Below are 144179 nucleotides of genomic sequence, written 5' to 3'. Positions count from 1 at the left end.
GCTCTTAGCGGTGCTGAAGCTTCTCGGTCAGAAAATTTGATACAAGGTACTTGTTTCATAGCTGAGACTCCTTTTGTTGTACTATTTGATTCTGGTGCAACTCATTCCTTTATTTCTGTCTCTTGTGTCCAAAAATTGAATTTGCCTGTGTCTTTGTTAGATTTTGATCTAGTTGTTGAAACCCCTACTAATGGTCCTGTGACTACATCCCTAGTGTGTTTGAAATGTCCTTTGACAGTTTCTGATAAGCAGTTTCTAGTTGACTTAATTTGTTTGCCTCTTAGTCAATTAGATGTAATTCTTGGCATGGATTGGTTATCTTCTCACCATGTCCTTTTAAACTGCTTTGAGAAATCTATTTCCTTTGGTGAATGTAAGAGTATGGAATTTCTTAGTGCTGCTGACATTGAAACTTGTTTAAAAGACAATGAAAGAGTGTACATGATCTTAGCTTCTTTAACACTTGAGACTGATAGTAAGCTAGATGAGATTCCCTTAGTGAGAGAATTTCCAGAAGTATTTCCTAAGGATGTGTCTAGTTTACCACCTGAGAGAGAGTGTGAGTTTAGCATAGACTTAGTACCAGGTACCCCACCTATATCTATAGCACCCTATAGGATGTCCCCAACAGAGTTAGTTGAGCTTAAGAAACAAATAGAGGAATTACAAGGAAAACAATTCATTAGGCCTAGTGTTTCGCCTTGGGGAGCGCCTGTTTTATTGGTTAAGAAGAAAGATGGGAGCATGAGGTTGTGCGTAGACTATAGGCAACTGAATAAAGTGACCATTAAGAATAAGTATCCTTTGCCTAGGATAGATGACCTTATGGATCAACTAGTTGGAGCTTGTGTGTTCAGTAAGATAGATTTAAGGTCAGGATACCATCAGATTAGAGTGAGAACTGAGGATGTTCCTAAGACTGCCTTTAGAACCCGCTATGGGCACTATGAGTATTTAGTTATGCCTTTTGGTGTGACTAATGCACCTGGTGTTTTTATGGACTACATGAATAGGATCTTTCACCCTTACTTGGATAGATTTGTAGTGGTCTTCATAGATGATATCCTAGTGTATTCCAAGACTAGGGAAGAGCATGTTGAGCACCTTAGGATCGTTCTTTAAACCCTTAAGGAGAAACAGTTGTATGCTAAATTGTCAAAATGTGAATTTTGGTTGGATAGTGTGAACTTTCTAGGACATGTGATATCCAAGGGTGGAATAGCTGTAGATCCTGCTAAGGTAGAAGCTGTGTTAGAGTGGAGAACACCTAAATCAGTATTTGAGATTAGGAGTTTCCTAGGACTAGCTGGTTATTACAGAAGGTTCATAGAGAATTTCTCTAGGCTAGCTCTTCCTTTGACTAAGCTGACGAAGAAAGACCAACCTTTTGTGTGGGATTCTAGGTGTCAGGAGAGTTTTCAAGAGCTTAAGAGGAGATTAACTAGTGCTCCTGTGTTAGTGTTACCTGATCCTAGTAAGACTTTTGAGGTATTTTGTGATGCTTCTAAATTGGGTTTAGGAGGAGTACTTATGCAGGAGGGTAAGGTAGTAGCCTATGCTTCAAGACAACTTAAAATTCATGAGCAAAACTATCCTACCCATGACCTTGAGTTAACTGCAATAGTTTTTGTGCTCAAGTTGTGGAGACATTACTTGTTTGGGTCTAGATTTGAGGTTTTTAGTGACCATAAAAGCCTTAAGTACTTGTTTGACCAAAAGGAATTGAATATGAGGCAGAGGAGATGGTTAGAGTTTCTTAAGGATTATGACTTTCAATTAAATTATCACCCTGGCAAGGCTAATGTTGTAGCTGATGCTTTGAGTAGAAAATCTTTGAGAATGTCTTCCTTGATGATTAGGGAAATGCAAATGATTGAGGAGTTTAGGGATATGAGCTTAGGGTGTGAGTTGACCTCTAAGAGTATTAAGTTGGGAGCTTTAAGAGTGACTAATAGCTTGATAGATGAGATTAGAGAAGGTCAGAAGATGGATCCTTTCTTATTGAGTCGGGTAGAGAAGTTGAATCAAGGTGTGAAAAGTGAGTTTAGAATTGGAGTGGATGGAGTTTTAAGATTTAAGGATAGGTTGTGCATTCCTAGTGTGCCAGAACTTAAGAGAGCAATCCTGGAAGAAGGTCATAAGAGTATCCTTAGTATCCATCCAGGAGCCACTAAGATGTACCAAGACCTTAAGAAGATGTTTTGGTGGCCTAAGATGAAGAGGGAAGTGGAGGAATTTGTGTATGCTTGCTTAGTATGTCAGAAAGCTAAGGTAGAACACCAAAAACCTTCAGGTTTGATGCAACCTTTAGATGTGCCTGTGTGGAAGTGGGATAGCATCTCTATGGATTTTGTAGTTGGGTTACCTAAGACTGTGAAGAACTTGGATGCTATATGGGTCATTGTGGATAGATTGACTAAGTCTGCCCATTTTATTCCCATTAATATTAGGTACTCTTTGGAGAGGTTAACCAAGTTGTACATCAGTGAGATCGTGAGGTTGCATGGAGTTCCTACTAGTATTGTGTCTGATAGAGATCCTAGGTTCACCTCTAGATTTTGGGAGAGTTTGCATAAGGCTTTAGGCACTAAGCTTAGATTGAGTTCAGCTTACCATCCCCAAACAGATGGCCAAACTGAGAGAACCATACAATCTTTGGAAGACTTGTTGAGGGCTTGCATCTTAGAACGTGGGGGTAGTTGGGATAGTTTCCTACCTTTGATAGAATTTACCTACAATAATAGCTACCATTCTAGTATTGGGATGGCACCATATGAGGCTCTATATGGTAGGAGATGTAGAACACCTTTATGTTGGGTAGAACCTGGAGAGAATGTCATGTTAGGACCTGAGATAGTTCAACAAACTACTGAACAGGTTAAGATGATCCAAGAGAAGATGAGAGCAACTCAGAGTAGGCAAAAGAGTTATAATGACAAGAGGAGAAAAGACCTTAAGTTTAAAGAAGGTGATCATGTATTCCTTAAAGTCACTCCTTGGACAGGAGTAGGCAGAGCACTGAAATCCCGTAAGCTTACTCCACGTTTCATTGGTCCTTATCAAATTCTTAAAAGAATCGGTGAAGTGGCCTATCAAATTGCTTTGCCTCCATCTCTTTCAAATCTCCATAGTGTCTTTCATGTTTCCCAACTCAGAAAGTATGTCCATGATCCTTCCCATATCATTGAGTCTGACAACATTCAGTTGAAGGATAATCTTACTTATGAAACGGTTCCTCTAAGGATTGATGACACGAGAGTGAAACAACTAAGAGGAAAGGAAATCCCTTTGGTTAAGGTCGTTTGGGGAGGAAATATTGAAGAAAGTGCTACATGGGAATTAGAAAGCAAGATGCGAGAAGCTCATCCATTTCTGTTTTCAGGTAAATTTCGGGGACGAAATTTCTAAAAGGAGGGGAGAATTGTAACACCCAAATCTTTATTATTATTATTTTTGTTAATGGCATTTTCGTAATTTTAATAAAGTTATAGGGATATTTTGGGTTTCGGAACGGGCCGTTCCAAAAGTGGAACGGGCCGTTCCAAAAGTGGAACGGGCCGTTCCAAATGTTGAAAATGTGAGGTTTTTGTAGTCCCAGAATGGGCCTGGAACGGGCCGTTCTGGTATGGAGAACGGGCCGTTCCGGAAAGAGAACGAGCCGTTCTGCTGAGATTAAGAACGGGCCGTTCTGGTTTTAGAACGGGCCGTTCTGCTTTTTGGGAACGGGCCGTTCCGATTTTGGAACGGGCCGTTCCAGTTGAGAAATTTGCACAAATTCGAAGGATCCGGAACGGGCCGTTCCGAATTCAATACGGGCCGTTCCGGGTACACCAGTTTGCCTATAAATAGGGCAGGGGGGGTGAAAATTTTTATACAGAGAAGAAGTGAAATCCTAGAGAGAGAAAGAGAAGAGAGAGAGAGAGAAAGAGAGAGAAAAGGAAAAGAAATAGGGGATCCAGAGGAGGAGGTCCTGCCCAAGTTCCAACTCCGCCTATCCAGGTAAGGGGGGGGAGTGAGAACCTCGCTCAGGGGTGTGGGGATAATTGTTGGATAGTTGTTTGTCGGATTGGCCCCCAATCCCTTGCCGTTGTTCTGTCTAAATTTCTATTTACTCTACTTTGCTTTTTGTTAAAGGTGCCGTTGTTCTGTCCAATTTTCTATTTATTCTACTTTGTTTTTGTTGAAAGTGCCGTTGTTCTGTCTGATTTTCTATTTACTCTATTTTGTTCTTTGTTGAAGATGCCGTTGTTCTGTTTGATTTTCTATTTACTTTACTTTGTTCTTTGTTGAAAGTAATAAATGAGTATGAAATTAATGTTAATAATAAATGAGTTTTAATATGAACAAAAATGCTCTCTGTGAATACCTATGCGGACCTTATGAGGAGTATTGATGACATGACCATGTGAAATATGGACAAATGACATGAGACCTAAGAATGGACTATTGAGACAAAATATGATTATGATACTATGACAAATAATGATATGATGTACTAAATGAAATTATGTAATAAGTTAAATGTTGAGTCCATGAGATTATGAATGTATGACATGCATCATATGCATATATTACTCCAGGTGTGCCGCTGAGGCCGCATACCCACGACTAACAAGGTGTACTTTATGGTCACCCACGATGTAACATGCTAACAAGGTGTACCTTATGGTCACCCACGACTAACAAGGTGTACCTTAGGGTCACCCACGATGTAACATGCTAACAAGGTGTACCTTAGGGTCACCAGTGATGTAACCAGGTGTACCTTAGGGTCACCAACGATGAATTGTGAATCTTCCGTATGGCGCCACATGCATGCATTTATGAGTTGAGTCCATGACATCATAAGCATGATAAATGAGTATATATATATGATATTGACTATTTATGTATTGTTTACATGTGACTTATATATGTTGTGTGTGTGTGTGCTATCTAGCAGTTATTCTTCACCTGAAACTGAGTGAGATGTTTCTCACTCCCTTGTTGTTTTTGTATATGTTTTAAATTGTGTTGCAGATGATCAGCATCATGAGGATGTTGGTGATGAGGCTTAAAAGCTTCAATTGGGCATGCTCTGATAGGATGTGACATCGGGGCATAGTTATTTTAGTTTAATATGTTATTGTTTTAATAACTTTAGTTTCTCTTCTTTGTAATTTCTAACGAAGAGATAACGTAGATAAAGTTTATAATTCAAGGAAAATGTATGTTAAGAATTGTAATTTGAACGTTCTTGATAAAAGACCAGAATGAATATCTTTATTTATATTTTATTACATGATTTGGAAAATATAAATTGATTCCTAACCAGGAGGCACTGCCACCTTTACTGGAGTTAATTTATATTTCCTTTATTATTATTTGTATATATATGATTTCTTGTTTTTCACTAAATTGTATTGAAAATCTTAACTTCTTTTCTTTTATAATTCTTTTACACTGTAGTTATGATTTATGAGTTACGAATGTGAATCTTCTACCTTGTGATATTTGAAATATTTGTCAACTATGAAAGATTTTATTTACCCAAAAAGAATAAAAGAAATATTTTATTGTTACATTTGTTGTATATTAATAATGGGGTAGAGGGTGTCACATTAATAATGACATGCCTTAAAAATAATAATTTTATTAGAATCTCTTATCAATATTAAATTGAAATTTATTTTTGTAGCAAATGCTGTTATTGGATTATCATTTTTTTTCATACAACCAGACACAGGCAACAAAATGAAATTAAGTTAGAACAACAGGTGACAACTGATTTACCTACTCGGAACTGAAGGAATCTCTCACATGTAAAATTCTCTTCAACTCACTCAACCTATTCACTGTCATCATTCAATACCATAACCCAACAAAAAACACTAAATTGAAGTCATTGTCAAAGCTCTATTTCCCCGAATCCAATGAATGATTACATGGTGTGAAGACGATTTATTTGATAAAAAAAATTGTTTAATTTTTATTATATATAAAAATTTATTGATTTAATGGTAGTTATAATACTAAATCTTTACAAATGTGTGAGAATGATAAATTTAAGTCTTTTTGTTTTTAATCATTCCAATTCTATTAATCACTAGACTAATCTTAATAATATTTTTTGTTATTACACTTGGCTTTAAATATAACCATGTTAAATTGCAATTTCTGGCCTTATTCATGAACCTTCATTTGGTCACATAAGGTCTGCATGGGCACATGTCTACGGACATTGACAAAGGATTTTAATGGCATACCAAAGAAGATGAAGCAAAACACAGGCCAATTTAATGAGATAGACCTTCGAGGGAAAATCTAGACTGCAAGGCCATAATAGCAGGAATGCTTCAAGTCCTTTTCAAGCAGGGAATCCAAAGGTGGCATCCACAAACCCATTATTAATGATTTTGTACCAGCATGTTGATGATGTCGTATAGGATAATATACAAACATCACGCATTGAAAATTTGTTTCTATGAAACCAAAAGACAATCAATATATACCTGCAAAAATAGGGTTCTTTCCCAGCATGGCTAAGGCTTAGTTTGAGAATATTGTTGTCACACTCTCTAAATGTGCTTCCCATGACAAACCTTCTTGTTGGCCTAATCTAGATTACTATCTCTATCTCTCTAGTTGGTATGGACCACGTACAAGGGTTTCTGCCAAACTTCCATATAAGAATATTTTGGGAGGCTAATTTTTATCCAAAAATTTAACTGATCACTTTTAATAAAATTTCTCCTTCTATTTTTTGAATCACACTACTAGATCTTCAAGATTACTTAACAAAACTGAGTTAGCTTTACTCGTGGATTACAGAAACGTGTGACAATTTGACAGTTGTTCCAATGTATATTTTTCTTATTTATTTAATGTGCCTTTTGTCCTTCAAAAAATATGTGGGGTTTAAGTGTTACTCATGTGACTTATGGGGCAGCGTTTAATCTATTGGTGGCGAAAACAGTTTTTTATTTCTTGCTAATAATTAGAGGGAAATTTCTCCATTACAAAAGTTAAGCATGCACGATATTTCTAACTTTTTTTTTTTTCAGTCGATTGAAATTGACTTTGCGTTTGCACAAATTGTCACTTAGTAAGCTTTCTTGTCTCTGAATTTGTGATCTAAAATAGACCCCATATGATTAATTTCGAATAAACTCGCAAAGCTTCACGAGAATTATGTTTAGATGTACTATAAGCATGTGGGAAAGGAATACGTACAGCACAAGGATGCTCATCATGAACAACCTCGCATCATTTCATGATAGTATTACACACATCGGAATGTGACCAATTCGAATTAGCCAATATTTTGTTTAATTATTGAGGGTCATAAATCATAATAAATCTTATGTACCCCACGCTCCCTAGAAATATGTTGCATGTGAATAGGTGAATTCCTATTTATAATTGCAGCCAGAACATGTGGTGCCTATGTGTCCAAAGTAAATTCTTACTACTAATTAATTCACGAGCCTCATTTCACCACTTCCATTATTGAAACATAAGTACAACAACGACCCTTATCTGAGTTTCATAAAATAGCCCAAAATTCTTGGTGCGTTTTCTATCAATGTCAGGAGCCTACCTAGCTTGAACTCAAGTTTTATACCATTCATCCTCCATCATTATTATTATTATTATCTCTTCCTCTCTCTCTCTCCACTATAAGTTAACAATACATAAAACCCACCACCACCCTTTATAGTTACACACCCACAAAAGCAAAGAGGGTCCTCAAAGATGGGTGGCAGTGGTAGCAAGAGTGAGAGGAGGTGCTCTGAGAAGTATGTGATGAATTTGAAGGAGAAAGTGAGGGTGTTGCAAGAGGAGATAAAGGAGATGATGTATGAGAGGGAGAAGGAGAGTAGGGGCTATGAGAGGGACATAATGGTGTTCACTTTTAAGGAGGCAGATTGGAAGCAAGAGGGGAAGAGGCTGAGGGAGGAGGTGAAGCAGTTGAGGAAGGTTGTTGAAGAGAAGGATGAGAAGATAAGGGAGATGGAAGTGGGGTTGATGGAGAAGAAGAGTGAGAAAGAGTGGGAGTTGATGGGGACTAAGCTCTTGGTTGAGCAGATGAAGGAGGAGAGAGCAAGGAGAGATGAAGCTGTGGAGAAGTGGAAGCAACTTTATCTTGCAATTAAGACTGAGCTTGATGAACTCATTCAAAGGACATATGATGGTCTCTTTTTCTCTCACTCTTTTTTCTATTCCTAAATGTATAGTGAAATAAGCTTCTCTATGAGTATTTGCATGAAAAAAAAAATAGAAAATTTTGATAAATTAAAATTAATTTATGTATAAATTAATCTTTAGAAAGTTTTTTCATATAATTTCTTTTAAAAAAATTATAAATTAACTTTTGCATAAACTTGTTTTAGTTTATGAAAAGCTTGTTTTAATTTTTCTTTCATAAGTGTTTAAAAAAAGTTTATTCACGATTAGTTAGCAAATCATAATTTGTAGAACAAGAATTCATGGTAATTTGCCTCGTGCTTTTTTATGCTATAAATGTCCTTTGAAAAGTAGTTTGAGGCTGGTGGGGTTGGTTCAATGCCTTGCCCTTCCCTTAATAATAACTAACCCAATTAAGATGTTTTATAATGGGTTGGTGATTTGGTCATCGTTTAATTTTTACTTTGCTCTTAAGAAATGGTCATGCTAGTGCTACTAATGTAACTACATAAGGTTTGAACAAATGTGTGTTGTTTTCTTGATTTGGTTGGGCTTATTTGTTTTCTGGCTATGTGTTTCACAGGGGATGGTCTTTATTGGAAAGCAGAGGAGAATGACATCCAAATGGAGAATCTGAGAAGGGAATTGCAAGAGAAGGAAGAAACCACCAAGGCCTTGAAAACTCAATTACTTTCAATGGAGAAAGAAAAGTACAAAAAGGAGAGGGAGTTTGACTTGTTAAGGCAAAGCCTGAGGATCATGAATGGCAAGAAGAATTCAATTCAAACAAGAGAGAAGCTCTTGAAAAGTAAATTGGGAAAATAAAGTGCAAATATAAAGTCTAGGTTTTGATATCCAAAATTGAACAATGTGGTTGAGTATGTATTATTGTATACTGGGTTGGTTTGTATCTTGCAACAGCACCTATTTTCCTTTTATTTTCTTCCCCCCTCCTTTTTTCTGCAGAAAAATAAGAAAGCCAATACTTCCACAGAAGAAAAGTCTCATTCTTGAACCTTGAAAGAAACAGAACATGGAGGAAGATAAGGAATTTTTTCTTGTGGACTAGCTTAGTTACTGAATATGCCAGGTCTGAGGACTAGTGAAGGAAAGATAGAAACAATATGTTTATTATTTTTGCTTTCATTATGTAGATTCAAACAAAGTTCATTTCTTAAAGAAGTTTCTGCTCCACTGATTTTATTTGGCATATCCTCCTTCAGTGGCAAAAGAGTTGGGGTGGCCACCTAACCTATGAATCGTCACATTCCCAAGGTTGGTTCCCTTTGGCTCAAAGAAAATAGATTCTATGCAGCTAATCAATCGCCATGTAATGATTTCATTCCACTACAAGTCTAAAACAAGTGTCAAAGGCGAAAGCTCATTGTCACTGTAATTAGTACAATAAATAAATAAAACATTTAATATTTTTAGTTTTAAATTGTTTTAAATTTGACCTTTTATTTTTAAATAAAAATTGACAGTCTTACTCTTAAATTTTTTACTCCGTTAATATTTTTAGTCTAGCCTTGCATTGTTTGTTAAATTATGTTTTTTATTTCTTCTTCTTTTCACAAAACTCATTTTTGGTCTTTCAACAATTATTTTTTTATTGGATATAGTCTCTTCTTTTTTTCATAAAATTATTTTCATCTTTTTTTAGACGATTTTAATCCCTCAACTATTTTTTTTTTATCATGACAGACACTTAACTGAATGCCTTGACAAGCATACTCGTAAGGTGATAATATGATACCCATGTGACTTACTATGACTACTAATTTAGTTTTGTGCAACTTATTCATTTTGATTTTGCATACTATGGGTTGATGGGATTAATAACTTTTAACATTGTCCATCCATATATGATTGAATAACCTTTGTCACTCTATATATAAGGAAGATTCGTTTATTTCGAATAAGTTTATCTAGACTTATTCTTTTTAATAATTTATATTCTAAATCAAATTTCAATGATCCAACCGTTGAATTTATAGTTCTTAATGTATAGATCAAGTCTGCAAATTTTTAAAAAATTTAAAAATCATTTGATACTTCGTTTCATTAATTCAAATCAATATATAAAATGATTTTATGATAATCCGTCAATTTGAATTAAGTGTAACCAATGTCAAGTTAACTTGTACTCAAGCTAACCAACTATAGTTACATTTTGGAATTTGAATTTCTCTCGTAAAAATGTTAGTATCCTAACCAACTATAGTTACATCAACATAGCTACAACAATGGGGTGCCAAGGTGACTCCTTATGATCTAAGGTATTAATATTAGAAGCATGGTCCAACAGCCTTCCAACCCAAGAAAAAGATCTCGAGCCAAAAAAGAAATAGGGTGTAACACTATAAGTTTTGTTTTATTGTTGTTTTTGTAACAATAATTATTTATTAGGTGCTTAAGGTGTGCTAAGTGACTTTGATAGTTAAAGAACTCTCAAGAGTGGTTAGTTTTGAGGGTCTCTAACTAAAGGTCCAGTTAACCCTGAGGAGAGGAAGTATATAAGGTTTTTGTTGAGAATTGAGTTTCATAAGTTCATTTCTCCATATTCTAGAGAGATAAACTAGAGAGAAGTGCTCTAAGTCCATGAGTTTTCTTCATCTCTTTAAACTTTCTCTTAATTGGAAGATTCTTTTCCCAAAATCATTGATCTGTTTGCGTATTGTGATTTAGGTTCTAAGAGCCTTGAATCTTAGTTGCATAGTTGTATATAGTTCATCGGGAAAGCTCAAATTTTCTTCATCTTTCTTCCCTTTTTTTTCCTCTTGGTGTTTTGTGAGGTAAGGGAAGCTAAAATGTTAATTCTTGTTGAGTTGTTGAAATGGTATATTGATTTAGGATGATATACATAGATGTTTGTATGGTTGAAAATGATGATGAGCATTGATATGCTATGTATGATTGATATGCTACAGTTACATGGTTAGAGTGTTGATTAGGCATCAATATGCCTTACTTTATTGGTACGCTTTGATCTTTATATTCATTGACTTGGGGTAAAATATATAGTTTATATATGTTAGTGCTGAGAATGTTATGAGCATTAAAGTGTTTTGATTGACTTAGAGCTAGAAGAAAAGATGTTGATTATAAAAGTTGAATATCCCATTTAGGGAATAATGTTGTAACACTCTAGAATATCAATTTTTGAAAATCCTTCTTGAGTAGGTGTGAAATTCTTGGAGTAGATTTGTAACTCTCCTCTAGGTCCTTAGTTATTGTTGGAAGAAGATATGAAGTTCAGGGTTACAACCCTTAACTAATTTTTAAAAAAGGTTGTGTGGTTCCTTGAGGATAGTTAGTGGGCTAATTCCATATGTGACTTGGTAATGCATGTCAAGGTCATGGTATGCTTATAGCCAATTATGTTAATCCAAATAGTGGAATTGGATTTTCCTAATGTAAGTGATGGCACCTGAGAAATCAAAGAATTGGGATTGACATCCCAATTTAGTTGTTGATTAATTTAGTGGGCACGTGAGGCGTGAAAACGATTGGGTTAGTTCTATAGGATCAAGTCACTTAAACTACTCAAGTGTGTCAGGAGATCTCCATAAGTGAATGTGTGAAGATGCATTAGTTGTGGTATATGCATATGATATGGTGTGAGTTGATGTTCATATGCATGGTGTGAATACCTTGTGGTATGGTATGATTGGGATGAATGTTTGAATTGCTTGTATGTTTAGCTTTCAAACATGTTTGTGTTTCATTGAATTGGTGAATGTTTTGAACCATGAGGTGTTTATTATTGGTTTTCATGTGGAGGTTGATAGTAGTATTTATGTTTTCTTCCTATACTTATATTCTTTTTTTAAATCTAGTTTACCCTTGCGTGTTTTCCTTATAGTTGGAATTGCAATGATCATGATATTTCATGGAAGTAGAGCAAGGTTAGTTGGAGTTGAGTTGTTGGAGCTTTTGTTGGGCCATATTTGTTAATGGTTTAGTCCTTGACTATTTTTATTAGTCTGTATAGACGTTGCTTTATTGACAACTTAGGATTTATACTATATTTTATTGGATGATTATACATATATTGTATATACTTGTAGAGTTATTTTTAGTTACACTTATATTTCATATACTTGTTATAGTGTGCATCCAAATATTACAATTATATAATCTTAAGTATGTTAGTTTTTTTGTTGCTAATCATAAGTGATCCATAAGTGTGGTTACCATGTCAGGTCATTACATAAGGCATAATGCAAAATGTGATACTAATAATGTGACAACCCTTTCCCCTCTTTTATAACTTTAAGCACTAGCTAACACTAAGCACAACCATATTTTTATCGAGCATTTTTGTGTTTCTCTTTTGATGTGGAGCTTAGATTTTTAACATGGTTGCGTTTAACCAAGCACAATCATACTATATTATGTGATTGTTAGGGACATTTTCATCATTTAACATGACTATGCTTAAGTTAGTGTGGTCATGCTTTTGTCCTAATTGTCTTTTTTGAATCAAATCTTGGTCTTTTCTTGTGAGTTGGGTTATTTTTTGATCATGCACACGAATAACTCAAAACCATGTCAATTTGCTTAAATTAATTAGCCTAAATTTTGACCTCATCCCAATGTATAAATTTAGCAAAAATATAGTTGACCATTATGTATGTTTTATATATTTATAAAATGTTTGAAAGTGTATGATTATGTACAACGAGAGACTATTTATATGTTTAAACAATGTTAAAGAGATAACTTAATAAAAAATTCCTTAGTTATTATTAAGTCTTATGCCTTATGATGTGTTCAAGACCATGATTGTATAAGTATGGGTGATGTCAAAGTTGCGCATTTTAATTACTTTTGATGAGACACTATGGGATAATTGTAATATACAATTCTCAACCTTTGATTTTGACTTAACTAAGCATATTCAACAAGATTGAAAAGGCTTAGAAGTAACGATTAGTCATCAATTTATATGATAAATTAGAATAAAAATCTACCCAATTGATTCAAGAGCAGGGATGAAATTGGAAAAGAGTTTCCTACCTAAATAACCAAGATTTGAGTGATCATCCAAAGCTAACATAAGATGAGGTGAAATACAAATCTTGTCCCACTATAAAATATTCCAACAAGATGTTGAGCCAATAAGTGAGGGTTATTCATTTGAATAAAATAGTAGGCGCATATTTTAAAAGTCCTTATTAATTATGTTTAAAATCATGATACTTACATCCTACAATTTTATTGTTTTAGAAAACCATGTTTATAAACATGTATCACAATGATTTATCCTTGAGAAGGATAAACTCTATGAGAGTAACTTTCTTAATTGCAACACAATTCTGAATCAATTTTTGATTGATTCAAAACATGTAACTTGTAACATTAGATTCACCCATATGAAAATTATGAAATGCAATTAACATTTGAATCCAAAAGGGTTATAAACATAGTGAAAATTGTATGAAAAACATATCTCATGAACAACTATAAAATAGTATGAAATTAAACTTTTTAAAATTTTCTATTTTTACCATCTATATAACACTTTTGGTTTGAACTTTAATTGCATTCAATTATTTTCATATATGTGAATACAATAAGACAAATTTCAAGTCTTAAATCAGTCAAAAAAAAATATTCAAAAGGATTAAATTGACCTAAATGTAATATATAAAGAACCAAAATGAACATTTAAAAAAATAAAAGACTAAAATGAAACTAGAAAGTAATCTAAAAGAATAAAAGTATAGTTTAACCTATATTTAACTTTAAAAATTGCAAAATAAATAAATAAATAAATAAAATTAATGATGTGATTTTTTTAATGTGAGAATATTTTTTGCAAAACATAATATTGTTACAAAATAACTATCGTAAAAAATAATAACTAATCTTTACTAGGGACGTGAGCATGCATAAAATGTATATCTTTTTCCAACATAGGTTATTTCATACTCAAGACTAAGATTCAAATCTTAGATGTTAGGGGCATAAGTGAGTCAAGTTTGGATAAATCTGTGACAAAAAACCAACGGGTCATATTGAGTTGGAATTGTGCTTTTTTTTTTTTTAAATTCAACCTAACCCAACCTAATCATGAATAGGTTAGATTGAGTTTGGTCAACCATATTAATATGATTAAATTTATTTATTTTTGTAAAATTTAAATATTTCATAATAGATGTAAATCATTTGATAATTTGCTACATATGTAATATTATCAATCGATAAAGTAAATAATGATATAAACTAAATACCAAAATAAATTTGTTGATTTGTTATATTGTTATTGCCCAACTCAAACAATCAATATTAATACAAAATAAAATTTAAAATAAATATATTATATTGTTATAATATTATCAACCAAAAATGCAAAACATGTTACTAAGCAAGAGTGACAATGAGTATTATCTTGAACAAGTGAGCATCCCATATGAACTTATTGAGTCATTTAAGTCAATTTAGATTCACAAATTATTCGTATCTATTGATATTCCTAGTAGACAACATGTTAAAGAACACATTCATTGGTGAATGTAGGTAGAAGACTAAGAATATAATTGCCCTCATAAGCTTTTTCTTTTATTTAAGGATATTAAATAATTGTTGTACTTCCACAAAAAATTGATGTTGCCTACTCAAAATATGCATATTTTAAATGAAGGTACTAAGTTATAAGAGGCATATGAAGGAATAAATTAGTGCTAATTTTATTTTAACATTTTTCTCTTTCAATATTAAACATACAAAGTTAGAATTTATATTTTGTAAAAGTTTATAATATTTTTATGAAACTAATTTTTTTTTAATCCGTCACTTAATACAAGTCTTATCACTTATGTCAATATGTTAATAAATAATAATAATAATAATAATGATAATAATAATTTATAACATTAATAAGTGATACTTTATTTTAGTGTTTATATTTTTTTATTTTTTCATTTATTAACTAATTTGTTTAATTTTATTTTTACTCTTTAGCTAATTTATTTAATTATTTCACTATTCTAAAATTGATCGCATACTTTAGTAATTTAAATATTTTTATTTATTTATTTTATGACGAGGCGTGAAATATCTTCTTTTCAATAATAATAATAATAATAATAGGTGTTTAAAAGGAAAAGTGTAACAAAAAATATTTCACTCTCAAAAATAAATATTTTATTTTAATACCTAAAAAGAATGATTTTATTTTATATATGAAGATAAATTAAACAAGTTCAAAAACTTGTCAGGTTAGCAAGCGATATTAGTTTATAATTCAGTTAACTAGAGAATCCGTAATAGAAAATAAACATATACACAAAATAAATATTGAAATGCATGTAATTCATGATGTATGAAAAAAATAATGATGCAAAATATCTCCCTAAGAAAAAATTTCAACAACATTATTTCCGATTCCTAGATTACTATTATTATATTATTATTTAAGTGGGACAGGGACTGAAATAATATAGTCATAAATGTAAGTTTGTTTCTTTTTAAGAATCATTCATGTGTACCAAAAAAATATATTTAATGTGTCTCGAAATAAATGTTTTTTAAAAAGAAAATTATGCAAAATAAAGTATATTGATAAAAGAAAGTGGAATGTACCTTCTTTATGTACTTTTTGGACTTGTAAATTTATTTGCCCACTTTAAATTTTGACAAACCACATATTCTTTTGATGTCATTTTAAGTTATTTTATATAAATTTTAAAAAATTAATAAATAAATAAAAGAGAATAATAATTTTATATAATTAATCTTCTTTTATTAAAAATAATGTAACACAAAATTTACTTTATATATAATATTATTTGAGATATAAGTAGAAAAGAAAAGAGTCAATTTATACTGCCATGAAAAACTAACATAATACTTCTTCTAAAACTATATATAAGTAAAAGGATGTTTAAAAATTTTGGACTAAAGTATAAATAAATTTATACTAATCAAATCAATTTTATTTAATACTCTTAATCTAAAAATATTTGTAAGATAAAAAATAAGAACACTAATTTTTATGAAATTAGTTTTTTTTATATAAATGAAGTATTAATTTATTTTAGATATTTTTTTTTCCTTTTAATGCAAGACTTATTACCGAGTGAATAAAAATTGAATTGTACAACGTACATATTTTTGAAGACAGTGAGCAAACCCACATTGATTTGAAATCTTAACACATGTATATGGCGACAAAGTTTTCCTATTTCATGAACACAAAGTCTAAAATCATATCGTTTTGGTTGTGGGGGCATAAACTAGCCTATCACAAAACAACAAACTTCCCTTGCATCATTCAGGTCCCATTCGGGGAATCTAAACCATTATTGCACTTACTTTATGTCAATATAAAGCAATTTTAATGCAAATCCACAGTCTTTTTTCCCCGTTTTGTTCGGGTTTCAACATTTTCTATCTATCGGATTGTTCTCACCATTTTGTGGTAAGATTCAATTCATAAAGGATCAAAACACATAAAAAGTTTTATGCTCAAAGCTTTATGTTACAGTTCTATATGATTTAATGTTGCATATACTATGATGTTACTCTTAATATCATTAAAATTAGTAAAAAAAAGTGTTCATACAAGATTAAAAGCTAATGTTAAAAATAACTCTTAAAATCATACATTATTAGTATAAAAGTTTGTATACTATCAAACAATAAAAATTACTATCTAGTTTGTATAATTTTTACGATAATTATTATAAAAGTTAAAAATTACATTATAAGATAATTTGTGATTGAGTAACACTGCGACAGTGTAAAACTACTTTATATAGTTAGTGGTAACTTTTTTCTCATACAAAATTTACATTAATAATGAATCAGAATCACAATATAAAGAATTTAAAAAAAAAAAGTACCGGTAAAAGATGGAGGAATGTAAATTTGATGGATCAGTATATGTTCTATATTAATTTATACCAGATATAATACCGTAGATACACGAGTTTAGTTGAATATGAAAAAAGTAATATGTAAAAAAAATATGTTAAGTAGTGATTTTTTATTGACTTTTAATTTATTATAATATAAAAAATTACATTAATAATGAATAGTAATTACAGTAAAATAAGTACCAGCAAATTAAGGATGGAGGAAAGGTAAATCTAGTGTTATAACGATTCGCTATGATGATCACACTTACGGATCATCTACTATTAAGGTTTAGAATTACATATTCACAGTATCAAGATATGTACACTATAACTTGTGTATGTAAATACAACTAAAAAAAATATATGTATAGTAATTCGATAAGTACAAAAAATAAAATCTTAAGTTATTAGTCAAACAATGTCTATATAGACCAATAAAATTATTCATCGACTACAATACCAACAACATGGTCCTACAATAGTTCCAAAAGTTCTATTCAGATAATCATACTCTACTCCTATAAAAATCATGATCATCGCAATTGAAATCACATAAAAACATGTTTGGATAAGTTAGATTTCAAAAACATACAATTGTAGAAAGAAAATATTTATACTACTTTAATCCACATGTAAACCAACAATAAACACCTCATGGTTCACATTAAACACCAATCAACATGTTTGAAAGCTAACACCCCAAATTAGTCAAACATTCACAATAATCATACCATACATCAAAGTATTCACACCATGCATATTGACACTATTAACTCACACCACATATATGTGTAACAACCCATTTTTTTTTATAAAATATAGGCTAAAAACCTATTTTGGTCCCTTATAATAATTGTTTGTTTCAATTTAGTCTCACTTTTATTTTTGGTTTCAATTTGGTCCCTCATAAGTTAATTGGTTTCAATTTGGGATTTCCGTCAAAATTATTTAAACAGAGTTAACTGTTGGCCACGTGGATGCCACGTAGATGCATACGTGGATACCACGTGGACGCCAAATCTTGTGAAAACACCTGGAACTAGAATAGCCCGTTCTGAAACCAGAACGGGCCGTTCTGAAACCAGAACGGGCCGTTCTGGATGCACTCTTGGTATGTTAATTTTGCATCCGAAATAGGCCGTTCTAGATGCAAAATTAACACACCACCAGTACATCAGAACGGTCCGTTCTGAAACCAGAACGGGCCGTTCTGGTTTCAGAACAGGTCGTTCTGCATTCAGAACGACCCATTCCAAGACTGAGAATAGAATATTCTTTATTAATTTTATTAAAAAATATAATAATTTTGAAAAATATTTTTTTATGGTAAAAATTTTAAAATTATTTATTTTTATAAAATACAATTGTCTTATAAATAGAGTAATAACTTTTTCTTTTTCTCTTTCTGTCTGAAGAAATATTTAAGTGTCACTTTATAATTTTTTGCAACTTATTTAAAATTAGAGGAATAAAATGATAAAAATTAATAGGATAAACATAATAAAATTATTAATTTATTTTCTTTTAGTGTCCTCTAAATCTTTACATTCATTTAAAACAAAAAAAAATTATATGTTAATTTGAATTAATTTAACGAAGTATCATATGATTTTTAATTTTTAAATTTTTTTTATAAATTTGATTTATACATGAAAAACTTTTTAATTTAACAATTAAATTCTTAAAAATTTGATATAGAACATTAATTATTAAATAGAATAAATCTATCAAGACTTACTCTTGAAGTAAGTAAATTTTTTCTTCATTAAAAATGAAGATAATTTTACCAGAAAATAAAAAACAATTAAACAATAAAATAAAATATATAAAAAATATTAATATATTTATTATACTAGATATAACAACATAATTAATATATCATTAATAATATATATTTTATAAAATTATTAATATTTTATATATATAAAAAAAAAAAAAGAATGAAAAAAATTTTAGTGGGGGCAAGTGCCCCCACTATGATTAACTTAGATCTGTCCCTGCATATGGTTGTGGTGAAATGTTAGTCCTGTGTATCCTCTTCCTTTACTTCAAGTTCTACCTCTTCAAGAACAAGTTGTTGTTGTTGGGGTACATCGTTAATGACTTCAAGAAAAAATACTATGTCATTTCATCCTTTACTGTATAGTGTCAATTTGGTAGTAAGTGGTTCACTCCAGTTTGAAATGAAATAAAATCTGTTACCATTGTCTTTAGTGATACATTGCATTGTCCTTAATAATACACTGTATAGCCTAACTGTTTAGCAATTGAAGTTATCAATTTTCATTGACAATATTACCAAATTCAGTGTTTGAAATGCTTTGTACCTTGGGTCTTTTTCTTCCATAATTCACAACCGTGAACTATAATCATTGATCGTTTATGCTTAGTAGTCTGGAACCAGAACGACCCGTTCTGAAACCAGAACGGCCCGTTCTGGTTGCACTTTTAGTGTGTAAATTTTGCACCTGAAACGGACCGTTCCGGATGCAAAATTAACACACCAAAAGCGTAACCAGAACGGCCTGTGTGTAAATTTTGCACCTGGAACAGACCGTTCTGGATGCAAAATTAACACACCAAAAGTGTAACCAGAACTGCCTGTTTTGGTTTCAGAACGGGTCGTTCTGGTTCCAGGTGTTTTCAAAAAAATTAGCATTCACGTGGCATCCACCTATGCATCTACGTGGTATCCATGTGGCCACACAGTTAACTCCTTTTAAATAATTTAGACGGAAGTCCCAAATTGAGACCAATTAATTTATTAGGGACCAAATTGAGACCAAAAATAAAAGTGGGACTAAATTGAAACAAACAATTATTATAAGGGACCAAAATAGGTTTTTAGCCTAAAATATAATATATTTATTAATAATTTTGATATTTGTATTTTAATTAATGGAGTTGTTTAATATTTATTTTAATTATTTGATATGTTTTGGAATATAATATAAGGTGATTTAATTAAATGTATTTAATTTATTGAGGGGAATGTAATTAGTAATTGTAGTTGAGTAAGTTTTGACTTAGGGTCACGGGAAAAGAAGTTTTTGTTTTAAAAAAAGAAGTTTATGATCAGTTGTCATTTTACGCATTCTCTTTTTATATACGCGTTACTTCATGCTTTAGAACTTGCAGAACATGAGAAAAAAGTAAACCACCTTGGGACGGTGCATTTGTCTTCTTTTGCTTATCAACGTAAAGGAGAGAGTGAGAAACCTCATTTGGGGTGTGAATTTGTATATTGGATAACAAAATTGGCCCCAATCCCACCTCTATTGTTTATCTATACATGAGGGATTTTTTCTAAATGTGTATGTTTTGTCTCTTGTTCTTCTTACACGTTCCTAATGACATGAATTATTTAAATATATGATTAATGGCATGTTTTGGCTTATAATTGTATAATCCGAGGTCCTTGTGGGTTCTAGTAGAAAACCTTAAGGGAGCGTATTGTGATAGTTGTGTTAAGATACTTGTCAATGTATGTAAATTGCATGTTTTGAAATGTTAATAACATGTTTTAGACTACTTTAATTTGACTGATTGAATTATGAGTTTTGATGAATTGGGGTATGACTCATAACTGGGCATTTTTCTAATATGTGTTTTAAACATTGTGTGCCTTCTTACATCGACTTGGCTTTAGCGATAGGTTTTTGTTTAATTAACCTCTTGTTCCGATCATATTGCTACTAAAATTATATATATACACCGATTTTAGTAGTGTTTATGTTTGGATAATCTGATAAATTCACAACGTTAAATAAACTAATTAAATTTGTTTAAATTTTATTTTTATCAAATGAAATCCTATTCAAATATTATCAGATGAAATTCGATTAAAAAAATAAAAAAACATCTAACCTTAATTAGTTTAAATAAAAAATGTGTACTTTATAAATTTGTTATTCCGAAAACTGAAGTAAACATCTACTAAATTATATTTTTATTATTATATACCCCTTTAAATATATAAATAAAAAGTACTTATTTTTTCACTAAAATATTAGTAAATTTTAATTAAATCAATTTTATTTAATATTCTTAATATAAAAATACCCTTAAGACAGCAAATGAAAATATTATCTACAATAATTGTGATTAAAAATATTTTTAAAAATATAGTGTATATTTTACATAAAATGATAAATAAAAAAACAAATATATTTAACCAACCTTCTTACTTGTGCAAAATTATTATTATTATTATTATTATTATTATTATTTACTTATATATATATAGGTCCTTATGGAATATGTTTTATTTTATTACTAATTGATTATTAAAATTTGTAAAAGTGAAAAACAAAAGTTACAAATATGTATAAGTTGTGTTAATTGTAATCCTTATCCAACCCTATGTTAGATAATTTGGTGTTTTTTTAAGATACTTTCAATTTTGGATTATTATTCGCTTATGAATGTTGGTTTATTTTATATATATATATATATATGAATATATTCTCACATTACTCTTTTATTTACACTTAAATATGTTATTTACAATTTTTAATGGCAAGTTTATATTTAAATTCAAGATGAAATTATGTACTTTTATGTTTTAGAAAATAAAAACTTTCCTTTTTTTTTTCTCAAGAAATCTAATTAATTTAAATCAAACCAACTCATTATTAATCAGATTGATTTATCTTGGATTGTTAAACAAATTTTGATAAATTCTATCCAAACCAAATCAATCAAAATTTATTGGTTCAAACTTTATTTTATCTCAAATCAAAACTAAATCAGTCCAGCACCTTGAATTCCTATTTATTATAAAATTATTTTGTTACTAACTCTGACACATATATATATATATATATATATATGAGTTAATTAACTATACACTGTCGGTGTAAAGTTTTTTTATACTAGCAACCAATTATATCTTTTAATTGTGTCATGTCACTGTAAACACATTTATTTTTAACAGTAACATGACACAATTAAAAAATATAATTGGTTACTAGTGTAAAAAAATTTTACACTAGCAGTGTATAGGTGATTAACTATATATATATATATATATATATATATATATATATATATATATATATATATATATATGTTGGGTATCAGAAAGAATGAGCGGAATGCGGAAGCACCGGATCAAGTTAATTAGAGATAGAGAGAAGTAAGTAGAGAGACAAGAAAAATAAATACACACCAAGTTTACGTGGAAACTCCAAAGACGGAGAAAAAACCACGGGCGATCAAGAGCAAGATAATTCCACTATGTAGAAATAGGAGAGTACAAAAAGTTCTCTAATATCATGAGAACAAAGAGATAATCTCTCAAATATAGACTAAAAATACTCTCTTGAATCTTTCCTCTCTATGTATGATTTTTCTCAAGTGTGTAGATTGCTGAATCAATTGCAATTTGCTCCAAATGCTTGATGCCTTATATAGGCATTGAGAAGAAGCGTATGCACCCAGAATAAGGAAACCTGGAACAAAACAAGGAGCAAAAAAGAGGAAACCATGCATGGAATCATGGCCTAAAATCAAGGAAACGTGTTTTCCTTAAAACAGGAAATATGGAAGAAATTTGTGCCATAACTTTACAATCTCCACCTTGGCTCAAATTTAATAAGTTGCTCATCGCCAGATAAAGCCCCAGAGGGGCAATCATTTGTTGTAGAGACCAACCAAGCCCAAACAATGCTGAAACTTGGCATTCGGAAGTGGCTTAGTAAGCACATCTGCTGGATTCTCAGATGTATGTACCTTTTGTAGTAGAACTTCACCAATAGTAACAATATCTCGGATAAAGTGATGTTTAACATCTATGTGTTTGGTCTTGTCGTGGTAACGACTATTCTTAGTCAAATGAATGGCACTCTGACTATCACAAAATACAGTAAGAACATCTTGTGTGAGACCAAGTTCTTTGACCAAACCTCGGATCCAGAGAGCCTCTTTCACACCCTCTGTTGCTGAAACATATTCTGCTTCTGTTGTAGATAATGCTGCAATAGATTGAAGTGAAGCTTTCCAACTGATAGCAGAATTACAGAGAGTAAAAATGTAGCCAGAAAGAGATCTTCTTCTATCAAGATCACCACCATAATCCGAATCAACAAAACCTGCAACATTATTAGTTGTAGCTTTGTTTCTGTCAAACACCAAGCCAATATTACTAGTACCTTTAAGATACCGAAAAATCCATTTTACAGCACTCCAGTGATCCTTTCCAGGATTATGCATGTATCGGCTCACCATGCTAACAGCATATGCTAAATCAGGTCTAGTGCACACCATAGCATACATTAAACTGCCAACTGCACTAGCATATGGAACGTGTGACATACGCTCCATCTCTTCTTTTGTTTGTGGGCAAAGGTCTGAAGAAAACTTGAAATGTGCAGCAAGTGGAGTAGAAACAGGTTTACAATTATTCATATTAAATCTGTCAAGTAATCTCTCAATATATTTTTGTTGAGATAAGAATAATTTACCAACTTGTCGATCTCTATGAATCTCCATGCCAAGAATTTTCTTAGCTGCACCTAATTCCTTCATCTCAAACTCATTATTGAGTTGAGCTTTCAATTTGCTGATCAAAGACTTGTCACGTGATGCAATCAACATATCATCAACATAAAGTAACAAGTATATGAAAGTTCCATCAGGAAATTGTTGAAAATAAATACAATCATCATATTTACTCCTGGAATAACCTTGCCCAATCATAAAGGAATCAAATTTTTTATACCATTGTCTGGGTGCTTGCTTGAGGCCATATAAAGATTTCTTTAATTGACAAACAAGATGCTCCTTACTAGGAACAACAAATCCCTCAGGCTGATCCATATAAATTTCTTCTTCCAGCTCTCCATGTAGAAAAGCTGTCTTTACATCAAGTTGCTCTAATTCTTCCTTTTGATAAAAGCCTTTAACGACTAATCGCGCCTTGCATCTAGGATCTTCAACCCCTGGAATGCCATCTTTCTTCTTATAGATCCATTTACACCTTAGAGGTCGTTTGCCTTTGGGGAGCTTTGTCAAATTCCAAGTGTTGTTCTTGTGAAGACTTTCAATTTCTTCATTCATAGCCACTAGCCACTTAGCAGAATCAACACAAGAAACAGCTTCACTATAGCTGGCAGGTTCAACATCATCATTTACCTCTTGTGCAATTGACAATGCATAAGCAGTCAAATTGTCATCAGTGTATCTAGCTGGCAATTTTATCTGTCTTCTTGTCCTATCTCGTGCAATGTTGTATTCTTCCTGTTGCTGAATAGGATGATCATCACCATGATCATCAATGCTAGACTCAGTGGTAGAGGAAGATGGAACATCAACATTAGGAGCTACAGATTTTAACTCTAACTCCACCTTCTCGCTAGTACCTTGCAGATTATTAGTACTGGAAGAAGACACAGATGATTGTTTTCCAGAAGATAATAATGCATCCTCATTAAAAGTCACATCTCTACTAAGAATTAATTTTCGTGACTTAAACTCAGAACACCATAAACGATAACCTTTAGATTCAGATGCATAACCAAGAAATATGCACTTAATAGCTCTAGGAGCTAATTTTCCATCATTAACATGTGCATATGCAGGACATCCAAAAATTCTTAAATTAGAATAATCAATAGGATTACCTGACCAAATTTCTTCTGGAATCTTGAAATTAAGTGAAGAGTGTGGAGATCGGTTGATCAAGTAGCAAGCTGTAGATGCTGCCTCGACCCACAACTCACGTTGATGCCATAACCCAGCATTTGAGAGCATACAACGAGCTCTCTCAAGGATAGTTCTGTTTAAACGTTCTGCAACACCATTCTGCTGGGGTTTACCTGGAATGGTTTTGTGTCTAGCAATACCATGATTTGCGCAGAACTCATTAAAGTCACCTTCACAGAACTCCAATCCATTATCCGTTCTGAGCTTCTTGACTTTCTTTCCTGTCTGAGTTTCAACAAGAATTTTCCACTTCTTAAAAGTGGGGAATGTTTCATTTTTGTGCCTTAGAAAATAGACCCAGACTTTACGAGAAAAATCATCAATAATAGTCATCATATAACGGCATCCTCCATAAGATGGAACTTTAGAAGGACCCCAAAGATCAGAATGAATGTAATCAAGGGTACCTTTTGTGCGGTGAGTTGCAGCGGAGAAGCTAACTCTTTTCTGCTTCCCAAAGACACAATGTTCACAAAACTCCAACTTACCGATGCCTTGATTACCAAGGAGACCTTGCTTGCTCAGAAGGTGCATGCCTTTTTCACTCATATGGCCCAGGCGCATGTGCCATAATTTGGTGGCATCTTTATCAGACATAGAAGATGAGACAGTTGTTGATCCTGTCACTATAGATCCTTGCAAGATATACAAACTACCAATACGATTAGCTTTTAATAAAACAATAGCACCTTTTGATACCTTTAGAACTCCACCTTCAGCTGAATACTTGCACCCAAGAGACTCTAGGGTGCCAAGAGAAATTAGATTTCGCTTCAAGTCAGGAATAAAGCGAACATTGGAAAGAGTCTTGATAGTGCCATCATGAGTCTTGATCTGAATAGTACCTATTCCTGCAATCTTGCATTGGGTGTCATTACCTATCAAGACAACACCACTATCAACAGGTTCAAGAGTGGTGAATAAGTCCTTATAAGGACACATATGAAATGTACATCCAGAATCAAGAATCCATTCAGTTTTGCTCCTCTTATCAGAAGAGACAGATATCATAACATCACCATCAGAATCAATTTCAACATTAGCAGCTTCAGCAGGATTTTTACCTTTTTCTTGCCTTTCTTGTTTCTTTTTCAAGATAAAGCAGTCGGAGATATCATGCCCAAATTTCTTGCAATAACGACAAGTTTTGTTGGATTTACGCCCTCTGGATTTGGATCTACTTTTCTTGTTACTGGTACTCCCTTTTTCTTGAGTTCTACCCCTAACACTTAAACTCTCACCCTTGTCCTCAGAGTGGATATCAAGATCAAAATTTTCTTTGGACAACAAATTAGATTTAACATCTTCAAAGGATAAGGTATCATTGTTGCTATACAACATAATTTCTTTAAAGTGTTTATAGGTAGAAGGTAATGAGACAATCAACAAAACAGCTTTATCTTCATCATCAATTTTAATTTCAATATTTTCCAAATCCATGATAATAGAATTAAACTCATTAAGATGAGATTGAATAGGAGTACCTTCGACCATACGAATCATATATAGTCTTTCTTTGAGACGAAGCTTGTTTGCGAGACTTTTGGTCATATAAAGAGATTCCAATTTCAGCCACAAAGCAGCAGCGGTTGTTTCATTTGCTACTTCACGAAGAACCTCCTTGGACAAGCATAGTTGGATTGCTGAAAGCGCCTTTTCATCCAACTCGTCCCATTGCTCATCAGTCATGTTGACCGGCTTTTTGGCTTTTCCATCTAAAGCTTTCTTCAATCCATTCTGTGTAAGAACGGCTTTCATTTGGACTTTCCAAATAGAAAAACAAATCTTGCCATCAAACTTCTCAATGTCAAATTTAGTGACGGTAGACATATTGAATCTCTAATTAAACAAGTAGCTCTGATACCACTTGTTGGGTATCAGAAAGAATGAGCGGAATGCGGAAGCACCGGATCAAGTTAATTAGAGATAGAGAGAAGTAAGTAGAGAGACAAGAAAAATAAATACACACCAAGTTTACGTGGAAACTCCAAAGACGGAGAAAAAACCACGGGCGATCAAGAGCAAGATAATTCCACTATGTAGAAATAGGAGAGTACAAAAAGTTCTCTAATATCATGAGAACAAAGAGATAATCTCTCAAATATAGACTAAAAATACTCTCTTGAATCTTTCCTCTCTATGTATGATTTTTCTCAAGTGTGTAGATTGCTGAATCAATTGCAATTTGCTCCAAATGCTTGATGCCTTATATAGGCATTGAGAAGAAGCGTATGCACCCAGAATAAGGAAACCTGGAACAAAACAAGGAGCAAAAAAGAGGAAACCATGCATGGAATCATGGCCTAAAATCAAGGAAACGTGTTTTCCTTAAAACAGGAAATATGGAAGAAATTTGTGCCATAACTTTACAATATATATATATATATATATTTGGAGGGATCAAATAACTTCATAACTCATGATAAAGTTATTTCACTTAATAACTCGTGGTGTATATTAAATTGCAATGATCCAGCTATTAAATTAAAAGTTCTTAATACATAGATGAATTCTACGAATTCTAAAAAAAAATTAAAAATTATTTGATAGTTTATTTTATTAATTTAAATTGATGAATAATCATAAAAATAATTTATACATTGATTTAAATTTATATAACGAAATATCACTTTTTTTTTTAAATGTGTAGACTTAATCTATACATTAGGAACTTTTAGTTTAACAATTAAATAGCTAAAATTTAACACACACCATAAATTATTGAATGAAATAACTTTACTAAAAAGTACTCTTAGAGTCATTTGATTTATCTTTTTTTCTCTCTATATATAATAGGTAATTAACCTATATTCTATCATAAATTTATTATTACTTTGATTAGAGATTATGCAACTTGGCTTAGTTTTATAATAATTAGGTTGAGAATTAAAAATTACATCTCGAACATTATCATGATAGAATTAAGAGATGACCCAATCTTTAGTTGGTTCTCAATATAGAGAAGATCAAATGCTAAAGAGGGAAAAGAGGAGGGGGAGAGGTGTGCTAATTAATTAATTAATTAAATTGACATAACTAATTTAGTTTTACATAGGAAAGAAACATTTGAAGGTGACAAATGTACAAATGTGGATAAATTTCAATCAAATTTTGATTTGGAAGGCAGACCTAACGAATGAGAGTAAAATTGAGACATCAAGATTTGATTATATTTGGCATTTGACTTTTTTAACATCATGCATCAAGCTTTTTATTAACGATAAACTAAATGACAAGGGAAAGATCCATAGCAATCTTGAGGGAAGCTTCTTGTTTTGCTAGGTCGCCTCAAGAGGTTAACTCATTAATTAGTACGGAACATCATTTAATTTTTAAATTATTTTAGGTTAACATCTCTTCATTCTTAATTAGTTCGGTGGTGCTTTTTCTTTTTCAATAAATGCTTGTAGTTCCATGGCATAAGAGAAGCTCAACTATAGTGGGACCTAGTTCTCCATTCTACGACAACCCCATGCAATCTTTCTCACATTCCCTTGCACGTACGTAATCATGGTCGTCATCTACCTTTGATACTTTGACTTTATGTTCTCATTTTCATCAATAAATTTTAGGACTTGGACTTAGGAGTGGCAAACCGAACTTACCTCTTATGTTTTGGCATGCTCCATCACTAACCCACTAAAAATGAGGTGAGGCATGTTGGGCCCAACTTGTCATATTAGTTTAAACCCATTCAATAAATTATAGAATTTGGGTTTTGAATTTCGAGTCCAAATAAAAAATGAGTTTTTTTTTTTCTTTAACTCTATCTGATAAGAAAAATTCTAGATCTTCCAAGTTGTATTCCAAAAATTCTTCCGAAGCCTTAAAAAATTATTTTAAATTATAAAATATTAAATTAAATAATTATTTTATAATAAATTTATTAAAAAATATAAATATTTTAAACATTCGAACGTGTTTCGAATTTTTGGATCGGAGGATGTAGTAATCCTCATATGATAAAGACATGGTCATAAATGAGTTAGGGTTGGACTAAGCCAATTGAGTCGTGATATGCTTGCATCCTTATTTGATAACTGACCCCAAGATTTAAGCTGCATACACAAGGCAGGATTCGAACCCCTGACCTTGCTTAAGCGTAGATCAACCCCTACCGCTGAACCACACGCCTGGGGTTTGATTAATACAAGTTTAATAATAAGAGAAAAAATGAAATAAAATTATATTTTTTATAAACTTATGTCAAAACAGTTAAATATTATATATATATATATATAAATCATTTCTTAAATGTAATAGAATAAATTAATTATTTATACTCTATTTATTACATTAAAATAAACATGTTAACAAAAAAAAAAATCACAATAATTATTTAACTTGAATTTTGAAAAAAAAAACAAATAACAAAAAGTAAAAAAAAAAATGTAAAGTTCATAGCTCACATAAAATTATATTTGGACATCAATTTAAAAGACTAAATTCACTATGTACCTTTTTAACTCAATCTATTATAACTAATAACATGCTCTAAACTAGCCTAGGTCAGATAATCTATTACAGTATAGCCAGTGTCATACAAATTGTATTGTAGTGGATCTAAAAGGTAATTAAGATTAAAAGAAGTTAAATGATCAAACAACTAAACTAATATTTCAACTCTTTGAAATTCCACATAACTTTAACTTTCTAATGGTAGAGATTTTTCAAAGCATGGTCAAATTCTGGAAACACTAATTGGATGGACTTGTTGATTTTAACTAAAAAAATTAATCGATAGTTCACTCAAGGAAAAAGTGATTGAAAACATAGCTGAGTTATAGTCGTAGGTTCCTCTTAGACTTGAATAAAACACTTTAATTATTATTATTTTAGTCTTTTTTATGAAACTAAAATACAAAATAACTGTCTCGTTTGGACGACACATAATAATTTCGATAATTTTTTTTTTTTTTTATAACAATCGGTCTTTTGCATATAATATTGTTTACGGTGGATTTCGTTTTGTGGATCCTTTTTATTTGGACTAGTACTACAACGGTTTCAATTTAGGTATGTAATTTAAAAATCAGAAAATGGAACAGACAAAGGAGTAAGAAGATTTAGTGATTACTTGTTTCTAAAGATTCTTCAATAATTAACAAGCAATAATTTCCAGACATATAAATGCTAAGATGAACAGAATGGATAATTGAGATATTTGCAATACAAATCATAGTTCAACTTACATAACGTTCCAGAATTACAATGCTGAAATAATCTAACTACGTGGATTTAAAAGAGATAAACTAAGAAAACTACGCTAATTCTACTCTTAAAAAGCAAAGAAAAGTGGTCAAGAAATTGGTACCCAGCAGATGCGTGCACGGAAGCCATATGCGCAGGCAGAGAGTGCTTACAAAAATGTGAGTATGAAATTTCCGACCTTTGTGAAGGTGCGTAACTTCTGTATTTATAGAGCCAATCAAGAACGGTTAATTTCATACATGTACGCCACTAGGGGATAACCGCTATCCACTATGCTTGTTACGTGACTCTAAATTGTAACTTCCCATAACCGTTCGCCTCACGCTTCAACTTTACTCGATGCGACCCTTAATAACCACTTTAGTGTGCCTTAACTGTTAAGATCCCTTCAATAACAACTCTACAATTTCGAGTTACTATTACATTCCCGAGTTACTATCGAGACCGCGTTCTAGCTTAACCCCTTAATGAACAATAGATAAATTTTCGAGCACTCCTTTGTTCAATTTAATTAATTCTATTCGAACACATTCACATGTGAACAAATAAGGCTCTCAATTTAATCTTGGTAGGTGTTTGACCTTTATCTTTTGTTTCGAGTAGTTTTTACACCCTTTTTCGAGTCACATGATTTTCGAGTAAGCCTAACAAATATCTAGACTTATTCATTGTTATTATGTGTGAGAATGTGTATTTTCACTTTGATGTACTTTAAAATAGTGCATCAAGTTTGTAACGTTGTTGTCGAGGATTGATTAGTCTATACTAGCTAATAGGAGTTGAGAATGCTGACGTTTTTATTTTATTTTATTTCAATTTTTATTCTTTTTATTTTTTGCTTAATTTTTTTATTATTATTTTGATTTATGCCAATTTTGTAAGTATATAAGTGAGAAACAACATCTTTATTACTCTACAAGTTAGATTATAAGGTTGAATTAAGTTTAAACCTACTTTCTAAGATGATATCAGAGTTAAAATATTTAATTACTTATATATAAAATAATAAAATAGTTAATAATATAATCGATCAATAATTATTAATTAACCAATTACCAATATTCATTCTATTAAAGTAATTATGAATGTTAAAAAATAATAATAGTTATTTAACTATATGAATTATTTCGAGATTTCTTTACCATTCTACCCTATGTAGTTTTTTTTTTTAATTCGTATAACTTTTATTTTTATCTTATATGTTAAAGTGAAACCAATTTTTAAACTCTTTTCTTTTTTATTAAATTTCTTTAGTCATTATGTAATCCCCAATTAGAGATGAAAGGGAAGGATTTTTTTTTTGCTTTTTTAATCCTTATAGAAATTTATAGTAGTAGCAAGGGCAATTTTAGATATAAAATAATATTTTATTTCACATATATGGCTAGTTCATCATATAGAATATCATATGTATATGAGTTGAGAAAAAATTAAAATCCCACGTAAACTAAAAATAAGATAAATAAAGAGTTTGTAAATAAAAATAAAATTTGTCTTTTATAAACTAATTTTATAAGGTTGAATCATTTTTTAATATATAACTTAAGAGATCCAAATCAAATGCTTCGAGATTACTTTGCACTATCCAAAAGGTGTATGACAACATTTGTAGGCTGACAGTGGAAGCTAATAATTTTGAATTGAAGCCTTCACTTATTTTTATGGTGCAACATATGCTGGACACAGTAGAGAGAGGGACTTGCATTAGATGACCATTTTGGTCATTTTAAGAGGTTCCTCTGGATCACTAATACTGTAGTGTACAATGGTGTCCCTTAAAATGTCATATGGTTGGAGTTGTTTTGTTCATTTGGCGAGAAGAGCCCTTAATTGACACTTTTCATTGTCAGATCGTTAAGTCACAACCTGGGAAGATTGCACCAACATGTTCTTAACTAAATATTTCCCTCCTATATGCACAAACCAATTGAAGAGGGAAATATGATATTTTGTTTAGTACGAGCAAGAGTCCTTATTTGAAGCTTGAGAGAGATTCAAGACCTGCCGAATTAGTGTCCCATCATGAACACTACTTGAGGAAACTTATTCAAATTTTCTAAAGAAAAGAAAATAACATATTTGTAAAATGACAATTTTTTCGAATAAAATAAGATATAATAATTTTAGTCGTATATGTTAAGCTTTTATAGCTAACCTTATGGTTCAGATCCCCATATTAGTATGTTTACTTATGTATGCAAATAATATCTGATTATAAAAGGAAAATAAAAAATTAAAACCAATAAACTCTTGTTTTCTTCAAGAGTCTGTAGTAAATGAGATAGTAAAATTAGGACAATGATTAATCTCTATTTCATTGTAGGGGTGATCAAAGTGAATACATAAAAGAGATAAAAACAAATATAGAGTATAGATATAATAGGTGATATGATAAAAAATAAAGAAATAATAAAATAGAAATAAGATGATAAAAGTAAATCATTACATTTTTCATGTTAAGATGATTAATATAAAACATAAAAAATTTAATATTAGAAAAGTATATAACTTTTATCCACACTCTTTTGTCATCTTTGTGGCCATAGCTTTATATGATTTGATGGGTCTTATCTTGATGAAGCCACACTTCTTACATGTACTTACAATGATAGTGTAATTAAATAAAACTACATCTAAGTTTTGTAAAATAAATAAATTGTCAACAAACTTACAACGATAGTAAAGGAAACTTGGAGAGGCGTAATTGTCTCATGTTAGAGGCTCACATTTTGTATTCTAAACCAAAGCCCATTTCAGAAGCAGAAATATGCGCACATTCATGAATGTAGTGATCCTATCTTTATGCATCTCTCACATGTGGAATCGCACCACACTATACATATATATATATACACACATCTTGTGAAACAAGATCAACAAGACCCTCCAATTACATCAATTATTCTCCTAACTTTTTCTTTGTCAAATCAAGCAAACATGTCAAGTGCCCAGCAAAGCTTCAGTGCAGGTCAAACCCAAGGCCAGACTCAGGTGAAGAAACCACAAAATTTAGTTACATTGTCAACTTATGTAACACTTTCTACTATATTTTCAAATTCAAGATAAGTGTTGGTTAATAATCTTTGACTATATGTGGTTTAGGGTAAGGCAGAAAATATGATTCAATCCACAAAAGAAACAGCTTCGGCAGCTGCTGATAAGGCTCAGTCAGCAGCTAACACAACCGGCCAAACTGCTGAACAAAACAAGGAGGAAGCTGCTGGTTTTCTCCAACAGGTTGCTATAATTCATTTCTTTTTCTTTAATCAATAAAAATTATAATGACGACATCATAATTTAAACTTGTACATATTATTCCAATTTCTTATCACTAGGCCAAATTTATCTGATATCACAATTTTGGACAATTTTTTTTTTCTTTAAAGAACTTTTGTTGAATAAATAAAATGTTACAGTTTTCAAATGATAGTTGTGTTTGCAAGTGCAATTGCGGTATAATCCTTGGCGTTGATGCGGTTAGTTGAAAATTCTTTATATTACAATTGTAATTGCATGTGCAAAGCACAATTTAAAACCATAAAAAATACTGGTGAGGAATGAGTCTCCTGGTTAAGAAATCAAAGCTTTTATAACAATGTGTAACATTTAATGTTATCGCTATTTCATTAGTGTTTTAATAATTTTTTTTTTTCTATTAGGAATTGTATAACTAGTATACCTCTAGGACACTCGTTAATAACAAACTTGTTGAATTGTTTGTTTTGAAATTTTGGAACGTGTCATTATTAAGGTTGATTATATGTTCTTGTTGCAGACTGGGGAGCAAGTGAAGAGCATGGCTCAAGGTGCTGTGGATAGTGTGAAGCACACTCTTGGAATGGACAAGAAGTGAAATCACTCTAGGAATGGACAAGAAGTGAAATCACTCTTGGAGTGGACAAGAAGTGAAACTAGAGATCATGATTATTATATATATATTTGTCAGAGCGTTTAGCTGTTACTTCAATTCAAATTGAAGAAAATAATACATTTGTTTATTTGTTGTTAGAGATTCTTGCTTTTCCCTATTAATTGTTAGGGATCAGCATGTTAAGTATGTATTGATTAATGATTGTGAAATTGTCGAAGGAAATCCAATTTCAATTGTAATAAAACAACTTCTTTATTTATTCTTGATTTTAGAGCTAAGTTTTCTCGACTATTCAATAATAAGACTCGATACTTTTGCTTTATAATTCTCTCCTTCGGTCTATTACACACATAGTTAGGATTAATAATAATAAAAATAATAAATTTATAGAAGAAATTTTCTCACGTGAAACACTATTCTCTATATAACACACAATTAGATGGGTTAATCAGTTTAGTAAAGAAATTTTTAGTTTATGTTTCTCGATTCTTTATTCTATTAATTTATTAAGAAAATACTTTTTAAAAGATAAATTTTAAGAAGTAAATATAAATTCTCTTTTTTTAAGTAAAAAGTTACATATTTTTAAATAAATAGTTTAGACAAGCACATAGCAAAAAAAATGTTTATTTCATTTAATAAATATTTTTAAAAAAAATATATTTTAAAAGACAATCAATCTCTTTTTCTTTTCTAGCAATGTAGCCTCTCATCCATCAATTATCATCTTGTCATAGAAATATACTTTTTTATTTCTTTTATCAATTAAGGCATGATTGCTTAATTAAGCAACATAACTTACATGTGTTAAACACTTGATATGCTCCAATGCTAAAAATTGAGAAACATTATTTTTTAGTATTTAAGATTTGCGATAAGATTTGGCATTAGAGAAATTCAAATTCTAAAATGTAATTATAGTTAGTTAATTAACTTGATTACAAGTTAACCTAATCTTAGTTACATTTCACTATGGTTGGTCTAATTAGCATTACAAGCTATCAAATTCTTTATATATCTTTTCCCTTCTTGTAACTCACCACTTTTGAGCTTTTTATGAAAAATAACATTGAGTTTTCTCTTTCAAAAGTCTAATTCTCTTTCATGGAGAAACTTTCTCCTTATAAACTTTTATCAAGGAATTTTTCTTTATAGCAAGTTTTTCAACTTTTTTGTTTATCTTCTTTCAAATGATGTGTCCAATTCTCCTCTATCATTTACATGTTTCTTTTGAGTTTAAAGATTCATGGAAGAAAATTGAGAGCACATTGAAACTAGTTGAAGAGACACATCAATTATCTCCAAACTATTTTGATATTAAATAGTGATATTTTTATGAGAGAATCCTATTTAATATCAAAGTTGTTAATAAGTTTTGAATACCTATTTAATGATTTATGAAATTAAACTTAACGTAATTGTATTATAAAGAATTCCTCAAATTAATAGAAGTTGTATTAACAACTTTGATATTAAATGGTATTCACATATTATTGAAATCTTTGTTGTTTAATGTGTTTATCATACATTGGAATACGATCAAATTTTCACATCTTTAAAAATTATAGATAACATTTATTTATATATACACAATAATTTCCATTTTTAAAATAATTAAAAATAAAATTATGATAATTTAGTTTTAAAATTAACAATATTTTATTAATATAGAGACACATATGTGTAACTCTTAATGCACAACATTCCCAAAAGGAGATCCAACATTGAAATCTCTATTTTTTTTAATATCAATAAACCTTTTTTAAATAAAAATTTATTTAATTGAATATCATCAAATTTTGATATATTCTAAAAATAAATAAATTTAATAAAAATTTATTTAATTAAATATGGTAAAATTTTGACATATTCTTAAAAAAAATATAATTATCTTGAATATTATAAAAAATTATATCTAAATGACAAAAAATTTTAACGACAATTTTTTTAAACGTTTGAAATTCTAATTTATAGGCCCATAATTGTTAATAAAAATAAAATTATATTTAATATTCTTTTAAAAAAGTGAGATCTCATCCAGTAAAAAATTTTCCCGGAGAGGATCATTCCGTGTAAGACTCCTCTTAATAACTATTAAAGGATATATATATTTTTTGGTATAATAACTATTAAAAGATGAAATTAAACATATAAAAAATATCTCCACTAAAAGTTAGTATGATCTATTAGTGTCACCGTCCATCGACAGTTGACAAGTTTTCCAGAGCCCACCAGCGTTGCCCGAACTTACCACACTTCTCTGTTCTCGGCCACTATCATCTATTTTCACCCTTTCTTTTCATCTAAATTACACAACTTGCCACTACCTTAGTGCCTTTCTTCTTCTTCTTCTTCTTTCTTATTGCTATTTCTCCCACTCACTCTCTTCTCGTCTCGCGTAATGTGATGTAACCCAAAATGGCTTCTCTTCAATTCCGTTACGTTCTCTCTCCTCTCGCGCCCGCGCTTCCGCTATTTTCCCGCACTTTCCCGCCTCGTTTTCCGGCAAAATTGCGCGTTTTCTCCGGCGCGCGGAGGAGGCGAGTTCTCGCGATTTGCTGCGCCTCGAAAACCGGTTCCCAGCTCGAGAGAGTCGCGGTTCCCGAGGACGATGAACGGCCTCCGTTCGATATCAATCTCGCGGTTATTCTCGCGGGCTTCGCCTTCGAAGCTTACACCACTCCCCCTGTATGTTTTTCCTTTTCGTTCTTTTCGTTTGGTTCCGGAGAAAGTGGAAGAAACTTTAGGCGAAAAGTGAGGATGTTTGAACTCAAATGGTTGTAATTGTAATTGAAATGCTAGACGATTTTATTTCGTCCTTTTTGTCCGGGTTGTTTAGTTCCTGGAATTATATTGATCGATCATTTTATAATGGAATTGTGACTTTGTTTAAATAGAGTTTGTTTGGATAAGGTTATTGCAAATACAATAGGAGAAGAAATCACAAGTAAAATGAAATAAGTTTCTATACTAAAGGTAGTTTATGCATAGATTTTTTTTTTATCCATCGGAATTACAACAAGATAGATGGAATCCGGAATTCAAATTTAAGACTTTGTGTTTAAGAGAATATAAGACTTTGTGCATTCTACCGTAACTTCCAATCTGCCGATCCTAGTTCTTGGAGAATTTAATGTAAGAGAGTAGTTTATGCATAGATTAAAAAAAAGTTTTGAAAGAATTAATATAAGGGAGCTCTTTCAAATTAACTTATACATATTTAGTTTATTGAAAAAATTATTTTAATTTATTTTTATATTTATGTAAAAGTTTTTCCGAAGTCAATTAACATATTTATAAATGCTTGTAAGGGAAAAAAGTAAGAAGGTAAAATGAATTGAGCTTCTCTCATAAGTTAAAGTCCACTTATGGATATCTAATCTCGAAGAAGTAAGATAAGAGTTTTTATTTGCAGAAGCAGATTTTATGTTGCAAGAGAAGTTCAATTCATTTTCATTCATAGTTTCTTTTCTTATAACTTATAAGTGTTTATGCTTTAAATTTTTGCTGATCTTCTAGTATCAAATTAGTCCCTAAACCCTAAAATTATGATGATTGATCATTTTGTTCCTGAAATTTAGAAAAAATAAATTTCGGTTCTTGGAATTGACAATTATTCCTGAGTTTGTCAATTTGATTCCTAATTGACAATCATTTTAGGCCCTAACTTTGGTGTACGTTATTTGATTTGGTCCTTTGTTTTGTTGCTTGTCAATTAATTTGATCTCTATGTCATAGACCAAATAGAGTAATGGTTGTCAAGTTGAAAGAGTAAATTGGTCGTCCCCTATTTATCTTGTTTGTGTATGCTATAAAACATGCAATGAACGAGAGTAGTTGTTACCATGTAAAAATTTAAAAATGTCACTGTGACCTTATATTTTTCTTGCTGTTTCTTCATGAGATTGTGGGTAGAATGGTATAAATTGGTCATAATGTTACGCTTGAGATGAGATAATTTTTTTTTAACAGTGTAATGAAAGTCATCTTCAAACCTTTTTTTTTTCTTCCCATTATAACATGTTTCAGGAAAACATGGGCAGGCGTGAAGTTGATGCTGCTGGTTGCAAGACAGTCTACCTTTCTGAGTAAGTGTCAATTGCCTTTCATGGTTGCACTTAGTTGTTCTTTCTGTCATCAGTTTAAAATATTCAAATGCATTTTTTATGGAATCCAATGGTGTCATTTGATCTATGTAGTTGCCCCTATCTAATCAAACAAGGCTTGTTGTATTTAATTTCAAGTTCCTTCCTCATTAAAATAATGGCATGTTTAACAATTTTTTTCCGGTATATACAGGGAATTTGTTCATGAAATTTATGATGGTCAACTCTTCATAAAGTTGAAAAAAGGGTTCAACTTTCCTGCCATGGATCCATGGGTTGGTTATCTTATTTAAATTTACTGCCCTGAATATAGCTCTGTGATGAGATGAAATGTGCACTACTTGTTATTTTTCCTTGTATCTGACAGTTATCCCTGCTGCCCCCAATTTTGTATCAAATTCATACAACTACTTATTTATCTATGATTTCTCTTATTGCTTGATATTTGATCTTCTTGTGTCATCCAGGGAACAAGTGACCCTTATGTGGTCATACAGATGGATTCTCAGACTGCTAAAAGCAATATCAAATGGGGGTGAGCTTGCATCTTATTTTTGTTTTGGCCATTTCACTTGTTCGAAAACCACCATCTAATGCTTAAAAAGAATTTAGTGGTCTGAATTGGTTATGGTTCAGAGTCAATGTCTCTGCAAAATTTGTACTATGTGACTTATTTAAAAATCATTCAACTTGTCCCTGGAAACATTTTTCTAATTTTCTGAATCCGGATTTTCATTTTCTTTCAAATTTGTGCATTAGCTAAGTTGAATCAAGAACATTATGTGGGGACCATTGTTTTTTATTTCATAAAATTCCCACTGAACGTGTCTCTTTCACCTTCTTTGCTAGAATTAAATGTCTTGACTTCAGTGGTACATTTATATACTGCTTTTTGAATTACTATCGTATTAAGTCGGTACATTGAGTTCATTGATGTGAAATTAATTAATGGCAGGACAAAAGAGCCAACATGGAATGAGGAGTTTACTTTTAATATTAAGCAGCCTCCAAGCCAACCTTTACAGGTAAACACATATGATCTCTCCCTCTCTCTTGCTTCTATGGACACATACATCATACATATTAGTGGAATGCACACTCGAAAGAATCCCTTCATAACAGATAAGTTGAAAGTGAATTGAAACTTGCATGGAATTGATTGGCATGTCTTGATTCACAAAATAATATAGTAAAACTAATCATTACTTTGTACTTATACTAAATAGATATGAATAAGCCCTTCTTTCAAAGTCTTCTATTTCTTGTATACTTGGACTACTTATTAGAACCTGATACAATTGACTTTAATTTGCTTCAGTGAACGTTCATAGTTGACTTGAAGTTAGGTTCTCTTCTTAACTTGATAGTTATGTGCTTCAGACCTATATCATACTCTATAGTAGATATGTGTCCAGACAATATTATCAATGGATGATACTCTCATGTTCATTGTGAGTGTGACTGTGAATTTAACTGCTACACTCATTAATTCTTATTCCGTACTTTTGGTCCCCAAATTATAATAATCCATAATTTTGGTCTAACCATCAAATTTGCATGTATTAACTGTTTTAATTTAGAAAAATTGCTCATGAAGAAAGTGATAACTCAGTGGTATTCAATCTATCATGTTATTGCATGAATTTGACAAAAAAAGAAGAAAAAAAAACTATCACCTTGGAGATTATGTATCAATGCATTATAGGTGTGCAAATTTGATGGTTGGATCAAAATTGGGAAACCAGAATTGCCTAATTAAAAATAGGAAGACCGGAATTGTGGATTAAGAATTAAAAGGGGACTAAAAGTACAATTTAGTCTAAAAAAATAAAGATTAAAAAGGGAAAATATGTATAAAATTACAAAGATATGCATAATTAATGCTAAAGAATTCAAATTTATTATTTAGTAAAACAGAAGTTAAGGGAATGTCCACTTTGGGCATTTTCTGTTTTCATTTTCATAGAAAATAAAAAATGGTAGTGAAAATATATTTGATTTGATTTTAGAAAATGTTTCCTTTAAAATCAAATTTAAAATTCATCCCAAATAAAAAAAAAATTCAAAAAATAAAAAAAAATGCAACTTCTGCAGCCAGCCATGTCTTCCTTGCGTCTGGGTGCATTCAGATGCTAGAATTGCCCCTAGCGAGCTCTAGTTCCAATCCAGTTACTTTGCTGGTGGCAATTTACTCTTTAACTGATTCCAAGCATGTGTTGTTTCATGCAACCTCTATTTGTTGAAGTGTGAGCAAGTGTCTTTTTTGTGAAGTGCAAGTGATGACATGTGAATGGCAAAGGTCCATGAACCACCACAAGTCCACAACATACTGTAAATATGAAATGGGGACCTTCTTTTTGTTGCCAAGTAGCCTCTAGAAGACCCAGTGATCCTTTTGGTGGAAGATCACATGAACAAGGAAGCGGTTTGTCATTTTGAAATTAGGAAGTCAAATAAACATTTTATAAACCTTGAAAAATTGAAAATGAAAACAAAAAATGAAAATAGAAAACATGTTCTCAAACTTTGTCATTATTCCTTAAGGAAGAGAGGACACTAAGAGATGTAACCACTCTCAAGAAAATGAACTTCAATTTAATATATAGGGGTTGGATTAAAATCTTGGTAAAGTTAGATAGACATCACCTAACCATATGTGTGAACCTGCACAAGTGGCAACATCTAACTGTAGGTGCTGGCATGACTGATTGTGACCTGACAGTGTTAGTTGTGCCAGTATGAACACATGCACTTCTAGTGATATGCAAGGGTTACTAGCTTCACTTGTATATTTGATGTTTATTATGTTAGTTAAACTTGAGGATTACTGTGTTATTCTGCCTACAACCCCAGAGGAATTAATCATCTTTTACCATATATAGTTTACATGGTGATGTAAAGTTCTCTTGTATTCCTCTTCATGAGGCAGTAGTCCATTTGCGTTTCTTGTCCTTTTTTATGCTCTCTGACTTCTGATTGCTAGTAATAAAAGTTGTATGTCATATAATTATATAACATAATAAATGATAAATGGAATGCATAAAGTTATTTATAACATATGTAGATTTTTAATTTCTGTTTGACATTCCGCTCATCCTTATTGTGCTAATTATAACTTCATCCCATGTTTAAATTTCCACCCTCCTTTACTGTTTCTCTTAAAGTCATTATGTCATAGTGCAGATTGTATTGTCTTATAAATTAATCAAACACTTGCTTTGAGGTATTATTATCTGAATATAGAAAAGAAAAATCGTAAAAATATATGTTCAAAAATAAAATTATCTTGAAAAGATCATGTCAATCTTCTAACAACTGGTTTTATATCTTAGGTTGCAGCTTGGGATGCAAACCTTGTGACTCCTCACAAACGCATGGGGAATGCAGGTGTTGATCTGGAATGGCTTTGTGATGGTGAGGACCAGAAAATCTTGTGACATATAGTTGGTGCAGTGTTGAAAGACTCTTATGTTGCTTAAAATTTTCTTATGGGTTGAATTTCTGCTCTATTTTCTTTCATACTTGTTCAACCGACATGATTATGTGGAATTTTAACATTGATAAAAGTAGTGTAAAAAATTAATTACAATTTTTTTTACACCACTTACAAATTTAATTAGAAGTGCATAAAATTTATATTTATGGTTACACTTATGGCTGCAAAAATGCATTTGTTAAAGGAGATGTGCATGAAATTCTGGTCGAGTTGGAAGGAATGGGTGGTGGCGGAAAGGTTCAGCTGGAGGTATGTTTCTTTTATTGGAAGAGAATAAAACCCAATAATAGTGATTTATATTATGGGGAAAAGTTATTCACCATTTGAATTTTAGTGGACAGCATGATGTCTATGCAGTTTAATTCATGTATAGTTTAGTGGAAAAATTCTGTATCTATGTTGTAAGTTGTTAAAATGTCATATGCCAATATATAATTACATGTTTTATCACTTGCATTGAACTGTTTCATCTTAAATGATCTTGTATTTTTTTAATAAATCTATAGGTTTTAATGAAAATTATAACTTTTTCTTGAAGTTCATTCAAGATTTTTGAGATGAGCTATATGCTTAATTTGGTGTAAATGCAGTTGTGTAAATAATGCAAGGTTACATTTTAATAATTCATAATTTTTTATTTTTGTAATAAATTTTGGATTTTAGGTCAAATATAAAACCTATGATGAAATTGATGAAGAGAAAAGATGGTGGAAGATACCTTTTGTTTTAGACTTTCTAAAGATAAAGGGTTTTGATTCTGCATTCAGAAAGGTTATTGGTTCTGATTCAGTACAGGCCCGTCAATTTGTGGAATATGCATTTGGGCAGTTAAAGTCTTTTAACAATTCATCTCTTCTGAAGGGTCAGATGTCTGATATTAATAATGATAAGCATGACACTGAAGCTGCTTCTATTTTCAATTTTCCTTCTAACGAAGCTGCTAGTTCTGAAGCCTCTAGTGAAGCCTGCAGTGAACAGAGGAACTCAAAGGAATTTCACAAACATGAGAGTGATGCTGAAAATGGACATGCTTCTGAATCATCAACAAAGTTTAGTGAGGAAGAGATGTCAAATCAAATTTTTTGGAGGAATTTTGCTAATGTTATTAATTCTAATATTGGTCAAAAGCTAGGTCTTTATGTGCCTGAGAAATTTAAGTGGGATGGATTGGAGTTTTTAAACAAAATTGGCTCACAGTCACAAAATATGGCTGAAAGCTTTTATGTTCAATCTGGACTTGCAATACCTGAAGGCAAAGATGATACAAATGATAAAACAAGTGACCAATCTACCATTGCTGCAATTCAGTCTTCACTTCCAGAGGTGAAAAAAGCAACACAGAATTTGATGAGGCAGACTGAGTCAATTTTAGGAGGTTTAATGCTTTTGACTGCAACAGTTTCCAAAATAAAAGATGAAGGGCTTTCTTCAGAAGAGAGGAAAATTAAAGAAGATTCTACCAAAGCAGGAGGTGATGGTATAGAATATACTTCTAGTCAGAATTTTCCTAGCTCACAAAATGGATTAGTGTTAGATGATAAAAAAACTGAAGAGATGAAAGAACTTTTTTCTACTGCTGAAAGTGCCATGGAGGCTTGGGCAATGCTGGCCACTTCACTGGGCCAACCTAGTTTTATTAAGTCTGAGTTTGAAAAATTATGTTTCTTAGATAATGCATCCACAGACACACAGGTGTTTTGTTATATCCATTCCTCTTCTATAAATCAACTTTACTTCTTTATTTTTTATGAACTTTTTAATTGGTAATGTAACATCCGAGAATCTATGTGATATATTGCCAATATCTTATTCCATGCACTGCTTTCTATTTTCTAAGTCATTAGAACTTTCAGGTTGCAATTTGGCGTGATTCTGCACGGAGAAGGTTAGTGGTTGCTTTTAGGGGAACAGAACAGGTAGTTCACATTCTTGTTTGTTTTGGTGGAATACTATTTCTGGTTTGAGTTAAAAATGCTTATACTTTTGATTTTTCAGTCTCAATGGAAGGACTTGAGAACTGATCTAATGCTTGTGCCAGCCGGGTAACATTCATTTCCAACATAGTTGTGACTTGTTTAGTGTGTGTTTAGATTATAGTTTACAAAATGGAGTTTGGTTGAATATAATTTTTTGAACTTAAGTTTAGCTAAGTTAGTATAACTTGATTTATGTTTGGATACTTTTATTAAAATGAAACGTGTTTGGATGATATTAATCAAAAGCACTTTTAAATGTATAATTACTCAAATGGGTATGAATTTTATAATGTGATTATAGTATTACTTATTTCATTATTTTTTTATATATATTTGAAGTGACAATATATTATTATTCCAATTCAAAAAAAATTGGTACTAATATTATAAATTAGAAAAACAAGTTTATGAATAATGTTACAATATATAAATAAAAATATAATTTTCAAGTGTGCTTTAACAACTTAAAATAACCAGAACACCAATTTATTCAATAATAATAATAATAATTGAAAAGTCACCTGGTAAAAAGAAAATGAACCAGTCCACTAATTAAAATAGAGAAACCTGATTTATAAAAGCCTATGCAAGAAGTTGGTGTGGGTAATTTTGTCTCTATAATATTATGAAATTTAAAATGCTTGAAACTGGTTAGGTTTAACGGAAACCCAAGGAATGGGTAGCTTTGGGCCCAAGCCCAACTAACTTTTAGGAGATAATAACATTCAGTTCAATAGGATACTGAGTTTCCAAACAAAGGTACAACTTTCTATGAAAGAATAATGTGTGTTGGGGTGTTCAAACGGGTAACCAAAAACAGTCTTAGTTCAGTGTTAAAATAATATTTGGCCAACAAAAGTCACTTCTCACAAGTACAGATTAATCTTTGGTTGTTACCTTTGGACACTGCCTGGACCGTGTCTATGGACCTAAAAAAACACACCCTTAGTGGTTTGGTTTAAATTTTGGCTATGAAAGTTGTTGTTTTCTGGTCGCTATATCTATCTTTTTTTTTTTTTCTTTCTAGTATCTCACCACTTTGATATAGTTTTAATTTTGTGAGAAATTATGCCTGTATGATATTTGATTGTGTAATTATGTTAGACACTTAGACGCTGCTTAATATTTTTGTGTGATATATTTGACTTTAAAACAAAATAATTGGTAAAAAAATTGAAAGAGATTAAATTAAAAATAAGGAATAAAAGTTATAGAAAGCAATATATGCATGTTTTGGGGACAGCAGCCAGAAAGATATTTTATCTACTTCATTATTGAAAAAACACATAATTGTTTTTGTTGTTGTTATTGACTATTATTACTTCAAAAAGTTAATAAAATTCTCAATTATTCATATTCTGTCATTCTGTTAGTTTTTGAGATTATGCCATTTTAGAGGCCCTCAAAAAATATCCATTGGTTCTATGTCAATCATAATTAATTTAGGGATTGAACTAAAATGCTTTTGATTTTACCAGATAATTTTATTCCACAACTAACTTTGATATGACTTCGATAGGCTAAATCCTGAAAGGATAGGTGGAGATTTCAAGCAAGAGGTTCAAGTATGTTGACTGTTGGCAGGTTTATATGTGTCAGACATGTTTAGATTTCTAGAAGGCTTTGAGAACATAAGATTCATCCATTGTTCATGGTTCTATGATTATTGCAGGTTCACAGTGGTTTTCTAAGTGCTTATGATTCAGTAAGGACCAGGATCATTTCTTTAATTCGACTTGCAATTGGTTATGTGTAAGTTGTTCTTGTTAAGAATGTTTATCACACCAAGCACACTGCCTTAAAAATCATTCTGTATTTCTTAGAATATTTTGAAAATTCCTTTGCTTTCTAACTTGAAGCTTTTAAAGTGAGTCATCAAGTGTTTTTATGAATCATGTGACATAAATGAATTACATATTGTAATGAACAGGCTACACCAAAAGCATAAGTTTTGGGTGTACATTACATCTCTAAACACCTCACTAGAGCCCATTGGACTTGAAGTTTTGCTGGCCCCTTTTTAGCATTTGTTGAAATGTTTTTAATTTAGAAGAATGGGGTGGGGTTGAAGGGTTGAAATCCTAACTACTTAGTTAATGAGGCTTTGATACAATGTCACGAGCCATCCGATAAGTTAAGCTGTTAAGGTGAAGGCACATGAATGATTCTCAAACAGAACATTTCAATATTTTCCTTGACTTTTCTCCTGAAGAAAGTAGTGAGGATCACAAATTGCCTGCTGGATTGAATCGCCAATTTATTCAAATTCTGCTTATGCTGTTCTGTATGATTTGGCACAAATTTTCCTCATAAAGCCTTTAAGTATTGACACATAATGTTGATTAAGTTCATTGTCTTTTACATGTTACTATGTGATAGGTTCTATATTAGGTTACAATTTTGAATTAGGCAGTTATTACTAAGGAGGTGACTGTTATAGTGTTATACACATGGTTTGGCAGGCTTGGAGAAGGGAATTAAGGTGTCAGTTAGTTGCTTCTGGTGTTTGAAGGAGGAAACTCCTCTGTAATCAGAAACCCTTGTGTGTTGAGTTCCTGTATGGAAATCTAGTCAATAAACCGGATTGTTTCCGTGATACAAATACTGTTTTGTGTTTCTAATTATTGAGTCCAACAGAAGTCAATAGTACATCTCAAAATCATATTTCACATTAACAAACAAAAAGTACTTTTTGTGACAGAAATGATAACTCTGAGCCACTCCACAAATGGCATGTTTATGTGACTGGTCATAGTTTGGGTGGTGCATTGGCAACCTTGCTTGCTCTTGAACTTTCATCTAATCAATTAGTGAAGTAAGTTTATTATTTCTCTCAAGCATTTCTTCCATTTATAATTTGTTTTAAGTTTTTTTTTCTTTTTTTTTTTTTTATATGCAAATGGGCATGCATTAACATGTGTTTATGGACCAAATGTTTTATTTAGATTAATTAATTCTACTGTATGTTATACTCATTATGTTAAATATTATGCATCTGGGTTTTGTACCTACCAATTAAGCTTATATCTGCTGTGGTGTGTTGTCAGTAGTGATGGTTCTTTATATTTTTAGTAGAAAAGAGGGATAAGGAGAAAGGAAGAGTCATATTTTGAGCATGAATTGCCTGTTTTATAATTTTCTCAAATAATTTTTTCATTGGTGAAATTGTCCTTTACATCAATGATGTATCCATACATTATATGCAGATAGCTACCACTGAAATTTGCTAATATTATTTACCCCTTGTATTTCCTAAATTTCCTCCCTATTTAGCCTGCATCTTGAAATGTAGCATGTAGTTTAAATTGGAGGTCTTGTACTTTTTGGGATTTTTTATTAATGAGTCAATAATCAATAACTTCCATTTGGGTATCTATACTATACATAACAATAGGCTGGATCAAGGTACCCCATTGAAGAAGTTTATGAAACTATGAGGACCCATTAAAAATTCGCTAAAAGTATACAAACTGCAAATTAATTTACCATAATATTTACGTTGCAGATTAATTTACCATAATATTTACATTCACTCTTTCTGCCCCATTTTAAATTTATGGTAGTTATTGACTTACTGTATGCAATAATCATTTCTTTGTCTACCAGGCGTGGAGCAATTTCTATTACTATGTATAACTTTGGTTCTCCTAGGGTTGGCAACAAAAGATTTGCAGAAGTTTATAATGAGGTTGGATAATAGTATAACTATTTTGTTAATGTTGTTTTTATTGCCTTGTTTAATGCTATATTGAATTTATTATCTATTGTGTCCTTAGCATTTCTAAATTTTGAACCAACCTGTATAACCTGGAGGCATTTTGTCTTCTCAATTATCATGTTGTTGACTTGTTTGTTTCTCTTTCTACATGTGTAAAACAGCTGACTGTTTTCTTCCTCTATCTTCAGAGAGTTAAAGATAGCTGGCGAGTTGTGAATCACAGAGATATTATACCTACCGTTCCTAGGTTAATGGGTTATTGTCATGTAGAGCGACCTGTATTTCTTGCTGCAGGGGTTTTGAGAAATTCCCTAGTGAGTGGTTATTATAATGCTTTGTGCACACATACCTCTATTTTAAATTAAAATATATGAATAAAATCTTTTCTGTATCATCTACTGTCGTCAGGCTTTTGTTGACAATTTTAATAGCCTTATTGATTTGGCTATAAATGGAAATATTCAAGGAAAATGACTCAAATGGAGTTCTTAGTAAAAATAGTAGAAACAATTAACCACTTAAGTGGTTGATTGGGTCCATAAGTGGTTCATTATTTACCACTGGTGAGCATTGGCAACCAATCTGGTAGTTAGCTATCCTGAAACTGTAAACATTTTTGCCAAATTTTCTTACCTTATGATTTTCCCTGTTCATTATTAATTAAGCTTATTATAATATGAATAATTACCACATTTTTGTTTCCATTATGTCTTAAGCATACGTGCTTTTGGATGCTGTTTCTTAAACAATCAATGAATGAAAGCATCAGGCAGATTAGAAACAGTATAAATTGAGATCATGTTTAATTCGTTAGATATCGTTGAATAATTTGAATGTTTTCAGGATAAATTTGTCACCATCTATCAGGAACTCTGTGTTCTCTTTATGTATATAAATTAATATATTATTTTCGGTCATACTGGCGTCAGTTCAGATGAAATTTACACTCTTATCAACAGCATGACAGTGCACATGAAAGTTGTTTGATTAAGACACGAATGATTTCTTGATTTTAAATGGATTGGACACTTTCTGATGTATACTTTTACTAACTAATATATCAAATGCATGTTATCCAGGAAAACAAGGATATACTGGGAGATGGTTATGAAGGTGATGTTCTCGGGGAATCAACACCAGATGTTATAGTCAGTGAATTTGTATGTTTCTTCTCTTTTAACTTTCAAGTAAATGATTATTCTGTTCTTATCCCCAAATTCACTTATATGCATTTTGATTTCACATGCATATTACATGTTATATTCCAAACCGATAATAAGGGTTTGTTTGTTTGTGCATTTAAGGAAAAAATCAAATTTTTTTTATTTTGTAAAGAAAAATGAATTTAAAAGACATGATTAAATTTTTTTTGTGATAATTGGATTTTTCTTTTAAAAAACAGTAACAGTCTCAGGAATTTTAATGTTTTTCTCTAAAGCTAGAAAGTAACTTCTAAAACAAAGCAATGACATCAAAGTGTGTTAGGATATAGAATAAAGGGAATTAGAATAGTTATTAGTTAGAAAGATATCATGGGCTAGGCCCATCACATCTATAAATAGGAGGTTACTTGGTAGAGGGGAAGATTCAGATTTGTTCACATTTGTAAATTGAGCATTAGCTCTTTGTGAAACGAGAAATCCTTTGTGAAGGGGAAACCCTTGGAGGAGATATTTCTCTCCTATTTTTTGTTCTTTTCAACATATTCAATAAAATCTTTCTTTTCTTTATCTTTCCTAATTCTTGGTTCCTAACAAAGTGTTTTTTTCTTCAAAACTTATCCTACTAATACATGGGCTTAGCAAGGATACGCTCTCATGCATTTCACTCGCCTCACTTATATCATTGATGTCACATGAGAATTGATAATTCCTAACGGATTATTTGTCATTCAAATCACAGTTTCTATCTGATTGTAGACACGATACATTTATTGAGAAGTTAAAAATTAATACATAATTTCATAGTATTTTTTGGCTTGTCTTGGAGTTCTCTGACTAGGTTTGCAGCTGTACTTTTAGAATATCAATCACGTCTCTCTTTAAAAGGCTGGGTTTTTGCATCTCTTTTAAGTTTTAATGTAAAGAAATTCTATGTAATTAATATCTCACTTGGCTTTTGCAGATCAGATAATCATTGTCCACTTTTGGTTCCATTTATTTTTCATTTCCATAAAAGCATTTTTTATATAGTTCTCTGTTGATTGAATGCACGTTTTACATCATGCTTTAAAATTTTAAGTAAACCCATCATCATTTTCTACTCTAATGTTGTGTCTTAAAATTTACTGTTTAACATCAAAGAAAAGAGCAAGATATTAACCAGTTGATCATGTTCTTATTTTTGTTCCTACAATTTGTCAAACGCAAGATTGATATGATAGATAGTTTCGTCTTCTTGATCAATCAAAATATCATTTTTGAAGAAGTTATTGATTAGTGCAAGTGTACGTAGTTTTATACTAATGCCAATTTACTCTGTATCCCTGACATTAAGGCATGATATGGTACTTGGAAATTATAAATCCTGGCTCTGCCCCCTGTTGTAGCATATATTTATCCTTTGGTTCTAACTCGATAGATCTTCCCCGTAATAATTGAATTCTTCTCAATCTACTGAAATGTGCTATTTTTATCACGTTGACATATTCTTCCTTTTAAGAATTTAGAGTTGGTCTTTCTTATGTGTTCACCATTTCCAATTTTGACGTGTCCAGTTGAAGGGTGAGAAGGAGCTTATTGAGAGGTTGTTACAAACTGAAATAAATATATTCCGCTCAATCAGAGATGGAAGTGCTCTGATGCAGCATATGGAGGATTTCTATTACATAACGTTACTAGAGGTACAGTGCATTCTCTTTAAACTATTTAATGTATTACTTACCTAATTCTTCCATTCTGCTGGTAGTTATTACCATTCTTGTCTGATTTTAGTGGTAGTTTAGCTTACTTGGAAAAAAAGGTCTTTGGGGGGAATTACTGATTAAGTAGTTCAGATGGATTTTTCTTAAAGTAGGCGTATAATAGGAATATTAAAAGAATGAAATATATGAAATGACATTTTTCTGTCTTTTACTGCTTTATTTCTTTTAAGGAAAAAATAAATTTCTTAAGAACTGACAAATGCCTATTTTGATATTCTTTCTGGCTTTTTCAAATTATTCATCATTCAGTTTAGGTGTATGATAAACTCCTTGCCATGATTATATTGATTTTTATATATAACAAATATCAACTAATATGTTGTGGGTATCCATTTTAAGTATTACGTATGCTTTGATTCACACGGTACAGCACGATATTTCGTTGTTGGTTATATTACCCATCTTGAGATATGGAAATGTATAAAGTTGTTTCAGCTAAATTTGTAGGAACTTCTTCATCCTCTTTTGTGAGATTTAATAATCAAAGATAATTTGAATTGGATGTTATGTTAGTCCTCCAAAGATACAAGTGACATTTATTCGGTCCTCGAGAAAGTAACTTTAATTTTGTCCTTCAATTTTGAAAGTGACATCAAAATTTTCCTTTTGTTCTGGACTTAATGGAACAATTGGTGTTCACAGGTTAAATTGATGTCCATTTTCTTTATAGAATCAAAATGATGTCGTTTTCTATGATTAAAGATCATATTGATGTTCAACTTTGTTTAGAGGACCAATTTGCATCACTAGTATCTTAAGGGACTAAAATAGGAATTGACTGCTTTTTTAGTGATGTCATTATGCAATTTCCTTTTTATATATAGTTAGTTCATTCTTTTTTCTTTCTGCTGTTAACGTATGGCACTGTGTTATTAATTATTTCAGAATGTAAGATCAAATTACCAAGTTGTCTCAAGGTCAGAACAGGATCAAAACTATAGCATATAATAAACCAAGGGTCTGCCCTTACAAGGCTGAACAGCAGAAGTCTTCCATGCTCGACTTGAAGTATGTTTGAGCATATATTTATTTGAGGCCACTTTTATTGCAGCCAATTCTTTACTGGCATGGTAGGTTGTACTCTCTGTTAACTGTAATATTTGCATTTTGCTTACCTTTTAAAAAGCTGTAAAAATCTTCTCGTTGGGTTGTGCAATAGTTGCGCATAATTCACTAAAAGTAGTTATTTATTCTTTTCCTCATCAAGGAAACAACTTGAATGTGGCTATATGTGGCATGGTTAACATTCTCTGAAGAACATTTTCAGTTTTATTTATTAAATTTAAATGTATTGGCAGCGAGCAAGATGGCAGCAATGCAGTATATTCAGTATAGTTTGCAAATGGAGCTGAAAGGAATGATGAGTTGCTGGCGACTGCAAGGAACGAAAATTCCAAACAAAATTTATAGTTTTAGTATTGTAGTTATTTGCCTTGTGATGATAGAAATTGATGTTATAGCATGCGTGACGCGTCAAATAGTCAAAGATAGACTTGTAGTGTGTCATGTCCAATTATTGTTTTGAACTCGAGCATTTATAGTCTCCCAAAATGTAACATGCTGTAAATATGCTTATATCAAGTGTTTTCATTCTTTTTCTTGGGACTAACATTTTTATTGGATTGTGTTGTATTCATTATATAATGTTGAAAGATTCGGTTATTGTTGAGATGAACTATATACTCCAAGTAAGGAGTCTCTAATTTTTTACAGTAGATTCATTTGGGAGGAGTCTTAAGCAATTTTAAGAGGATAATCCGTGTTGCTGGTATTTATTTGGACCACGTTACCATTTCCTAAAGAAGTGATAAAAGATGCGCGGAAAACACTAATTTTGCTATGATTAATTATTAACAAAATTGGAGGTGAACGAGAAATTAGAGGAACCGATCCGAATGTTCGAGTTGAACAAAACTGCACCACAAAAAAAAATCAATATTTTAGCAAATATATCACCAAGTTATTTCAAGGGAACATGCAAACTAGCTCAGTGAGAAACTTATTCGAACTTGCCTAAATCTTTTTTTTTTTTTCATGACTCAACTCGAGAACAACCTGATGCAGTTTAGATAATACACAATGTTGAATCGTATACACAACATGGTAAACACTCGAAATTCAAATACATCAATAAGATTCAAAATATTGTAAGCCTTCATCCCACTACACCTCCCCTCACATGCATCTTTACATATCAAAACTATAGATAAGCGCTGAAGTATAATCAGAATGAGATGTTCACATAATGTGAATTAAAAAACATTACAAACAGCCCCTCTAAGTTCCCAAGCGAACCATCTGCTATAATGCTTCCTTGGGTCATAAAAACATGCTTGTATTATCTTTATATCTTCAAAAACAATCAATTTACAAAGCAACAATTCCTTTAGAAACTAATTTCCAAGAGGGAGCTGGCCCCTCTGAGGTGAGCATTTCACTTTAGATGACAGTAAATGAGAAATCAACAATCAATATTATGCTAGATTTTAACAAATCATTAACATGTTACAATATTAACAGTTAATTTTCTCATGAATAACTGATGAATTTTAACCTACTACAGCTAGAAGCATCCTTCACATCCTACATTTATAACAGTGCCTCACTAAAACATTCAGCAGAAAAATGCATCTCTAGTTTATTTGATTTAAAATTCAAGATAATCTTAAATTCTTAACTCACTGAAATTCAATAATAGATACACTTCATCTTTGTTTTTTTTTCCACTCGCTTTAAAGAAAAACCGAAGAACTTTTTCCCAGGTAGATTAAGCTCTGCCACAAAACCCACTAAAACAGAACAAACACTCAAGCAAAACCAAGAACGAATAACCAAGACTAACAGAAACACCATCAGAGAAAAAAAAGCAAAAAAAAAAAGAAGAAACAACACAATAATCATATACACCAAAAGAATAAAAACATTAAACAGCAAAAATCAAAACAACCCATAAAAGAAATTGTAGAAAAGAGGGCGAATCATGACGAAAGAGCCATCCATCATATTAACGCGATAATCCCAGAGAGAAATTACATATTTTTTTCTCCATGATGGAGAAGAAAATACAAGATACCGAAAGCCTAAGTGAGAAATTATTGAAGGCGAAAGGCATTGACGAGGAAAGGGGTGTTAGTTGATATCAGAATCATCGAAATCGTCTTGGAAGGTGTTGAAGAAATCGGCGTCGGCGAGTTTGTTGTCGGCGGCCATGACGCCCTCGGCGAAGATCTCGAGAGGGTCGACGTCGTCCACATCCATAGCCATCGCCGATACCTGCTCTTCCATCTCTCCGAACAATTCCATTGCTCTCATCATCTCTCTCTCTCTAATCACTCGGAGCGACAAATTAGGGTTTTATATGAACCAAGCGATGCTCAGAAAAAAAACACGTCGTTTTGGTCACTGCATTAACTCTAGTGTTTTTTTAACACAGGTTCCAGATCATAAACACGGTGTATTACAACGTTTAATTGAAATTTATAATAATCATTATTATTTTATCTCAATTTCTATTTTGTTTTCAAATTTTTAAATAAAACATAAAGGTACAGAATATTTCTCCACTGATGACTAGTTAAATAAAAAATATAATAAATGAGACAACTCTTTATGATAATCGTTTTTAGTTTTTATTTTTACATAAATTATTTTTCTTATTTTTTTATAACTTTTTAAAATAACTTTTTCTAATAAGTAACTTCTCATTTTTTATATTATTTTTTGTTTTAAAATTATAATAATTACTCGTAATGATATTTTTTTTCTTTTAATACAGTGTAGACACCAAATACCTTTTTTATATAGTTAAATAATAATAATAATTTATTATTATTATTATTATAGTTAATATCTTTTTTTATTTTGAAAAGGTTTTAGAATACTTTTTAAGAAGAAAAATGATAGATTATGGTCAAAGTCAAAGAATCTAAAAGGTGATATCTTAAAAGAACTAAGAGGAATGTGATGATTAAAGGCCTTTTCATATGTTTGTACATATAGTAATTTCTTTGTATAGGCTTATTTTTGTTTGTATTTGTGAGACACTTTACTTACTTTTATTAGTGATTGTATATTGATTTTAGGGTAGGTTACTTGGAGAGTTTAACTCCATTTAACCTCTTTTGTTGATACACTCATTTTCTATTTTTTTCAGTAAGAAAAAAGGGGTGGCATTTAGCAATGCTTGAGGGTGTGAATAGCAAATGGGCTAGAATTGGGCCTAAGCAAAATTTTACATATTGGACTCATTTTGCTCCTAATTTTTCATAGGTTTGATCTAACTAAATTTTATCATTTTTGGATGGACCTAACTAGACCAAACCAAACAATTTTGAAAATGAATCATGGAGCAAATGAGAGCCAAATCTGCCTAGCCTAGTTTCCCTCTCCTTGGCCGAAATTTGTTCTTCACTTAGGCTTTGTTTGGATTTGAGGATGGAAAAGGGAGAGTGGAAAATGAGGGATTTGAAGGGAAAGTGAGAGGAAAGTGAGGTTGTTTGGATTAAGGAAAAGTGAGTGGAAAGTGTAGAGAAAGTTTGTGAGTAAATTGATTGATGTGATAGATAAAAATAAATTTTTAATTGATAATTGTGTAAGATTACTATTTTTCCCTTTGGTTAAAAAAAGGTTTTTAATTATTATAATTAAAAGATAAATATATAAATTTTAACAAAAAATTATAAAATAATTTAAAAATAATTTAATTTAAATATTTGCTTTAAATTTAATGATAGATAAAAATTAAAAATTTAATAGATGAATATATAATTTACACTTTTACCATTGGATTAAAAATGAGTATAATATTATTTATTGTAAATAATAATAATTACAATAAAATTATATTAATAGGTATAATTTATTAAAAAAATAATAAATAATGATAAGAATAATAATAAATATTAGAAAAATGATAAAAATCATAATAAATAATAATGATTCTAATTATAATAAATAATAATAATATTAATAAAAATGAAAATAATAATATTTATAATAATAAATAATAATAACAAAATATATTATGATAATTATATTTTGTAAAACAAAATTTGATGCCCAGAACGGGCCCTTCTTAGACTAGAACGGGTCATTCTGGGGTTACAAATTAACCCACAACGTCCATCTATGAAATGGCCCGTTCCAAAACTGGAACGGCCCGTTCCAAAACTGGAACGGCCCGTTTCCAAAGTGGAACGGCTTGTTCTGAGTTCGCATTTTGCACATAAAATTCATTTTTGGAACGGGCCATTCTGGGTTCCACTGGAAGCGAAAATACCCCAACATAATCGATTATGCTCGGCCACATAATCGATTATGGCCTTGCATAATCGATTATGCTCATAATCGATTATGCGAGCATAATCGATTATGCAAGGCCATAATCGATTATGTGGCCAACCACAATCGATTATGCTTGCTTCGTATAATCGATTATGCATGCATGGGACAGGGGCATTTCCGGGTTTTCACAAATCCTACGTGGCTCTCTTCTCCTTTCTTCGCTTTTGTGTGAGGATGCGAACCACGCTTCTCCCCCCTTTTCTTCGCCTTTTCGTCGTCGCAAATCACCGGAAACAAATAGCAATTTTCTTCGTCTTTCCTTGCTCGTGAACAGTAAATCCCTGGAAACAAACACTACCTTAGGGTTGAGAAGCTTGTGCTACAAGCTTCTCCTTAGCTTGCTTCCCAAGCAAGCTAAGTGAGAAGCTTGCTCCACAAGTTTCTAAACTCACCTAGAAGGTCAACTAACCTTACCATGGTTTCTAATGAACTATGGTTAAGGTTAGCTTGCTCCTTAAGCTACCTACCTCTATATATTTATAATTTCTACTCTTGTAATCACTTTTGAACAATTTGAGAAATAGAATTCAGAATTCTCTCTCAACTCAAGAGTCTTAGATCCGTGGAGAACAAACTTTCTTAGTTCTCTCTCAAAATTCTTCTCCTAGAAGCTTGGTTCCTCAAGCTTCTTCACTACATCAAGAGGTAACCGGACCTCTCTTAGGTGCTTCTCCACCATTGGAGAATCCTCCAAGATGCTTCCGCAACTTCAAAGAGTTCCAACCTCAAGTAGAAAAGGTCCTTTGGATGGATCAACTTGAAGATACAACAATCCTCTCTAAGTTGTTACATCAAAAAATGTCATAAACCATTAGATAATGAATATGTAAGTTTTAAATACGTTGTTTTTAAATGTTTTAGAATATTTTCTCCACAAAAATAAAAGTTCTTTCTCTTAAAAATAATTAGAAAAAGAAGTTTCCGACTTATTTTCTAGCATGAACTTTTGTCCTATTTCGGTGTTAATTGATTTTTTTTATCATTTTTATTTCATTTTTTTTAGAGTAAATTAAGTTACTTTTTTTTATAGAAATAAGAGTATTATTTTATATTTTTTATTGTGCTAAAATATATAATATATTACACATTTATCTATTAGAGATATGCATAACATATTATTATTCCTAAATTATATTAAAATATATAATTTAAAGTATTTAATTTAATATTTAAAAAATGTCTATTATAAAATTTTAAAATATACTTTCGATTAAAATATTTTTAATTCATTGACATTCATTTCCTTAAAAAAACTTGTAAAACATATAATTAAATTTAAAACAATGAATTAAAATAATAAATAAAATAAAATAAATTATATATATATATTAATATTTACACTTCCATTTATATATATAATTTTGTAATAATTATATTTTAATTACTAAAAAAGAGAAGCATCCTAACACATGTGAACAAGAGTGCATTAAGAAACTTAGAAACCCAAGGGAGAAGAATGGAAGATGGATTCAAGCGTTTCATGGGTACACTGCCTTCACTTCTAATCGATATGTAATCTATATTCTACAACAATTATAAAGGGATGTCAATTTTTTTCTCTCCATTATTTTATACACCTTTTTACTTCTTAATTAGTATAAATAACTATCCATTGTTATAGTTAATAACATGTATTTTTTATTCTTTTATTTTATAATTTTTATTTATTTATTTACTAGCTAGGCATTCGGTTATTAAGAAAAAAAGAAAATTATAGAATTAATAATTAGGAACCAAGGAAAATTACAATATCTGAATAATCACTCATTCTATTTATTTATTTAAAATAAATACTACTATTAATTAGTATAGAAGTATTGCAGTGGTATTATATAATATAAATTTTTATGTAGTTTACTTTTTAGTTTATATAATTTAAAATATTTTTTTAAGTCTTATTTTAATTTTCATGTAAATTTTTTAATCCTTAAATCATACAGAATAAAAAGAGTTGAAATAAAATAAATATAGAAATTCAAAAATACATTTTAAATTATTAAAAAAAACAAAAGTAAGTAAAAGTATAGAAAAAAATATTTAAACCATGTATTTCTAAAATTTATTACGCAGAAAATGTAGAAGAGACCGTGTACTCCTCCGGATACGGATCCCCTACCTTTAAAGTGCGAAACTTTTGACTGTTTTAGATTGTTAGATTACAAAATTAAATAAGATTTTGACACGTATGAATACTAATTATTTTTAACATATATTAACGTTTGCATAATGAGAAAGTTTCTCAAAAACATAATGAGAAAGCTTCTCAAAAATAAAATAGTTTCTTTGACTGATCATCTTCACCTCCAACCAAGGGCGGATCCAGGTTGAGAGTAGTGGGGGCAGTTGTCCCACTACTATTTCAGACATATATATTTTTTATTTTAAAAAATAATATTTTAAAAACTAATATTTTAAAAAATAAAAATAATATTTTAATAAAATAAATATATATTTAAATTATTATATGAATAAAATATAGATTTGTAGAAAAGATTTATTTATTTGATGTCTGTTAAATTTTTTTGAAGAAAATTAATTCTCTTATGTGATAAAAAATACTTCTTAATAACGAATTAATTTTCTTAAAAGATTTAATTATAATATATATATATATATATATATATATATATTAATACTCACATATATAATGTAATATATTAAAAAAATCAATTTTTAATAAAATAAAATTTATAGTATGCATGTTTACCTTTTATGTTTTTTATTTATTGTATATATTGATTAAAAAAATTAAAATAAAAAAAAATTAAAAGATTTATGTTCATTCTATTTAGAATTGTTATTATAAAATATAAAATAAATTATCATCTAAAAATACGTATTAGATATTAAAAACATGTTTATATCATAAATAAATTAAACTTGATTTTTATAAAATTTAACATATTTATTTTATATTTTTAATAGTGTTGAATTATTATAAAGTAGGTCTTTAGAATTGTAGTTCTAACCAAAAATTTAAAAAATATCTATGATAGATAAATAAATCATACTTAAGATATATATTTTTTAAAAACATTAAGTTCAAACCTATTAAGTTATAATAAAATTTAGTCTAACCTAATTTATTTTCATATTTACTTGTAATCGTAAATATAAAAAATTGTAAAAATAATTATGATAATATATTTATGCTTTTAAAAGTTATATATGTAAAATTTTTAATATTACAAATATATAAATAAATATTGCCCTCACTATATAAAATTTCTGGATCCGTGACCGCCTCCAACTAATTTCGTGAATCCAAAGAGGTTGTTCATCATTGTTGTTACAGCGCATCCTCCATAAGTGAGCATAGTTGTTGTGAAACACCCTTTGTAACTGCTACAAAACACCTTCCATAAGAGCAACTTTTATAAATAGTTGGTGTAGAGCACCAAAAGACGTTGCATGGCATCCCAATAAGGGCATTTTCTAAAATAATATTTCATTTTCCAAAAAATCCTACATAGCATCCCAGTAACTTATATTTGAAACCCTTAAACTAAATATATTTTGTTTATGTCTCTTTAGTTTATGGTTATATGATAATGAAATTGTGGTGCTTGAAAATGTAAAAATATAAAATCAAAGTTATCATTCTTTTTACTCCTTATTCTTATTTTTCATTCTTCTGATAGGAAGTTACTATGGAATCTTTAAATGTTGATTGGAAACCAAGAATGGATATAGAATTTGATAATTTAGAGATAGCTTGGCCATTTTGACTTGTTTGTGATGCACATGTTGGTTTTGGAGTTAGGAAACGATATGTGAATTTAAAAAAAAAAAAAAGATGGTACTATTACTTCATACAAATTTGTTTGTTGTAAGGAAGAGCTACAACTGATAGATAAAAAGGATGTTTTGATTAAAAAGCATAAAGTTGAGTAGAATTGATTATAAAACAAGAATTTCACTTGTGGTGAAAAATGGGAAATTTATCATCCATGAATTTATAGAGAAACATAACCACCCTTTGCAATCTCGAGAAACAACGCACATGCTTACATCTCATAGAAAGATAATCAAAGTCCAAGCTTATGAGATTGATTTGGCTAATGACTCTAGATTAAGGAAAAAGTCAAGATTTGAACTAATGAGTACACATGCGGGCCATAGAGCTAATACTGGATACACACGCATAAATCTTAAAAAGTATCTCAAAGCAAAAAGACAAAGGAGTATGGTATATGGTGATATAGGATGCCTTTTACAATATTTTCAACGACAATTGTTGGAGAACCCATCTTTTTTCCATACATACCAAATGGATAAAGATGAACAAATAACAAATGTATCTTGGGTTGATGCAAATATGATATAGGATTATGAGTATTTTGGTGATGTTAGGTGATTGGATACTACATATTGTACCAATTGTGCAAATAGGCATTTGTTTTATTTTTCAATTTTAGCCTTTTTAGAGGTACTGTCATTTTTGGTACAATATTATTGAATGATGAAACAACTGAATCATTCAAATGGTTTTTTGAGACATTCTTGGAAGCACACAATCAACAAAAACCTCAAACTATCTTTATTGACCAAGACAAAGCAATGGTTAAGGCACTTTTTAAAGTGATGCCCGGGACTCATCATGGTTTATGTATTTGACACTTGTTGCAAAATGGAATTAAGTACCTTAGTAATTTGATGAAAAGAGGAAGTTATTTTTTAAGAGATTTCAAAAAATGCATGTATGACCTTGACACTAAAAAAGAGTTTGATATGACTTGGGATCGATTGATTATAGACTATAATGTTCATGATAATAGCTGGATTAAATCAATTTATGCCATAAAAGAAAAATGGGTATCATGTTACATGAAGGAAATATTCACACTTGGGATACGAAGTACTCAACTTAGTGAAAGTTTGAATTCTAATTTCAAGTCTTGCATGAATCCAAATGTGAATATTATCCAATTCTTCGAACACTTTGAACGAGTTGTTGAAGAAAAGAGATATAATGAGTTGACTTGTGAGTATGAGCCTTTGCATAAGCTTGCAATGTTGAGATATGAGTTGTCACCAATACTCATACAAATGGCAAAAGTATACACTCACATTGTATTTGACTTATTTCAAAATGAGTTTAAACTTTTCTTAGCTTCATGCATATTGGAAACAAATGAATCCCACTTTTTATGTCAATATGTCATCATTAGGGTCAATCATGAAGGGACTTGGAAAGTATCATTTGATTGTGCTTCAAACTCTATAACTTGTAGTTGTAGAAAGTTTAAAACATTTGGCATACTTTATTCACATTCATTGAAAGTACTTGAAGCAAATGTGTTGAAGTTGTTCTCGAGAAATATATCATAAAAAGATGGACAAGAGAAGCCTATAATGGCATTGTGCATGATGTGAGGGGAAAACAAGTTGAAGGAGATCCAATATTATCTAGTATAAGGAGATATAAGCAACTTGTATTTAAATTTGTTAGATTTGCTGCTAACATGTCAACATATGAAGAATATCACAAGATTATGGATAATAACGTAGATGTCATGTGTAAGGAGATTCAGAAGTTGCGTTTACAAGCCAAAAGTATTCGTAATCACTACAATGATAATCTCACATTTGTGAGTGATGGTGGTAAGCAACTAAAGGGATTCAAACATAAACCCGACTTAAAGAGAAATAAGCAATTAAAAGGTTAGGTTGAGCTTTAATCTAATAGGAAAAAAAATACTCAAGTAAAGAATCTTAGGTGTGTAAATTGATGTACATATTGATTCTTAATATATTCTAGCTTTATGAATTATCACTTGTTTTAATTTTCCATGTTAGTTTTAGGATAAAAAGTTGAGAAGTCATCAACCCAACATGACATCTTGTTTAGTACTTCCAACTTTTAAGCTCCCTTACACATTAGAAAATCAATTTAGTTTTACTAAATTTTTGATGGTAATATCATTTGTCTTTATAATTTTCTTTTATCTTTCAATTCTTTTACTTAATTCTAAACATGTTAATTAATTTTTGTTATTATGTAAGTACTCTTGATGATATAAACAATCAATTATTAAACGACATGTCTCCAATCCTTGATTAAGATTCAATAAAAAGAAATTAGTTGATAATAATATTATAATCAATTGTTACTACATGTTTAGTGTATTTTAATATCGTTGATAATAATATTATAATTAATTAGTATTATGCTTTTTTTAGATATATATTAATATTATAATTCACTTTTAAGAACTGCTTGAATAATTAACATTATTATTGATCTAGTCGTTGTTATAATGTTATTAACAATATTTTGACTTAACTCATTTGTATTTTATTTTTGCAAAATACTTGTTACATAATTCATTTATGCACAATATTAATTATAATCAATATTTATTTATTTTTTTGCATAATTCATTTGTTCATGAGTCAGTATAATCAATGTTGGATGCTTAATTAATTTTTTTACATATACAATTGTTTGAAGAAATTAAACTAACAATTTTTTAATTTAAGTAAATATATATTTAATCAAATATCACAATAAATAAAAAAAATTGGAAGGATAGAAAATCCGAATCCGTGGTCTTGCCCCTTTTCCTGTAAGCAGCAGCATAGAGTGGAAGTGGAAGTGTCCTGCATCAACAGCAACAAAACACACTATGTGTTCCCATTCCCTTGAGAGAATCCTCGCTAAATTCCCCCCAACCCCCCAACACCTCAAACTCGCCCACACCATAACCCTAAACCTCCTCAACTCCACCACCACCACCATCCCCTGCCTCGCACCCCACGTCGCTTACCGTGTCCTCTCCCACCCCTCTCTCCCCCCTCGCTCTTGCCTCGCCTTCTTCCATCTCCTCAACCCCAACCCAGACCTCACGGCCCACCTCATCCTCCTCTTCCGACTCTTCCAGGCCCAAAACTTCGCCTCCTTCAAATCCACCCTCAATTCCCTCCTCACCCAAGCCCAAATCAAACACCCCGTCTCATCCCTCATTTCCTTACTCGACCATTACCAATTCCAGAGCCACCCCAATTTCCTCCGCACACTATGCGACATCTTGTTCCGACTCTGCGCTGACAACGGAATGTTCCAAGACGCCTTCAACGTCTTTGACTACGGAACCGCAAAGGGCTCGCTCATTGAGCCCAGGTCTTGCTTCGTGCTTCTGCTTGCCTTCAAGAAACGCGCCCACTTTCACTTGTGCGAGCCCTTCTTCCGCCGCATGGTTGACTCGGCTCGCGTCGATATCGGCGTTCAGTCCTTGACGCTCGTCGTCGATGTGCTGTGTAGGAACGGCGACGTTGAGAGGGCCAAGGCCTTGATCCACGAGATGGCCGCGAGAGGCGTCGTCACGCCCAATGTCTTTACTTACAACACGTTGTTGAATGCTTGCGTCGCGAGGAAGGATCGGAACGGGGTCGGTGAGGTGTTGGCGTTGATGGAGAGGGAGGGTGTGGTGCTTAGTTTGGCTAGTTATACTATTTTGATTCAGTGGCACGCGGGTTGTGGCCGAATTCGGGAGGCGGAGAAGTTGTTCGATGAAATGCGCGAGAGGAATGTGGAGATGGATGTCTATGTGTACACGTCCATGATAAGCTGGAATTGTAGGGAGGGGAATGTTAGGAGGGCGTTGGCCTTGTTTGATGAGATGATTTCGAGAGGCGTTGCGCCCAACGCTCGCACGTTCGGCGCGTTGATTAGTGGCGTGTGCAAGGCCGGGGAAATGGAGGCTGCGCAGATCTTGCTGGAAGAGATGCAGAGTAAGGGGGTTGATCTGAATGGGGTGATATTTAACACGATGATGGATGGTTATTGTAGAAGGGGGATGGTGGATGATGCTTTTAGGCTAAAAGTTATCATGGAAGGGAAAGGGTTGGAGCCGGATGTGTTTACATACAGCACTCTTGCTAGTGGGTTGTGTAGATTGCATAGGTATGAGGAAGCGAAGGGGATGTTAAATGTGATGGTGGAGAGAGGAGTGGCTCTGAATGTTGTGACTTGCACTTTGTTTATTGAGATATATTGTAAGGAAGGAAGCCTTGCAGAAGCTGAGAGGTTCTTGAGGAATATGGAGAAAAAAGGAGTGGTGCCGAATGTTGTTACGTATAATACTCTCATAGATGCATTTAGCAAGAAAGAAAAAGTGAAGCGGGCTCATATGTTGAAGGCTGAAATGATTGAGAAGGGGCTGCTGCCGGATGTTTTTACATACACATCACTGATACATGGGGAATGCATTGTTGGCAGGGTAGATGAGGCTCTGAAGATTTTTAATGAAATGTTGGTTAAGGGCATAAGTGGAAATGTGAAGACTTATACGGCAATTATTTCGGGTTTATCCAAGGAGGGAAGAGCAGATGAAGCTTTTAAGTTTTATGATGAGATGACGAGAATGGGTCTAACACCCGATGATAGAGTTTTTGCTGCACTAGTTGGTAGCCTTCATAAATCCAGTTCTCATGCTGGTGCAGAACAAAATGAATTTGGGGAACTGAAAACAGACACTTCTGATACCTCGAGCTGGTCAAACACTGGTTTGTCATCTTCACATAGGAAGGCAGCACGTACATGATGATTTTGTCCTTTAAACTCAATCAATAACCTGTATTGAAAAAAATCATCTTCCACATTACCAAATTAGAGCTTTGAAGCTGGTACAATTTACAAACATTCTGGTGTAGGGTAATATACAAACCTTCTCTTTTTCTTTTTCTTTTTATTTATTTTTTTAAAATTTTACATTCCTTAGTTTTTGGTGATTAGAGACGCTGCTGAAGTATTTCGCCCAGAATTGAGATTTAGTCAGATTTGTTCACAGATGTGAGCTGTGGTTCGTGACCAGAGAGATAACAGAAGGAGGCTTCACCGCTACAGATACCAACATGAACTTTTCTAAATACGTGGAAATGGCTGACAAATTTCTTCTCAGACCATACAATCTGATTAGAAATCAAATTCTAATAAAAGATATGCCTAAATTGTGGGCATAATGGGTAAGGATATTAACTATGATAATTAGCAGTATGAATATTAACCTGCTCTCTTAATTTGTTTATTTTTTTTACATAGGAGATTCCTTTGGTGGCCTTAGCAATTAGTGGTTAATAATTAATCAGGCTAAATTATACTTTTGGTCTTTTATCTTATTTTTCAAATTCATTTTGATCTTTTATCTATTAAAATGTTCATTTTGGTTTATTATCTTTTATATTCGATTTTGAGACATGATTTTGAATCAATTTTTTTATTGATTCAAGACTTGAAACATCTAATATTAGATTCATCTACATGAAAATTATAAAATGCAATTGATGTTTAAATCTAAAAGAGCTATAAATATAGTAAAAGTTGTGTGAAAAATATATTTTATGAATAATTAGAAAATAATATGAAATTATATTTTTTGAAAATTTTAATTTTCACCATATTTATAACATATTTGGTTTGAACTTCAATTGCATTTAATAATTTTTATATAAATGAATTTTATAAAACAAGCTTCAAGTCTTGAATTAGTTAAAAGAAGATTTAAAAGGACTAAATTGACCTAAATTTAGAAGATAAATGATCAAAATGAACATTGAAAAATATAGAGAACCAAAATGAATATAAAATATAAGATAAAGGACTAAAAGTATAATTTGGCCAATTAATCATGTTCCACTCAAATTAGATACAATGTAAAAATACAACAACAACCAAGCTTTTCTTTTGAGTAGGTGGGACTTTTAGGATTTAGGATTTTGGTGAGACCTGTTACACAGGTCAAACGATAGTGCCATAATATTTTGTTGTAAATCATGTCTATAAATAAACTTTCTGACCACTAAATCCTTTTTAATAGTTTTGCTTATAGTTTTTCTTGGTCTCCCTTCAGCACTTAAATTATGAATGATTGGGACTAATGGCTAAATGTAGGCCACTAATTGCTAAGGGACAAGGGTTACTGGTAACCTCACAAAAAAGGAAGCATACTGGACTAGGCATGGCAACGCAACGGGGCGGGGGCGGGTTTTATGTTCCCTACCCCGTCCCTGCAGGTTTAAACTGACCTCGCCCTTGCCCCCGATACCCGCTGGGGGTAAAATCTGGGTACCCATCCCCGCCCCCGACCGGGTTCGGGTTTCTCGCCCCTGCTCCCGCTCCTGGATTTTTTTTCTTCTATTTTTAATAAATAATAAAAAAATTTAAAAAATAAAAGAAAAAACAAAATAATACAAATTTTTACATTCCTTTTGGTCAAAATATCTCTCAAATAGTTTTAATAATATTTAATATATTTTGTTATTATATCTAATTATATGAAATTATGACATCAAAATTATTGATAATTTGATATAAATGGCACAATACTTTTGCTAAATGTAGGCCACTAATTGCTAAGGGACAAGGGTTACTGGTAACCTCACAAAAAAGGAAGCATACTGGACAGTCTGGACAAACCTCGTGTTTCACGTGTTAAAACCTGACAGCGAATCTCAATATTGTTAATCTCAAATGAATTGCACTGCATGTAATTTACCAAAAGTAAATTATGTTATATCTAGTCTAGGCATGTATGTTCTAGTAAAGTCATTGTGTTTGTGTGTTTATTTTATTAGGCCTGTTAAAGTCATTCCCTGTTTGCTATATGTTGTAACAATTATACCTTACCTATATCCACCTTGTAAAATTCTTTTGAGATGCATTGCAAGTAAACATTTTGGCTGTGATTTAAATCGAGTGTGTGCTTCTAATGCTATGGGTGAACATAGCGAAGCTAATATAATTTATATCTATGATTCATATATGCAAGTTGTTTAAGTGGTTCTTGAGAAGCAAATTTATCTGATTACATGTCATTCTAAGATGTGTGTGGTTTTGGTACATAGAAATGAAATTCGATTTGTTCTGAGTCTGTGTAACTGGCTACTTAGCATTCATTTCATTATGTTCAAATAAGAACTCTCCTGATTTGTACATAATGAAACAGGTATAGGCGTTTCAGAAATCATAAGGAAAGACATAAATTAATGAAGACAAGTTTGTATATTAAGGCGTTTCATTATGTTCTTAATTGATGAATTACGCAAGGGAGGCACTAATGGAGTCGATAATAAAGCAGGTAAGACTTGTTTGGGATTTGATTTAACATGATTATGAGAGGCCGCATATGTAGGAGATGAAATATTAGAGTACTTTTGAACCGAATAAGACTGAATTGCTTTAGCATTCACATTCAGTTGGTGGCGTGATTCATACAACTTGGCAAGAGCCACAACAAGCAGCAATGAAGTTGGAGATTGTGCTATAACATCACAACGAATTTCCTCCAGTAATCCACTCAAAAAGCACTTCATTAAAATCAAATGGTGAAGGACCAAATTGTGACTGCATATCTCGTGTAAGATCTGTCCAAGAATTTACCGCAGACAAAAGATGTAGCATCTGAAACCATGGCACAACATCCTTTTCAAAATGCATCATAGCAATGTCCACACGTTCTATGTTTGGTGTGTGATGGTAATTAAAATTTTTTTCTACCTTAAAAACCCACTCTAAAACTTACAATTGGCCATCAAAATGCGGAAACTCAGAGAAATATTCTTAGCTAGCAATCTAACGTTAGAAGACTCACCATGAGGCTGAGATTTGTACTGCAAAACCAAATTCAAGGATTGTTGTAATTGATCCATTTGAACTCGAGCATAGAGCTGTCAAAATGGGCCAGCTTAGCCTGTTTTGCTTGGCCCACCTTAACCCACTTTTTAAGTAGGCCAACTCGGCCTGACCCACCAAATTTATTATGCAAATTTTTCTAGCCTGGCTCGGCTCACCACGGGTTGGTGAGCTAAACGGGCCGCCCACCAACCCACCTGATTTTTTTAAAAAAAAATTGTAATTTAAAATAAATTTTAATATAAAATAATATTTAATCTAAAGTAAAAATTATCAAACTAAGTATCATAGATACAACATTAAAATTAAATTAAAAAGTGTACAACTTTAAAAAATTAAAACAAAAAATAAAAATTCTTTCATAGAGTGATTATTCATCAATATTAAATTTTATTGGAGGTTTTGGTAGATAAATTTATATTAATTTCATATTGTTTAACATTGATTTTACCTTCATCTATAAAATGATATTTTATTAAAATAATGCATATATAATAATAAATAGTTAAGTGAGCTGTTAGTGAGTTCTTAGTGGGTTAAGTTGATGGGTTGGTAAGTGGGTCAGGTGGCACATTTTTTACCCATCATAAATTTTTTCATTTTTTTGGCTGCCCGACCCATTTTCAAGGTGGGTCGGGTTGATCCACGGGTTAAAGTCCACTTTGACAGCTCTACCCAAGCAAATGCTTTAACTTGGTTAGTATGGTCACGTTGTGTTTGATCTCTCAATTCTAGTAATAGCATCAAATTTTTCATCTTCAATTGTAACTCTTTGAGATGCGAATTCTTAGCCATGAAAACAGCAAAAGGACCAGTGGAATCTAGAGAGCTTAAAATTCGTTATTAGAATTAGCTACAAATGACGTTGAACCCATGATCAATCATCCCGATCATAAACAAACTGTCAAGAGAATAGAGAATAATTAGAGAAGGGCAAAGAAAAATAGGTTTAGAGAGAAAGAGAGGAATTAGGGAGAATTTGTCATACCACATGCATAATGACTATTTTGTAAAGCTTTCTAATAAAATATTCATCTTCCTCAACCTAATGTTTTGTCTCGTTTCTCTTTCCTCAGCATCAATTGCCATGTATCTCTTTTGGCATAACAAACTTTTCCATTTTTTCCACGTCATTATGGTTCCATGTTACACGCTGACGACCATGAAGCCTTGTCGATTCCGTGGAGAATGGCAGTGCATTCCGATACAGCTTCATGTGATGTGGCTTCTTGTGTTAGGCCATGATGAAGCCGTAGAAGAAGAGGCATTGAACTGTTATTCTAATGGAATGTTATCAATTGTGATGGACAACGTGGTGCAAAAAGAGTTAGATGAAGAGTATATATCTCACTTTAGGCACAAAGGGGTGAACAATAATGACTCCATTGTGTACAATGAAGGAAGTGAGAATAGACACTGGTGAGGAGATTCCTATTATCCTGAATGAAGTAGATAAAATTGGGTGTGATTGTACATTTTGGGATAGGGAATTGGTGAGCTACCCTATTGTTAAAAAGATGTTGGAATGGTGGACAACCCTGAACTTGGAGTCACGGGGGACAAGTTGCTAACCAGTTTTGTCACAAATACAAAATTACAAATTATATATAATAAAATAAATTAAATGTATAATATATTTGTTGCACAATAAATTATAAATTACTTACATAATAAATCTCATGTAATTTATTTAAACTTAACATTAATAATAATAATAGTAATAATAATAATAATAATAATAATAATTAAGTAGACCAAGATGTTCAACTTGCCCATCAATTTTTTGTAGGACAAAAGACTAGTCTCCGAATCGGTTCGTTTTGTCATCCCGATCATTATAATGTTAAGTTAAATATTTTAAATTATATATTTTAATATAATAGTATAATACTCACATCTTTAAAGAATAATGTGTAATTCATTATGCATTTTAACATATGAATAGATAATGGTATAATACTTATATCTCTTAAAAGGAGAAAAATACAATTTATACTAACAAAACTAAATTAAATAAATTAAATTGCATATTTTAATATAAGAGTGAAGAACGATATAATACTCTTATTTATATAAGAGACTAATAACATAATAAAACAACTTATAATATAAATAATAAACAATAAATAATATAGCTCAAAATGAATAAATGATATTACTTCGTTTCATATATTTTATTTGACAAATTTTTGTAACCAAAAAAATATTTTAGTAAAAAAAATTGTTATATTTTGATTATCATTTTAAAATACTTAAATAATATTAAATATTTTTAATTATATCTTTAACTATTTAGTGAAGAAATGAAATAAAAATATAAACGAGAGAACATGTATTATAATTAAGGATGATAATAGATCAAGTCTTAAATATGTGTTTATGACTTAATCTTTTTAAAGTTTGACTTGACCTATTTAATAAAAAAAGTTAAGTTTAAACTTTTAAAAAAGTTTATTTATAGAAAATGTCAGACTTTTAAAACCTGTTAGGCTTGATAGATCAGTTTATTTATTTATATAATCTAATAATAAAATAATATATTATTAAAAATAAAAAATAAATTTACAAACAAAAATAAATTTATAAAACAAAAATAAATTATTAATATTTAAAATATTTTTTTATATAATTATTTTTTTCATTAGAAGTTTATAAGCTTGCGATCTGTACATAAGTGTACATCAAGATACATAACTATACATGAATTGTTCTTTTAATAGAAAATGATTCAAATTTTCTTTTATATTTCTTTTAAAATTTAAAATTTAATAATATTGAATAACTTATATTTTAAAAATAATTTTGTTGATTTTTTAAAATTAAGTTTATTGACCTAATTAACATTAATAATTTAAATAAATTAATAGATTATATCAAACTTTAAAAATGACAAACCAGACTTATAAAAAAAAATTATGATAAATAATATATCAAATTTAGATTTTAATTTTGTAAAATAAGTCTAACCTATATATTCAAATTTTGACTTAATCTAACATATTCTCATTCTTAATTATAATTAATATAATTAATATAAAAGATGAGAAATATATTTAAAGTTAAATAATTTTATTTTATCTAAAATATTAATTATTTAAAAAAAATTTTTTTTGACAATCATTAATTACATTCCTCAATTCATATCTTGAAACATTAAATATCAAACAGAAGAGAAATTCTGCAAGAAAACTCTGTCATGGTATTTTTAGTTAACTCGTGTAGAATTGTCTCATAAAAAATATTTATAATCTTTGATTCAAACATAATCACCCATTAAAAAGATACACATGATTAGAAAAACCAAAAAAAAAAAAAAATAACGAAGATGAACTAATTAAGACAATATTCCTTGTACTAATACAGAAGATTCCATGAAACTCTACTCTTAGTTAAGCGACAATAGTTGAAAAAGGATAGACAAGTTCGTAGGAGGCGCTCATGTTTTAAATTGTAAACAATTAAGAAAAAAGTAAGTGCCTAAATAAAGATTAAAAAAAATAGTAAGTTTATATATTCATGTATTTAATTTAAAGTTTGGAAATTATAGGTGAAAACGAATAACATAGCAGCATCTTGAACTGCAGCGAGCAAAAGGAAAGAAATTCCACCCGTGAAGAAGGAAAATAAAAATAAAAAAGAAAGAGAGGTAACCTTTTTTGTCTGTGCGTGTGGGTGGATCTGGGAAGAAAGGGAGGGAGTGTCACTGCGGATCTGAATTGTCGTTAGGGTTTTGAAGGGTTTTTCCATTTTCTTCAATGGCCACGCCCTTTCCCATTCATGTCACCGCAGCTCAGGTTCTTCTTATTCTTCTTATCTCATTCACTTCAAATTGAATCGATTCGAATAACGTGGGTTTGCTTTTGCGTGTTGATTCATTCAGGTTGGGACGTACTTCGTCGGACAGTACTATCAGGTGCTTCAGAGCCAACCGGAGTTCGTGCACCAGTTCTATTCCGAAGCCAGCACCATGCTCCGTGTCGACGGCAACGCCAGGGAAACCGCCGTCGCAATGCTTGTAATTTCCCCTGTTCTTTCTTGTGGTTTCAGAATTGTTAGGTTTCTGTTGTTGTGTTCGGTGAAAGGAGTTGTGTGTCGAATTGGGGGGTGGTTGTGGTTGAGGAATTTAAATTTTGTTGGAGGGTGGTGTTTAAAATTGATAGAAAACAATTGGTTGGGATGTTTGGTGAGTGCTGGTGAGAGATGAGAGCTGTTGCTGTTGATTAGAAGAGGGAATTTGAGTGGCCGTGTTTCTGTAGCACTGCCTCAGCCTCGAGGAAATTTTGTAGTATGCTTCTTGTTGGTGTATTAATGACGAGAAGGGGTAATGTGTCAGAATACGGGGAGAATTTTTTAAATTGAGAACTTTCAATTGGAGTGTGGTTGTTGTCAGTTGGAGGGGTTGCTCTCATTTATTGTCTAACTAGGTGTTGAACAGGATTGTTTTCAAAGGAGGGCATGAAGTCTTTGTATTTAAACTGGATATAAACTAGTGTTGGAAATTTAATGAGCTTGGGTAGGATTTATTGATTGTAGTCTGGCTGTGACATTATGCAGTGTTTACAATTACAACCTCATTTGAAATTGCCCTGTCTGGTTATGAAATTCTTAGTTCAACTTTATAAGGTTAAAGGAACCAGAGGTTTTGTGTTTTCGAATGATGTGCGTTTTTATGATATAGTGGTGCACTTGGTCAAAAGTACATGTAAGAAATTACCTATTGCTTCTTTTCTTCTAATGGTTTTTTTCAGTTGTTGCAATAGATCTGTGATTGCTTTAAAGTCTGGCCTGGAATAATCTGCACATGAACTCGATGACAGTCTTGAATTGACATTCCTATAATAGTGTTTTATTTTGGCAAGCCTGTTCGTTATATGAGATCTTGGTTTTGTGGAGGGAAGCAGCCATGTTATTCTTTTGTGTTAGTTTGCTGAGTTTGTAGGAAGTATCTTCTTGGGTTATAAACTTATAATGGTTTAATTGATGTTATTTCTTTTTGACAGCATTCTTTATTATCCTTCCTATATCTTTTATATAATCTGTTGAAAATTTTAGATCTCAATTACCTATTCTATAGTTGCACCCAAGTTTCTGTTTTTTCTGGATGTCTTGTCTTGATGATTAAGAGCTTGAACATATCTAGTATTTCTATGTTTTTCTGGTTTGTTTACATGTTATATGTGTACTTGTTATTGTCTCACTCTTAGTATTCCATTAAAATCTTAATTTGGTAAAGTGATAAGTCATTCTCTCTGCTGATTTAGATTTCTTACATTTTGTTATGTCTTTAAATGTTTGAAGGGATTTGGCATTATATTCAATTGTTTATGCATGTACAGTTGATAGTAAAGGTCTCATTTTCCCCAGAACTTAAAATACTTTTTTTTGGGCAGCAAATCCATTCACTGATTATGTCACTCAGTTACACTGGAATTGAAATCAAGACTGTACATTCTCTAGAATCTTGGAGTGGTGGTGTTCTTGTGTTGGTTTCTGGATCTGTGCAAATTAAGGACTACAATCAGAGGAGAAAATTTATGCAGACATTCTTCCTTGCACCCCAAGAAAAAGGATATTTTGTGCTCAATGATGTGTTTCACTTTGTCGAAGAGGATCCAGTTCACCAAGTCCAACAACAAGCAGTCTTGTTACCTCAGAACAATCTTGATTCGAAAGTGAATGCTTCGAGTACAATCAATAAGACAGGTAAGTGTGTGCCAGGTTGTGTTCTTGTACTTGAATTAAAAAAGGACAAATCTTGCATCGAGTATTCAAGTTCTCAAATTAAACAGTAATATGTGGATTTTTTTTCCTAATCAAGTTACATAATCTTAATGGGGGATATTAAGTGTTGGACGAAAAAATATCCACATGTTATTGTTTGATTTGGGAGCTTGGCAGCACAAATATACGGAGCTTTATCCAAGTTTTGTCCAGAAATCCTAACTTCATAAACCCTTATAATACTACAAATTGTTATATTTTTAACAAAGACTGTTGTTTATCATTGTCACCAATTGTATTTTGATTTTCTACCTTATTATAAGTTGTCAACTGCCACCATCAGCCAGTATTATCACATTGACAACATATAAAACATCAGTGCCTTCAAATTGATTTATAAAACTGTTTCCTTTCTGATAAAAATATAGTTTTACTCTATAAAATTGTCAGCTGTCTGTGAAACTTGATCACAAACCTCAATTATCTATAATGATAAATGTTTTATGTCTTTGAAAAAATGAAACAATTTTTACTTGAGAAAAATTCAGATAAGTAGCCAATTTGGCTGTTTATAAAATATAAATGATTCTGAAAACTATAACCTTTTTAACTATTAAGTAATTTAGAGCCATGGATTTTACAGTGTCCAACTACCTTCTGAGTGGAGATATCCAAGCTAGGGACTATGTTGCTGCAAATGAGGTCAAAGAAAATGGTGTAGTTGATAATTATGGATTTTCAGAGCAACGAATGCAGCGGGGCTCTGATTCCGAACATATTAGGGAGGATAATGTTGTTGAAGAGTCAAATGGTTCACTTCAATCTTCAATGAATACAGTGCAAGACCATGTACCTGCTTCTCCTGATGAACCTGCTGGGGAGCCTCAAAAGCACACTTATGCTTCCATTGTATGTAATGACTAAGCATTATATTAATTTCCAAATAATATTTCCTTTTGGGTTTCTGTTATGGCTTTAGAACTGACGATGTTATGAACTGTTGGAAGCTACGGGTTGCTAAAGGACAATCTACACCGTCTGTAGCTTCACATAAGAATGTGTCCCCTTCAGAATGGGAAAATATTCAACAGAATAGCAGTCAGCAACAGCAAACAAATGCTTCAGCAAATGCATTTGAAAGGTCTGAAACTGATGCAACGGATGAGATTCCTGCACCAGAAGATGAAGGTTAGTGTGTGTACTTGTTGGGAATTGATTAATTATTCTTTTCTCCATTTATTGTTTTAGTTAATTACTGGTATTCAGCACATTTTCTTGGTTCATTGCATGATAACCTGATAAACTAGTTTGTTTTGTAAAGACTGTTTTGTAGTACTTGTCATGTATTCATTCGTCATTCCCACTAATCTTGATTTGCCTGGGATTGCTTTCAGATGAAATCAAATCTGTTTATGTGAGAAACTTGTTACCTACAGTGTCTCCTTCTGAAATTGAAGAGGAATTCAAGAATTTTGGTAGAATCAGGCCTGATGGTGTTGTCATTAGAAGTCGCAAGGTTTATATCTCTTCATCGTCAAATAACTATCAATTATGGTTTTTGAATCTAAACTTTTCACTTGTGTCCAGGATGTTGGTGTTTGTTACGCATTTGTTGAATTTGAAGATATGACCGGCGTTCATAATGCAGTCAAGGTTTGGATTTTCTTTCAAACTCTAAGTTTGAGATATGCTTTACCCTTGAATTATGATGTAGTAATGCACCTTGCCCAAAACTAATGCCGAACTTGCTACTTCGTCTCAGTGATTGTAGAATCATGTTTTCTTTTTATGGTTGCAGGCAGGATCTGTTCAGATTGCAGGGCGTCAAGTATACATTGAAGAACGGAGACCAAACAGTAACATCCCTTCTCGAGGAGGAAGTATGCTTTTTAATATTATCTTTACTTTTTTATTTTTCTTCTCCCCCTTTTTTTTCTTGAATCTGTGTTGCCACTTTTGCTTATTGGGGATTGAATTGATGGGACTGGTAATGGATTCTCTTGTACTTAGATTTTAACAAATACAAATTTAGCTATATTCTAAATTTTATCAAAGTCTGAGATCAGGTTACCGTGATTTCTTCTAGTTCAAATTTGTCACTACTCTCACTGTTTAGGGGACGTTCCATCTGTGCTCTGACGTGATGAGGATATGTTAAATTCTGATTTGACCAGCCTCTTGCTTCATTCAATTTTGTATCATAAACTATTCAAAATTATCTTTGTGTAACACAATTTGACTAGCATTATTTTATGTACTAATGATGGTGCTGGAGAGGTGCACGACACCCTTTGTTTTTCCAAAAAGCATCCATGCTTTTTTTTTCCCCTGCATAATTCAACATTTAAGCCACTGGCTTTGTTTCATCATACTTGTTTTCACTGTATTGTCAACAGGACGGGGTAGAGGCAGAGGTAGCTATCAGTCAGATGCACCAAGAGGGCGTTTCAATTCAAGGAGCTTTGGCAGAGGAAGTGGCCAAGATGGTGGTGATCGGGAATATAACAAATCGAAAGGAAATGGTTTCTATCGACCAACTCCGCGCCAAGAGAGGGCAAATTCAGGGCATCATCAAATACCAAGAAATGGGCAAAATCTGACAGAGTCCTGACTCAACGAAAAATTTCAGTTAGAGAATCCAATTTTGGGTCCAGATATTTCTGCTCAAATAGTCAACTTCAGTAGATTAGACCAAATATTGATAATTTTTCATGTCTTAAATTAAGTTGTTCAGGGAATATGGATGAGATATTTTCGTTTCTGATAAATTTTGTTCAAGGCGCTTCTTGTTTCATTTGTTTTTCCAGGAATTTTATGTTTAGCTGGAAATGTGTTTAAAACACCTGACATTTATTTATTCCCTATTGAAATTTGAAATCTAGTTGTTTCGTTATCAGTTCTTTGATACTAATCGCTTTAACTGTATTGGTAGATCAATTTCTCTTGTGAATAACTAATGGCTTTTTGCATTGCTTTTCGGCTTACGATTAAAATCAATGATGTCAAATTGAAGATGAAAATACGATTAAAATTTCGTATTTTTAAAATTAAGGAGACTAACTGTCTTTATTCTAAAATAAATTGACTAAAATTACAAATCAATAAAAATAAATGGATTAAAAGTTTAATTAAGCCTTTAATATTTAGTTGTAAAAGTTTTAATTTTGAATTGTTTTGTTATAATTTTTTTTACATGTAAAAATAAATAATTGACTTTGAAAAGTTAAAAGATTTTTTTTACATCAAGGATTTTCACAAATGATAATTAGACACTAATACTTTGAGAAGAGGGATCATTGAATCAAGTTTTGTATCTTTGTAAGTCTTCTCTATACACATGATGGTGAGAAATCAAGTTTTTTTTTAACAAATCTGTGAGTAGAGAGGCAATCGTAGCATATACTGGCAAACAAATCGCTTGTAAAATCCTGTAAGGTCAAGAAACCTACGTAACATTGAGAGAATGTGGAGTTGACCACTCCATAATGGATTTGAGTTTCTAAGGGTTTGGTGAGACATCTTGACTTGAATGATTGACCCAAATAGGCTACTGAATCCACCCCAAACATGCATTTAGATTGTTTAGCATAAATTTGATTAGCACATAACAAGTCTAAAATGAAACGTAAATACGTAAATGTAGCAAGTAAGCAGTGAGTGATTTACTATAAATCAATATGTCATAAGAAACACCAAAACAAATTTTCGCAAATAAGATCTAAGTAAATCATTCATTGCAACTTAAAATGCATATGGGCCATTTGATAGACCAAATGGCATAACCAAAAATTCATAAATTTTGTCAAATGTTCTGAAAGCTATTTTAAGAACATTTGAAGGAATCACTTGTATTTGATGATATTCTGATTGCAAATCAATCTTAGAAAGCACTTTAGCAACACCAAGCTCGTCAAGCAATTCGCCAATAGTAGGTATAGGAAATTTGTCACAAACTATGGTTGCATTTAGTTTATGATAGTCAACACAAAAACACCATGAGCCATCCTTTTTCTTGACCAACAAGACTGAAGAAGAAAAGGAATTGGTGCTTCACTGAATAATATCCTCTGTCAGCATCTTAAAGATTAATTTAGTCATGATTTTCTTTTGGGCATGGGGATAACGGTAGGATTTCACATTAATTGGAGCAATATAGGGTAGTAAAGGAATATGATGGTCATGAGAATGCTTCAATTTGAGAGAATAATTATGTAATTTTGGGGTCTAGAGAAAAAATGGCAATCAATCAAGGGCACTAGATGGTTGTTGAATAGGGTGCATGGATAATAAATGTTAGGATGCCATGGAATCTTGATGGATATAATGATAAAGTTGATGGAATGCAGCTAGGGTAGGTAGGGCTGAGTCTCCAATAATAGTGATGGGTATAGTAGGAATGGCAAAATTGACTTGAACCAAGCCCAAAGTATGTAACCAAGCAATGCCTAAAACCAAACCAACACCTTCAATTAGCAACAAACAAAATGGAACATCAAATGCATGAGCCTAAATTTGTATTGGAACATTGGGGCAAAATATAGGCTTGATTTCGTACCATGACTCAAAATAGTTGGGTCAGTTGTGAATTAAGGTTCAAATGATGGGCCACATGAGGTTGGATTATGTTGTGCGAATTGCTCGTATCAATTAGGATTAAGACCTAGTGTCCCTTAATAGAATCTTTGAATTTTAGGGTTTGTTGTGAGCGAAGGTTAGTTAATACTAAAGTGGAAAGGTGGAAATGAACGACAAGATCAAGTGGAGGTGGGTTAGAGTAGGGAATGAGATTTGAAAATTTAAGTGAAATAGGATTGATGAACGATTATGGTGACATAGGTGGTTCATCATCTCATAATAAAAGTAAAAATTTGGGGGGTACTACACTTGTGACCAAAGAAATATTTCTTATCACAGTTATAACATAATCCTACTACGTGAAGTTATTGAAATTGTTGTTGAGGAGTTTTTTCATGGGTAATGTGAAAAAAGGATTTGGTTGTGAGGTTATAGGTGAATGATCAAGAACAAGGTTTGGGTTTAGTGTGGCATGAAAGGTAATTGCAATAAAAAGATTAGATCTAGCCCTGTAATCCTAAAATCTTATCTTCAACCAACTTGGCTAGCCCAATGGCTTGGGTAATGGAATAAGGTTTGAGTATAGCCATTTCACATTGGATTGTAGGGGATAACCATATATAAAACAATTCAATAAATTTTCAGCAATTAAACCCACAATTTTATAACAAATTTTTTCAAAGGCAACTTGATAATAAAAAATTGAGCTTGCTTGCTTAATCTTAAACAATTGAGCTTGATGGTTGACAAAAGTAAAACGCTTAAATTGTAGTTCCAAAGATTTGTTGAAATGTGACTAGTCCCCTAGTTGATTATTAGTGAACATCCATTTGAACCAGCTGAATGTCTCCCTCTTCATATAGAAAGCCACAAATTGCACACATTGATCTTGTTGCACCTAATAAAACATGAAATATTACATTGCTTGGAACAATGACTCAAGGATTTTAGATTCACCGAATGAAAGTAACTATAATTTTTGTGGACAAATGAATGAAGGGTTATAATGATGAGATTATTGAGTGGTTGTGAAAGATGGCACAGGTTGGGTAGAAATGAAGGGTGATCGAAAAAGTGCAGTTGTAAAATAAGGTTGATGAACAATAATAGTGGTCATAAACAGTGAGGTGAACAATGGAGGTGGGAACAAAAATGGTTGTAGGTTTTGTTGGATGTGAGCAGTAGTGGCAATGGTTGTATGTGAATTGTGATGAATGTGATAAGGATGAATTGTTGGGATGTGATGATGTATATTATGATGAGATGAGATGAATAAGTCCAATGCTACAAACTAACACGTAAGGAGATGAGTTATGCATATTGTATTTGTTGTGATGTGTATTGAGTCCATGCATACATGTTTGTTTGCAGGATAGTGTGAATCTATGCAAGTAGGATATGATAGGTCATCCACCTATGTCTCAAGGGTGTTATGGGAGGGAACCTCTAACGGAAATGAAAGGCTACCATGACCAGTTATAACACTTCGACAGGATCCTAATAAACATCCCCTAGTTGAGGTGGTTTAGGGGAATCACTATTGATGGGTGGTCCCTACACTATATGATGGGGTAGTCTCGTTTCACTACTCTTAGGCTATTTTGTATTGATGATGACAATTACAATCAAGAGATTGGTACCACATGAATATAAAGATAGAAGCATGCATTATACGAGTCTTAAATTATGATTGAGTCATATTGTCTGACTTAATGATTATGAATGATGAATGAATGTATGACGATGATTATTATTGATGTATGGAAGAATGATTATATGTGTGAGACGTTATTGACATGATGGATATGTATATGTCTACCTTTATGTCTTATATATGCTTGTATATGGATGAAATGTATTTTCACTTCCTATGTTTGTATGCTTGTGTTTGGGTTGAACATCACTTGTAGGATTAGAACAGGTATAAGAGGACATGTTTGATGAAGGAGAGGTATAAAGAGTGATTTTGTTTTGATTAGTGTGACATCGGGGTAGAATTTAGTCTTGGTAGTTGTTTGTATTTGTGAAATCTCTATTTTATTATACTTCATTGTTGAGAATTTTGTTCAAATAAAAGCATTTAAGTCTAGCTTTAATTTATACATTATCTTCTATGTTTTTGTTCCTTTAATAAAGTTAGGAACAAAGTTTTGTGAACCCTTTTACAAAGTGTAAAAGAAAATATATTTATTATTATTTTTATGAAATTCTTATTAAATTATTTATTTTGTTATTAAAATATTAAGGGTAGAAGGGTGTTACATATTCTTTTAGTGTATAGATATACTTTTATAATTATAAATTGTAAAAAAAGTTAAAAATCAAAATTTTGTTAAAAATTAGTGAGTGATTAGGCAAGGACAATTTTGTAAAGGAATAGCGAGGGATATTTTTACAGGGATCTACAACAAATTAGTGATAGATTATTTGCAAGTGATTCACAACGGATTAACGAATGATTATTTGCAAGGGAATGGTAAGGGATTAGTGAGAGACATTTTGCGAGGGACACAATTAGCAAAGGATAATTTGTGAGGGAATGGTAAAGGACTTGTAACGGAATGGTGAAGGATTTGTGAGGGATTAACGAGAGATGTCTATATTAGTGAAGGATGGATATTTGATCCTTGTAGGGTAGTTTTGATAACTATTTGCATACATAGGGTGCTTTTGTAACTATTTATGATTTTAAAGTTGTTTTCTATAATGTCGCTATGGAGTATAGAGGCACATGTTCCTTGTAGATTTTGTTTTAATTGTGAATGAATCATATGGCAGTTGCAATCAAGCAATAATGACAACAAAGCAATAATGACAACAAGAAGATCGCCATTTTCTATAAAGACTTGTTAAATAACGTCACATATAATAGTCAAACTTTTTTTTCTCTTTCATTTTGGTCACTATAACCCATAACACCATTAGTTTTTTTTTTTTTTTTTTATTTTTTGTTTTAGTCTTTATGGCTCATAGCACTATCAATTTTTATTTAAGTAGCTATAGGCCATGAGCCATAATAAGAAACATTTATAATATAAAAAAAAGTTCATTATTGACATTTTGTAAATTGTGAAGAAAATAATTGTGTTGATAATTTTCTCTTCAACTTAAGAACAATGAGGATTTATATCATATATTTTGTCTATATAAAGAATTTTCTACAATTAGGTATTACATTTTTTTTATATTTATACGTGAAAAAAATCATTTTAATTTTTTTTTAAATATTAACACGTTCAAAAATATTAAAATTTATATGAAAGTAAAAAAAATATCTAAAATTAAATATAGTCATGTGACAAACTCTAATTGGAGTAAAGGGTGGTACATAATGTGGGACATTATGATTCATAGGTACAAGAAAAATCATTTTACACGTCAAAAAATGTAATTCAACTCAACTTTAGAATATTTTTTTACACACGAAACATAAAATCTGTGTCCCTATTGTTTATAAGTTGAAGAGAACCATAATCAACATCATTATCTTCCTCACAATGTGCAAAATATTGATAATGAACTTCTTTTATATTCCGAATGCTTCTAACTATGGGCCATGACTTGTAATAACTTAAAAAAAAACTGATGGTGCTATGCCAAAGCGACCAAAATGAAAAGAAATGATGATACTATGAGCTATAAAAAATCAAAACAACAAAAAAATAATGATATTATGGACTATAGTGATCCAAAAAAATTAAATACCCTTAAACCGCTACAATTCGCAAACTCTAGTCGTTATTGACTATAGCAATTCTAGTTGCATGACTATTGTAGCTAAAAAAATGTGACATATGTGTGGTTATGGTCATAGTAACAGATAAAAATAGTTCCAAAGTCGTAAGTAACTTCTAAAAAAATTCTATTTACACAAATAATTTTTTAAAACTATCTTACAATAGTCAAAAAGCCATAAAGGATTAACAATAAATGAGATTTTTTCTTGTAATGGGCAAACTTATGTGAATTACATGTCATTATTAAAAATTTTATTTCTAACTTAACTTATTAGATAAATAGACATAGAGATAAATTAAATAATTCATAACTTAATTTAAATATCAATGAATTTTTTTAATAACTATTTAACATACCATTTTCTCGATGATATATTGTAACATTATTTTATAAACAAAAATATAGACTTGTCATAATTGGATAAATTAAGCGAATCCTTTAATTTATTTATGAATTTGAAATTATCAATCATTTTTTAGTTATCAATATCAATTTATAACTCAAATTAATTCCTTCACACTCTCAAATATAATATAGAATAATTAATTTTATTTGCATATGTATAAAGTATAAACCTCATAACACATCAACATACAGATTTTTCTCTTCATTTTCAATTGTTCCATGTGTGCATACTGAGGAAAAAAAAATCAAAATAAACCCTCAAATGTTCACTTTCCTAAATTAAAAAAGCTCAGTAAATATAAAATAAAAATGGGTAGTTTTGCATCATTCAAGATGTTTAAGCATTTGTTTTTATAGGTGTTCTCCAAGATTTCCAACACCAATTATGCTTGGTCCATTGTAGATTCATAGTAGAATTAACGTCCAATCTCTTATATTTCTTCCAATCATGAAGGGCTGTCTTGAGATCTGTCACCTTTGCAGTGATGCTTCTACAACAATTGGCATGGATAGTAGTAACTGTCCTAAAATCTTTGCTATCTTGACAAAATCCACTAAAATAAAGGGTGTCCAAAAATCTAACCTTAAGTTTCAATTGTTTAATTACTCCACCTCTAATGAGATCAAGAAGCACATCCTGCTCTTTTTTTCCCATGGCATTATCCTTTTGTCCATACCATGTTTCAAATAAGGAAATAGTCTTGTTATTTGACCTCACAAAGTAAAATCCAGTATTGATTGGATTCTTTTCTGACCAAGGGTCACCAATGTACGTGTCTGTGCTAATTTGGAGGTCTTCTACCTTATTCTTGCTCAATCTTGTAAATGGATTTCTTAGCCAAATTACATCTGTGTCCTATAAAAGGAAAAAAAGAAAAGTAGATTAGAAGAAATAAAAGTTGAAGTGAAATTGATGTACTTTTACATAAATTATTTGACATTTTTTAATGACATGTTGAACTAAAAACTAATGCATAAAAATCAATAATAGAAAAAAAAAAAACTTCATACTTCCATTAAAAATATAAAATTTTTTATAAACATTTACTTGTAGATAATTCTATAATAAAAAAATAAGGGACAAAACAGTTATAACAAAAATTAAACTACTTAATGAATTGAACAACCTATTAATTTTTTTTTACATATAATTGTGAAGGAATATTCTCGTTTGTAACTGGTATTTTTAATTTCCTCCGAAAAGATATGCTGACAATCACATGTGAATTATCCTCGCGTAATTTTTCAGGATTATCCTAATTTCATTCTTAATTATCTCTTGTTCTCAACCAAATCTGATATCGTAACTGACTTTGAAACTACAAACATATATTGTTCAAACTTGAATATTTCTTACGTAACAAAGTCATTTATTCAATGAGTTCAATAAATTCCCTTTTAGCCACATTTATGAGAAACGTACTTGCACCAAAACTTTTTACCAAAAAGCTATGACGTGTCCTCTATGTACATGCTTTATCCATTTAAGTAACAAATCAAACCTCGCTTTACAGATAAATCGAAGTAACATTTATGCAAAAATAAATGAATATTGTCATGGGGTTTAGCAATCAAATAATAAATGTTATTCAAATTAAAGAAAAAGAAGATGGATGTTTTGAATTTTTATTCGCTAGTTAACTATCTTATAATATATATAAATCATATTTGAATTTACAATGAACAATTTAAATTGTAGTACAAGTTTTTTACAATTATTGATCATTTCTCTTAAAAATTATTAAAATTTAATTTACAAATGGAGATAAAATATGCAGAGTAAATGGAAAAGAAAATCAAATACAAACAAATAAAGATAAAAGGAGGATAATTTATGATTACTAAAAAGAATTATTTTTTTTGGCATGTGACATTTAAAAAAACGAGAGAACATTAAGAATGTGAACTAATGTTATACCTATGAACCTGAACATGACAAAGAGTAATGAATCAAAACAAAAAAAAAAAAGATGGAAGAAAAGATAATTACATACCGTGAAAATGAAGTTGTAGCCACGTTTGAGAACTTCCAAGAGGAAGAAAGTCCTTCTCCACATCATTTTGATGAAGTCTTGAGACATGTAGATTTTCTCACCTTCAAAATCAACCCCATCTGTGTCTAATCTGAAGCAATTCAGCTTCAGAAATTGACATCGATCATAGGCCTTTCGATCAACCGCTACTATGAGAAGATGATTAATGAGAGGCTTTGTTCCCTCTCCAAGCCAAAAACTATCAAGAAATATATCAAACATAGTTGTATCACTCTCTACATCTTGCTCTACATATGCCTTATTTACTACAGCAATTATCACCGTTTTGTTTCCCATTGAGGCTTTGGCCAAAGCAGAATCAAGGGCATCTCCATGTGCTTCAATATTGGTGGTGCTGGTGGTCTATTATGCACCCATTAAAAGGAAAAAATAAAATCATATAAGAAAAATTATCAAAAAAAAATCCATACAAACACTATCCATGACCTACTTGATCAAGATTACTTTTTGATTACGAAACTAATTTTTAGGCAGATTATAAAGAATACCCATGATTTGTTTTGATGAAAAAATAGAATATGAGTGATTTGAACTTACAAAATTGGATTGTTTGCAGAGTAGTTCTTTCTGGGTTAGGAGTAATTCGTTGGAGAAAGAAGAGGACCAGTGATACATCAAAATAACTCCAACGAAGAGTAATGTCACCGTTGCCATACTCCCAAATATGTGTTTGGGGTTATCCATGATCATCTATCTCTTGCCTTTTTGTGAAGGCACAAAACCAAAATTGAAAATCAAATATTGGTGCTTTGTGACTAAAGGTATATATGGCTATGGTAGAATGATCATATATTAAGGAAGTGGAGAAAAGTATTTACTTTCTTCTTTTTCAACATTGGTAGTTTGAGAATGGTAATGGATTAGAATTAAGATAAAAGAAATCGATCGTGTGCGTTGAATTCGCTTACAATTTCAAAACATGATTTCGTGTTAATAAGAATATTCTTTGCAGTTGATGGAAATTGGATACAGTGCTATTTTTTTAAAAAAATAAAATGAATCACTCTTTCGGTTATTTTAGGTATTTGGTTTCCAATTTTAATCATATTTTTAGACTTTTCACCGTTCATTTAAAACAGAAATATAATATAAATAATTATATAAATATTATTAATACTAGAAGAAGAAAAAAAACACTTCGTACCTTGCTAATATTGTGAGATGTGAAAGTTACAAAGTAATTATGATACAATTTATTTTTAGGAAGCAATAATTTTTATTTGAATTAATAAAGTAAAATTGAATTACCTTCCACTAAAAAAAAATTATGCCACCAAAATGATAAATTACCTTTATAATTGTTATAGAATAAACCAAATGTCGCTAAGAATTTGACATTTGTATTTTTTAATTAAAGATCAAGTTCAATATCTCTTGAGCATGGAGTGACAACCTATCACTTTATTCTTATATATGCACCAACATGGTAGGAGGAAGTTATAAAAAAAAATTGAATATATATATATATATATATATATATATATATATATATATATATATATATATATATATATATATATATATATATATATATATATATATATATATAGTTGTACTTGACTTTTGTTTACGAAGACAATTTTTTTTATCAATTAAATTATATTTTTAGTTTTTTTATTTATTTTTAAGATTTAATTGAGTTTACATGATTTAATTTGATCTTTTAATTTTTTAGAAATGTTTTATATTATCTTTTTACTAATTATCAATAACAAATTAATAAAATCTAATAAAAAGATAATATTGAAAATTGTTTGGAAATTTGATGAACAAATTGAATCATTTAAAATATTTAATTTAATTTCACTATTTTTAAAATATTTAATTTTAATATCAATTTGGACGAAAAGATAATAAACAATTTTTTTAAAAAAATTAAATGATTAAATTAAACTTTTTAAAAATAATGAGACTAAATTAACTTTTAAAAATAAATAGAGAACGGTATAATTTAACTTTTTTTAATATGGAAAAGTTTTTTATATTAATAATTCAATTGCGTAGATTATCAATTTTAGTTTGATGTATGATGGTTTCGATTATATTGCTAAACTTTTGACCATTTATCTTAAAATATGCAGAGAAATATAAATAATGATATAAATATTGTAATCATATAAAAACAATAATTATAATGATAAAATTTTGACGAATGGCAAAGCCACCGTTTATGACGAGACAAATTGTATTTTTTAATTCGAAGCAAATTTCTATTCATAGTTCAATTACGTAGAGTATCCATTTTAGTATATGTAAAATGTTTATTATATATACTAGTGGGGTGTGACACTTTTCTACTTTAAATATTGTAAATAAAGATTTTGAAATAAAGGGTATAATTTTGAAGATATTATAAGATATTTCATTATAATTCTAAAGAAAAGGATTCACAATTCTTTTAATAAAACTCTTTAATAATAGATAATTAATTAATAGTATAATTTTAAAAGAAGATATTAATTGTCTTATATGTAAAACTTTCTAAAAACAAGTCATAAAATATCATAGATGATAATATAAACTTAATTTATAAGATAGAATTCATAAAATTCTTAGGGCAAGTGTGACATTTCCTATCACATTCATCAATACTATAATATTTATAAATAAATTTTAATTACTCTAAAGAAAATTTTAATATAAAACAAAAACATTCATAAAACATTTTTATGAATAAAGAAGTTAAATCTGTCCAAACTTGAAAATATATATTTAAGTAAAAGAAATATAAAATTTAATAAATAACTTCATGATTAATGAGAAACTATAATACAATTATAAAAATAATTACATGATATGTATAATAAAGAACTCTAAGTAATAAAGATCCCAATCTAAAGACTCCCAATGTCACATCCTATCATAGTTTGACTCATAGCACATGACAAGGCACATACCTTTTTACTAACATCATCTTTATGATGATCCTTACTTGCAAAACACACCTATAAACACAATAACAAAGAAGAATGAGAAACTTCTTACTCTAACTATCGATGTGAGATATAACTAAGTAGTCACACACATCAACCACAACATAAGCACAAGTACATGTAACAAGAGTATTAAAATATAAGTAAAACAGTATAACTTCAATTAATAGCAATAACACACCATCACAAGCATACACAATCACATCTCATTCACTCAATGTAGTGGACATAAACTCATATAGATCTATATGCATGTGGAGTCAAGGATCTCATAACATGTAGTCCGAAGGCTAATCCCTTGTGGCCCGAAGGATTATTCATGGTTCGAAGGCAAATACTCATGGTCTGAAGGTGATTACTCATGGCCTAAATATGCTCATGCTCATGATGCATGCTTCATATACAAGACTCTATGCAACACTTTACTTCATGGATTCAACTCATACTCTTCTCATTCACTTAACACATCATCTTAATGTCAATCTCATGCATATACATCATCATCTTTTATTTCTCATATCACACATTATTATCGCTTACATTTCATCATTCATTAATGTTTCGAATGTTGCACTTAACATTCTCAAGTCAAACATCAATATCCCATCACATTCATTACGCATTACCATGTCATATCACATCATGTGTAATCATTTTCTATCACATAAATTTCTCATGGCACATACAAATATTTCATATGCACATCACATAGAAACATCTCATATTGCATATAGACACAAAGCCTCAAGCACAAGATATCACAAACATAATTTGTATCTTCATCATAACTCATTCACAAATATCCCCTCTCATTTTTCTCATTGTTAACCATTGATATAAGTTTCCAAACCATCTCCAAGATTAAACACTTAAAGGATAAAACAACTCACTATTACAACTCTTAAAAGGCCTTTTCTTATCTTAAGCTCCTACAACATTTTGGGGGTCTAAACACAATATATGGAGTTAAACTTATAATAACAAGTTAACATCAATTTTATTAGAAATATAATACAATTTACAACTTCTATATTGACCTCAAGAGCTTATTTTACCATTTACTATGCTTAAAATTACAAAATCACAACATTTTAGTATAAACCTGAGAAATTAACCTTTGCTCATTAAAATGATTATAACTTAAGTTCTAGATCTTCTTATTTTCTTTATTATTTGATATATTTTTACAGTTTAATTTTAAAAATAGTTAATTGAAGAATATAATATTATCCATGTCAGTATGATTTTAATATATTTTATGGACAAACTTGTACAACTTATTTACCTAACTACATAAAGTATGGTGTGTTTACATTTTGTATGATATTATGCATTCTTCAATTAAAGGTTTTTTACTAGAAGTAGAGTGACCATTTTTTGTGACATTACAATAATTCATAAATATGAATTTTATTTTTGTCTAAGAGTGTGTTTGTTTCATAGATTAAAAACTCATTCATGAGAATATGAACTTAAGAATGTTATTATATTCTCATGTTTGTTTGGAATTTTAAAATGATATTTTGGAGTATTATTTATTCCTAGAAAAGTTGTTACAACATAAACAAAATTTTGCGTTGTATTTATTCTTTGGTACACAATTTCATCTTATTGTTTTATTCTCATTTAATGTAAAAATATTTAAACAACACTTATTTCACAAATAATTAGTAAAAGAAAACTCTTGTACTTATGCATGGGTTACTTATTAGTTAATATCTAAAATCAATTCCTAGGTAAATATTATTAGTATTGTCACTAAAGAAAGAAGAGAATAAAAAATATAAAAAAATAAAAGAAGAAAATATTGAAAAAAATGTGAAGAGTTTGAAGAGTGGATTTAGATAAAAAGATATTGAAAATATTATTAGTATTGTCACTAGAAAGGGGTTGAATAGTATATATAAAAAATTCAAACGTTTTCAAGTGTGAGAAGTAGTATCTTCAATAGACGAAGTGTCAGTAAGAGTAATCAATGAGCACAGAATGCTTTTATACTGGTTCACCCTTGCTATCGAGACTACGTCAAATTCTCAATCTAACCAGATTGAGTTCCACTAACTTTCAGCAAAATTACAAGTATTCTTTTACCAAGTCACTTTTAACTCAAACAAGTATTCTTTGACTGACCTCTTTAAGTCACTACCCAAGTATAAGTCTTTCCAAACTCAACCTCAAGTATTCTTTTACAGTCAAACATATCTCTAAACTCTACCCTATAACAATGATTATGAAGGTATATTACAAGGTAGTAGTTGTCGTCTCTTTTAGAGGTGATTACAACAAATTGTTTTAGTAAAGAAACTCTCGAAGAAGATGTTCTAAGAGACGTGTATTGTATCTCAAGATTTTTCTATATTTACACTTCTGTTCTCTATAGCTCTTGTTATCTTCTCTTGAGTCCTAAAGGTTCTTATAGTAGCTTTGGAAGAGTTGATCGTTACAACTTCTTAAGTCTCATACATAAAACTATTTCGTTTTTCTCCTGATCTAAAGAGAGAAGAAGTATCCGTTAATGCATTAAATACTTTAATTAATGTCTTTCACTTAAATGTATTCCTTATTTTTGATAGTCCAAGTTACTTATCAGAGTAGAGTAGCAAAGCAGGAATAGTAGGAATCAAAGTGAGCGTGTAGGCGAGAAGGTAGTCCTTTTTCAACGCCTTTTATATGAAATCCAAGATCTTTGACCTTTTCTCTGCTACTCTTCATACTTTTATACACTTTTAACAGAATGTGAGTTTTAAGACAACAAATTTCAATCTATTAAGATATAAAATATTCACTTAAACAATTAAAATTTGCAATCAATAAATAATGATCGTTAGAAACAATTTGTATATTTTATCTGATTTACTTTGTCTTACACAGTCTGAAACAACAACTTTAGAACTTTTTTTTTACTAAAGAATGTAGTGTTTGTTATCATTAAAATTTATCAAACATGAATGATCTAAGATCATCTTTTAACTTAATAGGAAAGTCTATACACATAAAGAAGAGAAATGGAAAATGTGTGAAGAAAGAAATAACATATTAAAGATAGATAATGTGTGATAATAGAAAATATAGTTATTGCAAAAATAAATTAAGCATAAATTAAATAGTTAGTTTATCTCCTATTGTAATTGACATTGAAAAGTTTAATATTTTAAAAAATTATATATAAACAAAAAATAGTTGTACAATACAACTGTTATCCTTTCATTAACAATTTATTTTGTTAAATATTATCACATTTTGTTCAATTTTGAGTTTCATCATTTATCTCAAAATTTAAGAATTTTTTTAACATTGTGTGATCTTGAAAATCATTCCAATATTAAAATACTTTTAAGCTTTTTGGCAAATATAATAAGTTTTAGATTGTTTGATTAAAAAAAGCTAGAATATTTTTAATAAACATATATTTGTGTTTTATTATTCTTTAGAGAAATCTTAAATTTAATTTTAAAAATAATAAAAAATATTACTCTATCTACACACCATTTCCTTTATATTGGACATATACACGCACTAATTAATTAGTCAAACAAAAACAATACAATTATTTCACTTATTTGTGAATTTCAGCTTAAACCGTCTTCATTTTCGCCTTCTCTGCAAGCTAATTATGGAGCTATAATTATTAAATCCGTAGCTGTACCTGGTGATGTTTACAATATGTGTCGCAATTACACAGCTAAATCCAAACTATGTCTTGGAAAGTTGCTATGTTTTAAAAATAGATATGTATGCTTTGTAATGTCACAGTTCCAACTCTTTGCAAGTTAGCTTTACTAACAACCAAACTAATTCTGATTTAGACTCAATCTTAAGTACAGAAGTTTCCATATCATCACCCCTAAATAAGGAACCAAATTAAGGGCTTAAACTATTCAATTCCCGTTTGATTTGCTGTCGCAACATAATTCAACCTTCTTCAGCAAATGCTTTATTATACTCTTTCTCCTCCACCTCCTTACAAAACCCTCACAATTTCTTTTCTTTCCAAAGCATTCAAGCAAAAAAGGACCCTCAAGATTTCATGACTAACGTTTTGGCATGTTATCAACTCCTAGAACTCAATGTCATATCCGCACAAGACTTGGCTCCGGTGGGTCGTTCCATGCGAACTTATGCAGTCGCATGGATCGACCCAGACCGCAAGCTTTCCACTCGGGTTGATTCCCATGGCGGAACCAACCCGGCTTGGAATGACAAGTTTGTTTTTCGAGTTGACGAGGACTTTTTGTACGATGAGGAGTCAGCAATTACTATTGACATTTATGCCCTTCATTGGTTCCGAGACATCCACGTGGGCACGGCCCACGTGCTCCCCGGTGACATCTTCCCACAACCATCACAACCCAATAGAAATGCCAACAAGCCCATGGGTTTGCGGTTTATGGGGCTCCAAGTTGAAAGGCCCTCGGGTCGCCCGAAAGGGATTTTAAATGTTGGCGCAGCTATAATTGACAGCTCCAAGCGAAGCATGCCTCTCTACACACATGACCCCCCAACCGTTGGATACAGTCATGATGATCACAATCAGCTGAGGCATCAAACCAAGCCAGAGATTCGGCGCACAAAGAGTGCCTCCAGCTCAATGCTGGGCTCGGAAGCCATAGCTCCTCAGTACCAAGCCAAGGCTAAAAAGGGAAAACCAAGTTCCCAAGTTACCTCTTCCGAAATAAGCACCAAGAGTAAAAGGAAGGCTTCTAGCTCCATGTTGAGTGCCTCTTTTTCGAAGGCAACCCCAAGGAAGGGCAAATTGGGTAAGAAGGAGACAAAGATAACATCTCATGACTCCCCAAACAACTTCAATGTTGATTACCATGTAAAGTCCACACCAAACCGAGAATTTCAAAACTCTTCCACTTTGCGAGAGTTTCAAAACTCACCTGCACGAAAGTTTCAAAACTCTCCTATTATACCAGAGTTTCAAAATTCACCGGGTGAATTTCAAAACTCTCCTATTAAGCGTGAGTCTCATAATTCTCCCGCTAAACGGGAGTTTCAAAACTCGCCAATGCGAGAGTTTCAAAACACTCCAATTAAGCGGGAATTTCAGAATTCGCCAATGCGGGAGTTTCAAAACTCTCCAGCTAAGCGAGAATTTCAAAACTCACCGATGCGAGAGTTTCAGAACTCTCCAATTAAACGGGAGTTTCAGAACTCGCCAATGCGAGAGTTTCAAAACTCTCCGACTAAGCGAGAGTTTCAAAACACTCCAGTTAAGCGAGAGTTTCAAAATTCACCAATGCGGGAGTTTCAGAACGCTCCAATTAAGCGGGAGTTTCAGGACTCGCCAATGCGAGAGTTTCAAAACTCTCCAACTATGACGAGAACTTATAACAACAATGATAATGCATATAAAGGTGGTGTGAGAGCAACTCCATTGCGCACGTTTGTAGTAACAAACGCGGCATTGGAGTATGGCACTCCATACCGATCAAACTTAGGTCGTCGTCCCATGATGACGAACTCAGAATTGGGTCCGTCAGCCTCAGAGGTGGCAGCAATTATGGCGAGAATACCAATGGAGGAGGAGAATTCTGAGGTGGAAGGGTGGAGCTTTGACGAGAGCGTGGAGGGGTCGCATCCTAAAGTGAATAGGTGGAAGGCGGAGCTGTCGCCGGAGTATGACGATGGTGAGAGGTCGAACTTGTCGGCCTCGAGCAAGAAAGGGAAGCATTCACGTAAGCAAGCCGATGGAGGGTTGTTCTCATGCTTTAGTGTTATATGTGGTGTTGAGTGCTCCATTGTTTGTGGTGGCGGCGCCGGTAAGAAGAGCCGGCGCCGCCGGGTTGAGTCCGTGGTGGACAATGAAAGCTTTCTATAAGAGAAGACATATTGGGTTGCAATTGCATGCATGCATGCATGGCCGGTTCGACGTGAAGATAGAAAATAATAATGTGGGAACTGACTAAACTCTCTTGTTCTTTAATGTTTATAATTTTAAGCTCATTCTTTTGTACTCCCTTTGTCTTCCTAATGAAATTCTGATTCCCTTTCCGATCATATGATTTTTATTTGTTCATGGCTGTGGATTTGTTGAATGCGTTTAATTTTAGATTGAGGATGGTGGAAATGATGACAAACAAGAGTTGATTAGTCACAATAAGCAACTTGTTTCACTTATAAAAGAAATTCAGATATTCATTCTTATAACTTTCATACAAAGTTGCTAGAAAACTATATTACATTCATTTTTGGATTATTCGTTTTGTAGGAAACTAATAGCTTTCATATTTGAATTGATCCGAGCTTTTGTAATAGAGGATGGTTCATTATATGATGTAACTTAAGAAGAGGATGCTTCATTGAAAATGTAAAATAATGAGTTAATTTAAATTGACAGATAATATAAAAATATTTTATATATTAATTTGAATTAATGAAAAAAAGTATTAAATGAGTTTTAAATTTTAAAAAAAAAATTCAGATTTAATCTATACATTAAAAACTTTAAATTCAATGGTTGAATCGTTAAAATTTGACGTAGAATATGAATTATTGAACGGAGTAAGTTTAGATAGATTTATTCCTAGAATAAATAGATCCCTCCTCATATATATATATAGGGGTTATAATTACATCGATGTAACTTTTACTAAGTATTACGCCGCTCAATAATAATTTCATATTAAATGTGAATTTTGTAAATCCAACTGTTAAATTGAAAATTCATATCACTTTATACGTATATATCAAATTTTGTTAAAATTGAACAACAACTTGAAGGTAATCAAATTTGTTCATATTTAAGTATATTTTAAAATGTATATATTACGTCAATTTTGTTTTATAAGAATGAAATATCAAATATATATATATATATATATATATATATATATATATATATATATATATATATATATATATATGTAGAGGAGGGTTATAATAACATCGGTGTAACTTTTACTAAGTATTACACCGCTTAATAACCTTATATTAAATGTGAATTTTGTAAATCTAACCGTTAGATTGAAAGTTCTTTACTCTTGGATCATATATACAAAATTTTATATTAATCTAAGATGATTTGATACTTCATTCTTATAAAACAAAATTGACCTAATATATACATTTTAAAATTCACTAAAACATGAACAATTTGATTACCTTCAAGTTATTGTTCAATTTTAACAAAATTTGATATACACGTAAAGTGATATGAACTTTTAATCTAACGGTTAGATTTACAAAATTCACATTTAATATGAAGTTATTGAGCGGTGTAATACTTAATAAAAGTTACACAGGTATTATTATAACCCTAAACCCTAACCCTAAATCTTAAACCATATATATATATATATATATATATATATATATATATATATATATATATATATATATATATATATATATATATATATATATATATATATATATATCTTATGACTTTATTAGATCTCATATTTTTCCATCGTACTTAAGTAATATTTAAGTAACTCCCTATACTTTTAGTCCAATGGTAAAATTTTAAATAATTTATAAGATAATCTCTATTCTTACCAAGATCAAGTCAGCTTCCTTGTTCATCTCTTTGATCTTGGTCTTTGAAGTTGGTCTTTGTTCTTTTCAGTGTCTTCGATGTACTGCAAAAGGGACTCCGACAATCAAGTTAGTTGTTTGATGTATCTCATTCATCATCTATATAATTACTTGTCTTGTGTCATTTTTTCGATGTAATCACTATAGCCGTTACTTTTGGAGGATTAGTAGCAGTTAAGTTGGTCGTTCTCATGACGAGTTATGTGTCCGATGTCATTAGTGTGCCGAGGTGTGTCACAGATACCCTATGTTCACTCTGATATTTCTATTCTAAGACCACCTCGGCGTTCTCTGTTCTCACTCTCCAAGTTGAGCTATTAACCATACTTGATTATATCATAAGCTCGATTTTACATGTTATGTTGGTACTATATCATGATCTCAGTCCTATAGGTCAAATTGGTACACTCTCATTTTTATATATTTTTTTATTTGTACATAGTTTTGTTTGATGATTGGACTCGGAAACAATTTCTTATGTTAAGCTCGTGCATCTTATAAGATACGGTGTTTAAAATTAAATAACTCAAGTTGTCACTTAGATTGTCTCTAATGAGGGCACTACAAAAAATGTTACATATAGTGATATATAAAAAGTGTCACTATAGGTACAATATATATTGGTATATATCTATTTGACATATAGTTATATACAATTTTAGTTTTGATTTTGAATGAGATTTAACAATATATTTTGTATGTCAGTATAGCTTATACCCACACTTTTTAACAATATACCAAAATATAGTATATTTATTAGGTGGATAAAAGTAATTTTTAGTGATATGTATTGTATCAATATAGAATGTGTGTCAAAATACACTATCTCAAGTTTATGATACACTAAAAATATCCTCACTGTGGATGTTCTAAGGTTTGGATAATTTTTTTATTTTTTTATTCCTGAAAGATATCGTGCTTAACAAGTTTCTTAAAGTTCTTAAGACTAAGTATTTTTTTTCAAATGAAAAAAAATCCAAAACAAAATAAAAAGCTTTTAGATTAAAGTGTTATTTTGCTTCTCAACTTTGATTATATGGTATTGTCATAGTAATCTCTCGCGTATAAAAAATGATAAATATAATCTTCAACTTTTCTTTTTGTTACTCATTTTGGTTCCTAGTGTCACCCAAATGTTAGTCTACATAAATGAACATTAAAAGACACATCATTAAAAACAAAAAGGACACTACAATATGTGACAAAATGACATGAAAGGACTATTTAAATAAATATTATCATTTTAGTCTCTAACATACACAAATTATTGTCATTTTAGTCCGTAAATAATTTTAAAATTTTGCAAGAAATGAAACTTGAATCCTAATCCCTTAAGTAATTAAAACAACTTACTACCATGTTCATTTAATCAATAACTTATAAGTTTTATTTATATATGATATCTTGAATATAAATTATTTAAAATTCATTGAACCTCTAAACCCATTTATATATGATAACATGTATTTAAATATATATATATATATATATATATATATATAACTCACAAAATAATCAAATTATAAATGGGAAGATAATATTGTCATTTTAGTTTATTAATCTAATGGTCTTCAAAAATAATTATATTTGTAAAGGTAAAAAAAAATTGATTTTATTTTTAGTTTTCTTTTCAAGTTTCTTATTGACAATTATCAATATTTTATTATATTTAATTTCATGAACTGTTTGAATTGTGAAAGAAATGATAAGAAAATATTTGTTTGATTTTTCTATTTTTTCAAAATTTAAAAACAATATAATATATATTGGAACTTGGAAAGAATAAAAAAAATATATAATATTTGAGAAGTATAGTTAGTAATTATTTAGTGTTTATGATTGTTAATATTTTGTGATTTTGATCTATTCTAATATTCACACTATTAAATAATGAAATATATTTATTTTAAATTAGATTGACAACGTGAAAAGGTTTTTCTTTGTACACCCCAACAGTAGAAAGTCAAATAAGGAAATAAATTTAATATTTTCTAATTAAGATAAAAATAAATTAATAAATGTCAAAGTTAGAAGAGTAAAATATTCAACATTGATTTAATTACAATTTGATTAGTAGAAATTAAATAATTCTTTTTAATCTACTAATATATATAAAGGGGTTTACACACATAACAAAAGATATATATAATTTGTAACTTATTCATTAAATAAACTTGGTAGTTTAATAGTTGATGTTTTAAGTTTTAACTACTTAACACAGACAAATATATATAATTTGTAACTTATCCACTAAATAAGCATAATGATTTGGTGGTTAAAATTGTTTTAACTATTTAAGAGATTTGGATTCAAGTTCTACTAATCAAATTGTAAGAGGACCTCCACTGGAGGGTGCTTATGCTGTAGCTTAAAAATAAGAATTGGTACTTACAAGAAACTCTCAATGGAGTCATCCTATGTGGCAAGAGGAGATCTTAATTTTTTGGCAGAGTTGCTTGAAGAAGCAACAGAGCTTAATTCTATGAAGTGTAAAAATGAAGACTTTTGATTGGTTCTTCCATAAACAAAAGATTCATAAAAAAAAACGTCTGCTTCTCCCTCCCTCCGTCAGTCGTGCGGATCTCCGGTCGAGTGGTCCAACAAGGCTCGCGCAGACCTCCGTGCCGCGCGTTCTCCTCTGTCGCGCTCGCAGACTTCCGGGCCAAGCGACCTCCGGCCAGTCGCTCGTTCTCCTCTACCGCGCACAACGACCTCCGGCCAACTGCGTATTGAGGTGAGGGTGAGAGAGAGGGGAAGAGCAAGTCAAAGACTTTTTGTGAGAGGAGAGAAAGTGAGACGTGAGAAGAGAGAATGAATAAAAATTTATATTAAAGTATAGTGTGAAATGTCAAAAAGTGTAGTATAAGGTGTAAAAAAAGTAAGGGTGCTTATAAGTAATTTTCATTGGAGCAAAAATTATAAAAATATAATATGAGTTGCTTATAAGTGACGTGGCATAGTGAAACCCATTTAAAGTGGTTGGAAGTTGTTTATAAGCAACTCCCATCTTATAAGCTCTAAGTAAACACGATGATTTAGTTAGTCCCTCATGACGTATCATGTATTTTTCATCCACGTGGACTGACACGTAATGTTATGTCACGTAATGTATCGATCATAAGTTAACTGATAGTGTTAACTTTTGGATAACTACAGAAACCAAAATGAGTAATAGAAACCTAAAGATTAAGGGAGTAGCGATACCCTCAAAGATCGAGAAATTTTAATACATTCTTCTATGTAAACTCATAAAAGATCTAAAAAAACTAATTTAATTATAAAATGAATAATTCAAATTATATTTATAAAATGAAAAGTAAGATAAAATTATAAAAATTAAAATTATAAAATTTCAATAATGTTATAAAACATTAAAAAAGAAAAAAAAATAATAAATAGTAGAAATAAAAAATTATTAAAATTATAATATAGAAATTAAAAAATTTAAGACAAAAAGACAAAAATATACTTAAAAAATTATTAAAATTAAAATATAAAAATTTTAAGTGAAAAGACAAAAATATACTTAAAAAAATTATTAAAATTAAACTATTTAAATATATAATAATATTATTACAAATAAAATTAGAATATATAAAATAAAAATAAAATGACTAAATAATTTAAAATTTGAAAGAATAAAATATTATAAATATTATTTAAATAAATTATTAAAAATATAAAATTAAAATAAAATTGTAATTACAACTATACCGGTACCCTCTCAAATAACATGGATACCATAGAATTTCTCAAAGATTAATTTGTCATTTTTATATGTTAGAGACTATCACACCACAAAGTCAAGAACTAAAATGGTACTTTACCGAAAGCTTTTTACAAAAGCTAATCAAAGGAGGAGCTATTTTTAAGAACAAAAAAAATAAATAAAACTACTAAATTTCAAATTGAGCTTTAGTTTGATCTGAACATTTATGAATGATTTTAAAGATCAACTTAGAACAAACAAAAAAACAGAAATCCGGATCGACAAGAAAATCCATATGAAACTATACTTGCAACCGTAACAGCAACGACGACCAAGTCATACTCAACAAGTAAAAAATGAACCAAACTTATTTTTAGTCACTAAAAATGCATGGAACTCACAACAGCGTGCCAATTCAATAATTTTCACACAATTTCTTTGGACAGAAAATCCTAATAGATTAGTCACCTCTAATAGCTGCCAGTTTTAACTTATGGCTAGAGAATACAAAACAAAAATACGTATACAACACAATGAAACAGTGGCAACAATATCCTACTGCAAGAACTCTCTAGGATCAGTAACATAACCAGTCAATGCAGATGCAGCAGCTGTATATGGCGAAGCCAAATATACTTGACCTTCCTTGTGCCCCATTCGCCCTGGGAAGTTCCTGTTTGTAGTTGAAACGCATACCTGCACAAGCAATCCGTAATATTCACAACCACACACCTTTATACTCTACAAAAATCTAACAAGGATACAATGGTTCCATGCATTTCACTTTATTACATAAAATGTATTCGTATTAGATAACCACCATGAAAATTAATGTTTAGTCTAATTTATTTTAGGCTTCCCTTCTTCGAATACAATTCTAGAATAGATTTTAAAAATAGAAGTAGGCTTTTCAATGAATACAGGCCATAAAATATATTTTCTAGGTTTAATTACTCTTTTGGAACCATTTTCTATAGAAGCTAATTAGAGGACTGTAAGGAACAGATAAAGAATAACAATAAAGGACTAAAGAATTGCAGAAAGAAAAGGTTAAATCTTGCAGCAACTACCAAAGCACCAAGGCCACAATCCTCTTGCAAAATGACCAACCCCTTCCCTCTCAGCACCTTCTTATAGCATGTCCAGACCAATCTCGTATAACTAACATAACTAACAGATAGGGGTTACCTAACAAGGAGCTTCTTTCTTAAGGAGAATAAAAATCTGAACAAGCTGGGCCAATCACTACCTTTGTTCATCCAACTCTCTTCATTATTTCCAAGACAGATTCCATTTCCTAATCTTTCTACAAATTACAGTTTCAAAACTAACTGTCAATAAAATGTAAAATAAAAATATAAATTGTCTGTAATCATATGCTAAAATGATTTGTATTCTACCCTTGCTACTTACACCAATGCAGAAGCTCAAATTAATTATTTGACCAAGATCAATATTGATAATTTATGACAATTAGAAAGGGCATCACAATTCTTCAAATCATCGTATCAGTTTTTCTCGAAAATAAGAAGCTTATAGCATCCTTCATTCATCGATAGCAGTTGCCATCATAACTCACCACTAACTCAACATAACATTATCAGCAGGTCAAGTGAAACACTCGGAAGAGCACCACAACTCTAGTTAATTACAAAGAAAAAGGTTGCTTTCACTTGCTGATGATTTTTATTGCGAAAGATTTAATAAAGTTTTAAAACATATAAACCATTTCATTTCATATCATAAAGATGTATAGAAATGAACAAGTACTTATTTCCTTATGTAAAGAGATTATCTTTAGCCCAAGATAGGTCAATGCCAATATTTGCAATTCCTTTGATGTAATACGGATAAAAGAAACAGGTAGAATTTGAGCTACACTTGTTTAATACAAGATGCTTGAGCACAAGCAAGGAACTTGCCTGAGGTTCATTCATGCGTGCGTAAGTATCTTTTGGGCCACCCAAACAAGCAGCGCAACTAGGACTAGCTGGTGTGTCACACCCTGCTTCTTCAAATATCTGTGAGCAAGTCTTGCCACCAGATCCAGGGACCGGGAGGCTGTATACGTCCATCCAAACCTGAAATTCCATTTAAAGAGATAAGTTGGAAAAGTCTCATCTATCATGATTTCACAAGAGAATTTTATACTAACTGAAAATCAACTGATACAAAGATCTATAAAAACATGAAAAGAAAAAAATTCAGACCTTCTGTGTTGCAGGCACAAGATATGTGGGAACTTTGACCTTTTTACCCTGCAGATGAAATCTTCTTTAGGGAAAAATAATTGTAGGATTTGTGTTGGAAATAATAGTTAATGCAATTAAAAATAAAATATGTTCATGTTCACATGATAAAATGCTCTGGTACTCATGGGTATTAGTGTCTAGGAAGTTGCATTCAATTAATAGAAGACTAGGAAATAGTCTTCAGTCTCCACTGAGTCTATTAAGAACCTATACATATATGGATGTCTTGCATAACCTATGTAAAACATTCTACTGTGAATAAGGAAGCATTCCCATTCTCTGAATTCTCGCTAAAATAATCTGTCTTGTCTCTTTCCTCCCCCCTCTAAATTAAAAAAATTTATAGGGGAGACATTGGCACAAACATGTCACAAAAAGCCTAGTAAGCCAGTTTCTCCATTTTAGATTAGTTATTGGTGAAGTCAAGCAAGTGGATACTTCATACTAATAACATGGTTACCAAACAAAGCCTAGTAAGTTCTAACAGCAATACAAGATAAAATACAAGACAAGAAACAATGCAGACCAGTCTTGCACATTTCAGGCTACAAACGTTATAACTTGTACCATCCCAACAAGTAAAAATATCAAACGTTTGACATCTTCTATAACTTTGATCATAGATATGAATAGGAAAATATGATGCTTACTGATGCCAGAAAAACTTTTGCTGCAGCCATGAAATCCTCGGTTTTGCCACCTGTACAAGATCCTATGTATACTCTGTCAATTTTCACATCCTTGCACTCTCTTGCCAATGCACGGTTATCAGGAGAATGAGGCTGCAACATTTATATAAGCATTATATTAGCTGCAGAACCTAGTGACAGCATCAGATAATAACAACACAGCTGCATGGAAAATAAACACAGAACAAAACATCACTGGAAATGCAATCAAAGGACTAACCTTGGCCACCACTGGCTCCAATTTCGAGACATCAAATCTATACTCAGAGAGAAAACTAGATGCCAACAAAAAAGGGTGTTAGTAAAGGATAAAACTGATTACCAATGGATACTAATATTTCTGTCAGAAAATCCAGTTTTTCTCCGGTATAAATACCGCACACATCGTATTTTTTCACCATGGTTAATTTATAAGGATAGCAAGCTAAAATTATGTTGACTAAAAAAAATCATGCATCTAAGCTTGGTCTGCTATATTAGACCCACATGCAACATGAGAATCCAAGGAGATGATTTTCTTCATACTCCTTTTTAAGCTTTATTTGCTTAATGACCGTATAAGAGTAACAAAAACTCTAATTATTATACTGTACCCACATTGAGAAGTGGACAAGTATAAGCAACACCATAGATTTTTTCCTACCATGACAAAAATGCTGTGTCTATTTATACTAACACTGGATTTTATTAGTACCACTTGTCCATCAAAACCTTTGACAGATAAAATGTTATTTATTGAATAAAAGGTGATACATAGTTACATATAGCATAGAGTTTTTCTAAACATTGAATATAATGAGGGAAAACAAGAATAAATTAAAAAACTATAACTACCTTGCTTGCTGGTCACTATAAACAGGTTCATATGGTACAGATGTCTTGTCCTGCAAAAGAAATGGAAACAACATTGAAACCAATGCTGGAAAAGTGAATATGCAAAAGGAAAGTATGATTCACCAGTAACCACACATAGCCAACCACTATGTCAATACATCAAAACCAAATGATGAGATCTGTCAAGAGCACCTAAGATACTCAAAATGATTCTGAGATACATCATGACATTATGAAATATTTAGCAGATCTTCCAACATGCCCCCTCAAGCTAAAGTTTATTAAGCTTTAACCTTATTACAGACAAATATTCTACAATGGGAAAATAGCATAAATATAAAGTGGTATTGATAAATCATAGCTAAAAGGGCTACTTGAGAGATGCTAGAGATGACCACTGCTGGAAAGATAACTCAACACAGCTGGATTGATCATCAGCTTGATTTACATTTCTCAGCAAGCTATAAATACAGCAAGATCTAAAACATCTCCAAGATAAGCATTTGGAAGCATCAATGTCAAGAAAGAGAGCGAGAGAGAGAGAGAACAGAGACCCAATAATCTTGGCAATTATATTGTTTAGTGCCAGTGTTAGTCATAGCCAACTTAAGTTACCATCAGAATGATTGTTAAAGGGAAGAGAAGTCACAGCTAGTATGATTCATCAGTGGGAATCGGAAAGATGAATGAGACTGACACACCAAACCCACAACTGGAAGATCAAACAAACACCCAAACAGAGCCCGGTGGCACAAACCAGAGATAACCACAGCAGAAATTTCATAAAACAGCCCAAGCCAACTGAAAATTACTCAAACTTCATGATGGTACAAAGAACATGGCAGAACACAGCCCAAGGGAGACAACAAAGGTGATGGGGCTCTTCCTGACTAGGGATTACACAGTGAGACAAACAGTGACAAAGGTGGCCAATCGGGACACAATAGAGTAGATGGTGGCAGCAGTTAAGTGAAAAGTTGCATGGGCAAGGGTGGATCTGACATTCACAGTTGAAGAAGAGGGAGAAAAATAATATTGGTCTTGGATTTTGGTGGCCAGAATTTGTCACATCCAACAGAGAGACAGAGGATATAATGAATTTATTTGATTGGTTGTTCTTTGATAAGAACCTTGGGAAAATCACATCACAAAAGCTAACTGTTGCGGTTGAGGAACCCAAGGACTTATCTTATACACTCCACTAGAATCCCATCTTCCAATTTAGGACTCAAGTCCCATACCTTGCCATTGGATCCTAACATTCTTATAAAAATTATCTTTATAATTTGACAAACAAATTTCCAAATTTTGAAAAACTCAATAGTGTAATACTGGCGAGACAGGTTACAGATAATGATATCATGCTGGAAATAACGGCCTTAGTTAGGGAAGGAAGAAAAAAGAGAATGGAAACTCTATACATAGGATATTAAATTGATATGGTGTATTATTTATGAGGCAATACACAGCACCAGCCACTATTTAAACTTGTAAATATTATACTTGACTATTAATCCTAATCATATAATGAAAATGGAAACCACTGCAAAGAGATCGTCTAAGAAATATTAAATTATTCTAGGACACAAACAAGATATTATGACATTGATTAAATTACTAGATATCTTAATAATGACTAAATGATAATAGAATCTTTTTATTAAGAAAACCCATTGAGAAGGAAGATGGAAACATATAACTTTAGATGCAGGACACAAATTTCAGTGCATTTGCTCAGTTGCACAAACCTCAAGATATTTAAATGTAGTGCCATCAGCAGGAATAACACCATTCTTTCCACCTGCTTCAACCGCCATGTTGCACAAAGTCATCCGTTCTTCCATCTATCCAAGAGGAACAAATACCAAAACAACATTTATAATCAAAAGAAAGAATTCAGAGATTGAAGAAACATTTAGCATTACATCATAGCATAAAATCTTGTTGTACATACTTACATTTAAACTTTCAATAGTCGTACCAACAAATTCCATCGATTTATACGTTGCACCAGCCACAGTTATTTCACCAATAATCTGTAAGGTAAATCATTCACTCGTGTAAGAATATAATTTTTATATTTGCTACACTAAAATGAGCTAACAATCACAGTCACCTAATTAATGACTATAATATGTCCAACAGAAACAAAAATACGTGATCAAGGCAATTACTTGCAAAATCAAATCCTTTGAGAGCAAATAATTGGGCATTTCTCCATCCAGTACAAATCTCAAAGTTGGGGGCACCTGCATTTTAATAAGATATATTATGAAAAACAATTATCTCTCTACTATTAATTAATAAATTAAACAAACAGGAACTTTTCCATTTTCGCTCTTGTCCCAACATCTTTAATAATTTCTGCTTTTCTTGTTTCATTCTCACAGTGCTCCAAATTTCTTTTGCTAAAATGAGCAGATAACTCTCAGAAATACATGAAGCAGCCAATGGACAATAGCTAACAAGAAAAACTATAATATGTTCTTTCAAATATAGGAATGTTAAAGACAGTTAAAGAAAGATATACAACAAAGTTGGCAGCAAATTCTAGTTAGTCATCCGCAGAGCTGATAAGAGCAAAATGATGTGAAAAGCAAAAGATAATACATATCAAACCTATTTGAGTCCTATAACTACCAAAGATAAAACCTCAAGTGGGAATTGATGATATTAAGGTAAAAATATAATGATTCTACAGCATATCTATGAAGAGGGAAAGGACATAAAAGATTCATTTTTAATACCATGTTACATTAAGAGAATACTTGTACAATAGTGGCACAGAGCTCAAGTTTTCATGGTAAAAAGAAACATAATACAATAACTCTCCACAAGAGTATCATAGACTTTAGTGAAACATAAACTTACCTTGAGCAGTAGCTTTCCAGTTCCCAGCACAAAACCACCATCCGTGGTACCAATCCCTGTAGCAAATTGACCAAATGCTCCAGCAGTACAAGTGTGAGAATCAGTACCTAAGAGAACCTGCAGGTAACAGAATGGAATCAACAAAACAGGAACCGAGATTCTGTCAAACAAATGAATAATACTTAACTAAACTTAAATTAATTTGTTAAACTAATCAAACCTCTCCTGGCCTACAATGACCTTCCTGAGCAAGGGCAACGTGGCAAACACCCTTATAGTCTGGATTTGCCTGTATTTTATAATCTCACAGTTAATGATCATGGACATTGTGCATTACAATGCTCTTAAATTGAAACAACCAAATTAACACTGAAAAAATAAAAAAGAATGTGTACCTTAAAATTACTACGATCTGTAATATCATAAAAGTACTTGATATTTTGCTCATGGCAGAAATCTCTTATTATGTCTACATTACGGTTGGCACGTTCATCATTTGTGAATATATAGTGGTCAGGTATCATTACAACCTTTTCACGGTCCCAAACCTTCAGAGGAACAACATAATCAGGAAATTACAGAACATAGGTCTCATCATGTAGCCAAATTGAGTGTCAAGCAATCCTATAAAAATTACAATTATCCTATGTGCCACACAAGTCATAGTTATGTAAAAGGGAAAGCCATTAAGTCAATTGCCTCAGGACTCATTTTATTTTTACTAATCATTCTTGACATTATTGTTAATTAGGAGTGTAAGTATATCACATTAGTTTGGAGATAAAAAAAAAAATCTCACATAACATAATAGTTTTCTAGTGACTCTTTTCAAATGTAAATGAATTAAATGTTTCTCACAAAAAAATATATTAATTAATTTCTTTCATTGAGATTTAATTTGAAAAATGTATACAACATGAAACCGCTTTTTGCTTTTAATTTGAATACAAAGAAGTGTAAAATTTTAGATGATGATGATGATGAATTAAAAAGATTATTGTATTAATCTCAAAAGAAGTTGAGATTTAATAAACATTCTAATGTTAATGGTCAGGTTTATTTTCAAAATTGCAAGTATTGAGAGAAGTATTAAAAGAAGAAATTAATACATCAATAGAAATATTAAGTCACATAAGCATATTAGATTCTTTTCAAAATGTATTTATTACTTATAGAATATTTTTGACAATACTTGTAATGGTTGCTGTTGTCGAAAGAAGTTTTTCAAAATTAAAATCAACAATGTTATGGGATAAATCGAACGAATCAGTTATCTTATTTATTAAGAGTGAAATATTAAATTTCTTGATTATAAACTTGCATAACTGAATTTTGCAACTCAACAAACTAGCAGATTAATACAAGAATTGATAATTTGTGTTACATAACACTCCTAGACATGCCTCCGACACAATTATAAGGATCAAACCCATTATATTTTTCTCCACATGCTATTAACAGTCACGCAAAGATAACTTTCAAGGTAAAAGAATCAACCGTATAACAGAGTCAAACATGAACAAGTGCACAATCAAACCAGCAAATGTATTTTAAAGTCATTGCTAGCAAACAATAATCATCATTTTACATCCCTTTCCAACAATTAGAACACTAGCACCATTCACACAACTTCTAAATTGACAAAACTCTCCACCAGAAAGCACATAACTACTCTTTTTTTGGGTAAACCGAGGTATCCCCTAGCTGAAAGTTAAGGACTAATCCTCCAAGGTACCAAAATTTATTTAAAGAGTTGACCTCTCTCAACTAATGTTTTTCCATACACACCGACTAGGAATCAAACTCTTGAACACATGCTTAAAGGACAAGGTTATCTACTAATCATTCCACACCTTGTTGATAGCACATAACTACTTTGACAAACTGAAACTATCACTCATGAGATTGTTCTTCACATCAATCAACACCACCCCAATCCCACTTTCTTCAATAACAATCATAATTCATCTTTCTGCAAACCACCCTCACAATTCCAATGCCCATCACCCAATCCAACCATTTATAACACATTTTCACAAAGCATCTCTATTAACAACCAACAAACCAAGTCCACAAACATCAAAACCCCAAAAATAGAGACACTTAAGTAACAACAGCCAAGCAAATGAAAATGAAGTAACTCACCTTAGCATCCTCACCAAACTCCCTCTTGAAAACTCCAATACTACCAGGGCCACACACATCATGTGTCATGAAAACATCAACATTGACCCAAACATTATCCCCAGGGCTCAACTGAGCCTTCTCAGAAGCTTTGGCCAATATCTTCTCAGTCAAGGTCATTGCAGTCCTTACCTGAAACACATCAAAACAAGCACCAATCAAAAACCAAAACTCAAAAAAATCCCAAAAAATCCAAAAGGGTGCCCCAGAAACCGAACTGATCCGGTGGTGGAAGGTTGGCGCTGCGGCGTCGACACGGCACAACGGATTCTCCTCGGCACCCCTTTGAGGCATCGGTGATAAGAGAAAGTGGAGAGAGACAGATCCTTCTGAAAAGAAGAAAGAAGGGTGAGTTGGGGCAAAGTTAACACCTTTGGGCAAAAGGGGTGGTGAAAAATGAAGAGTTTTGAAGCACAAGAATGAATGAGATAGATGATTATGCGTTGCGTTTGGGAGTGTAAAAAGGGTAACATAGAACGAACCTTGGTGCGGAGGAAGGAAGTGAATGATGGAGAAAGAAGAGAGGAAGCCATTGATATTGATGCTGAAGCTGTGGTGAGCAATAACATAAGCGAGTGTGAGTTGAGGTTTTGTTTAGTGTCCTAATTAAACTATGGTTTTGTCTATGCGTTCCTCACGTGATTTCCAGCTGCATTTAATTTTTATATTATTAGTATAATTTATTAATTTTATCATTTAATTCTTATAATTAAAAATATTTTATTTTATTTTCTTCATATAAATATAATTTAGCATGCGTAATACATAAACATATTTATTATATATAATATTATTAAAATTTATGATAAATTATATATAAATAAACATTGTATTTAAATATATATATATATATATTATATTTAAAATTAGTATACATAAATATTTTTAAATATATAAATTATATTTTAAATTTATAATAAATAATTTTTATTTTAATAAAAAATTTATTTATAATTATTGATAATTTATTTTAAAATATTATTTTATTATAAATAATTATGATAAATAAAAATCAAATTAAATAAAAAAAAACTGAAACAAATTCAAATTTTTTATTAAAAAAAATTCCTAAAAATATTTTTATGTAATATTTTTAAAAATATTCTAATATAATATCAAAGTTCGTGTTTAATATATAAGCATTGATATTTTTATTTTTTATAATTAAATAAAAAATTAATTTTTAAAAAATATGATACACAAATTAAAAGAATAAAAATAATATACAAAATTAAAACAAATTATTTTTAATTATAAAATTGAAAATAAAATTTATGAAATAATGAGACAAAACTGATAATTAAGACGTTATTTTATACTTTTTTTTTCATATCTGTGGCTGTTGTTGATTTCCGCTTCTCTCTCCTATTAGTTTATTTTTTTCACTTTTTTTTCTTGTGAAAAATAAAACTATTCTCATTTTTCTAGGGTATAATTATTCTCATGTTTATTTGGATTTCTAGAGGAATGAAACTGATCTCCTAACTAGTAAATTAAAAATCTTAGCAATCAGGAGAAAATTAGCAATTATGTTATACACATGTATAATTATATATATATATATATATATATATATATATATATATATATAACTTTTAAACTGTCAAATAATAAAAAATTAGGATAACTTTAGAGATAATTATTTTTAATTAACAAACTAGGAACGTATAATCATTTGTAATTGAATATAAAATATAAAATTATTTTACACTATTAATATGTTTATTTTTCATTTTTATTTTACTTTTTTGTATTTTAAAAGAATTCGGTTCTTCTTATTTTACGGTGTTATAATGATTTTTAAATCATTTTATTTCTTTTAAAGTTTAATTTTGTGCATTAATGAAAAAGCTATATTATTTATTAGTTAAAATTATCTTAAATATAATTTATAAGAAAAATGTAATCACCTTGTAATAGTAGGGATATTTTTTTATCCATTGAAAAAATAATCTTAACTACTTAAGACACTATTAGAGGCCCCAATTTTTGATTAAGTTGATTTGGAATTGGTCAAGGTTTGAGCGTATCCGTTATTTGATGTGGGTGTGGCATACTCTAGCTTATGTGTACAAATGAGTGGTGCATGGCTAGTGTCGGCAAACCAGTGTTTTAAAATTCGGACCCACCCGGTCGGTCGGACTGGTTGGACCAGGAACCGGTGGTCCAGCCGGTTCGAATCTGAAGTTGGATCGGTTATGCAGTCGATCCGTTTCAAGTCGGATTGAACCGGTCAATTTTTCGGTTCAACCGGTGAACCGGTGGGTCAAACCGGTTCAACCACTTTTTTTTCTTTTTTTTTATTAAATTTTTTTAAGGGACCATAAATCACAAAAATAATAATGAAAATTTAATCTCTTAATGAAAAAGCAAGGAGTCTTATTAAATATAACAATGACTACTTGTTCTAATATATTTGTTTGCAATATATACAACTTAAATAACTTTTATAGTATATTATTAATTTTAAGTTATATATTTAATAATGCAATATCTATGTAAATATTACATATATTATTTTGTGATATTAATTGCAAGCATATTATATATGTACATATTATTTATATTTTTAATTTGTATTAATATACCGTTTAACATGTAATTTTTTTATGTATTTTTTTACAAAATAAAAATAAAAATAATTTTAAATAAGATAGAAAAATTGAAATTTAAAATAAGATATGAATTTATTAAAATTTATAAGTATAAAATATATTTAATATAAATATTTTTTAATAAAAATCGAGTCATGCGGTTCAACTAGTGACCCACCGGTTCAACCTTTGACCCACTGACCCAGTACCTTAACCGGTTCGATGACCGGTCCGATTTTTAAAACTATGCGGCAAACAATTCAATTTTCAATTTAAAATATTTAAGATATTGTTTAAATATAGAAAGATATTATTTTGTCTTTAGAATATTGTTTTGGGTTAAAAGTATTATATTTATTTTATGAATTGTTTCCTTTTTTAATATTAGAATTTTAGGTTAATAAATAAAGGTTCTTGCTATGAGAAGAATCACTTCAACCTAAATTTATAGAGGGGGTTATCGCCTTAAAAAAGAAAGGGGGTCATATAGAAGAGGGTTTACCAAGTTTAACCATAAAACTTGTGTTGAGGGTTTTCAAGTTGCATCCATAAAGGGGGGTTTGCCAAGTTTCGCCAAAAAATTGTGAAGAAGGAGTTTATAAGTTTAACTCATAAAATTTATGAAAACGGATTTCAAGTTTCACCCACAAAACTTGAAGGGATGATTTATATATACATGTGTGTGTGTATATGTGTGTAATACATTTTGAAAAAATGAACATCTTTGTAGATGTAGGCATGAGGGGTTGACCCTTGCTAAATAAATTTTGTGTGATCTATCTTTTAATTTTATGGTGTTTTGTGTGTACTCTTATCATTGTTGTATGTAAAAGAGAAGGAGTTTTTTTTGTTCCCAACGATGATATCAAAGCTCATGTTTCATGTAATCTAATGACATGTCACTTGAGTATTGAAGATTAACAAATGACAACTCCAATATTAATGGAATAGAGACAAGATGTAACATTGTACATTTTAATAATTGTTGATTTTATTAAATTATTATGTATTGTAGTGATTTGTTATTTAATTGTTAAGGAACTTTAGAAATTTAAGGATTCTTATGAGTTTTAGTCGTTTAAGAGTTTTTCTGAGCAAAAGTCAAGTTTGACTTATAGAGGAAGGTATATAAGGTCTTTTTTAAGATATGGACCTTATAAGTTCGATTTAATAAATAAGTTAGAGAAAAGTTAAAGAGAGAGACTCTGGAACTTGAGAGGATCCTTTCTTATCTAAGTTTTCTTTAGACTGTAGTGATCTCCCCTTGAGCTAAATTATAGGAGTGGTGTTGAGATTCAAGACTCGAAAGGCTAAGAATCAAGTGGTGGTGGTTCCGAATGAAGTCTCCCAAATAGATTCATATTCCTTCCATCTTCCATTTTATATTCAATTTGGAGGTAAGAGAAGTTAGAACTTGATTTTTGTTGATTATTGAAATGGTATGTTGTTGGATTGTATCTAAACCATGGTTGTGTTGTTAGGAAAGAGATTGAATTCTTCAGTTGTGGGGTTTTGAGAGTCTTTGAATATGTTTGGGAGATTTTGGGTTAATGATGATAAGTTCTTTGTTGCATGTCATATTTCTGGTTGGAAATGAGTTTGATATGTTGTATACGTGTAATTTATGCCTTTACATGTTGGAAATTCCCATGTTTTAGGTGTGGAGAGCCAAATGCATAAATCTACTAAGTACAAAATTCATTGTCGCATCGGGTGCAACTTCAAGGCATTAGGCGTGATATAGGCTAGAGACTCTTTACCTCACTGATATTGGGTGCTGGATTGGTAGCACCAGACATAAGTTAAAGGAGATTTATCTGACTTGGTCACATCGAGCGTGGGTTGAATAGCGTCGGCGCGTGGATGCCCTTGGAACCCTCTGACTTGTGACATCAGGCCCTAGTTTAGTGACGTTAGGCATGATCAAGACAAAGACTCTTTACCTAAATGATACCAGGTGCCAATGTAGTGACATCATACATGAGTGAGGCAGAGAACCTCTACCGAAATGAGGTCGAACGTGGGCTTTGGTCATGTTAGGCATGATTTCCATAGAGGCTCTCTACCTCATTCATGTTGAGCGTGGGTAAATTGGTGTCAAGCATAGGTGAACCAGAGGCTCTCTACCTCATTCACGTTGAGTGCAGGGAGAATGGCATTAGGTTGATAAGTTGAGTCGAGTAGTATATTGTGAAGTTGTGCAATTGTGATGAGATACTATATGAATAATGTTGATGTGTTGTTGAGATGCATGATGAGTAAGAAGTTGAATATGAGTAGTGATGATTGAGTTGTTGTGTTGAAAATATAATGAGTTGTTGTGTTGATTGAGCTATGTTGACCACTTAGAACCAGAGGAAATATTTTCGAAAGTCACCTATCTCATTGTGTGGATAGTGTATTATGTGCTTTGAGAGCCTAATTTGTTGAAAACCCTTCTTGGAAAGTCGACCCTTGAAGTGAATGTTGTGTTTTTTCTCCTCAAGGACTTTGTTGGTACCGTGTATGGGCAAGGTCGAGGCACACGTGTATGAAGTGACCACGGTATTGGGGTTAGGTTGAACTATGCTGATTACAAGTGACTAATCGAGTAAAATACAAAGTTGGGAACTTAGTTCCTAATCAAGTATCAGATAGTTGTAGTATTTGAATGATAGTCGGTAGACTAATTCCATATGGCTTAGTTAAGCTAACTAATGTCGTGATAAGCCTATACCCAGATGTTCTATCCTAACATAAGCACTATACTTTCTTGTTTAAGTGGAGACATCCGAGAAACTAAGTTTCTATGTTGTGGATTTATATCTAATTTGTTGTTGATCTAGCAAGCTTAAAAAGATCATTGTTATGACCCCTAGAGATAAGACAACAAAAGTTAGATTTCAAAGTGCACCGTCATGGGCAGTAGATTTTATCGTTAATAAATAATAGCATTTTATCTAGTTGTTAGTTTGTTACGTTATCTTATTAATAGATAAGATTATTCTAGGATTAGTTAATTTATATCTTTTAAAGACATAAGATTAAAAGGTTGTTAGCTCTATCTCGATAAATAGATGTATTATGCAATTATCAATGATATCAGTATTTTTATTGGCTTAAGAGATTGTCTCTTGCGGAGTTTCAGAGCTTGACTCGAATAAAGCTCTAACATTGGTGTTTTCATTGAGAGGTTCCATGGCTGACGGTACTCGTCTTAGAAAAATCGAGAGTGAGTTGTCTCGCATAGAGGCACAAAACTCAAGTTTCCAAGAACGCATGATTACGCAGATGACCGAAATCATGTCCCTGTTAAACAAAAAACAACAAGAAGACGAAGATCCCGAAAACGTGTCTACGCATTCGATGCCACACAGCACATCGCGTTCGCATACCGCACGCATCTCCACAAAAGACTTCAAGATTGATCTTCCTAAATTCGACGGGACCGATGTTGATGATTGGATTTTTCGTTTGGAGGAATATTTCGATGTCGCAAACACACCCGTGGAGCATCGCATCAAAGTTGCGAGTTTTCACATGATCGGACCTACTTACGCTTGGTACAAGTGGATGGTTCGTAACAATTACACTCAAGATTGGACGACTTTTGTTGATGCGTTGCAGAAACGTTTCGGCATAGACCTATACACCAACCCCCAAGAAGCGCTTAAAGAATTGAAATAGCAAGGCACCGTCACAGAATATCAATCCCAATTTGAGGCTCTTTCCACTAGAGTCTATGGGTTGTCAGAACAATGGCTGGTGAGTTTCTTTGTGGCTGATCTCAAGGATTACCTGAAGTGTCAATTACGGTTGGCCAAACCACCGTCATACCATGAGGCAGTTGCTCTGGCTCTTCTCCATGAACAAACTCATGTCGTCTTACAACAGTCATTGACACAAACGTTAGTGGCACCTGCAAAATTTACTTGAACCAGTACATTCCGTAGCACCGCAAATCAATTCCCTACAATTACTAACACCCAAACATTTACGACCCCAACCATCCAACCACCTACATCAACGTCCACTATTTCCAATACACCAAGTGACACTTCCTCCCTATCAACTCCACGGTCTCTCGTCACCAGCCAAACGACAACCAAACCTCCATACAAACGCTTTACGGCAGCTAAATTGCGCAAATTTCGTCGCTTGGGACTTTGCTATTATTGTGATGCAAAATACAGTCCTTCTCATGACTGTCAAGCCAAGTGTCACATGCTGTTAGCACCCGATGACTTCATAGACGTTTGTCACGCGTTGTTGGAAGATAACAGAACCGACGAGGAAAAGGCAATTCCAGAGATCAGTTTCAATGCCTTATCCGGAGAATACAACCTGCGCACGTTACGACTAAAAGGATCGTACCAAGGTCACTCCATTAACATCTTAGTCGACAGTGGCAGTTCCTACAATTTTGTTAAACCAGAAATTGCACATCGTTTAGGTGTTCACATATCAGATATTACACCGTTCAAAGTTTTTGTGGGAAGCGGAGACTTTATATGGTGCAATCAATGCAGCTACGACATTCCCATTACTGTGCAAGGCATTGTTTTCCCAATTGATCTCTATCACTTGAAAATTTCTAGTGCCGATATGGTCTTTGGTCTATCGTGGTTACAAGGCTTGGGTCGTGTATTGACCGACTATAATCAGTTAACAATGGAATTTGATTATCATGGCATACCTACAATTTTACATGCAGAGAAATTGTTGAGTCCTACTCCTATCAAGAACCGAAGTATTGAACACATGCTCCTTCAAGATGACATTTCATCGGTGTGCACTATGCAAGTGTGCAAGGCCGACAAGTCTCCGACTCCTCTTCCGGCAGTAGTCCAGGACATCTTGACAGAATATGCGGTTGTTTTTCAGGAATCAAAGAGTTTACCACCTGACAGAGAAGTGTCGCACCATATTCTGTTACATTTTGAATCAAAACCAGTACAGGTCAGGCCCTATAAATACCCTCACTTCCAGAAAGCAGAGATTGAGCGTTTGGTGACTGAAATGTATCACTCTGGCATTATTCGTGAGAGCACGAGTCCCTTCTCCTCACCAGTACTCTTAGTCAAAAAGAATGATGGCTCTTGGAATTTCTGTGTCGACTATCATGGCCTCAACGCGATAACAGTGCGTGACTCTTTTCCGATGCTGACAATTGAGGAGATTCTTGATGAACTACAAGGTGCTACCATATTCTCTAAACTGGACTTACGTTCAGGTTACCACCAAATTCGTATAAAGGAGAGTGACATTCATAAGACGGCATTTCGCACACATAATCGCCACTATGAATTTTTGGTTATGCCATTCGACCTTACCAATGCCCCAACTATGTTTCAAGCAACCATGAACAGAATCTTCCGCCCATTTCTACGTAACTTTGTGGCTGTCTTCTTTGATGATATTTTGATTTATAGTCAGAATTGGGAGGACCATTTACATCACCTTCAACTGGTTTTGGATACACTACGCACGCATGCCTTTTTCGTTAAGTTTACCAAATGTGTTTTTTGCAAAGACTCAGTGCATTACTTGGGACATGTTGTATCCGCGAGAGGGGTGGAGGTCGATAAGTCCAAAACTGACACTATTACATCGTGGCCACTACCACAAACTATTAAGCAATTACGAGGATTTCTTGGCATCACTGGTTACTATCGCCGCTTTGTCAAGAACTATGCCACCATTGCTTTTCCACTTACTGAGATGTTGAAGCGCGACAGTTTTCATTGACTCCCGAATCTGAAAAGGCACTCACGCTACTCAAGCAGACTCTAACTTCGACACCAACCCTAGCTCTTCCAAATTTCTCTATTCCCTTCGAGGTGGACACTGATGCGAGTAATGAGGGAATTGGAGCAGTATTGACTCAACAAGGTCATCCATTAGCTTTCTTTAGTAAGAAACTTTCATTCCGCATGCGCAATGCATCCACATACGTGCATGAAATCTATGCTATTACACATGCAGTTGCTAGGTGGCGCCACTACTTGCTAGGACGCAAATTCACTATTCGAACAGACCATAAGAGCTTACAGGAATTGATGACGCAAGTGATACAAACTCCCGACCAACAATACTATCTTACAAAGCTCTTGGGGTATGAATTTGACATCATCTATCGTCCTGGAAACATAAATGTTGCTGCTGATTCATTATCTCGGCTTCCAGCGGAGCACTTTCATATTTATACCCAAGTCGAAAGTGCGGTTATCGCAGAATTGCGGAATGCAAACTTGTCGGACCCTGAGCTCCGTAAGTACCATGAATTACATACCCAGAACAAGCTTTCCCCAGATTTTGATATCCAAAACGGTCTGCTTCTATACCGTTCTCGTTTTTACATACCACAAGACTCTCCTTTAGTGACTAAGGTGTTGTACGAATTCCACTCCACACCACAAGGAGGGCATGCCGGCATATTAAAAACATATAAACGGGTAGCTGAACAATTTTATTGGACGGGAATGAAGCAATCGGTGGAAAAATATGTGAGGACATGTATTCAATGCCAACAAATTAAATACGTCACCACAAAACACAAGGTCTTCTTCAACCTTTACCAATTCCTACTACTCCTTGGACCGAAATTTCAATAGATTTCATCGTCGGCCTTCCCTCTTCTAAAGGTTTTACAGCAGTATTTGTTGTGGTGGACCGTTTGAAAAAAACAGCGCACTTTATGCCTCTCAAAACTGGATTCACACCGGAAAGATTGTGGCTGCAATATTCTTAGATAATATCGTTCGATTACATGGATTTCCGTTAGGTATAGTTTCGGATAGAGATCCAATATTCTTAAGCGCTTTCTGGCGGCAACTCATGCATGCAGGGGGGACTGATCTGTGCTACTCAACGGCATACCATCCATAAAGCGATGGCCAGACAGAAGTCGTCAATCGTTGCCTCGAACAATATTTACGGGTTTTTGCTTCGGATCACCCGCAACAGTGGCAAGTATACCTACCTTGGGCAGAATTAAACTACAACACCACGTATCATACTGCCATCGGAATGACTCCTCATGCGGCGTTATATGGTTCTAATCCAAGGTTACTTCCATCATACACGACAGGCACGACATCAGTAGATGAAGTGGACTCCATACTGATCGATCGTCATAACATTCAGAGTACACTAAAAGCCAATCTTACCAGAGCACAATTGCGAATGAAAAAATACGCTGATTCTAAGCGACTTAACAAGCATTTCGAGGTGGACCAATGGGTGTGGGTGAAATTCCACGCTTACCGTCAACAATCTGCAGCTCAGAGACTCAACTTTAAGCTAGCTAAGCGATATTTCGACCCTTTTCGTGTCTTAGAATGTATTGGCAAGGTGGCATATCAGTTGGATCTCCCATCTCATAGTCGGATTCACCCGGTTTTCCATATCTCCTTATTGAAGGTTTATTCGGGACCCACACCTCCAGATTCACTCGTCTACGATGACACTGCCTCAAACCAACTTCCGGAGCCACAAGCAATCATTTCTGAACGCACTGTTTCAACCACTGAGGGTGATGAGTACCAAGTTTTAGTTGAATGGGCAGGGAAGCCACGCGAAGAGGCCACTTGCGAATCTTGGGATGTGTTGGTCGACATCTATACCAAGCAGGCCCTTGAGGACAAGGTCCTTTTTCATGGGAGGGGTAATGTTATGACCCTTGGAGATAAGACAACAAAAGTTAGACTTCAAAGTGCACCGTCATGCGCAATAGATTTTATCGTTAATAAATAATAGCATTTTATCTAGTTGTTAGTTTGTTACGTTATCTTATTAATAGATAAGATTATTCTAGGATTAGTTAATTTATATCTTTTAAAGACATAAGATTAAAAGGTTGTTAGCTCTATCTCGATAAATAGATGTATTATGAAATTATCAATGATATCAGTATTTTTATTGGCTTAAGAGATTGTCTCTTGCGGAGTTTCAGAGCTTGACTCGAATAAAGCTCTAACAATCATCCTGTGTTATCGGTTCAGTAGGATCAAACCAATTAAATCATTTACCCTATGTTGTAGGAGATCTCCTAGTTGAAATGCGTGATGACGCATATAGTTGCTGTCTTGAGCATATGATGTATTTAGATGATTGTGTTGTTCATGTACTGCATTGAATTGTGATGAAATGTGTTGTTGTGTTGATTAAAAGTTGGAGTATGTTGATTTGTGTTGTATGTTGTGATGCTAAGTTGTTGTATTGTCAAAGATGTGATGATGTTGTGATGTTCCTAGGTTGCTTGTATACATATAAATATGTTGTTTCTTTTCCTAACTTACCCTTACTTGTTTCCATGTGGCTTGGACTGTGATGATCATATGTGGTATGAGAGCAGGACAAGGGTAGGGTTGGAGTGTTGTAGTGAAGGTCATACAGTGGCGTAGGAACTAGATGATTTTGATGACTACTTGTTGTTGGTAGATAGTTATAGTTGCTTGACAAACAACATTAGTTGCATATTTATATATACAGGATTATTGTATGTATATTGCACATACTAGAGTAGTTGTTTTGTTTCATCCTGATATACTTGCAATATTATACGTGTTCTAATATTTGTAAGTATATGATCTCAAGTTAGTAGTTATATCGTTTAATGTAAGGATCATAGCAGGTCGTTATAAAAATAAGATATAGTTATTATTAATAAAATGGACAAAAATTATATATATATATATATATATATATATATATATATATATAATATTCTTTCTATCTTACCTTAAAATGATATGATAGTGAAAAGAATTAATATATAATAAAAGTATAAATATCTAAAAGAAATGTGAAAATCAAATCTCTTATATATATATATTTTTAAAATTTGTTAAGATCTTCTTTATATATATTTTGTGTGTATATATATATATATATTTTTTTTCTTTTTTCTTTCTATTTTACTCTTAAATGATATTATGTTTTAAAAAATTAATATATAATAAAAAGTATAAATATCTATAAAAAAAAGTGAAAATCAAAAGAAAGATCTCCTTTATATTTTTTTTTTTGAAAGTTTGTTAATATCTTCTTTATATATAGTATATATAAACTAATTAGGATACGACTATTATATATTCTTCTTCTAACCGTCTCTTGGATGCACTATTGTTTTGTATTTCTTCTTTTCTCTAGGAATGACTCTTCTGCAAAGGTTCGCCAATAATGATAAAAGAAAAGAAAAATTATGGGTATGTTCATTTCTTTTTCTTATTATTTTCATCTCATTGTTCAATTTTTATTTGATATTTCTCTTCCTTGTTATTTATTTATTTATTTATTTATTATTTCTTCTTTCCACTACGCCTTACATATTCTATTATTTTTAGTCTTGTTTTTGAGTATTTAACAAAGGTGAAACATTAAAGACAAATATTAAAGTAATTAGATTATTTATATTAATTAGGATAACTGCGACCAACATATATTATTTATTTTTTATTATTCTTTTCTTTCAAGTTTCAACTATCATTGGATACAATATTTTTATGTACTTCCTTTTTACTATAGGATCAACTCTTCCTCAAGGTTCACTAATGACAAAAATAGAAAATAAATTATAGCAAGTAAATGTCCTTTTTTTTTTCTTCTTCTTATTCATTATTGTTTTCATCTCATAATCTCATTGGTATTTTTATTTTATTGAAATGGTCATCATGAATGACAAGATATCCTTAAATTAATGTTATTTTTATTAGTAATATTATTTTATTCATAACTATCTAATTCGTTTTATGCAGTTTGACAAAATTCAATGTTGTGTATAAAATAATTTGGTTGATAAATTTGAGTCAATTTTGAAAGAGGAAAGATGTTATAAGGTTAAATTTTTTTAAATGTCATTAAACAATTAAACAAGCAGGGAGGAGGAAGGGAGGCCTAAAGGGAACATGCTCCTTCCCCCTTATAAAAATGTATCAAAATTATTATTAAAAATAATCTTATGATCCTTAAAATTTATATAAAAAATACTATATATAAATAAATAAATAAATAAAAATTATCATATTAATTTACATTTTAAAAAATGAATATATGGATTATTGATATATAATGAGTGGAAAAAAGATAAAAAAGAAATATATATTAATAAATTATTTATGATATTAGAATATTTAGATATAAGTGTTAATAAATTTTTCTTATTTCTTCTCAAGTCAAAATTTTTGGTTCCATCCTTGAATACAAACTAACCAATCATCTACACTATATTTTAAATTAATATTCATCAGGAGGTTGAAACTGATATTGATGATTTATTTATTCTTTTTTTTTTATGAGTTCATTATATCAAATATTAAATATTTTTTTTTAATAAAAACATTATGTAAGCTGTTTAGTTTTATATAAAACACTTAAAAAAATTTACTTTATATAAGACATATCGTATTTATATAAGACATAAAAAATATAAAATTATTCGAATTTATGTATATACACTCATTATTATTATTATTATTATTATTATTATCTTTATTTAATTTTTACGAAGTAACACAGTTATATATATATATATTAATAAATTTAAAAATTTAAAATTTATGAAAAAATATAATACTATAATAATATATGAGTACAATGTTCTGTACAAGACATGGGTCATTACGCTAATTTTTAAATAAAATTAAATATTTTAAATTTTTTAATCAAACAACTTTTAGCTTAAAAAGAATTTTAAAACAAAACAAAATAAAGTCGATAAGCAACTTTTATTTTCTTTAAGATCTTATTTTCAATTTTAATTTAAAAAGAAGTTGGCCAAATAAACTCTCAACGAATATTGCTAACTATAAAAGAAAAAAATTAATATATATATATATATATATATATATATATATATATATTATAATATTAACAAAAGGATATCCTGAATTGATATCCACATTCTTTTGAATCCTTTCCTCTTCTTTACTGATATAATCACATCTTTATTTATCCTAATGAGTGAACTTTGCATAATTTTCTTTTTTGTTTACACATATCTTATCTTCATAAATTCTTTAACCAACCACCATGGGTTTGTAACTGCAACATGTTACATTTATTATCAGGCCTTTGTTCTTCCGTTTTTGTTTTTTCACTCTGGCCAGTTTTTTTTCCTTTTTCAAGAGTGGTGTCATTAAACTCATTCTTTAAAATTGTGCACTACTTTTTTCTTTTTATATTTTATTTCTTATTTAAATAAAATAAATAGAAATATGGAGTATTTCAACTTTATTAGTAATAATTATAATAGGATTATACTTTGATATATACAATTTTTGTCTAATTTTATCTTTATAATTACTCTTTTATAAATTACAATTTTTTATTCATTCCATAACCGTTTTTATTTTATATGACTATTTACTATTATATGATTTTTATTATTTATTATTTTAAAAATAATTCATAGAGGTTAGGATTGTAAAAAAAATTCATATTTGTAGATATATGTGGATAATAAATATTTGTAGATAAGGTAGAAAATAAATATTGTAAATGAGCATCTGCGGATAGCAAGACCAATATAAGTATCATAGTATCCTTATTTTCAAATATCCATACTCACTAATATTTAATCTATATAAATATCATTATATATATATATATATATATATATATATATATATATATATATATATATATATATATATATATATATAAGGAGAGATCTTTTTATTCTAGGAGTAAGTTTACCTAGACTTATTTTGTTCAATAACTCATCTTTTACATCAACTTTCAATAATCCAACCATTCAATTTAAAGTTCTTAATGTATAGATTAAATCTGCAAATTTTTAGAAAATTTGAAAATCATTTGATACTTCGTTTCATTAATTCAAATCAATGTATAAAATGATTTTATGATTATCCGTCAATTTGAATTAATGAAATGAAGTATCAAATGATTTTCAAATTTTTTAAAAATTTACAGATTTGATTTATGCATTAATAACTTTAAATTAAACGGTTGGATCGTTAAAATTTGGTGTAGAACATGAGTTATGGAACAGAGTAAGTCTAAATAGACTTATTCCTAGAATAAAAAGATTCCTCCTTTCTCTATATATATGTTGACTTTATTATATTGAACTCACTAATATTCTAATTCATAAAGATGCTTTCATTATTGTTTTGAATATAATTTTATTGACTTTTATAATTTTATTTAAATTTATGTGAATTTGATTTTATTTAAATTTTTAATAGTTAAATATCTTCTAAATCCACTTATTGCTATTAGTATAATTACGAAAACATTTAAATTCTAATTTTATAATTTTCAATTATTTTTTTATGTAAACTTTATTTAAATTTTAGTTATATTCAAACTTTTTTAATATAATTTGTTATAATAGGAGTATGTATGTAAAGGAATGACCTGAGTTTAAAGGTAGCATTAGAGGATTTGTTGCGGGTGTAGTCAGAGGTGAGAAAACCATGAAACAAGAAGATTGCAGTGATCATGTGGAGGAAACACACCACCATGGTTGCATTCCTGAAGGACAATCTAAGCCTCCACCATTCTGCACCTATATTTTTACTTTTTATTCTGTTATCTTTGAAACACACAGGTTATGGGTTATTTGTGACAATCACTTTTTATTTGCTATATTCACGCCGTGGCACCTAAACGTGCCTCCAAATTTGCTCACTTGGAAATGGAGAGGAAAGTGGTAATTACTACTAGTTTGGCTCATGTAAATATTTCATGTGCTATTTCATGTGTCTTTAAAAAATATATACATAGAGGAGATATATCTGTTCCATGAATAAATTTTGATAAATTTATTTTTTTTAATTTAAGAATTATATCACTAAAATTTGATAAAAAGTAAATTATTAAATAAAATTTCTTTCATAGGAAAAAAAAGACTTTCAAGATTTATTCTTGGATAAGGGACCCGGTGTATATATTTTTAAAGGCACACTAAATAGCACATGTAATATTTTACATAAGCCAAATTAACAGCAGCTACCACTTTCCTTTCCTTTTCCAAGTGAGCAGAAGAGTGGCGTTCAGGTCCCACGGCGTGAATACAGCAAATAAAAAGTTGTTGTTAAAAGTAACTCATAAGCTGTGTGTGTTTCAAAGTTAACAGAATAAAAAAAAAATGGAGGTGCAGCAATGGTGGAGGCTCAGATTATCCTTCAGAAATGCAACCATGGTCGTGTGTTTCCTCAATATGATCACTGCAATCTTCTTGCTTCATGCTTTTCTCACCTCTGCCTACACCCGCAACAAATCTTCCAACGCTACCTCGAACTCAGGCTAGTTTTTTTTTTTTTTTTTTTTTTTTTTTTTTTTTTTCAGAATTTCTTTCTTTATTGTGAAAATTTGTATCCTTGTAGTTGAATTGGATGATGGGTATTTTGTGATTTCGCTGATCATGTCCTACAGTTGTGATCTTTTGGGTAAATATTGTGGCTTTTTGTGCGATTGGATTAGGTGGGGGGTGAGCCTTTTTGTTCTTTTGATTTTTAAGTTATTCTTTTTATGATAGTTTGTGATTTGGGATATTGTTGGTGGTACTTAGACCTCAGAATTGTGAGTTTGAGTTGTCATGTCATGGGTATGTAATTTACTAATGTTTCAGATGGTTTTCTTGGCAAGTGGTTGTCATATTTTATTTTCTTTCTGTCTACAATAATATGCGAGTGTTGTTCGATATTTTCTCAGATTAGCTTTGTGGGTGATCCTGAAGTGATGAGGTTTGAATTTGTGGCTAGTGTCTGAATTTTGTGACATGGTTTTAGACGGGTTTGTATTTGAATCCTTGCTTGCTATGAGAAGCAAATATACAAGAAAAAAAAAAGTTTAATGGTCTCTATGCATTTAATAGTTGGTCTCACTATAATTGGTTTTTGTGTCTTTCTATCCCTAACATGATATAAAATATGAGAGAATAACTTGAGATGATCCAATGCAGGGTTTAGACTGGTATGCTATGACAAAAACAAGATTACTGAATTTTCATAATGATTGTAAGGAAACAATAGCATCTATGAGAAGCTGTTACTTGGAAAAAAATTGTTTAGGTTCTTTTAAGTTTTAACAAGATGATAGTGAATGCAGTTTACTGTTGTCTACAAGCCACACCTCCAAACCTTGCCTTTTGTTGTTATTTTTTTCTTCTTGAAGTGTAACAAAGGACAAGGTCATCGTCAACCTTACCTTGTTGTGAATTTGTTTTTTGTATTGAATTATCCCCATTACCCAATGCTCTATTTTTTATGTGTGCAGGATCAAGAATTGATTTTTATCTCTTAACATTAGTTAAACTGACAGAAATGAGAATGAAAACATTCAATTTTTGAGCTTTGGACAAAATAGGTGTCTCTTATAAATGCCACTGGTTCTACTTTTCAAACGCCTCTAATAGACTGTTGTTATTCTGTGAATTATTCGTGAAACTTGCTTGTATCATATGTTCTTAATTGTTAATTTTAAATTGCAGCTCAACGCAGTTACATTATGGAATCTGAAGCAATTCGTCTTGCCTTGATACCAGTGGAGCTGATAAAAAGAGTGAGTTGGGAATTAGTTTTGTTGTTCACTGTATTTGTGTTATCACTATGCTTGTTGTACATTAATGATACTCAAATGCCAATGGTATAACTTACACAGGAACACACAATAAAACAATTCTTGCATTTTTATTTCAAATTGATAATTTATTTCAGAAGTTCTGGAACAAACCTAGAACTTTGTTGTGGGTTTCAATTCATTGTTCGGAGGTCATTTTCTAATTATTCACATACATAGTCTTTCCCCTACACTAATTTTTCTATGCACCAGTGACTTGAAAGCTTTGTCTGTCTATCTGCATCAACTTAACTCAAATTAAGATATACTTCTTTAAACTCATTTTTCTTGTCCATGCTCAAATTTGTATTGTTTCAGCCAAATCCCTCAGTTTTTTTTTATTTTTTATAAAATTTATATTTTTGTGTAGTCAACCGACAGTAAATGGATGAGAATTTGAAAGAAATTATTACCATGACACACCAGTCTGACTAAGTTGCAGTTCACTGACTTCATAGCTCTGGATTATGTAAATCTTCATTTTTTTTCCAGAACTCCAGGACATAGTTTGATCAGAGTAATATAAATTGTAAATTTTTAGTTCTTCAGCTGGGCATGTTAATAGAACATGAAACCATCATTGATATGCCTCCTCATATCCATTGTAATCAGATACTTAATCTTTCAGTTAGAGCTTATTTGGAATCAAGTTAAAAGCAATTTTAATGGCTTCTCTTCCAATTTTAAGGGCTTCTCTATTAAAAATAAGTTGTTTTCAATAGATAAACTTTCAAAAGTGCTTCTAAACTTGTATCTACAGGCTTTTACTTTAAAATAAATTGCTCAGAGTCTAAAATTCAAAAGTTAGACATCATGGTAGCTGAGTTGAATATTGGAATTGAGAAGTGAAAATGATGTATAATTTAGCCTTGTTTCCTCACCATGGCAGTCATGGCTACATATGCACACATAATTATCATTTTCCTTTCCTTGAAGTTCTCCTTTTGCATGTTAAGTGTTGAATTACATTTAGAAGTTTGCAGTACTAATACATGAGTATGCTGATAAAGTTTCAGTATGCAGCTTACTTTTCACTGTGATCGTCTCTATACAGTGAGCTTTAGGCATACGCATCTGAAAATTAAAATTCTTATATTAGCAAATACATTTGTAAACTTTTTGGTGGGTCAATATTTGTTTCTCAACTGTCTTAGCAATGTCCTTGTTTGTCTTCCTCTGGAGAGGCTAAGGCAGGGCCAGGGCTGCTGTATACATGTCTGGTTTAACTTCTGATTTATATATTTTTTAAGCATTTTTCTGTAAATCTGAGTGACTTCTGTTTTAGGTGAGGGAGATTGAGCAGGAAGCATACACTGAACCAGAAGCAGCCCAGAAGAAAGACACAAAGCAGACTGCTGCAGTTGATCTATCTAAAAGGTTAAAGGATTTCCGTTCCTTGAATGATGCTACCAGCTTGAAAGGTGTTTTTCTTTTCTCCTTACATACTTATCTCAATCATGACTCTCTTTTGTGTTCAAATACTCAGGAAACACAGTAAATGTTAGGAACCAAGAATTGAAATGAGAAAGTAAAGAAAGATTTTATTGAATAGGTTGAAAAGAACGCAAAATAAGGGAGAAATCTCTCCTCCAAGGGTTTCCCCTTTTTCATAAGAGCCACTTCTCTATTCCCACAAAGAATTACTCATGAATGAATCCCCTTTACCCTGTAACTCCTATTCATAGATATGATGGGCCTGGCCCATGATATCCTTCTAAGTGGTAACTACTCTAATTCCCTTTATTCTATATCCTAACAGTAAACTATAAATGTGTATGCTCATCACTTCCCTGTTGTCAGTTGTCACCACAAAAAAAAGTTATTCATGAAGTTCTTTTCCATGGATTATTACTCAATTATTATTCCAATTCCGTTACATTTGGATTATCATGTGAAATGGCAATAAAATGATGGGAAACTATAGTTATAAGTTGAACAACATTAGCCATTTTATGTGAGGATCTTTCGATTGTGCTATTTGTAATAGAGACATGATTTGTTTTTAAAGGCTTAGGATTAGCAGTAAATTTTATTTAGATATCTTAGCTACGCTATATTTAAAGCCTGGAGCTCTCTGATTTAAGGCTTCCAATAGTCTGGATCATCTACCCAAGTTTTCACTTTCTAGATCCTAACTCTTTTCTTCTTTGTTTTCACCCCAAAACCTACCAAACCCTAAAAATGCCTTAAGCAAACCCTGCTTCCAGCACACTTGCAGCTAGCTGTTCCTTTGTTAGACCATATTATGCCTCCAATTTTGTTTCCTAATGTAGGTTTTGTACCAGCCTCTTTACTTAAATAATAACCTTAGCAAGTATTTTCTTCCAGCTAAACATTTAAAATGGATTCCAGTGAAATTACATTTCATTGATTTTTTTTTTGAAGTTCTGTGTTCACTTGTTTTGATCCTTTTGTGTCCTTCACTTGTGTCATTGTTATAGTTAATTCAAGTAAAAGTTTGTTAGTCAATTTGTATACTCAATGACTCTACAAATAGAGTCTGCCATAAAGAGATTTCAATAATAGGAAAAGGTTACTCTCTCTTTTCTCTGTTTCACTGTCCTTTCTGGTGTGTTTCCCTCCAACAAAGTGGTATCCAGAGCAGAAGATTGAAGACCTAAGGCTTGATGCCTTCTTCATCAATGTGTGGACCTTGGCAATTTTGAGAAGATCTCCAAAGCCATTTCAGCTAAAGTGGCTTTGACCATTCTGCAGAAAGCACATGGAGGTGCTGAAGATCAAGAAAGTTAAGTTGCAGTCTCTTAGAAGACAATGAGTTACTGTCCATGCTTGATCAAGAGTCTATTGTAGATCGCTTCAATAGGCTTTAGTTGATAGTGAATTCAATGAGGACTTGCGAAGAATTAGTTACATATCAGAATTTGGTAGAGCAAATTTTGATTACCCTCACTCCTAAATTTGATTACATTATGGTTGGGATAGAGTATTCTAAGGACATAAATTATGAAGGTTGAGGAGCTCCAAGGTTCTTTGGAAGCTAATGACCTGAGATTATTTGCATGAAGTGCTGGGAAGGCTGTTGAACAAGCATTGCAAGCTCAAGTTTCAAAGAAGTGGGGTGCATATCAAGGAAAGTGGAGGAAAGGCAAGCAGAATTGTAGATCCAATAAAGAGGGATGGTTTTCAAATCAAGATCAGTCGAATGATAATATTAAACCAAAATCCTCAAACAGAGACGGGAGAGGATGATCTAGTAGAGGTAGAGGTGGAAAGAAAGGCCATGATAAAAGAAAGATCCATTGCTATAATTGGGAGAAATGGGACATTATGCAAGTGAGTGTTGGCATGGCTAAGGAAAGAAAAAAAACAGAAACAATGATGATGCGGCTCATATGGCTCAAGATGACACTGATGATGAACATGTGCTTCTTATGGGCACAACTCAAGATAATGAACCTCATTCAAAGAGCTGGTTTCTTTATACTAGATGTTCCAATCATATGACTCAACACAAGAATTGGCTCTCTAATCTTGATACAAATAGACAATGCAAGGTTCGATTTGTTGATAATAGAACTAAAGCAGTTGAAGGTGTTGGTGATGTTGTGATCAAAAGAAAGGGAAACAAGGCACAACTGATTGAAAATGTGTATGTTCCTAGTATGAAATGCAATCTACTTAGTGTGGGACAATTGGTAGAAAAGGGTTTCTCAGTCTCCATGAAGAATGATTTCCTTGAGCTATATGATTCAAGTCAGAGATTGGTGTTGAAGTCTCCTCTTTCAAAGAACAGGACATTTCAAACCAAGCTCCAAATTGTTGAAAGTCAATGCCTAACAGCAATTGCGATTGACAAATCAAATTGACTTTGGCATGAGGTTTGGTCATTTAAATTCAATAGTCTAAAGTAGTTAGCCGACAAAGAAATGGTAAATGGACGTATTGCTATGCCTAATAAAATGAGTAAAGAATGTCTCACTGGTAAACAGCCAAGAAATGCTTTTAAATCATATATACATATGAGAGCTACAAATTTGTTGCATGTTGTTTATTCTGATGTGTGTGGACCTTTTGAAGTGCCTTATCTCAGAGGAAACAAATATTTCACTTCATTTGTAGATGAACATAGCTGCATGATGTGTTTATACTCGCTAAAGGCCAAGATGTGTTTGTAGTCTTTAAAAAATTCAAAGCTATGGTTGAGAAGCAAAGTGGGAAAGCATTGAAGATACTCAAAACAAATGGAGGAGGAGAGTATACTTCCCATGAGTTTAAGTCCTATTGTGTGGAGCATGTCATTCAACATGAAGTCACAACTCCATATACCCCACAATATAATGGCTTGGTAGAGAGAAGGAATTGGACAATTCTTGACATAGCAAGAAGAAGCTACCACATTCATTTTGGGGTGAAGCAGTTTCTATTGCAATTTATGTGTTGAACAAGTGCCCCACAAAGGTGCCAGAAGAAGTTTGGACTGGCAGAAAACCAACAGTGAACCATCTCAAAATTTTTGAATTGTTCCTTGATAATGCAATAACATTGGAAAGTGATTTGTATATTTGTTTTGTTAGCAGAGACAGAACCAATTGACTATGTGGAAGAAATGAAGCAAGAATTGCGGAGAGCTGCCATGATAGAAGAGTTGCAGGCCATAGAGAAAAAATAGACCTGAACTTTAACTGAACTGTCCATTAAAAAACGATCAATATATGTTAAATAGGTATTTAAGTTGAATTTAATCCTGAAGGATCAATTGCCAAGCATAAGGCAAGATTGGTGGCTAGGGGATTCTTACAAAAACAAGGTCTTGATTATTTAGTATATTTGTTCTAGTGACTCGAATTGAGACAATAAGGCTAGCTGTGGTATTGGCAAGTGGAAAAAGATGACCTTGTTTCAGCTAGATGTGAAATCAACTTTCTTAAATGGTCCACTTGAGGAGGAAGTATATGTTTCGCAGCCACTTGGATTTGAAATTGAAGTGAAAAGCAAGGTGTATAAGTTGAATAAAGCTTTATATGGCTTGAAACAGGCCCCTAGAACCTGGAATAAGAGGATTGATTCTTTTCTGTTGAAGCTTCATTTTCAAAAGCGTTCAGTTGAGCATGGTATATATGTGAAGCTCCAAAATGGTGAGAATTTGCAGCTGATGTGCCTTTATGTGGATGATGTGTTAATCACAAGAAGTGATTTCACTGAGATTGAGCTTTTGAAAACTCTGCTGTTGTTTGAATTTGAAATGACATTTGGGCAATTTGACATATTTCTTGGGGATGGAGTTTGTGAAAACCTTCAAAAGAATTGTGCTTCATCAATAAAAGTATGCAACTGAGGAATTAAGAAAGTTTAATATGGAAGGTTGTAATGCAGCAATAACTACAGCAGAGATAAATATCATATTCAAAGAATTGAATGAAGAAGAGGAGACTGTAGACGGTACATTGTAGAAGCAGGTGGCTGGTTCTTTCAGATATCTCTGCAATAGCACACCTAATATCTGCTGTGCAGTTGTACTGATCAGCAGATTTATAAGCAATCCAAAGAAATCAAATAAAATGAACACTGAAGTTTGGAGTGTTATTACTTATTTCAAAACAAAAATCAACTACAAGTTGACTTGCTAGATTACTCAGATTCAGATTGGTGTGGAGACAGGAGGTGATAGAAGGAGCACTACTGACTGCTTATTCAAATTCTTGGGTGCACCAATCGCTTGGTGTTGTAAGAAGCAAGTAGTTGTGGCATTATCATCTTGTGAAGTTGAGAATATTGCTGGTTCCTATGCAGCTTGTCAAGCTATTTGGCTTGATTCAGTTTTGAAGATGTCAGTAGATGCTGAAAAGCCTATGCAGTTATTAGTTGACAATAGGTCAGCTATAAATCTAGCTAAAAATCCTGTATCACATGGCAGAAGCAAGCATATAGAGACTAGATTTCACTTTCTAAGAGAACAAGTTAATGATGGAAGGTTGGAACTGGTCTACTACCCCACTGAGTTACAAATAGCTGATGTATTAACTAAATCTCTAAAGAGAGACAGGTTTGAGAAGCTTAGAGCTGAATTGGGTATGGTATCTTTGAGAAATTAAATTAGGGGGAAGTGTGTAGTTAACTCAAGTAAAAGTTTGTTAGTCAGTTGGTATACTCAATGGCTCTATGAATAGAGTATATGCCGTGTGTAATAAAAAACAAATTCAATAATGGAAAAGGTTACTCTCTTCTGGTTCACTGTCCATTCTTGTGTGTTTTCCTCCAACAGTCATATCCAAATTAAAACTTATAACCCTGAAATGACATTATCTATTTGTGTTCTAAAGCTGATATAAACAAAGCTTAAATCATGATTTCAAAATATTGGATTTGTTCTTGAGTTCTTTCTAAAGACTGTTTTCTACAAACTACAATGGCATCATTTGATCCATGTAAGGGGTTTTGCTGCTATTGTATACAATTTGTTCTTCTAGAATTTGTTGTACAATATATCCATTGTTCCAATTTCAAGCTGCTCATTTTGAAACCTAAGGTATTTCAGTAAAGAGAAATTCCTTTTGATGTTTTTGATTCTCAGCGTTGGCTTTAAATCATACCACAATAGTATATTGGCATTGGAATTAATTCCCTTTGATGTTCTTGGTTGTCAGCTTTGGAGGAATGGCGAAAGAGGAAGATGGAGAGGGCCAGACAAAGAGAATTGGAGAAAAATGGAACAACTTCCTCTCAAGCTTGACTTTATATATTCTCTGATATCAAGTGAAAGTTAACATGTTGATTTAGTAGTTATTAGTGTACACTGTATAGGATCTTTAAATTTCAAGAGTTATCTTGTGTTATAAAGGCATCTTTCTTACAGAAAGAATTCGTGATTGAGAGATTGATCCCATTACTATTCTGGTACTTTTGTTTTCTTTATTTAAAAGAAAAAATAAAAATAAACCGTATATGTTGATCTTGTTTGATTGTATCTTCATGCTTTTAACTGTTACTTTTCAAGAAACATAGTATCATGAAAATTGTGTGAAGACAGCAGTTGTGGAGTGAAAATCAAGGCATTATTGATATGAAATATAGCTTGAAGCTACTACTATATTAGGGTATGATTGAGAGATAATTTTGGAGGAAAAGGGTAGAGAGGGTAACTTTTTTTTTAATTTCTGATAAATATTAAATATTGTGAGTAATTTGATAAATTCGTAAAATAAATGAAAAAGTTGTTAGATCAACATAAACTTTATGTTTTAGGTCTTGGATAAATTTTCTGTAAATACTTAGGAAAAGAAAAATAAAAAAGTAAAATAAATTTAGCTTATTCTATTAGTTAAAATCAATTTGTACATTTCAGCTTTAGGAAATATAAGTATTTATCTCCAATATTTATACTTGTATGTCATGACTTGATATATCTCTATATCCATGACCTACAAGATGCAATCATTAATCAACTCATATAATAATCTTAATTTATTATTTTTGTCCTTGTTAAGAATAATACTCGACTACAGATATTTTTAAAAATATTGTCCTTTGTCAAAGAATCTCACAATCAACTATCTTTAATATATCTTTGAACAAATCAATTTTATTACAGATGTTGTTATACTTAATTAAAACACTAACATTAGCAATTAAGATAATAAATAAAATGCCTTTAGCAAAGCCATGATTCAAATAGATGATTGATCACTAGGGATAACTCCAACAATCAAGTGCCTCTATTGATCCACATATGGTTTTGCATTGTTGTTAAAGTAATACACAACCTTAGCCATGAAAATTATTCACAAAGCAAACAAATATGCATTCATTATTCTAGAATCCATGGATAAAATAGGAGTCGCACGATGTGAAACACCAATCTCCGCACCTATCACAAGTAGAACTTGTTGTGGAGTGACAAGTATCATACTTTCATTTGAAGTAATAGAGGTTTTTCTCCATTCCTGAGTAGCCAAGGTTGAAGAAGCATGGGATCAAAGTCAATAACTATGTAAGAATGTGTAGTCACCATTCTAACAAACTAGAAGAAGTGTTTCCCACACAACACCAATGTTTGAATGAAGAATACGACAAATGCTACAAACCACTACTACAACAAAACAATGCCCAAACAATGTGGATGACAATGGTGACCACTTGCAAGCATTCCAATACCCAAGTCACTAAGTGTTTGAGCAACATAACAATATGAGAGAATGATAAAGTGTAACCATACTTTTGACGTAATTCCTTATTTTTAACTAATAAAAAGAAAGCGTAAGACAAAGAAAGTTATTATCCTATATGGATAATTTATTACAAAGTACAATACGTTACTCATAATTTTGTTAATTTTACCATAACTAAATTGTTCTAAACATGTCTAACTCAACCTTAGTGTGACTTAGTCAGCAAAGAGATGACTAAATCAACCTAAGCGTGACTAAATCAAGAAAGACTTAACTAGGTCAGCATAAGTATGACTAAATTAATCAATTTCTATATGACTAGTATCAATAGTCTTTGTGTGACAATACTGTGATACTCATCCACAAGTCAATTGGAAGGTGAAGCCTATTTGAAAGCTTATCCATATGTAACATATCCAACTCGTACTAAATTTGGATGGAAAATAAATTAATAAATGTACAACAATGAATCATGAATAGTTATATTAAAAAAATATCTTTAAGCTCTTTTAAATAATGCTGGGCTGGCAAAGACAAGCATAACGTGGTGGGTTATGGTTAGTATGATGGGTATGTAAGCCTACCCAAGCGTGTGGCTAGCTTGTTCCAAAATGTTGACTAGTTGACCGAGGATGATGCATAATAATCCTCCTGTTCTTCAAATTCAGTCAAAAAGTTTGCTCAAATGGAGAAAAGGGTTCTGTATTAGGATGTGGGTCAAAGTAAAGCAATTGTGCTTTGGTTGAATTGGGATCACGAATACCAAATGAATTCAGTGCAAAGTGAGTATAGATGGAAGAAAACGTGGGAGTTCTAATATATTAGTAACGTACTTTCCAAGTGATATCATTATTGTCCTAATAAAGTTGGCATTAGCAAACCTGGACGGCAATACCAAACGTTAACATCGAATGTATTGAAGCTGATCAGATCAAGAATGCAAATTAGTTTGGTTTGCACTACGATCTTTTGTGTTCTAAAGCTTTTGATGTTGATTGTGTAAGTGCTTGTCTCAAAATTCCTCCATCAAATTGATTATCTAATTGTTTAAACGCATTCGCACTTTAAGTTTCTCGTTCATGTGTAAAACTTGTGTTGATAGCAACAAGTAGAATGAAGTCACAAGGATAATATATATATATATATAGTTAATTACTTATACACGGTCAATGTAAAGTTTTTTTACACTGACAACTAATTATATCTCTTAATTGTGTCATGTCACTGTAAACATATTTACTTTTGACAGTGACATGACACAATTAAGAGATATAATTGGTTGTTAGTGTAAAAAAAATTTACACTGATAATGTATAAATGATTAACTTTTATATATATATATATATATATATATATATATATATATTTATTGAATTTACCCCTGCATTGCTCATGAGTTGTGATAACCTTGTTTTGGACAACTCCAAGTAATTGCGTGTTACCAAAATTGTAAATTTTCATTTAAGTTTAGATAATATGCATCAAATAAGAGAAGTCTAGTCCAGTTATTTGAGTAGTTTGATATAAGAAAAGATTGAGTTTTTTAATTAAAAAAGATAAAATATATTTTTTATCTCTCTAAATTTTTTAAATTTGGTTTTAGTTTTCCAAAAAATAAATTATTTCTATTTTAGTCTTTCTAATTTTAAAAAAGTGATTTAGATAATATTTTAAGTATTATTTGTGAATGATCCACCAGGTCTCACACTGTCTATAGCGTCCAAATATAAGTATAAAAATAAAATCTCACTACTAAACAATTTTATATATAATGAGAATACACAACTAAAAAGTCTCATAATATATATAACTGAATGTAGGGAAATAATACCCTATATAACAACTAGGTAGTCAAAAGCTACCAATCAACTAATTACAACGTTAGCCCTCCTCCTGAGTCTCGAAGCTCACCCAGTCCAACAGAGCACCTATCCTGATCTGCTCACATACCAAGGTATGGTCATCACAGTCCCAACCACATAGGGAAAACACGCTAGGGTAAGCTCACAATAATAAACATAAAAAAAATAGCATCAACATACAACAATAGAATTCTACTTTCAACTTGCAACTTAAAGCAACACAACATCTACAACAATAGATATACAATATCATCTACTAGCAACAAAATTTTCAACACATCACACTTTATTCAAATTGGTTGCTTGTAATCGGTATAGCTCGGCCTGACCCCTATACCGTGGTCACTTCATACACGTGTGCCTCGACCTTGCCCACACACGGGACCAACCAAGTCCTAGAGGAGAACAACACATCATCCACTCCAAGGAACAACTTTCCAAGGAGGGTTTTTAAACAAATTTGGCTCTTAGAGCACCACAACTATCTCAATCCGCACAATGGGATGAGCAACTTCGAAAACTTCTCCTCTAGTCCTAGTGATCAACAACTCATCACAATACAATCACATAGTATTTATCACCATAGCTCAACTATCAACTCATTCATACAACATTATATACAACTTGAATAAAGCAACTCATGCAACATCAACTAATGCATCGTCACACATATACAACTAGGAGATCTCCAACAACTGAGGTTGAGTAGTCTAGGTGGCATAAACCCTACCGAATTCAGCATTTGACCTATCTCAACCAGGTCAGGTATAGAATAGCGTTAGGAACTCCGAAGAGAACCAGGTATAGACAATAATAGGTGATTGCTCAGGTGTGCCACTTAGACTCGGAGGTCCAGTACTACTGTCAGGACAGAAGGGTTTGGGTATGAGCCTACCACGGCCTTGGCTAGCATCACCAATCCACATATGGAGTTAGCCCACCCACTGTCCTCCAAGTACCACACACCCTCCAGTACCTAGTCAAAGACTACATCTCTAACTAGATACCTTACTCAAATTGGTCATTCAATCATGACATGGATCGACTACTTCCATGTTGCCCACACAGTACTAACGGATTCAACTTTAAAACAAATTTCAACTTATCACCTTAGTACTATGTATCTCAACATAGGACATATATCTTCACCATATGTCTCCAACTTTCTAACTTTACAACAATAGGCAGCTTTACAAATTTACGACAATAGTCATCTTAACAACTTTACAACAATAGGCATCTTAACAACTTTACAGCAATAGACATCTTAACAACTATAAGTAACTTACAACAATACAACTATAGACATCTTACAACAATAGGCAACTTACAACAATACAACTATAGACATCTTACAACAACAGGCAACTTACAACAATACAACAATAAACATCTTACAACGATAGACAATTTTCAACTTTACAGCAATAGACATCTTTATACTACTCAATTTAAACAATTACAGTCAACACAATATCAACTTTACAATAATGAATTACTTCAACTTATACATCTCAACTTATTAATAATTCAACAATTAACGACATAAAAACCACTTAGTTTCACGAAATACACAACATATAAACAACGTATGTCAACAACTACTCAACTCATCTTCATCAAGCAACTTAGCAACTTAACCACGTTATAAACAACTTCTGAAACACAAGAACAACTACATGCAACCAATAATTTAAATCAATCTTTTCTTTCAAACAACAAAACCCAACTTTTTAACTCAATCCACACCCAACAACTTAACCATTTTCAAGGAAAACAATGCATGAAGCTTACCTAATCTGAAGATTGGCTCAGCATTGCCAAGAGCTAAGAAGAAGTGGAATTTCCTTCCGAAGCTCAACCCGGGAACCTCCATCTTCCAAAAGCAAGCTTCCTGACCCAGAATCCTTCTCTCTAAAACTTTTCTTTAAGTTCTCCTTTTCTCCCCCCTCAACGCTTATTTATAGAGGTTTAGGAGTGGCCAGAACGGCCCATTTCGAATCTGGAATGGCCCGTTCTGCATCCCTTCATCATGTGTAAAAATCACATGCAGAACGATCCGTTCTGAAACCAGAACAACTCGTTTTGGGACTCATCCAGAATAGTCCGTTCTCCATCCAGAACGACCCGTACTCCTTCCAGAACACCCCGTACTCCATCTAGAACGGTCCATTTTTAACTTGATTTACAGGTCAATTTAGTAATTTGGAACATTGGGAACGACCCATTCTGAACTACTAAATCACTCATATTGGGCTTTTGCGCCTTCTAAAATAACTTACTACGTTACAATTTGAAGACTAAAAGTGTTTATTTTTAAATTAGAAAAAATATAATAGTTCAAAAAATTTCAAGGGATCAAAATCAAATTTTTAAAAAATTTTAGAGAATAAAAATATATTTTAACTTTAATTCTTTTCATATCAAACACGTCGATGATAAAATAAAAAGTAAAAAAACTAAAAAAATTAATCAATTTTACTGCCATTTTTATTATACTTGATGGACTCTAAATACTTCTTATTAAAGAATCAGTTTCCATTATATTTAGAGAATTTCTTCGGTATTAATATAGTATATTCGGGAGTTTTGGAAAGTTCACTTTCTGCCTTGTCATCAATTTTCAGCCATGACATCATTTTAATTCTAACACTGAACAACTGTATATTTTAATTCGGTCATTTTTTTAGTTTTATTTTTATTCATAAACATCTCTATATGTTTTACTGTTTTTGTGAATCCTGAGTTAAAGATATGCCCCTGTAAGTGTATTTTTATGCAATCAATTTTGGTTCTGAGAAGACCTGAGTTGTCGTTTTTATTTTATTTTTAGAAAAGAAACTCGTAACTGAGGATTTGTTAAAGTTTATTGATAAGAATTTATCAGCAAATAATAACATACTTAAATAAAATAAAATAAAACTTGTTAAGAAAACTATGGTATTATTATCTGATATATGTGTTTAATTTATTGACCCAAGAGAGTCTGAAAACTATTCAATTTTCGAAGGTAATAGCGACTCCCTTCATCTGGTTTATATATAGATATGATAATTAATATGTTGTATTATTTTTTTTCTCTTTTCTTTCTCTCTAAGGGTAAACAATTTGAATTGATAATTGAAGTCTATTTTTCTTGAAGACATGTGTTTGACACATTGTTCTTTAAGATTTGCACGACATCATAGTGACTTTAGGATACATAGGACAAAATCATCCAACGTGGGACTTGAAACCCTTTAGGAATATACCTAAAAAACATATTTATGTGTAAGGTACATGTGTGAGGATACTTCTTTGCTCTTAGTCAATGCCTTCATTTTTCTTTTCTCTTCGAATTGGTTGTTTGTATGCGTCAAGAGGAGTACACATGCAAAAAGCATTCTGATACTCAAAAGTCACTCTATGTAATAAATGCGAATCATGAGCAATAACTCTATCTCGAGATACGAATTATTTATATTGACGTTAATACATTACTATCTCGATGGATCGTAAGTTAGGTTACCGATTAAGTAATATGTTGATAATGATTTTGTATTAATAATTAAACTTTAATCATCTTAGTTAAAATAACTAAGAATTGTCTATGTCCATCAGCCTTATCAACTTTCAAAGGAGTTGGTTTATTTCTAATCATTTCGACTCTCGAGCGTGTTGAGAGGTACCTTGATCCCTTCGGTGGTCGAGGGTGCCAAGAGGTGACATGATCTTCTCGGCGGTCGAGGGGCCGAAGGATTTCGATCTAGCTGATTTCTGGTAGTTGAATGACTTATCCAGTATACGTAATCTTTAAATATTTGTTATATTTACATTAAAAATATTTTAAATTAAACAAAAAAATTTCAAAATATGAAAATATATATAATTTTGAAAAATATCCATTCAAACCGATTTTTTATTTCAAGATTTCACTAGTTTTTGACTGATTTGACCGACTTTTTACTTGTTCTCACCAATTCTGATATGAATCAGTTTTTAAATTCAATGGATTAGGGATTAGTTTGGTTCTTAATCATAGTAGTCAAACAGGTTGGATGAGTCCAGTTTTAAAAGAAAAATGCTATTAGTATTTAGTACTTAATTAATCTAGTAAAAAAAATGATAATCATTTTTATTAAATATTACATTAAAATAAATTAAAAGTCATGATAAAAATACATTAATAATGATTTTTAATGAAGTCTGTCACTTTAAATTTTGGTTTATATTTCCTTTTTTTTTAAGTCCTTAATTTTTTTTTCCTATTTGATTATTGTAATTTATTTATTTTTACTTTAGTTTGCTTTTTTTATCATCAGTCGTTTTGAAAAAAAATGATAAAAATAAAAAGCAAATTATCCACATATTAAAAGGAAAAAAATATTTAATCTTAGATTGTATTTGTGTAACACCTCACGTTTTTTTTTTAAATAATAAAATTTGGTTTTAGAATCATTAAATGTGTTTTTATAAAAATATGGTGGGTTTTGTGAAAAAAAAGTTAATTTGAGGTAATATTATTTTGATTAAATTAAGGAAAGGGATGAGTTTTAACTTGGGATTAATCTCTTTATCCCGATGAGTTAAAGTTTGGTTAGGAATTATAGAATGGAAGGTTAACCATCATTTTATTTTTATGCTATTCAAAATTGTGTTTCATTTTGTTTTTTCTTTGGAACTCAAGAACCTCTTAGAGAATGTTGAGGTGGCAAAATATCATCTCCGTGATCCCCGGCCTGTCCTTCATCTAACACTTATCAAGGTAAGAAATAGTGAATTATCTCGTTCTAGGATATAGAATAACTATTGGATAGCAAAATTGACCTCAATCCTGTGATATATGTTCATTATTACTTTGTAGGGAGACTTTGGGAGCCCCCCTTTTTAATTATGTTTGTTAAGATAGTTATTTATATGTTATCTGTATGTTTCCATGCTAATCTTATTGGTGTGAATCATGTTATGTATAATGAATTTGATAAATTGATGGTCTGATGTGAATTGTGAATATGTGAGAAACCCTTAGATTCTTGTAGGAAGCTCCAAATTATAGACTAAGATGGAGATTGATATAATTGGGTGAAGTTTTTGAACTTGATGTGTAATCTAAATAACTAATGGCATAATTGAGTAATAATAAGCTTTAATTGTGATTTTGACTTATTTGAATGAATTACAAAAGTGAGAACTCGAACTTGTGCAATTTTCACACTCATTATAGGTTACACAAAACTAACATTGTGTTAAGTTACACTTAGGTAATGCTAGGCATAGGAGCTCTTGAGAGCATAGGTTGTTCTTTGTGGCTTGTGCATTGGGTGTGGTGTTAACCACATTGGGTGGCGAGAACTCTAGGAACTCTCTCAATGGTTAATTTGTTAGGCGTGAACATAGTCACACTAGGTGTGAGATCTCCAAAAAGCAACATGTGCTCTCTATGGTTTTGGTGTTGGGTGTGATATGAGTCTCATTGGACGCCATTCTAAATGTTTGAGGACTTATGAGTTGTGGTTTTTAAGGTAAATTAATGGTGAATAGTTTTGGAACATGATTCCTCATACCAATGGTGATGTGAGAGTAACTAAGTAATGAATTGAGACGTTTAGTTAGGGTTGACCTTTGATTTGATAATTAAGGTAATGATGAACGATGTTGTGTTCATGAGTGAACCATATGACTGTTATGATGTGAAGTCTAAGTTGGAGGCCTAGTCGTGTTGAAAGTCTAGGGACGTGTGCCTAATTGTGATGAAGTAAAAGTGAATCTTGTGATCATGTGAACTTGAGTCTACATTGAGTTTTATGTGTATGGTATGCATTATATGAATTAAATGTTTTTGACGGGGTATTGGTGAAGGTCCCCCTTATGACCTTGGAGATTCATGACCTTGGGGATATGCATAGTTTAGGAACCACAATTTCAACTTGTGTGCATGCAATGTAATTTGCGTGACATAATTGTCATAACATGCCCTAGCGTATCTTTCCCCTAGTTGAGAGTGTTTGAGTGTTAGACACGTTGGTCAAGTGTTTTCCATTAACATGACCTCCTAGGCTACCCTATGAGCCTTCAGGTGATGTGTGTTTTTGACTAGCACAACATGCATATGGAACAAGACGAGTCAGTGTCCATTGGATCAGGTATTTGATCTATAAACGTTGATGTGTATACTTGTTATCTTACATAATTGTTTATATATTACGAATGTCATGATAACATATAATGTATAGTGATATATTCATATGTTACTTATGTATTGCTTGTCATTACTTGACCTTATCTTATACTAGGAGTTAGAGTGAGATTTACCTCACTCCCCTATTGTTGTGTTTAGTTCGATTTTGTTTGATATTTTGCAAGTGAGAATCATTGGGAAGATGATGTTAGTGATGAGGCTTGAAGCCTTATGCATTCATGTTGTGCTCTCATATAGGATGTGATATCAAGGCCCTGGTTTATAATTTTCTTAAGATTATACTTTTAGAACTTGTTTATGCTATATCTAAGAACTTTGTTAGTTATTTGATTTTGTAATGGTTTTTAGATAACCACTTGATTTTAGTTGTTTTATTTCCACGTTATTTCCATATTTATAACTTCTTTTACTTGAAAATGAATGTGAGTTCTCTACCTATCGAGGCATTTTACGAACCTTTTTCTATTGTTTATAAATGAAGTTCTTTATTAAGGAAATATTTTTATTATTTATAGCGAATGTCTATGAATGTTAATTAGAGGGGTAGAGGGTTCACAGTTTGTGAGAGATTATAATCTCCTATTTCAATATTTTTTTTGAGAAAAAAGATGTTTGCAAAAAAAAAACTTCAAAAATAAGTTACTTCTATGAAATTAAAAATTTAAACTTATAATTATTTCTCAATAACTTATTTCTTTTACGTTGATTTACTACATAACTTTTTTTTGTTGAATACAAATGAAATTAAACAACTTAAAATCGCTTTTCAGTCAATTTACCAAACACAATATTTCATTTTGATTTTAATCAATTATAACAATAATCGATTATTTAAATAATTGATTATTAAAATAATATAATCTTCAAAAAATTTCCAAACACCCTTAATCTACCAATTTTTTTTTGGTATAGACTATATGCATCTTTCATTAGAGGCAATCTGTTCGAGCTAGATAAGACCTTATAAGTGATAAATCTTTCTTTGAGATATCGAAAACTTAAACTCAAAATCACTAGTTAAACTAAAATAATATTTTACTAGTTGATCCACATTCTCATAAGTGGTCTTAATCTATCATAATTTTGATAAAAAAAAAATTGTAGCCTTTTGCAAGTTACGACTAAAATCAAGAATTAATCAAATCATATATAAAAGACTTTTGTCCATAATTCAAACTCATTACCAACAAAAATGTGGTTGGAGAGGAAGAATCCACAAAAGTAAACAGTCAAGTTTTTTGATAAAGATTAATCATCAGCAAATTTGAATTTCATACCAACAATACAATTATAAAAAAAAAAAAAATTCAAACTCATACTTGATATGATTTGATATATCTACCACAAAAGAAAAATTATTTAACCTTTTTTCTTTACTATATATATCTCCCAAATTATATATAAAAAATATTATGCATCAAATTTATGCTCGCAATTGGCCTTTAACAAAGCCGTTGGTGTAACTTCATAAAAAAAGAAAGAAAAAAAAACAATGCCGTTTCTGCTTTAATTTTTTTCATAATAAATAAATAACCAACAGTAGCTGTCTTTTTTATTTTTATTTTTTATTTTTATAAATCTGTGATTCCTTTGATGCAAAACTAATATATATTTATTAATGAGACCCACATATATGTTCTACATTTCACTTTTCTGTCTTGTTCCTTCAATTAAAGTACATGTAACGTGATTTTAATTCCTATCCATAGTGTGTATATATTAGTATTCTAACCGATCACAACATTAAATGAGCCAGCTCTTCAACTTCTTACTATTTTTCAGCCACTTCTTGTTAGTGCATGAATATAATATTTAATTTTAGAGTTAATTAATGACCCTTCGTCAAAGAAATGGAAACAAAAGTAATTTAGGGGAAAAAGTGATGTGAGCTCACTGAGCTAGTATCTTAATAATAAAGCTATCACGCAAGTTTATTTATCAGAAGTTGAAAAATGTTTTTTAAATTTGAAACATTACGTGAAAAATGTGTATACAAGTAAAAATTCCCATAATTGGATGATAGAGAAGCAACTAATGACAAACCCACTTATACTCAAAATTAATGGTTTCATATATAATATATGCGAGTTTGTATTTCATGTGAATCACGGTTGTTTGTAGCTCAGCACTGTTCCTTTCTGTAAAAGGAATTTCTTTATTTGAAGCTTCAAATTAAAATCTTAATTTAGATATTTTCTTTGGAGTTATTATTAGTCGATGCTCACGCTTCATCCACTCTAAAGGGTAAAGAATAGGCACGCAAAAAGATGATGATGCCAAGGAATAAAAATTGTTTCAGAGAGAAAACCCTAAATCCTACACAACTTTAAAACTTTATTATTTGAACTAATGATGTGTTAAACCTTCATTAGTTCTAAGAAACTTTAAAACTAGTATAGGATGTTCAACCATCATTAGTTGTAAGAAGTTTAGGGTTCTCTCTGCCTTTTTAGGGGATTTTTTGAAACATAAAATGTGACAGGTATGGTCAAAGATGAATGGCATGATCTATGTTGTTTGATTTTGTAAATGCTGCCACTGATGTGCACAAATTTGTTGCAAACTTTGGTTCTTTTGATCTATAAACAATTGTCACCAAGTGTTACACAACTTTTCACCAGCCTCGATAGCTATGGTCAACAAGTAACAGTTGGTCAAAATTAGAAACTCAGAATGAATGGCATGTAGTTAGCTACCTTGAAAACAATTTAACAATTTGCAAGTGGTTCAACAATATCCAAATATCATCTTCACTGATGTCACCCCACGTGCAATATGAGGTCTGAATGTCTCATACAGAAATTGTTCATCACTTCGTTTCTCTTCCTTTTATATATATATAACACTCTAATCCAAAATCTTACAACTCTTCACAATTTGTTTGAAAGATAAATTTTTGTTAAATTATCTTCAACTTAAATTTTTTGTTTTAGCTAGCTTAAAGTCTGGAAATATTTTGTATCTAAATATACTTTATATACAAAGTTTGGGAAGATTTTTGTAAAAGAATAATTGGCTAGTAGACAAGTTAAACAAAAAAAAAAAATTAGACTGAGCTGTTAAAGAAAATGAATATGATCATCTGCTTGGGACACTCTGCCCTAGATGACGTATATACATGTGCCCAATACTTGGGATTCAGTTTTGACGGAATTGGGCTAGGAATTGACATAAATAAAGCAACCATGTCTCCGAAAAAATCATAAGCCTTGTGTCATAAGTCAGAGTGAAAAGGAGACAATGATACACTCAAATAGAACACACAGATGTCTACTACAACAAAATTTATTATTAATAATAATTATTTAATAATAATAATTTAATTATTGTCATATATAAAAATATTAATGATTAATATATAATAACTACTAGAAATATATTTATATTATACTTAAGTTTATTATTAGCGACAATTATTTATTAGAAAAAATTTAAGTTCCACATCGATTAGAGATAAGATAATTAAATAGTATATAAATGAATAATAACTATCATTTTACAGGTTCATTCTATAGAGTTAATTCCTAATTTACTATTCTAAATTAGTATCAAATCACTCATTATTACCAAATTTAATAGTGTTATAAAATAATTAGAGAGCAACTTCCACCTTATAAATTTCAGATTTCTTAAGAGACAAGATAATTAAAAAAATGAATTAAAAAATATATAAATAAAAGACAACCCTCATCTTATAAATATCACATCGAGTAGAGATAAAAAGAAGTATATAAGTTATGAATTTAGAAAAAAAAATTATAGGAATAAATTATTTAAAGTAGAGGAGACAATTGAAAAATAACTTTTAATAGCCTTTAAAATGATTACTAGAATTGTTACTAAAAAAATAAGTTTTTCCGACAATTTAGTAGATCTTTACCAGCATTTTATATAAATGCCGGTAATAGTATTATTGACACTGGATACATCAGCCTTTATTTAAATGTTGGAAAAAAAAATAATGGTCATTTATATGACTACTAAATAATAAATTAATTGTCACAAAAAATTAATTTTGATGTAATAGAGTAATAGTGTGAGTTTAGCGCACAACCATTTCAAGACTTAAAACAATTTAAAAAAACAATCAAATAACAAACATAAGGTGGTTTGACTATGTAAAGCCAACAAGAGCAAACAAGTACGTAAGTATGATTTGTTATTGTATGTAGTTACACTTTTGTCTATTTAAAAAGATGAATAATAATAATAATAATAATAATAATAATAATAATAATAATAATCTTTTCTAAAATAATAAATTTGTTTAATAATAAAAATAGTTAAAAATGAAATATTAAACAAATTAATAAAAGTTTATAAATAAATTTTTA

At 31.3% G+C, this 144179-nt stretch overlaps 10 protein-coding genes across 15 annotated transcripts; 7 read left to right on the top strand and 3 right to left on the bottom strand.

Moving 5' to 3' along the window:
* Nucleotides 1-7546: 7546 nt before the first annotated feature.
* LOC109817399 (golgin family A protein) lies at nucleotides 7547-9607 on the top strand. Its single transcript, XM_020382638.3, has 2 exons — nucleotides 7547-8173; nucleotides 8750-9607. Exons 1-2 carry the CDS (start codon nucleotides 7735-7737, stop codon nucleotides 8989-8991), a joined length of 681 nt encoding a protein of 226 aa, XP_020238227.1. The 5' UTR covers nucleotides 7547-7734; the 3' UTR covers nucleotides 8992-9607.
* A 23222-nt stretch (nucleotides 9608-32829) lies between these two features.
* Nucleotides 32830-34078, top strand: UNE15 (Late embryogenesis abundant protein (LEA) family protein). Its single transcript, XM_020366590.3, has 3 exons — nucleotides 32830-32939; nucleotides 33051-33185; nucleotides 33724-34078. The coding sequence occupies exons 1-3, from the start codon at nucleotides 32886-32888 to the stop codon at nucleotides 33799-33801; spliced, it is 267 nt and encodes an 88-aa protein (XP_020222179.1). The 5' UTR covers nucleotides 32830-32885; the 3' UTR covers nucleotides 33802-34078.
* Nucleotides 34079-36032: 1954 nt separating this feature from the next.
* LOC109818936 (putative triglyceride lipase) lies at nucleotides 36033-51713 on the top strand. Its single transcript, XM_020384490.3, has 19 exons — nucleotides 36033-36507; nucleotides 37849-37907; nucleotides 38119-38200; nucleotides 38393-38460; nucleotides 38881-38950; nucleotides 41258-41339; nucleotides 41606-41670; nucleotides 42085-43113; nucleotides 43275-43337; nucleotides 43417-43463; nucleotides 44917-44962; nucleotides 45070-45149; nucleotides 46099-46212; nucleotides 47004-47085; nucleotides 47304-47429; nucleotides 48195-48275; nucleotides 49832-49957; nucleotides 50924-51108; nucleotides 51337-51713. Exons 1-18 carry the CDS (start codon nucleotides 36238-36240, stop codon nucleotides 50984-50986), a joined length of 2553 nt encoding a protein of 850 aa, XP_020240079.2. The 5' UTR covers nucleotides 36033-36237; the 3' UTR covers nucleotides 50987-51108; nucleotides 51337-51713.
* Nucleotides 51714-53016: 1303 nt separating this feature from the next.
* Nucleotides 53017-53450, bottom strand: SMAP1 (small acidic protein 1). The gene has a single exon (XM_020384503.3). The coding sequence runs from the start codon at nucleotides 53351-53353 to the stop codon at nucleotides 53168-53170; it is 186 nt and encodes a 61-aa protein (XP_020240092.1). The 5' UTR covers nucleotides 53354-53450; the 3' UTR covers nucleotides 53017-53167.
* Nucleotides 53451-61939: 8489 nt separating this feature from the next.
* LOC109790602 (Pentatricopeptide repeat (PPR-like) superfamily protein) lies at nucleotides 61940-67158 on the top strand. Of its 5 annotated transcripts, XM_020349814.3 has the most exons (4): nucleotides 61940-64037; nucleotides 64174-64348; nucleotides 66328-66459; nucleotides 66578-67158. In XM_020349814.3, the coding sequence occupies exon 1, from the start codon at nucleotides 62011-62013 to the stop codon at nucleotides 63925-63927; it is 1917 nt and encodes a 638-aa protein (XP_020205403.2). In that variant the 5' UTR covers nucleotides 61940-62010; the 3' UTR covers nucleotides 63928-64037; nucleotides 64174-64348; nucleotides 66328-66459; nucleotides 66578-67158. The 5 variants fall into 5 exon arrangements, with proteins under 5 accessions (XP_020205403.2, XP_029124937.2, XP_029124936.2 ...); XM_029269104.2 differs by lacking the exons at nucleotides 66328-66459; nucleotides 66578-67158 and adding an exon at nucleotides 65724-66036; XM_029269103.2 differs by lacking the exons at nucleotides 66328-66459; nucleotides 66578-67158 and adding an exon at nucleotides 65724-66036 and having other exon boundaries at nucleotides 64119-64348.
* A 3409-nt stretch (nucleotides 67159-70567) lies between these two features.
* On the top strand, nucleotides 70568-75627 carry LOC109791783 (nuclear transport factor 2). Its single transcript, XM_020351133.3, has 9 exons — nucleotides 70568-70807; nucleotides 70894-71028; nucleotides 72404-72716; nucleotides 73378-73643; nucleotides 73742-73922; nucleotides 74129-74250; nucleotides 74322-74387; nucleotides 74533-74614; nucleotides 75131-75627. The coding sequence occupies exons 1-9, from the start codon at nucleotides 70769-70771 to the stop codon at nucleotides 75343-75345; spliced, it is 1419 nt and encodes a 472-aa protein (XP_020206722.1). The 5' UTR covers nucleotides 70568-70768; the 3' UTR covers nucleotides 75346-75627.
* Nucleotides 75628-81626: 5999 nt separating this feature from the next.
* On the bottom strand, nucleotides 81627-84618 carry LOC109795374 (uncharacterized protein At1g28695). Of its 2 annotated transcripts, XM_020354849.3 has the most exons (4): nucleotides 84044-84618; nucleotides 83447-83848; nucleotides 82036-82308; nucleotides 81627-81943 (listed from the first exon to the last, which is right to left on the bottom strand). In XM_020354849.3, the coding sequence occupies exons 1-4, from the start codon at nucleotides 84194-84196 to the stop codon at nucleotides 81899-81901; spliced, it is 873 nt and encodes a 290-aa protein (XP_020210438.1). In that variant the 5' UTR covers nucleotides 84197-84618; the 3' UTR covers nucleotides 81627-81898. The 2 variants fall into 2 exon arrangements, with proteins under 2 accessions (XP_020210438.1, XP_020210437.1); XM_020354848.3 differs by having other exon boundaries at nucleotides 81627-82308; nucleotides 84044-84608.
* A 5604-nt stretch (nucleotides 84619-90222) lies between these two features.
* LOC109810871 (uncharacterized) lies at nucleotides 90223-93093 on the top strand. Its single transcript, XM_020374460.3, has one exon. It carries the CDS (start codon nucleotides 90467-90469, stop codon nucleotides 92261-92263), a length of 1797 nt encoding a protein of 598 aa, XP_020230049.1. The 5' UTR covers nucleotides 90223-90466; the 3' UTR covers nucleotides 92264-93093.
* Nucleotides 93094-98040: 4947 nt separating this feature from the next.
* Nucleotides 98041-107162, bottom strand: LOC109793178 (3-isopropylmalate dehydratase large subunit, chloroplastic). Its single transcript, XM_029269108.2, has 15 exons — nucleotides 107003-107162; nucleotides 106739-106849; nucleotides 106482-106652; nucleotides 104732-104884; nucleotides 104557-104625; nucleotides 104337-104453; nucleotides 103640-103714; nucleotides 103424-103501; nucleotides 103214-103309; nucleotides 101466-101515; nucleotides 100852-100906; nucleotides 100593-100724; nucleotides 99901-99948; nucleotides 99613-99771; nucleotides 98041-98386 (listed from the first exon to the last, which is right to left on the bottom strand). The coding sequence occupies exons 1-15, from the start codon at nucleotides 107087-107089 to the stop codon at nucleotides 98246-98248; spliced, it is 1542 nt and encodes a 513-aa protein (XP_029124941.1). The 5' UTR covers nucleotides 107090-107162; the 3' UTR covers nucleotides 98041-98245.
* A 14915-nt stretch (nucleotides 107163-122077) lies between these two features.
* On the top strand, nucleotides 122078-130604 carry LOC109789474 (uncharacterized). The gene is made up of 4 exons (XM_020348441.3): nucleotides 122078-122364; nucleotides 123552-123622; nucleotides 124965-125100; nucleotides 130285-130604. The coding sequence occupies exons 1-4, from the start codon at nucleotides 122208-122210 to the stop codon at nucleotides 130368-130370; spliced, it is 450 nt and encodes a 149-aa protein (XP_020204030.1). The 5' UTR covers nucleotides 122078-122207; the 3' UTR covers nucleotides 130371-130604.
* Nucleotides 130605-144179: the final 13575 nt, after the last annotated feature.

This window comes from Cajanus cajan, chromosome 7, assembly GCF_000230855.2.
Source record: "Cajanus cajan strain Asha chromosome 7, NIPB_CcT2T_4, whole genome shotgun sequence".
In the NCBI taxonomy this organism is placed as follows: domain Eukaryota; kingdom Viridiplantae; phylum Streptophyta; class Magnoliopsida; order Fabales; family Fabaceae; genus Cajanus; species Cajanus cajan.
Note: the sequence above shows the minus strand (reverse complement) of the source record. Positions and strands in the feature narration are given on the sequence as shown.

Coding starts and splice junctions, on each gene's coding strand:
- LOC109817399 (XM_020382638.3), top strand. CDS start 7,735: ATGGGTGGCAGTGGTAGCAAGAGTGAGAGGAGGTGCTCTGAGAAGTAT. Junction 8,174..8,749: donor CATTCAAAGGACATATGATG/GTCTCTTTTTCT, acceptor TGTGTTTCACAG/GGGATGGTCTTTATTGGAAA.
- UNE15 (XM_020366590.3), top strand. CDS start 32,886: ATGTCAAGTGCCCAGCAAAGCTTCAGTGCAGGTCAAACCCAAGGCCAG. Junction 32,940..33,050: donor AAACCCAAGGCCAGACTCAG/GTGAAGAAACCA, acceptor TATGTGGTTTAG/GGTAAGGCAGAAAATATGAT. Junction 33,186..33,723: donor CTGCTGGTTTTCTCCAACAG/GTTGCTATAATT, acceptor TTCTTGTTGCAG/ACTGGGGAGCAAGTGAAGAG.
- LOC109818936 (XM_020384490.3), top strand. CDS start 36,238: ATGGCTTCTCTTCAATTCCGTTACGTTCTCTCTCCTCTCGCGCCCGCG. Junction 43,114..43,274: donor ATGCATCCACAGACACACAG/GTGTTTTGTTAT, acceptor TAGAACTTTCAG/GTTGCAATTTGGCGTGATTC. Junction 47,086..47,303: donor TTGCAGAAGTTTATAATGAG/GTTGGATAATAG, acceptor CTCTATCTTCAG/AGAGTTAAAGATAGCTGGCG.
- SMAP1 (XM_020384503.3), bottom strand. CDS start 53,353: ATGATGAGAGCAATGGAATTGTTCGGAGAGATGGAAGAGCAGGTATCG.
- LOC109790602 (XM_020349814.3), top strand. CDS start 62,011: ATGTGTTCCCATTCCCTTGAGAGAATCCTCGCTAAATTCCCCCCAACC.
- LOC109791783 (XM_020351133.3), top strand. CDS start 70,769: ATGGCCACGCCCTTTCCCATTCATGTCACCGCAGCTCAG. Junction 73,644..73,741: donor AGCACACTTATGCTTCCATT/GTATGTAATGAC, acceptor AACTGTTGGAAG/CTACGGGTTGCTAAAGGACA. Junction 74,251..74,321: donor TTGTCATTAGAAGTCGCAAG/GTTTATATCTCT, acceptor ACTTGTGTCCAG/GATGTTGGTGTTTGTTACGC.
- LOC109795374 (XM_020354848.3), bottom strand. CDS start 84,196: ATGATCATGGATAACCCCAAACACATATTTGGGAGTATGGCAACGGTG. Junction 83,849..84,043: donor TCTGCAAACAATCCAATTTT/GTAAGTTCAAAT, acceptor GGTGCATAATAG/ACCACCAGCACCACCAATAT. Junction 82,309..83,446: donor GCTACAACTTCATTTTCACG/GTATGTAATTAT, acceptor TTCCTTTTATAG/GACACAGATGTAATTTGGCT.
- LOC109810871 (XM_020374460.3), top strand. CDS start 90,467: ATGACTAACGTTTTGGCATGTTATCAACTCCTAGAACTCAATGTCATA.
- LOC109793178 (XM_029269108.2), bottom strand. CDS start 107,089: ATGTTATTGCTCACCACAGCTTCAGCATCAATATCAATGGCTTCCTCT. Junction 106,653..106,738: donor AACCTTCCACCACCGGATCA/GTTCGGTTTCTG, acceptor GATGTGTTTCAG/GTAAGGACTGCAATGACCTT. Junction 103,310..103,423: donor CGACTATTGAAAGTTTAAAT/GTAAGTATGTAC, acceptor CCTCTTGGATAG/ATGGAAGAACGGATGACTTT.
- LOC109789474 (XM_020348441.3), top strand. CDS start 122,208: ATGGAGGTGCAGCAATGGTGGAGGCTCAGATTATCCTTCAGAAATGCA. Junction 123,623..124,964: donor CAGTGGAGCTGATAAAAAGA/GTGAGTTGGGAA, acceptor CTTCTGTTTTAG/GTGAGGGAGATTGAGCAGGA. Junction 125,101..130,284: donor TGATGCTACCAGCTTGAAAG/GTGTTTTTCTTT, acceptor CTTGGTTGTCAG/CTTTGGAGGAATGGCGAAAG.